The sequence below is a fragment of the Mytilus californianus genome, unplaced genomic scaffold, assembly GCF_021869535.1.
Source record: "Mytilus californianus isolate M0D057914Y unplaced genomic scaffold, xbMytCali1.0.p SCAF_8, whole genome shotgun sequence".
Taxonomy (NCBI): domain Eukaryota; kingdom Metazoa; phylum Mollusca; class Bivalvia; order Mytilida; family Mytilidae; genus Mytilus; species Mytilus californianus.
In genome coordinates, this window is record NW_026262734.1 from 94,162,537 (window position 1) to 94,294,744 (window position 132,208).

Consider the following 132,208-nt stretch of genomic DNA (forward strand, 5'->3'; position numbering starts at 1 on the left):
AATGATTTTGTCATCTTATATTACATTCTTCTTTCCAAGTTCAAGTTTGTTTTTCATGTCATTATTTGATAATTCATTTTTTAAATCGAGAGTTTATGTATTACTAAATAAATGTAATTCTGTATAAATTTTGGCGCGTTTGAAGCGCTTTTCTGAATTAACATTCACCAGGAACGCTCAAAACCCAAACAATCCAAGAATTGTTTAACTTTTGTCATTTTGGGGCCTTTTATATAGATTACTATGCGGTATGTGTTTTGCTGATTGTTGAAGGCCGTACGATGACCTATAGTTGTTAACTTCAATGTCATTTGATCTCTGTTGGAAAGTTGTCTCATTGACAATCATACCGTAACACATCTTCTTATCTTCATATTGGCAATAATGGGGTAGATTTGGAGATCATTTTAGGTCCGTTTTAGTCATTAGAGAAATAAGGAGATGAGCTGTGACTAATAAAGCAACAGTAGATGTGAAAGCAATTACATGCCACAGGCCTTCAACAATGATCAAAATCTATACAAGATATCTCCTCAAGTATCCCTTGCTTTCAAATATTTTGGTTTGAACGTCAACAGACTATATAGACTACTTTGCCACCGAGGCCCCCACTTTGAATGTTTAAATTATCATCAGTGCCAACAACAATAACAGAACACATTATGTTTAAATTCCATAACCATTTTATTTAAACGTGTATTAAGTTTCTTCTTGTCAACAGATGTCCCTGAGCCTGAAAATATAAAATAATTATAAAGCATTAAAGTTCAATAATCAATTTTACAATACAACATCACAAACTATAATCTTGCCTTATCTATTTTTAGTTAAGTTAATTGAAGGATAATAAAACATTACGCAGAATGCTCAAAATTCGGCAACACGATCCCCACCAAAAATCAGAGGTGAACACCGGTAAGGTAGTTAACTCCTGCTCCACCAGTGACATCCGTCGTACAAGTATCGAGCGATTTGATTTATTGAACGATTTATAATTTTGTGATTCCGAAGATGTGAACAAACAAGGTGAAAGTTCTCATTTTCATTAACTTCAAATTTAAGTAGACTTATTATAACCAAGACCGTAATATTTTAAATTTCACGACAAAAACTTTTATCAGCTGATTTTGTTCCATGTAAAATATATGATTAACGCAATCATATACCAACAAAATAGTGTTATTTACACCAATCACATTACAAGATTCTGGCTTCATAAAGCATAGTGTTATTTACACCAATCACATTGCAAGATTCTGGCTTCATAAGAAATAGTGTTATTTACCCATACCGAAAATTATGTACGCTCACATTTTATATATAACGATACAGTCAGAAAATAATGCAAAAATTACACTTTAAAACATTTTTCTTTATCGACTCAATAGATTTAAAGTATATTGACTGAGGACGCTTTATTAGCTTCCTTGTTGTATATTATGTCTAATTTGGTTTTGTGGTAGTTAGTCATGCAATGTTGTTGGCTATTTCGTTTATGTCCATTTTGGTCAAATAGATCATCACGAATACAACTCTTCATATATCGTTGGGTTTCAAATATTTGAGTTTGATCGCTCAAGATGAAGTTACAAACAGAAACACGCTTCGAATGCATACTATAAAGTGTTATTTTTATTTCTTGAATTAGCAACTTTTCATTAAGAGCATACGATACAGTTACAGGGGAGGTAACGACGTTGCCAACGTAAAATGTTATTTTTCGCGACGTCAAACTGCGACATATCGGGAAAAGATGCATTTTTCGACTTATTTTTATCATTCAGACTGATATAACTTGAAAACGAGTTCATGGACCCCTCTTTCTTAATATGAGATTAGGATTGATTACATATGAACATTATTTGTACCATTTTTTATGAAAAAGTCACCGATGAGATTTTTTAAAATTAGATAAGTATACAGCAAAAAATATCGTTTTTTTCCTAAAATCCTGAAACTTTGATAAAAATTAATTATTTCCAAAGAATTGTTATGAAAATTTAGAGCATACTTATGTAAAAGAGATTTTCCAAATGTTTTTACAAAAATCCTATTGTGTTTATCTTTTGAAACAAAAATGATAGGTATGTCTATCCAAAGGATAGAAATGTTCCAAAAAACGAAATTTTGAGTAAATGTCTAAAATTTCGACCCCATTTATCTCTTACAGGGAAACTTCGCAAAAAAATGAAAAATTGATATTATGTCCATTCTGTATAAGAAATCTCAAATTCATAAATATTAAAGTTTTATTCTGCTAGATAAGAGATCACCATCGATTTTAAATTTAGAGTATCAATTCTCTGCGTGCGGCCATTTTGACATCTTTTCGGTTTAGAAACCACGATATATCTATAAACCACAAAGGACCAAAACCAACAGTAACCTAATGTAGTCGTAATTGCGTGTCGATATCTTGTCAATCGTACGGTTGTTTTATCCGACTAACAAACTTGATACGGAAAATGTAATTATTTTTTAAATAACCATGGTCTGTCGTTTTTAAACTGTTTATATGGGAATTAGTTAAAAAGTCAAAGTTCAAAGTCATAAATAAGTGTTCCGTGTAAAATTGTTTTCGAAAATCTAATTTGTTCATAATTTTTTTATGTAATAAACTTATTTAAATAAATTTTGGACCTTCCCTTATCTGATCACCAGCATGGCTAAAGGTATTACTCCCAAAGGTATTGTGAGGTGACACGTCCAGGTATTCAAGCGATTTCCTGTCGGGCTTGCAAGTTCATGCATCATTTCACTTCTGAGGGTATTGATCAGTGTACACGGCCGATAACTTGTAACTTTCCATCTTGAACTATCAGGTGTATAATATACATCTTTGTCTTGCGTGTCCGATAGTGATATACTAGTCACTAAACTAAACTCATACGCTTATTTATAAATAACATTTCTGGTGTAAAGAATATTATTTATGAAAATCTAAATAATTCCAATAAAAGATTTGATAAAATAAAAATCTATTTACATATTTTTTCCAAGGGTAAATTGGGGAAAATGTAAGTATATACTCGTTGTCAATAATGAAGGACATTTTGAAACATACAAGAAATATTGATTTAACAAAAATGTACGCACTTGTCGATCATTGGTTTATACGCCTGGATAGAAAGTTACGGAACTATAGATAGTCGCAATTTAAATTATATATACATGTATATTGAATATAAGAAAGAAACATACATTTTGTTTAAATTGGGGTAAAAAATTTGTAAATAGTCCACGTATGCGAACAGTATGTAATCATCGGATGTCGATGGAATATTGTATACCAAAAGAAGAAGAAGAAGAATCAATTAGATTGTTCTCGAACAGTTGAAGAAATTCGTCATCATCACAATTGTTGGGTATAATGTATAATAATGTGAACATGGTTCTGAAAGTACCTTATGCCAAATTTCCTGTTCCGACATGCATGTAATATATATGCCACTGGACGTGCACTAATGATCCCCAAAAAGTCTATTTGAAGAAATAAAGAAACTTCACTTCGGATAGACTGATAGTATTTGTACAAAAATGTATTAACGAATATCGTATTAACGTCTGATCAGCTAGAGGGTTGATTAATTTATTACGTTAGATTGTTGGTGAATAAGCCATTCCCAATATTGCACTTATGCATAAAATATTAAATAAGAGTAACATGAGAAAAAATATAAATACGAAAAGTCGCATATCTGGTAAAAAAAAGTCTCACTATCTATAGGATTTCACGTACAATTGCCATTCTTAATAGAAATAACGGACAGTCATTATAATACATGAATGACGGTACGCTTTGATAAAAAGGGGTGCCGCATATTATTCATCATCAATCTATTTTTTTCAAGTTTATACTTTCCTGTTATTCTTATCAGTTAACGCAGAGACATGTCACTATGCATCTCTAGTTAACAACATCAACTATATAAATATCTGAATCTGATGTGACTTACCGTTCATCTCTTGCTTTTTTTTTTTCCTCTTTTTTTTTTTATTTGGGCATGATTTGGGCATGCAGGAACATTAACATTGTTAGATATACTTGTCTAATGGTTCCCAGGTTGTTGTTTTTTTTTGGGGGGGGAGGTGGCGTGTTGGAGGTCAAGTCTATCGAAAGTTACAAAATAAGAGCGTTTTATTTATAAGAATTTACAAGACGAATTATTTTCTTTGACGTAGGTTTTTAGTTCAGTGATTTAAATTGAGAAAATATCTAGTCAGAATTTAAATCGTTCCGGCAATCCACCATGTAAGACTCCTCTAAAATCGTGAATTGTCATGCTTCACAATCATCAGAATTTTCTTTGCATTGGTACATTCTGTATCGGTAGTGATTAACCATGACATTTCCGGATATAACAGAGCTACTTGTATATTACCTGCATGTGGTTAGGTGTCGTCCTATGAGGTCTTACGTATACAGTTTCACATTTATAGTGGTTTCTGATATAACAAAGTTTTATGACATTAATTCACACTTCTGCATGTTCAGTATACCACATTTTTATCTTATTTTCAGACCGAAAGGGGATGTGAATATTTTTCAGGAAAAATATTCAGTATCAAAGTATCAAATTAATTTCGGGATTTTTTTTCTTTCTTGGTATTAAATAACAGAAATTTAAAGAATAAACTGCTTTTCTGCTTTGAGGTATTCTTGCCAGTTAAAACAGACTAATAATTATATGTGTATATATGTCTCTGGTATAGACATGGTTTATGAATGAATTATAAGTCTTGCAAAAGTACAAGATATAAAGCACATTGAAAATTTATTCCGCCGGTCTGTCTCCATTCAAAAATAGGGAAAGTTGACATTAAATTGGTTCTGTCTTTTTTTTTTAAACATCGTTGGTCAAATAGCTAAAGTATTATACGTTGTGAGACTTAGAATATTTTAATAAGGACATTCCCGATTATGTATATTTTTTTTTTTATGTTTTTCATACCTGAAAAGAATATTTGTTCGTAATTATTCGATTCCATTCCAAGAAGGACCTTAAATTTCCTGTCAAATTTTTAAACATCTTTTTTTCAAATAGCTGAAGTATTTACGAGTTGTGAGATTTAAAATATATTGATGAGAACATTAATTCCTGAATATGTAAATAAAGATCGCTTTGGATGGACCAAATTATATAATTGCAATTGGTAATGATCTATTTCAAATATTCAAGGTTACCGATTCTAATTGGAAATAGTACAATTTTTAGTTCATACACTCGTGTTTAGAAGGCTATTATTATTTATAAATTTATTCAATTAAATTAATTCAGTATTTCATGGTTACAAAAATAGTCAGCGGTCATAATTCATTTAAAACTGAGCTTACGCAAAATATAAAAATATACAACGGCTATCCAGTTATTGTGCCACCTTATTACTCCCCTAAATTAATTTTAATTCTTTTTTATATTTTCTGTGTCTAAAACTATCACTCCCGTTTATCATTCATACGAAATGTTGTTCACACCTGGAACGGTGAAACGTGACGGCTAAAATTCACTGAGTGAAGATCAAAAGATTAGAATTCCAGAATGCTAATCTTTTAATTACCTTGAGTTTAACCAGAGACATGTGTATATATGTCTCTGGTTTAACCACGCATTCAACATTCACTAAGTGTCACAGAACAATACACATAGTATTTACACAGTACAAGCAGGAAATGTTTGCAAGACTGAAGCAAAAAGGACAGAATACAAACATGTATTTTTAATACACTATCAATCATGTCAGTTTCATATGTTTGTTTAAGGTATTTGTCGGGAAAAAAAATCATAAAAATTTTCTTTTATATGATTTACTTTTATTACTAAAATTCGTATCAAAAATCCTTAAAACATAAATCCTACAATTTAATTTTAAAAGTTGCACGGCTATCACTTTACTTTCTTTATTTTTAGTTGGTTAATAGCTACACCAAAAGTCGTCGACGCGCTTTAAATCGCGTTATTAGATGGTTAACGAACAAGACTTAAATGAGATTAATTCAACTCCCGGCATGCAAAAAGACTTAAACTACGTCACAGAAGTCAGGAAGTTCGAAAAGATAAAATTAATAATTCCCAATTTTCTTCTTTATTAGTTTTCATATCCAAATAAAACTTGGTGAATATGTTTTTTATGGTATTATGAACATAATAAGATGATAAGTGAAAAATCGCGAATTTTCCCTTTAAAGTAGCACATGAAGGTATATTTTTTATTACATATTTACATTGACTGGGTGAAAAATAGCTTCTATGCTAATTTTTGTAAAAAAATCACCGTGGGATCAAAACTGTTACGTATGCCCTTAAGTGTAGTGACTTTACGTTACACTTCAACAAAACTGTCAAGCATTTGTGAAAAGCAACAAGAATTGACGCTCTTACCTCATTTGTAAATACCACAAATTAAAATAAGAGTCTTACTTTTATTATCACTGGGCTTGGTTCTGAGTGTTGTTAAGTCGTTGCATAATGTACTGTAAGAACAGGATGGTAACTATAAATCCTGTAAAAAAAGAAGTACAAAATCTCATCAAAAATACAAAGCTTATAATAGTGTTACGACAGACGCGCGTTTCGTCTATATAAGATTATCACGTCTATATAAGATTATCACGTCTTTATAAGATTATCAGTAGCGCTCGAATTAAAAAATTGGATGATCAAAATAAAAAACGAAGTTGAAGAGCATTGCAAGCCAAACATTTCAAATAATTCTTGTTAACTGACATAGGAAAATGATACTTGCATGTAGAAAAATATCTTCTTCACAATATTGAAAAAGAAATAAAATGTTCCGTTTGAACATCATTCTTGATGTAAAGATTTAGAACTGTTGTTCATGAATCACGAGCATTTTTACGATTAAGAAATTTTGTAAACAGGACAGCTGATATGTAAAATTGACTAGTTGTCTAAGTTTCTTCCGCCTCTTCTTTTCATCAAATGTCGAATAACGTTTATAAATGCGAGTTAAGCAATTTTCCAATAAGGGTTCATCACGTATGAAACGTATGCGATACTGTGTATACAGAGAATAGGGTTAGTAAAGCTGAGGCAATAGAATACTTGTTCATATTATCACGACTTTTGACTTCGGAGTTTATTTTTTTTGACAGGTTACAAACTTTGTCGTGAGACATTCTTGTACTCGGTCAGGTAAGAGCATCTTAAAGAAGTAAAATCAAGTTCCAAACGGTATAATTTATATGTTTGATTTTACTTTTTGACCGATTAACAAGATGTCCTACCACAGAGTAAGTAACCTGTCGACAAATTATATAATCCGGAGTCAGAAGTCGATAATATGAAAATAGTCTATTTAATGTATAAAAAATTTGAGATTGAGCAACACAAAGCCCACAAATTAGATGCTAAACTTAATAACTATAAAAGGGTGGGAAGTTTTTATACTTTAACACTAGCACTAATAATATTGACATACGAGTATAAGTAATATTCTCTTATGATATCATGCTGGCAGCATTGTGAATGTTTGTATATCATGGTTTTAATACATGCATGCTAACTGAAAAAGTAAGATAAACAGGTATAAAATAGTAATTCAAATGATTTTCTCAAGAGTCTTACCGAATATGCCATTGCCTCCAAAACCAAGTAAACCATTGTTTTGAGTGCCTTGATTTCTCACAACAAGAACTCTATTGCCTGCATGAGAATGCCGAGATGCAACCGGAACCGGAAGTGGATAAGGGTGCGGCACTATCATTTGGCTGTAAACACCTGATGCGTATTTATTATATCCTTGACCATATCCACCTGGTGTGTATCTATTATATCCTTGAGAACTATATCCACCATAATTACTATAACTGTTTGCATTTCTGTTGAATGTTCCAGCGTTGTTAGAACCGACATAACTTCCGGTGTATTGGTAGTTATTTCCGTAGTTAAAGCCGTTTCCATAGTTACCACCATATGCCATAGAAACGAACATGAGTACAAGGATAGCTTGCGTTTTTACCATGTTGTCTTTGAATAATTATGAGTTGAAAGACTGTAGTGTGTTGTGTGGCTTTTTCTGCAATTTCATATTAAGAAAACAATGACTAAGAATTTAAATCGAAATTAACCTAGAGCAAAGTTAACTGCTCAATCAGGTCTAATAAATTTATTAAAACCAACCTTTTGCAAAAACTTGAGTTAAAGTTTGACAGTTGCACTTTAATTGTTTAGAATGTCAGTCAAATAGATTTGCCCCCTTTTATCATTATCGAATACACCAGTGACCTTATCGCTATACATCAAAAAGGTTCCCCTAAAATTTTGACGTCATAATGGAAAATGGCTGACGCCACAAAGGAAAAGTGATTGTTGTATGACGTAAATAGTTCAAGTGGCGCAGATTCTCGGGTCAAGTGTCGCAGATTCCCAAATAGCGATAAGGACTATTAATGCGGTGTGTTATCGAACGCGGGAACGACATTAATAGATAATCACAGTTTATCGGGGATAATGATAATGTATCGGTCGATCACTGTTTTTAAATATCTACCCTTATGTTTTTTCATATGTTCTGTTTCAGCATTTTTCATTCCTTTATCCACACCAAAGATATATGTATATTTGCTTATAAGAAATCAAAATAATTATCTCAGTGAATCGTCTCATTTTTTTTTTGTAGTGGAAAGAATATGGAAACAGCATGTATACCCACACGACTGTGTAAATTTCCCATTGTACATTTTAACACGTGAACAAAAAATAAAGCATGTGACTTATGCTTCACAGGTTAAATGTTAAAGTTAACAAATCAAACTTAATTTTTAGTCTAAAGAAATTTTGAAATTAATTCAGACCAATAGTCAGGATATTATGTCTTTTACAAAATATCTTACCTTTGGCTACCGAGTGTTTGAGGTCGAAACCATCTACAACCCGGTATTTATAATTCTGTATAGGAAATGTGGTCAATGACGTAATTGATACTGGTCTGAAATGATCGGAAACTGCACCGGGAAACATGACTTGTTAAACGTGTCTCCTGGCAAAATTATCAAATGGAAATGACATAATCATTATATTGAGTGTAAAATGTCAAACTAGAAAAAAGTAGAATAATTTGATTTATAGCTGTAAAAGTACAAAAATGTAGATGCAAATTTAGGATATTGAAAAAAGGGGGGGCAGGGCCCCCAAACTAGACAAAGTTTAGAGTGGAAGAGGTAAAATGTCTTTATTAACCATAAATGAAGCTCCCATCCGTAAATGGGAATGACATAATCATTATTTTGGGTGTGAAATGCCATTAAAATTAGAAAAAAACAGAATCATTTGATTTCTGTAAATGAAGATGCGGATTTAGGATATTAAAAAGGGGGGGGGTGGGGGGGGGGCAATAGGCCCCCAAACTAGACAAAGTTTGGAGTGAAATGGGTAAAATGTCTGAATTAACCATAAATGAAGCTACAAAAGGGGGCCCGTGCACCCCATCCCTCCCTAAATCTGCCTCTGAAAAGTTTAACTTTCTGTTCTTTTTTGTCTAATAAGAAAAAGCATTTGAAGTGAAGAACATTAAACTGATTGCTTAAAAAGATCCACCTTTTCAATTAAATTTTAATTGTTGTGATTACATGTAAAAATATGAATGCACCTTTTATCACGATTCTACATAAATGTGTACATCAGAAGAATACGTTCCTTCAAGATAGAGTATTTCTTACATTTTGCAATTCTGGTCATTTTAAGGATTGACAGTCGCAATCACCAATTGGCCCTAAGGCATATAATTTTATCTTCAGTGCTAACATTATTTTATCGATTTTGACCTAAACAATTACCCCGTTCATGTTATAGTTTGAACCAATTGTTATATCGCTTCAGCCTCGGTTGTATCATGATAGCGAGCTAACATTGGGTGCGTGAGGTCGAAGGTTCGTTCCCAGCCCGGGTCAAATAAAAGATTTGAAAGGTGGTATATGCTGCTTTCTCCATGAGCACGCGGACCTGAAGAGTAAGAGCAAAGTCTGGTTGGCTCACAGTCCAATAAATATGTCCGGGTAGGGTGACATATCTTCCTACGGACTGTTACATGTTTTTTACTTTGTAAACAAGCGCGTTAGAAAATCCGACTCAGCGCATCGGGCTAGTTTATAAAGCAGGGTTTCATTTTGCTTAGTTTCTTCTGTTACCTATTCTGACATCGGACTCGGACTTCTTTTATAAAACTTAGTTTTTGCTGTGCGTATTGCTGTGTTATTGTTTATTTTACATTGGCTAGAGGTATAGGGGGAGGGTTGAGATCTCACAAAACAGGTTTAACCCCGCCGCATTTTGCGCCTGTCCCAAGTCAGGAGCCTCTGGCCTTTGTTAGTCTTGTATGTTTTTTTAATTTAAGTTCATTTATATGTTTCGGAGTTTAGTGTGACGTCCATTTTCACTGAACTTGTACACATTTTTGTTTAGGGGGCAGTTACCCGGAGGCGGGCTTTTCTCGTTGTGTTGAAGACCCATTGGTGGCCTTGGGCTGTTTTCTGCTCTTTTGTCGGGTTGTTGTCTATTTGACACATTCCCCTTTTCCATTCTCAATTTTATTTCATGTTCATATCATATTAAATAAAATTGAGAATGGAAATGGGGAATGTGTCAAAGAGACAACAACCCGACCATAGAACAGACAACAGCAGAAGGTCACCAACAGGTCTTCAATGCAGCGAGAAATTCCCGCACCCGGAGGCGTCCTTCAGCTGGCCCCTAAACAAATATATATACTAGTTCAGTGATAATGAACGCCATACTAAACTCCAAATTGTACACAAGAAACTAAAATTAAAAATAATACAAGACTAACAAAGGCTAGAGGCTCCTGACTTGGGACAGGCGCAAAAATGCGGCGGGGTTAAACATGTTTATGAGATCTCAACCCTCCCCCTATACCTCTAGCCAATGTAGAAAAGTAAACGCATAACAATACGCACATTAAAATTCAGTTCAAGAGAAGTCCGAGTCTGATGTCAGAAGATGTAACCAAAGAAAATAAACAAAATGACAATAATACATAAATAACAACATACTACTAGCAGTTAACTGACATGCCAGCTCCAGACTTCAATTAAACTGATTGAAAGATTATGTCTTCATCATATGAATATCAGGCACAATCCTTCCCGTTAGGGGTTTAGTATCATACCATCATAACATATATGAGAAGAACATAACCCGTGTCATGCCAACAACTGGTTTTTAAATAAATGTGTTTAGTGCCGATGCAAAGACCCTATAAGTGAATCAATATTAACGCCAAAATATGCAATCTTTAATGACCTGACAACAGTATCGTAACTATATCCCTTCTTAATAAGTCTATTTAAAGGTTTTGTTAGCTTCAGAGGTGAATACTGACATTTTTGTGCTTTATAAAGAATATTTCCATAAAAAATTGGATGTGAAATACCTGAACGTATAAGAAGTCTGCATGTTGAGCTATATTTACGAATGATGTCCTTATACCGATGATAAAATTTAGTAAATGTTTTGACTAGTTTGTGATATCGAAAACCCTGGTGTAATAATTTTTCAGTAATACATAAATTTCTCTCGTTAAAATCTAAAATTTTTTTACATACACGAGCGAATCGTACAAGTTGAGATATATAAACACCGTAAGATGGTGACAAGGGAACGTCACCATCTAAAAATGGATAATTAACGATAGTAAATGAAAAATCATCTCTTTTATCATATATTTTAGTATTAAGCTTTCCGTTAATGATAAAGATATCAAGATCGAGGAAAGGGCAGTGGTCATTGTTAGTATTAGCTTTATTTAAAGTAAGTTCAACAGGATAAATTTCTTTAGTATACACACTGAAGTCGTCATTATTGAGAGCCAAAATGTCATCCAAATATCTAAAAGTATTATTAAATTTGTGTATCAGATGTTGTTTCGATGGGTCTTTGCTGATTTTTGTCATAAATTGTAACTCATAGCAATACAAAAAAAAGGTCTGCAATAAGTGGTGCACAGTTAGTTCCCATTGGAATTCCGATAACCTGACGATATACGGAATCTCCAAAGCGAACAAAAATGTTATCTAGTAAAAATTCAAGGGCATATATAGTATCAAAGCATGTCCAATTGACATAGTTTTTTTGTTTATTGCTACTAAAAAATGACCTAAAAGAGTTTGAACATATATATTCACATTCTGACTTTTTAAATGCCCATTTAATTAGGTGTGTGAATTTTTTCTTAATGAGAATGTGAGGCAATGTGGTATATAGGGTAGAAAAATCAAAACTTTGAACAGATTCAAAATCACCAATATATGCATGTAATTTATCAAGTACTTCCAACGAGTTCTTGACACTCCAAAAGTAATTAATTCCACTATTTTCGAAGGCCTTATTTGAACAATTTATTATCAGGTTTTTGATTGTACCAAGTGTATGTTCTTGTCATAATATGCATGTGATATTTTCCACTGGACGTTAAACACCAAATCATCGTCATCATAATATCCCTTCCTCTTTTTAATAATTTCTACAGTGCATCGACTTATTTTTTTTCAAGTAAATGTTTTTTCTTTATGAAGTCGAGTTATGTTTTTATTAGGCCAATACAACTTAATGTTTCGTTTCTCACCAATTTTTAAAGGAGATGGGTATGAGGAAAATAAACAAAAATGAATTAAATAACAAAAGCAAACTTGATGAAATAGAAATACGTACAAGAAGTCGTTTTGTTTCGTTTTAATCTTTGATTTACTTTGAAACAATTTTTTAAGCGTTCAACCTCGATACACTCTATATAAAGAAACGATAAGCGTTGACAGGAGTTTAGAACACATTCTATTCAGCAGTAAAACCCATGCTAAAACGGGGCGTCCGTTTTGCTGTGTAGGATGCAAAAATACGAATACATGTATAATCGAAATAGGGACGTTAATTCAGATGGCTTGCGTTGGTAGATTGCCATCTTCTCCGTAACTTTAACAGAGAACCTTTAACAGCTCTTAAAGGTGCCCGTAAGTGACCTATTGCAAGGCAACATTTTTGCCCTTATCCATCATATCCCAGTGGTGGTCAAAATTTATTCCCTGTCGACACAGTTTGCAGAACCTTCTTATTGGACTTATTATTGCGCTCGTCCTGAATATGCAAGAAATAAATGTCACTGGATTTTAAGCAAACAGCAACCAAACTATCAATCAGTCAAAGACAATTTATTGAAATGCAATTTCGTTAGAATTTTTTTTTAAATGTCACTATTGGTTAAACTTTTCTAACAGTTCTAAGCACTTGAATATGCCAGAATTAAATATTTGCCACTGGCTTCTAAGCCAACAACAACCTATCTATCAATCAATTAAAGACAATTTATTGAAATGCTATTTAGTTAAAAAGAAAACTTTAAATGCTTTTTTGGTTAAGTAGGTTTTTTGTAAATAAATAAATAAATAAGAAGATGTGGTATAATATTTCCAATGAGACAACTCTCCACTAGAGACCAAATGACATAGAAGTTACTGCCTTACTGTCTTCACCGTACTGCCTTCAACAATTTTCTTGTTTTTTAAAATGTTTTTTTTTTTTTTATAATTTTAGCTATTCTGAGAACATTTTTACAAATCTAGAGAGTAAATATCGTGCTGCACCATGCTAATCCATTACGGTTTCATAAACGATCGACACAATAACTTTTGAAACTTAAACAGATATAAACTTTTTTTTTCTATGACCATGTGGGTTATCACATCATTTTCCAAAAAACTCAAAAATCATATATGTACATGTGCGAGTTGAATCCAAACTTAGTACAGTATTACATGTCCCTTTTTTGCCAAATGCACAAGTCCATGTTCACTGTTTAAGGGAAAAAGGTATTTGGTAAAAATATGGAAAATCAAATGGTCGTCCCTTTACTTGAAGACGGAAAGGTCGTGTTTAATTTCACTGTGACGACGATGCGTGTGTTTGATTATTTTTTCTTTGATTGGTTAATTTGAAGAGAGCAAGATAAAACTTGGTGCAGTGAATTTGTCACAATCCGGTAATCGGAAACAAATTGTGGTTTTATGATATTTTCATGTTATATGGGATTGTCACAGAATATAAATACCGATGATATATTTAAAAACCAACAAGAGAGAACCAAAACAGCACTCAAGTCTCCCAGGTTAGTGTAAACGAATTTAGAGGTAGTGTATAATTATCGATGGGATATTGGATTAGATATGTCCAAACTTCCGGAATATTTATACCAGCATGCAAATAAGAACCCTTCGTTCGGTACCCGAAAAAGATCCTTTCAAAACTCTGTTTGCTTAATTTATAACTGGATAGGTTTTATTTGCAGTTTGATTGTTTTGTGAAGAAAGGTAACATCGAAAATATGTCATTGTTGAGACGTATACATAAAAAAGAAGCATTTTACTTATAGTTTAGTTCAAATCAAAAATGAGCATCAACCATTATCCATAATAGAATAGAAAATGGAAACAGGGGATGTATCAAAGGGGCAACTACCTGACCAAAGAGCAGAACATAACCCAAACTAGTTTAACCTACCTAATTATTTCCCCGTTCCAAGTAAGAGTATCTGGCCGAATGGAATAAGCTATGGGTTTTATAATATAAGTTTGCATGCATCAGAAGTAAAACATTGTATCGTCATTAAAAAAAATTTCAAATTGGACCTTAAATCATATTGACCTCAAATATAAAAATAAGAACATGTGATAAATTAATTTTAGTTTTTTGGTCACTGGTTACTTTCTTTTTTTTCTTTCTTTCTTTCATTTGTAATCGTAAGGGAAAACTTCGTAGGGAACTCTTGATGCCAACTTTTTCGGACTTAAAATACATAGTTGAATCATTTGAATCATACAAAGGATTAACAAACCTAAATAGAACAATCGAAACCGTGTGTAAGGACAATTATACCACTGGTAAGATGCGATTTGAGATGAAGAATTGCAATAACATCGATATGTTCCTTTGCTTTTTTGTTTGTTTTTTTTTTAAGTACGTGTAGAAATGTTGTGTCAGAAATCAATAGAACAATTCTATTCTGTCCCATTACATAATGAATAATGAGTGAGTGGATGGGGTGCTACATTTCTGTATCATTAAAATTAATTAGGTCATTTTTTTCTATTCTGTATATTTTTGCCCATTCTTTATTTTGTTAATAATTCAGACCCTTAATAATGAAATTTCTTTTTGTTCATTTTCAGTTTTTGAATAGATAATGGATACCATCTACAAAATTCTCATTTTTGCACTTCTCTACAACTTTCCATACTGTAATGCTTTTTTCAATGGTTACAATAGTAACGGGTATAGTGGGAGGAGTTATAATCGAAACGGTGTTTATGGAAGAATAACACCATATTATTATCCTGTACCAGTACATCATGGTATCACAACAAACGAATATCTGGTAACCACAGATCACAGATATGGTGGATTTCAGGAAGGACTTACTGGACAGAACGGAATCTTTGGTAAACTAAAATTCTACTTCTTCTTTTTCTTCATTTCCTTTCTCGCACCTAAACTTGTCCACGACACTTCTCAATCTTCTTTTTCTTCATTCTTTCTGGCAACTGAACTTGTTTCAGGACACTTCTCACAAACCGCAATTCATATGCACTACTTTATCCAGTATGTTAATTGTACCTAAAGCATTTTGTACATGTATTGGGTACTTTTGAGGTCCAAAGAGGAATGTGTATTTACTATATATAGAATCCTATTGAATATCTCATTTATTACCCTTTTACAACGTACGCTATGAATTTATGAATGGCACGAAATGTATGTGACTAATTATTGACTATTAATAAATATTTTGAAATGGGGTACCAGAAGGGAAAATGTTTTAGGGCTATACATATGTTTTATTGAAATTTTGTCTTTGGCAATTCCGTATTTTTCTATAGCTACCTGAATATGTATTTAACGCCACTGGACGAACATAACACAGTCATCAATCAATCAGTCATTTAAAATGAACATGTAAGTAATCTTTATAAAGGATGGAATTGTTGAGTGTCTGGATGGGGTTTTACAGAATAATAGGCAAAAGGTGCAGAATACATGACTAAAACCATAAAGAATAGTGGAAAAATTGGCAAACAAAAAATAATGAATAGAGAATATTAGGCAAAATAACTTAAGAGTTGAGAAAAATGGTATAAAAAAAAATAAAGAATAAAGAAATTAAGGACCCCCCAATCCACACCCTTATTGTTTGTTGTTATTAATTGATCTGAATAAACGGTTATTAAAGTACGTTGTACATTTATTTATTATCAATTAAATTGTTTAAATAACATTTCAGGGCTTATCATATCAGTAGTTATTTTGCAGTACGTACTGAAACTGATACCTCAATTTCAAGGATAGAATAGGTAAGGTTTGAAGATAAATGATTTTTCTTCTCATAAGACATATTTTTGTTTCTTTTAAATCATTTATCTTGGATTGTCAAAGACGAAGGTACTTCACATAGGGTCAATTTTAATCCTAGTAAAACATCGAAAAATTCAATGAAATATGGATTTAAAAGAAACGATATAAAAAAACCTAGTGAAAACAAAATTAACAATTTTTGGCCACATTGAGAAAAGATGTCAATATCAATTAAACACTTTGACCGGAAAACTTTATAATTTTCGCTGATTTAAGTTGATTGCATGTGTTTTGCTTTCGAAAGCGTTAAACGTGGAAACATTATAATTGTGTAAGGAGCCGTGACTTTATATTCAAACATATCATTTTTGTCGAAGTGTGTTCATGTCAATTTCCCCCAAAGGAACAATGACATTTCCTTTACACAATGTCATGTTGCAAATCATATGTTCACAAATATTTTTATTATATATAGCTCTTCAACTGTTTCGGTTTTATACATCTTTGGCTTTCAAATATTCGGATTTGAGCGTTCCTGATGAAGGTAAATCCAGAAAAGCGCTTCGGACGCATTAAATTTACAACGTGTTGTTTTTATTTTTTAAGAATCTGATATCCCTGTCTAAAGCAAACAATGGATTAAAAATAAAAAGAACTACTAGTACTTGTTTTTGTTGATTTGTATGTTTGAATGAAATAAATGATTTCACTACTATTTAACAGTCCAAATTTTAGGTGAAAGTTAAATCCTTCCTGGTCTATGTCTTTTGTTTTTTGTTATTGTTTTCTCTTAATATAACAATGATCAACAATGCCTATTTTAAATTATAATTCGTCAGTTAATTTTTAAAAAGGAACCGCTACTCTGTATCCCTGTAATTTAACTATTTCTAATTTCATGTTCATACCCAACATTTGTATTTTAAACGGTTAGTTGTATTAACCTAGCGTAACATTAATCATAATCATATCATTTTGTATACAGAAATTATCCAATGGTAGAAGCAGAATCCTCCGATTCGTCATCTTGACAGCTAATGGCACAAGGAAGACATTGACATGGAAATATATTATACACATTTGAACAATCGGTAAATCTCGGTAGATTTCGCTCGTTAGATTTGCCAAGGTGTACCGAATGCATATTTAAACTGAGTGTGTAATAGTTAGTGTTTTATCATGGGAATAAACGGAATTTATTAAAACCAGAGTTATTCATTTTTCAACAATATGTTGTCTTAACAGAAAAGTAAACATTTGTTGTGTGTTTCATTTCATCAATTCACGAAGAACCATGTAAATAAGTTTTGTGGATATTCCATTTAATATATATACACCAATCTCGAGGTTTTTTTTATGAATGAGTTATATCGGTTGACCTGAGTTCAATCGGCGTAAACGACGTTATCGAACAATTCGTTCTTACTGTGACGTAATAAACCTAAGCATTGTGACATAGGAAATTTAAGGGAAAGTGCACGAATTCGTCGATAGGCTATCTGGACAATATCTTGTACGTAGCTGCCTCTTGGTTCTTCTATTTTTACGGTAAAGTTTGGTAGTTGGTGGTTAGTTGGTCTGTTCAATTGTCAGAATTTTTGGGTAATCCCTGTTATCTTTTTTTTATGTTTAATTCTATCTACCCACCAAAGATTCCGCTTAAACCATTGCAAAACAAAAAATATATATTGCGGAAGTGACCGATAACTGGTCCATATAGGCGAAAGATACCAAAGGGATATTCAAACTATTAGGACAACGCCATGGCTAAAAACAAAAGACCAAAAGACAAACAATAGTACACAAAACACAACATAGAAAACTAGAGACTGAACACCACGAACCCCACCGAAACCCAGGGGGGTAATCTTAGTACTCCGAAAGGGTAAGCAGATCTTGCTCCACGTGTGGTAACCGTCGTGTTACTCATGTGAGTACAAACCAGGTAATAAGGCTAATTCGGTAGGTTAATTCGAGGGGAAGGGGGCGGGATTGTGGTTACGACAATTGGAACATATCCGTCGTTATCTGTGAATCTGATATTCCATAATTTTCAACCAACTCGTGATGGCGTCCGTAAAATTTACGATTTGTAAAACTTGTTTTGTCCGCTGTAAGACATGGTATGTTTCCCACGGTTAAGCCTTTACCCATATATTTATTTAGAAAAAAAAGGTGTTTAACTCTTTCTATAACTTACAGGAACGTTATTTTTTTTATTAAATGGTGTCCGTACTATGAATTAGAAGACCTTTAGGTCAATGTTTTGATAAGTGAACTGTAAGGTCAATGTTCCCATAAAGAAGACCCCAAGCTTAATGTTTTTATAGATGACCAGGTATATATTTGGTGACAAAATCGTCGGATCATTTTTGGAAGATCATATCAACATAGCGACAGGTGAAAATCAGTATACTCTGTAACCCCCCTTTTCCCCCCGAAAAATGATCGTCCCCTTAATGTTTATATTGACAACTAGTAATCATAAGTTCTTTCTGTGAATTGGTTGACCGATATATCTATGTACATACGTGAATTGACTTCTGTAATCAGTTTTAATTAATAGCCAGGTATGTACATGTAGGTCAATGCTGTCTTGAGTAAAATAGGTTCATATTCATTGCGTGTATGTACAACAGTAACAGTTAGGACATTTTTGGATTGAGTTGGCAAGTTGTTTTTGTGTTATATCAGAATATTTTGACTAGATGAAAACATGGCGTTGCAGTGATTTTTTCATACGTATGTTAGGGCGTTTTACTGTCTTTTTCGTGGACTATTTTACAATTTTTCCTTCTTTGCAAATTTAAAGGTTTAAAAGGAAAATATGTTTGATACTTTAAAAGTATCCTTCTAATACAGGAATTATTTCTTAAACATCAAGAAATTATTTCCTAGACATCACTGCAATGTTGACATCATAACGTACTTTGTCGTCGCATATAGTCTAACACCCATCTAGATTCTTCTCTGTTTCTATCTTTTATTTATCAGCCTAAATTCATGGGATTATAATTGAAATTGATTGATTGATTGATTGATTGGATTTTTCGTGGCGCCGGGTCAGTTTTTATTTGCGGAGGAAGCCGGATTGCCCGGAGCGAACCATCGACCTCAAAATTGACGCCAGATTTGTTCCCGTTTTTTGTAACAACAACAACGTTTTCTTTTGTATGACTTATCATCGAATACAATCTTTCGGATTTCTATGTGTTCAGTGCATCTAATTTGACAAGGGCTATATTAAGATAAGGAGAGGTACTATGATTGCTAATGAGACAATTATCTACCAGACACCAGAGACCAATTACTTGGATGAGAGCAACTATGGGTCACCTTCAACAACGAGCAAAAACCGTACAGTAAGGCTATAAAAGGCCCCGACATGACAAAATGTAAAATAATACAAACATGAAAACCATCATGAGTTATAATTTAACACTAGACGAAGGACAAATATAACATACAACCAATGAATATAGACAACTGACTTGGGACATGCATATACAAAATATTGCGGGGTTAAAAATGTACCCGTCCCTCAACCCTTATTAAAAAGACAAAACGTATCGATCTAAATTTGAAAGTACTCGCAGTTACTGAAAGCTAGTTCAATGGCTATTAAATACCTTGCTTGCAAACTTTGATTGGTTGTTTGATCCAGCATTGTTATTAAGATTAACACCTAAATCCAACGAAAAGTCGGAGTAACAGTTTACAATATACTGAATTGATTGAACAATGAACATTTTTTTCCTTTCAAGTGCCTGACTTGAAACAATATAATAATATGCATTGTCCAATAAATTCTTTTTATATAGTAAACAGACTGTTTACTGGAAGCATAATCAACATAGACTATTATAATAGCTCTAATGAGTTTGGCAATAAACTGTGGTCAATAACAATACAGAAATTAGTCTGCTATTTAAGGGGCGCAAATGGTGCCCATCGAAATATCTACAACCTATTAACAAATTCCATTGCCAAAATGTAGATAAAATGTTGTCAAGGAGATATTTTACTACTTTATCATTTTATCAAGAAGTTTTCTGTGAGTTTTGTGGACCGTTGTCTTCTCTGTATTCTTTGGACAATCGTGACCAATTATGGTATTTGCTTCCAATGACTGAACAAATTGTGATTAGATATAAGAAGATGCGGTATGAGTGCCAATGAGACAACTCTCCATCAAAGTCACAATTTGTAAAAGTAAACCATTATAGGTCAAAGTACGGCCTTCAACACGTAGCCTTGGCTCACACCGAACAGCAAGAAAAAATGACCATTCAAACAGGAAATTTGCCTATTTGGTGTACATTGTCTTTGTTATATTCATGAATATGAAAAAATAGATTTTGTACTTTTTCACAGTTTGGATCAATAATGAATAATGTGTTGAGAGTTTTTGGTTTCATGTGTCTTGTATTAATCAATAGGTAAATGAATGTGTCTTATACAGTTTGGATAATACAATCGTACAGATATTGTGAGGCCATACTGTTTTTTTTTACCTTAGGAAATAGTTGAAATGTTACGTTCAAACAAGCATATGATCATGAGTTAAGCGTATTGTTTTTTTTTCAATCCGTGGTCAGCAAGATGGGGAAAAACCAACCCCGACATGCATATTATATTTGACGAATTTTGTACTTTATTTACCGAAAATTATCTCATTTAAATTTTTCCTCTCTCTCTCTTATTGTTTATTACTTATCTTTACTTTTGTGTTGATTGATTGATTGTTGCTTGTTTAACGAACATGTGGCAATTATTTCATGCATATTCAGAACTAGAAATTTTAAACAATTTATACAACAGTCAGGTTTTTCCGTGATATGACGAAGGGATGAATGGCGGGGACCTTGAACGGCCAATGGAAAACAGATAGTATATTGGAAAGGAGCAGAAATTTTGCCGTGCAACAGGCCATTTAGGCTTCTTATATAAACCTCACAGAGTTGGTGAAAAGGTTCGTTAACGTGTTAAGAGCGAAGCACTGTCTCTACACGAAGAATCGAATGCAACGTTCCCATTCTGATCGGACATGAGGGTCTGGATGGGGTTTACAGAATAGAGAATATTGGGCAAAACGTGCAGAATAAAGGGCTAAAAAATAAAGAATAGAGAAAAAAGGCTAAAAAAATAAGGAATATAGAATAATGGGGTACTTAGATATAAAGAATAGGGAAAAACTGGTAAAATTTATTAAGAATAGAGAAAAATGGCATTAAAAAGTAAAGAATACAGAAATGAAGGACCCCCCGTCCACACCCTCGGACATGGCATCGTATACAACTCGCACAGCCAAACGGACATCCCACTTCGGCCAGGGTCTTACTGCCAATCTGAAAAAGAACAAGATGACCATATTTCTAAATCGAAGGCTCCCTTTGGGTACTTTTTGTTTTGAAGCAATGACATAAAGAAAGTATTTTTCTCCAGGCAAAAGATATCCATGACAAAATCACGATTTAATTCGCATGTTTAAACTGTGTAAGCATAAAAATATCTAACGTTATAAGAAGGGTAATATTTAGAACAATATCTAGTAATTATAAACACTTTAATGCAATTACAAAAATGTATATAGAGAATATCATATGGCTTTTTCAATATCACACCTGTATCAACCCGAGACACCAATGTAATCCCAAGAGCTCTGCTCGAGGGATTATATTGGTTGATGGTTGATACGGTGTGTGATATTGAAAAAGCCATATCATATACACTTTATTATATACATGTACCTCAAGTACAACTAATCTCTTATGTATTTTTCACGAGACATGACGTAATACATATTAGGGGTTTAATAAAGCTTTTGTAACCGTGACTGATATCAATTACGTGACGTCATACATATTAGGGGTTTGATAAAGCTTGATCACTATCGATATCATCACGGATGGCTGATACAGCACGATTGTCATCAATTGTTTTACACATACAATTTACCTGTATTTATTACTAAGTATATAATAAATATATTTATAAATATACATGTATAAATATAAATAAGGAGATTTTGTATGATGTCTAACCATCCACCAGAGACCAAATGACTGGGGTGTAGACCATTGTAGTTCACTGTACGGCTACAAGAAGGACAAAGTCCATAACATGTATACGTTTGAATTAAGGGAGCTACCATTTGATTTTTATGGGGGAGGCTAGGATGAAATTCGAAAAAATAGGCATGACAGGAGTTTTTAGTAAAAAGATCAGGATGACAATTTAGGTAAAAAAAAGTCAGGATAAACTTTAAAAAAAAAAAGGCAGGACCGAATAGAGTGAATAATAAAAAGGCAGGACAGAGATTACAACTAAAAAAATGAAGGACAAAATTTTTCATCCTAGCCCCTCCCCCCTCTCCCCCCCATAAAAATCAAATGGTAGCTCCCTAAAGTAAGTTGTTTTCAAAGACCTCAAAAGTAGTTAGTTGTGTACTCTTAGAAAATTGTGTCGGTAAATATGTCAGAAAGGTTATAAATTTCAGAAAGGTCATAAATGTTAAAAAGGTTATACATATCGGAAATGATATACATTTCAGGAAGGTTGTATATTTCATTAACATATACGTTTTTTTTTTAAAACTACTTTCTATACATGCGATTGCCTTTAATTTGGTATTCTATTTTGGAATTTGGGAAGTTTTTAGGACATATAGTATGATTTTTATGCCAATACCACAAAATCCAGTGAACTTTCCTGGCCTATTTTTAGATATAATCTATGGAGAATTAAACCTTATACACATCTTTAAGAAAAGTATATTAAAAAAATAAAATATATGCATACTTGGGTTACGTTTTATTTATCTTACGTAACTCCTTTAAGTTAAGTTATTCAAGAAAATACTTATATATAAAATTGAGAATGGAAATGGGGAATGTGTCAAAGAGACAACAACCCGACCATAGAACAGACAACAGCAGAAGGTCACCAACAGGTCTTCAATGCAGCGAGAAATTCCCGCACCCGGAGGCGTCCTTCAGCTGGCCCCTAAACAAATATATATACTAGTTCAGTGATAATGAACGCTATACTAAACTCCAAATTGTACACAAGAAACTAAAATTAAAAATAATACAAGACTAACAAAGGCTAGAGGCTCCTGACTTGGGACAGGCGCAAAAATGCGGCGGGGTTAAACATGTTTATGAGATCTCAACCCCCCCCCCCCCCCCCCCCCCCAATACCTCTAGCCAATGTAGAAAAGTAAACGCATAACAATACGCACATTAAAATTCAGTTCAAGAGAAGTCCGAGTCTGATGTCAGAAGATGTAACCAAAGAAAATAAACAAAATGACAATAATACATAAATAACAACAGACTACTAGCAGTTAACTGACATGCCAGCTCCAGACTTCAATTAAACTGATTGAAAGATTATGTCTTTATCATATGAATATCAGGCACAATCCTTTCCGTTAGGGGTTTAGTATCATACCATCATAACATATATGAGAAGAACATAACCCGTGTGATGCCAACAACTGGTTTTTAAATAAATGTGTTTAGTGCCGATGCAAAGACCCTATAAGTGAATCAATATTAACGCCAAAATATGCAATCTTTAATGACCTGACAACAGTATCGTAACTATATCCCTTCTTAATAAGTCTATTTAAAGGTTTTGTTAGTTTCAGAGGTGAATACTGACATTTTTGTGCTTTATAAAGAATATTTCCATAAAAAATTGGATGTGAAATACCTGAACGTATAAGAAGTCTGCATGTTGAGCTATATTTACGAATGATGTCCTTATACCGATGATAAAATTTAGTAAATGTTTTGACTAGTTTGTGATATCGAAAACCCTGGTGTAATAATTTTTCAGTAATACATAAATTTCTCTCGTTAAAATCTAAAACATTATATATGTATATATATATATGTAATGTATAATTGCAAATACACTACGAAAAGTTACATTAAATACAACTGCATGTTCGTTCCCGTACCCACTCAATAGATGTTGCATTTTCAAATCTCTGGAATCCTTGGTCTACCAGGAGTTTTTGTTTTAATATCTACAATATATTGACAGATAGTTCATTGCAATGACTGCCATATGATCGCATTTCTCCCCAAATATATAGTTTCGTGGAGATGAATTTCATTTTCTGCTTAGGTTTTTTTTTCAGTGTTCAAACGAAACAAAACCACTTTAAAACTTATATACAAAATTTCCCAGACAAAATTTCCTAGAAAATTTTCTATACAAAATGCGAAGAAGAATTATTGGTTTAATATCGGGAATATTTTATAGGTTTACAAAAAAATCAAAGCAAACAATTGGTAACTATAACGCAACGAGAGATCCATCATTGCACAACCACACTTCTAATATATATGAAAGAAATCACCGATAACCAAAACGAAAAATCCAAACAAACAATAAACACATATTTAATAATTATCCTCACACCATGACCAGAATGATGATACATTACTGTTAATGTGTATGACAATGAGAAAATATGCAGGGATCACTCAAACATCTCCAATCTGAGTTCAATATTCAATAAAGAAATAAGATACAAGTATGTCATCGAAACCTCTAAAACTTCCTGCGGACACTTATATGCATACTTGGCAATACAAGTGATATTTTCAGGTTTTGTCATCGATAGGAATTTTCTCTATGAGACAGAAGCTGTATGTGTATTTTACCAAATAAAATGAATAAATAGTTGCAAAATAGGTCACCGTGTCGGTCAAATGTAAATTGAATGTTAGTTCATGAAAGGAATTTTTTTGAAATACATCTTTCCCATTTAACCGTTCTTGTATTAATTCAGATGTAAAATGTATAACTTCTCTTCCTATATTAGACAACATGGTGATGTCTCAATTAATTTAAAAAAGATATGTCAGTTATCGGATATTAATCGTTAATATGAAAGACAAGTGCAACTCTCTAGCGGCAAAGGAAATACTAAAAATGGTTCCTTTCCATGTTCACGTATTTTAAGCCATTTGATTGGTTGTTGAGATAGATATCTGCATATATATAAGTGATGATAGTTATCTGGACTACTGTGTGCAAACTACCACTTACCGCAGCTCCATCTCTGTAAGTTAATAACTATTACTTTTACATTTTGAGCTCGGAAAACAGATAGCTACTTTTTAGGTAATTTAAAATTCTACCACGGTGACATAAAGCCAATTTTATTTGGTAACTTTATTTAAGAATGTGTATATTTTCTCAGTGAATATTATTCAAATCTAAACTTCTACCACACCGAAATAAAACCGATTTTGGTGTGTAACTTAAAGTCAGAATGTTTTAATTTTTAACATTATTCATATGAGAATACTTGATTGTTATTCAGTTTCAAAATTTATTTGATATACTATGACAGTTGCCGGGGTTATTTTAAAACAAAATAAAAAGATAACGCATTTACTTTGATAAAGCATTAACTTATTTCTCATCAGCAGTGCTCGAAACTCAAACAAAACAGAATTTCAAAATATCATTTTCTATTTTGGTAACAAAAAAAGTTCCTGTAGTCAAAAATTCAAATTTCGAGTTTGACCTTTTTTGGTCGATTTATTTCTGCTTAAAGATCATTACAAGATTTGATAAATTTGAAAAATATCCATCGAATTAAAAAAAATGGTTATATCGGCAGTCAAAACCGCTCTACAGATTTATTACTCGAAGGAAATACATAAAAAAGGAAAAACTTTCGTTGTTGTAGTTTAAACTCTACACGTACATAAGTATCATAGTTTAACTCCTAACTTATAACTAGTTCAGTGTAGTAAGGACATGGTAATGACAAATCGTCACTTTTAGTTTTGAAATATCTTGAAAAGTTTAAAAGTTTTTTTTATAGGAAACAATTAAATCTCTTATTTTGGAAATATAATTTGACCGTTCAAGATTGATACGCTCAAATTGAAATTGAAAATGAAAATACGACATTTCTCTCACACTTTCTCTTTTAAAACTTTTTTCATAATTCTTATGAATTTTAATCTACTTCGTTTCGTAGGTACAAACGACAATGAAAACGGAGATAAAATTATGTGTATGCGTTGTCCTCGCGGCAGTATGCATTGCCGGCGTAAGATCAGCTGGTAATTATGGCAGAGGAAGTTATGGAAGAGGTGTTTATGGACGAACTGCATCATACGGCGGCGGTGGATCCAGCAGAGGATACGGCGGCGGCAGTGGATACGGCAGAAGTGGATACGGCGGAACTGGATACAGCAGTTACGGAAAAGGTACTGCTGGACGTGGGAGTGGTACATTGTATTACCCTTATTACTACCCTGTTCCCTACTATGTACGTGGTGGCAGAAGACGAGGAGGAAATGTAAGAGTTACTCCAGCCATAATTGCAAGAACAGGAGGACGACGTAGAGGAGGAGCCGGAAGAGGTTTTCTTGGAGGAAGTGGATTCGGAGGCATTTTTAGTTTGATCAGTAAGTTTCATTATAAGTATATTACATATTTATCTTATCAGAGGGTCTAGATAAGGTTTACAGAATAGAGAACAATAGCCAAAAAGTGCAGAATAAAAGGTGAAAAAATAGACAAAAATAGACCCAAAAAAAATGAAGCATATAGAATAATGGGATGCTAAATTATAAAGAAAAGAGAATAATGGACAAAACAATAAAGAAAAGAGAATAATGGACAAAACAATAAAAAATAGAGAAAAATGGTATAAAAAGTTTTAGAAAAAATAAAGAAACGAAGGAACGCAGGCCCATCCAGACCCTCATATCATGTAGTAACGAAAAAACTTAACATTTTTTTTATAAAAACTGCTGCAGAGTAATACTACATATAACACGACAGGTGCCACATGTGGAGTAAGCTTATCCCAACACTTCCCGGGAGCAACTGATATCACACCCGGTTTTTTGTTGGGTTCGTGTTACCATGGCATTGTCAGTTTGTTTTCGACTTATGCGTTTAAATATCCATTTGGTATCTTTCGCCTCTCTTTTATAAAAGAGATATTATTCTAATTATTATTATTATTATTATTATCATAATTATTATTATTTATTATTATTATTATTATTATTATTATTATTATTATTATTATTCTAACGGAATTGTTGTAAGATTCCTATTTTCAGAAATAAATGTTTCAAAATATTTACTTTAAAAAAAATATTTAGAAATAGGGGCGGGGGTCCATTCCATGAGCGCCTGTGATTCATACGTGGTGATTTATATTCACTGTTATGTATTTAACCAAAAAATTCTGTAGTATAGACAAGAAGTACAATCATCCAAGGAAAATCATAACTATAAATTATTTTCTTTTCTTTTCAGTCACGCTTTTCTTTCTTCAGTTTATTCTAGGACTCATAGGATAGACAGCATAATCCAGGTAATTGTTAACTATCATATCCTTACATGTATATATATCCCGAAATATATTGAAGCTAGTAGACCGGAGTTACTTATTCATAGAAAATAATATTTGGGATAATATAGATGACTTTCACATTCGTTCATTTTCCCTTTCATATCCAGTGTCACCGGCAATGCTTATGTCATATAAACTTCAATGTGATAATCGATTGTTCAATGACGTCATTTAATTATAGACCAATTTCTATATTTCTTTGTATGAATGAATACGACGGTTGATCCTGTGGCCAATCGGCGTTTTAATTAGTAAGGCGATGCAACCTTTCTTTTCAAATCTGACACACACTTGACGAAATTCAAATTTCTATTCATATTTATATATAAACGTTAATAGTATCCAAAATTGAATCACACACTGAAGTGTATACAAAATACGAAATTCACATATTTCAACTATCTCAGAAAATATCAGACATATAATACAAGACCTTAACAATTGAAAACAAATCATGACCTTGAAACGCAAGAATAAAAAAACGCAGCAATTAGTAAGAGTTGTGTGTATTTAGTATTGCATCATTTTTACATTGTATTCATGATTATGAGATGTTACAATCTAAGTTGAATATATGTGGTTATAAATTTATAAGATATTGACATTTCTCAGCTTTTCACATTTGACAATGTACCAATATTATGCAATTGTATATGTATATATATAAATTTGTTTTGTTTCTATTTACAGCCGGAAATAAATCTAAGGGAAGTAATCATGGTAATGATATATCAGCACACAAAGCAGTCGTTGGGTACACACCATATAATACTGATACAATTTTGTAAATAAAAAAGCAGACCAGAATTTTGTTTACATTTTTTTAACGAATAAAAAAGGTGTTTGATGTTTACGTCAATGATACAGCAACCCGACGACACAAATGACCTAATGACATATAATTATAAATACGCCCCAAAAAAGTTATCGTTTTTCAATGGACAAGTATGTGGGTAAAATCCGAAATATCTCTGACGTCTGATTGCCTGCCTTTCTGCTACGTGATTTTACTTTGAACAAGTTATCTAGTTGTTTTTTTAGTTCCATGCATTTACATATGTAGATATAAAATTAACGCACATGATTCCATGTACATATAAATATAAAATTAACGCACATGACCCCGGTGGTGACCTACATATACATGCATTTACAAGTTTCGCTTTATAATCCTGTTTTCTATGTCATGCAAATAAGATTGTGCCTATTTACATAAGTAAGGTTCAAGTTCATTGAGAAAATCAGACACAAAAGTAAAATCTAGACGAAAGGAAAAAACGTCACTGAAGGGGTTGAGGGTTTCATGTTTTTGTTTGTGCTACAGGTTTGGAGAGGAGGGAGCAGTTCGTTAATATAAGGTAAATACACGTATAACTAAATTTTAAAAAAAATAGGGACACGAACGGTATATGATTATTTGTTAAACAAAAGATTTAAGCAAAACCTTGTCTGTCCGAGGCTAGGCAGGTAATTTCCATGTTTTTAACAAGGACTGAGATGTTGCATTTCACGCCCCTCCCTACCTATAAAATATCGGACTAATGCATCTCATGCCCCTCCTTACAGATCAATTTCAAACTAATGCATCTCATGCCCCTCCTTACAGATCAATTTCGAACTAATGCATCTCATGTCCCTCCATACAGATCTTGGCATTCCACGCCCCTCCTTACAGATCAATCTCGAACTAATGCATCCCACGCCACTCCTTACAGATCAATCTCGGAATGATGCATCTCACTCCTCTACTTACAGAGCGATCACGAACTAATGCATCCCACGTTCCTCCTTACAAATCAATCTTGGACTAATGCACCCACGTCCCTCAGTCCAGATCAATCTTGAACTAATGCATCCTACGACCCTCTTTACAGATCAATCTGGGATTAATGCACCCCCACGCCCCTCTTTACATATCAATCTAGAACTAATGCATCCCAAGCTCCCCCTTACAGATCAATCTAGGACTAATGGTTCCCCTTTACCCTCCATACAGATCAATTGCGGTCTAATGCACCAAGCCCCTCTTTACAAATCAATCTAGAACTAATGCATCCCATGCTCCCCCTTACAGATCAATCAAGGACTTATGCATCCCACGCTTCCCCTAACAGATTAATCTAGGACTAATGCATCCCACGCTTCCCCTTACAGATTAATCTAGGTCTTATGGTTTCCTTATCCCTCTTATACAGATCGATCGCGGATTAATGCAGCCCATGCCCCTCTTTACAAATCAATCTCGAACTATTGCATTCCACACCCTCCTTACAGATCTATCTAGGACTAATACATCCCATGCTCCCCCTTACAGATCAATCTAGGACTAATGGTTCCCTTGCCCCTCCATACAGATCGGTCGCGGATTAATGCACTCCACGCCCCTCTTTACAAATCAATCTAGAACTAATTTGCATTCCATACCCTCCTTACAGATCTATCTAGGACTAATACATCCCTCGCTCCCCCTTACAGATCAATCTAGAACTAATGGTTCCCTTGCCCCTCCATACAGGTCGATCGCGGATTAGTGCACCCCACGCCCCTCTTTACAGATCAATCTAGAACTAATGCATTCCACACCCGTCCTTACCGATCTATCGAAGACGAATGTTTCCAACGCCCTTCTGTACAGATCAATCAAGGAAAACACCATATGCCCCTCGTAACATATAGGACTTATGCGTTCCATGCCCTTTCGTACATATCATTCCACATTTTCTTATATCTATATCAATATCGACTAAAGTATCCCGCGCCCGTCCTTACAAATCAATCTCAGACTAATATATTGTTTGCAATTGCCATAACCACTATTCTTAGTTCGGTCATTGAAATTGGATTATAAAATATTACTGAATAATGTTCCCCACTTTGGGAATGATTTAATAACAACCTTATAAAGAAAAGACAAAGACTAGAATTTGTTGAAGCCCGCCTCCGGGTGCGTGATTTTCTAGATTCGTTGATGACCCATTGATGGCCTTGTGCTGTTTTCTGCTCTTTGGTCGGGTTGTGGTCTCTTTGACACATGACCCTTTTCAATTCTCTATTCTATACCGGTTTCGGAAGGAAAAACATTAACGTGATGAATGTCACTATTGGAGCAGCAACTTTTGACCCTCCCGAAGCACGTCAGTCCCTCCTCCCCCATTTTGCTTTGATTTTTGTTGCTTAATCTCAATTTTCTTAGAATTTTTAAGTTTGACATGTCTTTTCAAAACTAGTAAGGTATGTCTCTGTTGGCCTGTAGAAAAATATCACTAGTAATAAATGGAAACATTTCTTTTAACATTTCAACTGATTTGACAAATCCGACTGCCTCTAATTGTCATAAGACGTTTTTATAAAAGGCACATACATATGTATGTCTTTACTATAATAGTAGCACAAGTACTTCCTTTGATTATAACTTGATTGCAGCACAAAAATATGACGTCCATTGATGCCATATAATATAAAAATGAGAAGATGTTGTATGATTGCCAATGAGACAACTCTCCGACGTAGAGGTTAACAACTATAGGTCACCATACGGCCTTCAATAATGAGAAAAATCCATACCACACTGTAAGCTTTTAAAGGCCCAAAATGACAAATGTGAAACAATTCAAACAAAAACACTAACAGCCTGATTTCTGAATAAAACAATAAACGAAAACCAAATATGATATACAACAACAAACGACAACCACTAAATTACAGGCTCTTGACTTGGTACAGACACATACATAATATGGCCGGCTGTGTTTAACATGTTTACTGGTGCAAAACCCTCCAGCTAACCTGAGACAGTGGTGTAACAGTACAAATAAGAAACTGTAATAATCAAAAGAAAAGGGCTTAACAATAGACACAAAGTATAGATCCGAGAGTACTCGCAGTTACTGAAAGCGAGTTCAAAGCCAATAGCAACTAACAAACAAATCATGTATCTAAGACTTTAATATTAATATCATTCAATGAATTTAGTGTAAAGACGTCAATAACAGTCAGAAAAAAACAATACCTTCTACAATGCTAAAATATAAGTATCGACAGATTGTAGTACCGTAAATATACCCACAAGACTGTTCCGTCCTCTGAGTGGTCCACCATCAAAGCTGTCTTCGGTCTATATTATCTTTTTCCACAGCCTAGTTCAGTGCAATACGTGTATTAGGCACTGTACGTCGAATGTGGGTTCTATTATATCATATATATCCATAAAGCTATCTTTTCAGTTGCCGTGATGATTTTCTGGATCATCACTTCTAGTGTAATAAGAAACCCAGCATCGGCGTACTCGCTTTACATCTATGGTGCGTTCAATCATTCTAAATCCATCCACTAAGCACTACAAAAGTCAAAAAGTCTGAAAAGACCAGATTTTGTCTGAATTAGCATGAATTTTTACTCGACATTCTTAATTTGTCTGAATAATTTAAAAAAATTCTTGACATAGTATGAATTTGTCTAATAAGATTCTTGATTTTTCTTGACAAGTGTCTTGACAGTATGAACATTGTCTTAAAATTTCTCGACACTTCCTGTATCATCTGATAAGAGTCTGGATTAGTCTCGACCAATTCTTGACTGTCTTAAATTTGTCTCGATCTGTCTTGACATATTCTTGACATTCTTAATAATGTCTGAATATGTCTCGACATATTCTTGACTTTCAAAATAATGTCTGAATATGTCTCGACACATTCTTGACAGTCTTAAATATGTCTTGACACTATCTCAACAGTATAAATTTCGCCTGAAATGTGAACAGACTTATTCTGCACTGTGTATGACATTCTATTGCTGTTGTATACTCCTTTATTATGGCTAAACTAAACTTTGAAGAATCAAGGATTAATTTGGTATAGTAAGATACCCTTTTGGTGCAACTAAGTTGGAATACCCTGAATAATCCCCATGTAGTTTAATTTTGATTTATTTTTATTAAACATTTAAGTAATTGTTTTCACTTGGAATATAAGTCGAAGGTATTGACAAACAGCATTTAGATTTTTGCCGTTCGCAAAACTGCCAGTCAAATTTGCTTTACTAAAATAGGTGTCTTGTATCTCTTTTGGACCCCACAATTCATCTTTTGGGTTTGTGTGGCTAAAAAAAGAGGGGGGGGCTTTCGTTTAGGTCAAAGAATTTGTTCCCATCTTGATTCAAAAACTTTATTCATTTTTTAGAACAACCCAAAAACATTTTTTATTCAAATTTGAGTGTTGAATTTTATAATTTTTTTATCAAAAATAAATATTTGTGATAACTCCTTCCTGAAAAGAAAAAAATATTTAGATCTATATTATGCATGTCTGTTTGAGAACCATTTCATAAGACCGATGATTTCTATAGAAATCAATGATGGGACCCATTATAAATACATTTTTTTTATTATTCATGGAGTAGATAATAATTTTCTTTTAAGCTTTGGGAATTATTCAATTTGTTTTTATGTTAAAATAATTAACTTCATAATTTTGATGAAGAAAATCCATTTCAATTCAATTTTTTTCATCAAAATGATGATTTTCATTTTCATCTATCAACAAACTTTTTAAATTGTAGTGGCATGGTCGGTCAACTGATAAGTTGTATGGCTGATTACAGGTAAAGCAATAACTTCTATTTGACAGTTGCATGTACTCTGGGGTGTGGAATACCTTAATTTTATGGGGAACATCCTGTCCATGTGTGATACTTAATATATTCCAACAGATGACATTACACAAATTTTTCTCCTGTTAAATGAATGATTTGTATATCATCATAATTTGCTATTTATATAAACCACATTTTGGTATAATAATTATTTACCATATCAACATTTAATATTATGAATGTAGAATGAAATATGTCTACAGTATGATTGGTTTGAATCATTTAATTTATAAGATTTAGGAATCAAAATTTGTAATTATTTAAAAACCCACATTGAAATTGTTTTATATCAACACACCCACATTTGAATTATTTTATACTTTAGATTTCATAGCCATATTTGCATTTGTAAAAATATTTATATACCCAAATTTTCAATTATTTTACATGCCCAACTTTTATTGTTGTTGTAAAGAAGTGTAACTTGAAACAACAGTATATCATATAAAGAGAAATAAAGATTAAAGTTATATATCATGAATATTGGTCATGATTTGTAAAACTCAGAACTGTCAAGTAAATTTAAGACACGATTCAAAATGTTCAGAATATATCAAGCCATACTGAGAAAAAATAAGAATGTCGAGAATATGTCGAGAAATTTCAAGACAGTATTCAAATGTCAAGAATTTGTCAAGAAATTTTAAGACCATATTCAGAATGTCGAGAATATGTCGAGTAAATTTCATACAAATTTAATATAATTGAGAATTTGTCAAGAAAAATTAAGACACAAGTCATACTTTTGGAGAATGTCGAGTAAAAGTTCATGCAAATTAAGACAAAAACTGGTCTTTTCAGACTTTTAGACTTTTGTAGTGAAGCTATCTTATAATTTGCCGTAATGATTTTCTTATCTATAACTTCTATTGCAATCAAAACCCCATCATTAGCAAAACAACTGTTCGTCAATGATAATGTCTATTGACTGATATCGATCCGTTAAATTTCTTTAAGTTGCAATGATGCATGTTTGGTCGTCGCTTCCAGAACAATGACAGAACTATCATCAATGTAGTCTCTGTACGCCAATAGATGGTTCTAGCATTTCGTATCCACCAATCGAGTTGTATATCTTTTGAGTTTTGATGTTTTCCTGGTCCATCACATCTATTTTGATGAGATACTCATTTTCGGCGAAGTCACTGTACGCCGATGATTGGTTCTATCATTTCACATCTACCCTACTTAGTTTATGCTGCCACGATGATTTTCTGGACCATAGAATTTAATATTATGAGAAATACATCATCGGTGGTGAGTTCTATTACTTTTTGGGCTGCTTGTTTGTTATCTATATCAACCACACTTGCAATAGAATGCATTAGTATTAAAAAAAACATACTATAGATTCTTTATCTACGTATTCTTTAAGAACTTAAATAGTTCTCGTTTAACTTTTTTTTTTTATCTCATTGTTTGTATTGTATTATGAAAAATTATTGATGTTGTAATGTTTATGCCCTTTGGGGCCCATAATTGGAAATAAAATATCTTATCTTATCTTATCTTACTTCATATTCCGCCACCCAGTTGCATATCTAGTTGCAGTGATGATTTTCTGGGCCATCATTTCTATTGTTGTGAGACACATATCAATAGTGTAGTCACAGTTAGCCGATAGTGCGTTCGATCATTGCTATCCACCCTTTCAGCCGTTTTTTTTATAGATGCACTGACTATTTTCTTCTAGTGTGAATAGAGACCCATTATCGTTTTAATCACAGTTCACCGATTGTGCATTCATTTTATATCCAGTCATCTAGCTGTATTTTCAGTTGCAATGATGATTTTCTAATCTACCACTATAGTGTTATTACAGACTCATCATCAGCATGGTCACTATACGTCGATGGATGATTCCATCAATTTACATCCATCCATCAATCTGTCTTTGTCTAATGTTTTATAATACAAATAAATTTAAAAACAAGGAGATATGGCATTTTTGTCAATGGTACAACTATCCATCAAGACCAGGGATAATTACAGGTCACGTTTCGGGCTTCAACAATGACAAAAATCCATACAGCATAGTAAGCCTTAAAAGGCCCCGGTATAACAAAATGTGAAGTAATCACAAAGTTAGCGGCATGATTTCTAATACAACAATGAACAAAAAAACTATGACAGACAAACAACCAACAACAACGTTCATTGAAAGGACAGGCACATAAAATATGTGGCGGAGTTTGGTTTAAACAATATCTTATTCAATAAATGAAACTATTCTACACAAGATAATATATTTTCAACAATAGGATCCAGAAACAAGCAACATTGCTTTTTTAAATCTGTCTCCAATTGATGACATACAACATAATGAATTTATTTCGAAGTTTGATGTTAATGAGCGCCCAACTTATCCTCCAAACCTAAAACAGTGGTGAACATCACTACATAAGAACATACTGTTTTCATCATTTGGAAAGGTCAATTCTCATCTGGTCGGCGCAAAAATTATACGTTTGAGTACAGTCGATGTGGACACATCAATAAATGTGTAATACATTTATAAAGGGTAAAATGTATATAAAAATAAACCATTAGAGTTGTCTTTCGTTGACTATAAGTCTCTACATAACCATATGTTAGTAACATGTCCTCGCCCTATGTAAGTTACACGTCGCAATATATTAGTAACAGGCCACCATCAGTAAGTAACATGTCGTCGCCTTATGTAAGTTACTCGTCGCCATATATATTAGTAACAGGCCGACTTCTGTTAGTGACATATCGTCGGCTTATGTGAGTAAAACGTCGCTTTATGTTAAAAACACGTCGCCTTATGTAAAAACATGTCGCCTTATGCAAAAACACGTCGCCTTATTCTAGTAACAGGGGCCTCGTTGCCGAGTGGTCAAAGTAGTTCAACTACTATATCGCTAGCCTGTAAACACTGAGGTTTTGAGTTCAAACCCCGCGCGAGGCAAGTGCGTTCGCCTCCAAATTATTTGATTTAGGATTGCCAGTTTTTCTGTCAATGTTCGGAGGTTCTCTCTGAACATTCACTCATCAATAGAAACTGGTTGTCATGATATAACGAATAGTGCTGAAAGTGTCGTTAAACACCAACAATCAATCAATCAATCAATCAAATATTTTGCTAGTAACACGTCACTTTCTGTTAGTTACTTGTCACCAGATTTTTGAAACACGTCATCTGAAGTATGTTATACTTCGCTAATGATAGTTACAATTCACCTTTTGTTAGACACACTTCACCCGGTTTGTGAAACCCTTTACCTATAAAGTTATTACATCGCCTGCTTTAAGCAACAATTCGCCTTATGTAAGTAGCACCTAATTATTTGCTAGAAACACATCGCTTTATGTTAGTTACACGTCGCCTTGTGTTAGTTACATGTCGCCATATGTTAGAAACACATCGTCTTGTGTTAGTTACATATATCTAATGTTAGTAGCATAATGCCTTATATTACTAACACGCCGCCTTGTGCTAGTTACACGTCGCTTTATATTAATTTAGTTACACGTCGCTTTATATTAGTTACACGTCGAATTGTAATAGTTATATGCCACCATATGTTAGTTACACATCGCCTTATGTTAGTTACACGTAGCTATTTGTTCGTTACATGTTGCCATTTGTTAGTTACACGTCGCCTTGTAATAGTTACATGTCACCATATGTTAGTTACACGTCGCCTTGTTAGTTAGTTACAGTCAGCCTTGTTTTCGATACATGTTAACTTCTGTGAGTAACACGCCGCCTTATTTAAGTACTAGTAAAACATCACCTTGTCATCAACAAAATACTGTCATAAACGAATCTATTGATATTAGAAAAGTAAACAGTCTTTATTTTCCTCAAATTGTATGTCCCCGTAGAAGGTTTCGAAAGCTTAAATATACATCATGTTCAATTTCCTTTGCAAATACTTGCAAATCCACCTATTCGATTTATTGAAGGTTATCTGCCTTAGCTACTATATTTACCCTCTCGCTTCCCCTTATTTAATTGGTTACACTTTGATTGCCAGGAATAGAGCAACTGGACGTCTGTGACATCATAATGCCCGATGATGACGTCATACGATTATATGTCAAGTCCTGGTGACTTTTTATTGGAGACCCATTGAACAAAAAAAGATTACATAGCATTTTTTCGATGTTTTATTTGAAAAAGATACGGCGATGAACATGTGGTTGCATAAATAAAAAATATGGACATATTTGTCCATGCGGGACAGTCGATGTGGACACATGTTCTACAGGCAGCAAGATGATCAAAAAGCATTTGTATTTTCAATACAAAATTTGGATTTAGAATTCTGCAAATCATCAAGCTGTTTTTCCTTGTAATCACAAAATGGTTAACAGTTACAGATAAGACAAAAGTTCAAAAACATGCTATGTCCAGTTCGGAATTTCAAAATATTTCGCTTGTTTCAATCAGAATTCCAAGCATGCAGTTAGATTAGATATCTTGATGGCTTTGCGTCTCATTGAAATACATTTAATTCTTCCATAGGCGGATCCAGGGGGGGGGACCCCTGGGGGGGACCGGGCCCCCCCCCCTTTCGTGGGAAAAATTTGGTTGATTATATAGGGAATCACTGAAGCGTGACTGTAGCGGGCCCCCCTTAGGTCAGTCAGCGGGCCCCCCCCCCTTTACAAAAAGTTCTGGATCCGCCACTGTCTTCCCTGACATTGACATTGATAGACTTAAGTCATTTTAGGCCTGAATCAAAGCTTGCTATGTCTGTGTAAATTAATGCTCAGGCTAGATATTTGACATTTAGCGAATCTAGAATACTACATGTACTAATTCTAAAATCTGTCCGCTATATTTATGATTAAATAGTACGCAAAGTAACATAATACAATATGTTGACAAATGAAAGACTTACAGTATTTGAGACAGTTATATACTACTAAAATATCTAATTAAAAAGAGACCAAAAAGAAAATCTTCGTCTCTATACCGGATACAAATTGCTTTGAAAGTCTTCAAATTGGACTCTCCGATTGATGCATATTTCATATTACCGACTTTTGAGTCCGGAGTATATAATTTTTTGACAGTTTACCGTCACTGAGATAGGACATTTTGGTACTCGGTCAAGTAAGGGCAATCAAAAGAAGAATAATCGAAGGGTACATCAAATCTGTCGATTATTCACATACAATACCAAGACGGAGAAACGACCGACTAAATGTATACCATTTATCGCCCTTTGACTACAATATTACGATGTCTGACGTGTACAAATAATACGATGTGGTTTGATTGCAAATAATAAAACTATCCAAAAATGACAGGATACCAGGCTAAACAGAGAGCAAAACTTATAAAAGATCCCGAGATAAAAGTGAAAATAATAAGTTTGGTGCGTCCGTAGCTTCTCTGGATTTACCTTTATCAGGAAGGGGCAAACCGAAATATTCTTTAATATTAAAAGCGCTGTGATAAAATATGTGAAACATTCATGACATTTCCAACGATAAAAAGGGCGTCGATAAAAGAGAGGATGAATAACCCAAGGGGTCATTCAAAACACATAAGTCGATAAGAATATGACAATTTCGTTGAAAAAAACCCCAAAAGATTACGAAAAAACGAACAAGTCCACTATATAGAAAACTAAAGATTGAGAAAATACGAAACTGAAAAAATGGGGCTGATCTAATATGCCTCTAAAGGATAAGCAGATCTTGCTCCACAAGTGGGATTTTTCAAAAGTATATGTAATTAAATGTATCCGAGATTTGACTAAGGACAAGTACGACAGGACGACCTGATGAATTTATATGGTAATATATATACATATATACGGACAATGTGTAGTCCGCTGTTGATTTTGTGTGTTGTATTTTTTCTGCGGTATTTTGTCGATTCCTTTTAACATTTTTCAAATACTTTTTAATCCAACTCGACATGCATAATTTGTGATTAATTTTCCTGTATAATTTAAAAAATTATAGTGAAACTTAAAGTAATAAACATGCTAAGCATAGAAAATAAACATTGGAAGCGCAATACCAGCCATTATGGGTAAACAGATAATTATTGGTTGACTTACAGTACTTCTCAAATTTGTCTTTGGCATTGCCCCCCTCCCCCCCCCCCCCCCCAAAAAAAAAAAATCCTAAATAGTTCGTAAGTTTCCCCTTTCCTCTCCTTCAATAACCCAATTTCTTTTCCGTATTTAGATAAAAGTTTAAATGCACACACGCGTTTTATTTGTACTTAAAAGACATAGAAATGGGTAATCTAGTTACAATATCGTATCTAATGTGGTCTTCAATTCATACAAAAATAGACATTTATTTGGTGTAATCTGAGTCATTCTTTTAAATCCGCATTTAAAACAACACAAAATATTTTTATAAAGAAACATATCAAAACATATTTTGTTAACACATATGCATAAAGTGAGATATTTAAAAATACTTTTTAAAATACAAATAAATATTACAAGTTTTGAACTCATTTATCAGTATTTTGTTTATCAAATATGTATCGAAATTCACATACATTGTAACAGATAAAATTTACAATCAGATCTGTCTGTGGTCTTCTTATCGAAAAATTGTCATTGTATATGTATAAATGATATTTGTGGTTTACGTCTTTGGCATAGAAACCTAAAAAAGTGTACATATAACCGAAGTCATCAAAAGGACAACATACAATCAAAAGCTATCACCAAGTGTCTGTAAATAATGTGAAGTTCTTTATCGCCCCGAGTTTAAGGTGGTTGTAACAAACTCCATTTATTTATTTATATATATCTATTTCACTTAGGACTATATTTTATGTTAGGGCTTATTTTCGTTAACACCGGACTATATAGTCAAGCAGACCTTTCATGTGTATCACGTGATTAGGCACCTATTGAAATTTCACAGGTGAGTTTGAAATCAGTCGACACATGGCCATTGAATAAAGCACACGCTTGTGCGGAGTCTAGAGTTGGTAAAAGTAGCAGTTGGGTATTATAATTGTCAGTTTAGGACATGGATATCCCAAGGCTTATTATTACAACACTCAGGTAAGACATTTTTACTTATTTATATCGTTCAATTGAGGTCTATTTTGCCGTCGAGATGATATTTCTTACTCGCGGTCCAAAATGTCGGAAAATTGCTGTATCATGCAAATGTATAGATAAAGTAAGTAATTTTTGGGTTGAATATTTATTTTGCAGGGGTTTTTAGGCCCGGTTTTGGTGTGCGTACAGCACGTAGTAAATACCGTCGACTGGTCGGTGATATATGGTGTCGGAGATACAAAGGGTATTATTAGTAATATGGTTACAACTCGATGTTTGCTGATATCAATTACAACGCCTGGAGTCGGTGAAAATATCCGTTATAAATATACAAAGAAGTCCGTTTAAATATATGTTAAACGAATCGAGCAGTCCGTGCAGTATTATGCAGTTTCAAGTCGTCATTGCTCATTGAAGTTATCATTGCAGTAAAAGTATAAAATCTAGTGCTCTTTCATCAATTTAGAATCAACCAAAAATGTGTGCAAATAGTTATTTTCTGTCCGTTTTATATTAAAAGAAATTCAAGGGGAACAACCCAAAGTTATTCTACAGTACGTGCAACGTTCAACCTTTACCGGAAAGTGTGCAGAATGGATGGAGGTGTGCGGACTGTAATTGTTTAATTTCATTTTGTTTATTTCATAACATTATATTTAGTTCTGTTTTGTGTGTGTTTATTTAGTTACATTTGCATGTATTCATTTCATTATTTCATTTATGTTGAATTTACTTTACTTTTGTTTTGTTTATTAAATTTATATTTAAATTTAGTTTTGTATAACATTGGCCACTTGACAATCCAAAGAACTTAATTTCTTTACAATGGTGGCAGCGGTGGGATTGTCACTGTGTCAATTGTTATATTAGGAACATTGTCAAACTTACAAGAGGGAACATTTTTGTTGAACATTTTATTTGAATTTTGTGATTATTATTTTTGTTATCATTTACATTTACTTTGATGTATTAATATTTGTATTGTGCAGCATGACAAGTGGATTACCCGCTTGGGTTTCAGATTTGCTAGAGAAGGGAGAGAAGGTGGAGACATGTTTGGAACTGTTAAGAAACATGCAGGCTACAATGAGGGAAGAGCGAGCGGCAGAGAGAGAGATGAGAAAGGTAGGGATGGAAAGAGAGGTACGATTAAAAGAGTTAGAGCTTAGGGACAAAGAGCTGACACAGGGGGTAGTGCAACCCCAGGGCAAGTCAAATTTGAAGTCAAAACTTCCCAAGTTTAAGGAAGGTGACGACCCGGTTGTTTTTTTAAGGTCATTTGAGAAGTTAGTGGGTTTACATAAAATACCCAAGCCAGAGTGGGCCCTCAGATTAGTCCCTTTACTTTGTGGGAAAGCTTTAGAGGCATTTTCTAGATTGTCAGAAGAGGACAGTAGAGATTATGATAAAATTAAAACTGCTATCTTATCTAGATATGAGCTTACTGCCGAGGCATACAGAGAAAGGTTCAGAAGTGCTGGTCAATTTTCTGATGAGTCATTTAAGGAATTTGCAGTAAGACTGGTAGGGTTTCTTATGCATTGGATAGAGCGTGAAGCGATAGGCACTGATTTTGATAAATTTGTTGATTTAGTTACTAGAGAACAGTTGATGGTAAGTTGTAGCAAAGAGCTGAAACTTTGGATCAAGGAACAAAAACCAAAAACGGTCGACGAATTGGTAGATAAAGCAGAGGCGTTTCAACAAGCTCACAAGAGTGAACAGGTAAGTTCCAAACAACATTCAGATTATACAGAGCAGTCTAAACATCAAGGTAAGAATTCCCAAAAGAAACCAAACACAGAGACTAGGACTTGTTTTATTTGTAAAAACATAGGCCATATAGCAACAAATTGTCCTGCAAGCACAAACCAATCAACAGGGGATACGTTTAAGACAGGTAAGTTTGGTTTGTGCATACAGGCTCAGCAGGACCATAAAGTGGATGATTATATTAGTGGCGTGACTGTTAAATTGCCTGGAGTTTCATGCAATGGCAACAAGGTACAGGTACATGGACTTGATATAGTTGAAGGTGAGATTAACAGTAACAAAGTCTCTGTTTTGAGAGATACAGGTTGTTCTACTGTGTTTGTTCATAGCAGGTTTACTAATGCAGACTCTTAACAGGTCAGACTAGAGATATTTGCTTAGCAGACGGTACGGTGAAGCAGTGTCAAGAGGTGTACATTAATGTTTCTACTCCTTATATTTCAGGGGATATTATTGCATTGATTTTAGATACACCGTTCGCAGATCTTATAGTTGGAAACTATGTGAACACATCAGTACCACATAGTATGGATGAAGTACATGTGACACGAGGTGAAGATATTTTTGTTTCAGATGATGCTGTCCCTTGTCATGCAATTGAAACTAGATCTCAAAGGAAGAAGCAAGATGTAGAAGATAGGATGATAGACAGGACAGCAGTTCAGCGTAGTTGCGATACACCTATATCTCATTCTATAGATTTTTCAGAGATTACTAGTGAATTTAAGATTTGTGACAGGAAGCAGCTTATAAAGTTACAGAAGACAGATGAGGCCTTGAATAAGGTACGATCATATGTAGGTGAAGACCATCAAAATCATGAATCGTAATTTATGTATTATTCAGATTTACTTTATAGAGTGTATACGAAGCCAAGCGGAGAAGTTATCCAGCAGATTGTATTACCACGACAGCTGAGAGAGACTGTTCTTTCATTGGGACACGACATACCATTAGCAGGTCATCTGGGGAACAAGAAGACAAGAGACAGAATCATGCAACACTTTTTCTGGCCAGGTATTTTTAATGATATTGCAGAGTACTGCAGGTCTTGTCCTGATTGTCAGATAGGTACATCTAAAGGTAGAGTACCAAGAGCTCCATTGATAAGCAAACCACCTATTGATGAGCCATTCCAGCGCATTGCTCTTGATTTTATTGGCCATTTACCTATAACTGATAGCAAGAACCGTTATGCTTTAGTTTGCGTTGATTACGCCACTAAATATCCAGAGGCGATTCCTTTGAAAGACCAGGAAGCTGGTACAGTTGCAAATGCTCTTATAAGTTTATTTTCTAGGGTTGGCATACCAAAGGAGCTGTTAACAGACCAAGGCAGTAACTTTATGTCAGAACTGATGGTTGAGGTATGTAGACTATTACAAATAAGTAATTACGTACTAGTCCTTATGATGCAATGTGTAATGGACTTTGTGAAAAGTTCAATGGCGTTTTGAAGAAAATGCTGAAAGCATATGCACGATTAAAGCCACAAACATGGGATGAATATATCCCCTACTTATTATTTGCATACAGAGATGTGCCAAATGAGAGCACTGGTTTTTCACCATTTGAATTGTTATACGGTCGACACATTAGAGGTCCTCTTGCAGTACTTAAAGAGGAATGGGAAGAGCCAAGTACATGTCAAAACTCTGTATTGAGTTATTTGTTAGAAACAAGAGAAAAGATGAGAACAATGGCTGAGTATGCAAATGAAAATGAAAAGAAAGCAAAACAGAGACAAAAATTGTACTATGACCGAAAATCTAGAGACAGAAAGTTAGAAGTTGGCCAGAAGGTGCTAATATTACTACCTACACATACATCAAAACTGATAGCAAGTTGGAAAGGACCGTTTGTAGTAACTGACAAAGTTAGTCCTGTTGACTATAAAATTAGGGTCAGAGGAAAGGACAAAGTATTTCATGTGAATATGTTGAAGTTATGGCATGAAAGGGTAGATAATAATATTGATAATAGTGTTCCAACAGATATTGCTGCGTGCTTAAATTTAATTTCAGGCCTTAGCACAGATGACAGTACAGATGATAATGAGATGTCTACAGCTATAACTCCTGTGTTGAAAAGAAAAGAAAGTGCAGATGACGTCAAAATATCACCAGAGTTAACAGACGAAGAAAACCAACAGTTAAAAGAACTACTGAATGAATACGATGACATCTTTAGTGACGTACCTAAGGTAACAAATATTATAGAACATAGAGTAGTTACAAAGACAGATGAACCGATATACAAGCGTTCATATCCGTTACCATACGCACTCAGAGATAAAGTCAAACAAGAGATTGATGATATGTTAGATGCCGGTATAGATGAGCCGTCTGATAGTCCATATGCATTTCCGATAGTACTTATCAAGAAAAAAGACAACACACTTCGTTTTTGTGTCGATTATCGAGATTTAAATAAACAGACAATTTTCGACCCGATTTTAATGCCGAGAATGGACGAAGTATTGAATAAAGTCAGCAGAGCAAAGTATATAAGTAAAATTGATTTAACCAAGGGCTACTGGCAAGTACCGCTCGACAAAGATAGCCGACAGAAGAGTGCATTCATTACACCGTTCGGACATTATCAATTTACCGTCACTCCGTTTGGAATGATGAATTCAGGTGCTACTTTCGTCCGTATGATGGACAAAGTCCTTGCAGGATACGAAGATTTCGCTGATTCGTTCATTGACGATATTGGTATATTTAGCGATACTTGGGAGTATCATATTGAGCATTTGAGAGCAGTATTTGATTCGTTGAGACAGGCAAGGCTCGTTGCCAAACCGAGCAAGTGTTCATTCGGCTATGGTGAGCTAGAATTTTTAGGTCATATTGCAGGAAGTGGCAATATCAAACCTGTCCAGGACAAGGTTTCTGCTATACGAAAGTTTCCAGAACCTGCAACTAAGAAACAGGTTAGATCATTTCTCGGACTGATAGGTTTTTACCGAAAATTTATACCACAGTTTTCAGACATATCCGTCCCGTTAACTGACCTAACAAAGAAAAATGCACCAAATAAAGTTAAGTGGTCAGATACAACACAAAAATCTTTTGATAAACTTAAAGATTGTATTTGTAGTGACTCTGTTTTACAGAGTCCAGATTTTTCTAAAAAGTTTATTTTGCAGACTGATGCGTCAGGGAAGGGTCTAGGTGCTGTATTGGAACAGGAGTTTGACGACGGAAGGCGTCCAATCATGTTTATCAGCAAGAAACTTTCTGGAGCTGAGTGTAACTATGCAGTGGTAGAAAAAGAGTGTTTTGCCATAGTTTGGGCGGTAAAGATGTTAAGGAATTATCTTGAGGGTAAAGAGTTTACTATTTGTACTGATCATGCTCCTTTACAGTGGTTACAGAGGATGAAAACCAGTAACCAACGGTTACTCCGTTGGAGTTTGATACTTCAGGAATTTACTTTTACTATTTGTTACATTGCAGGCAGGACGAACATTGTTGCAGATGTATTATCTAGATGTGATGATATTTAGATGACCCCTGAGTGTTACTAGAATGCTACTAAAGTTTTATGTTTTTTTTATTTTATATAGGTTGATAGGTACATATATTGTCATATATACCTGATATAGTTTATTTCAGATTTGTTTTGGAGTTTGTTAGTCTGGTTGGACTAAAATGTGCTTTAGTCTTCAGGAAAGGGACGTTTGTAACAAACTCCATTTATTTATTTATATATATCTATTTCACTTAGGACTATATTTTATGTTAGGGCTTATTTTCGTTAACACCGGACTATATAGTCAAGCAGACCTTTCATGTGTATCACGTGATTAGGCACCTATTGAAATTTCACAGGTGAGTTTGAAATCAGTCGACACATGGCCATTGAATAAAGCACACGCTTGTGCGGAGTCTAGAGTTGGTAAAAGTAGCAGTTGGGTATTATAATTGTCAGTTTAGGACATGGATATCCCAAGGCTTATTATTACAACACTCAGGTAAGACATTTTTACTTATTTATATCGTTCAATTGAGGTCTATTTTGCCGTCGAGATGATATTTCTTACTCGCGGTCCAAAATGTCGGAAAATTGCTGTATCATGCAAATGTATAGATAAAGTAAGTAATTTTTGGGTTCAATATTTATTTTGCAGGGGGTTTTAGGCCCGGTTTTGGTGTGCGTACAGCACGTAGTAAATACCGTCGACTGGTCGGTGATATATGGTGTCGGAGATACAAAGGGTATTATTAGTAATATGGTTACAACTCGATGTTTGCTGATATCAATTACAACGCCTGGAGTCGGTGAAAATATCCGTTATAAATATACAAAGAAGTCCGTTTAAATATATGTTAAACGAATCGAGCAGTCCGTGCAGTATTATGCAGTTTCAAGTCGTCATTGCTCATTGAAGTTATCATTGCAGTAAAAGTATAAAATCTAGTGTTCTCTTCATCAATTTAGAATCAACCAAAAATGTGTGCAAATAGTTATTTTCTGTCCGTTTTATATTAAAAGAAATTCAAGGGGAACAACCAAAAGTTATTCTACAGTACGTGCAACGTTCAACCTTTACCGGGAAGTGTGCAGAATGGATGGAGGTGTGCGGACTGTAATTGTTTAATTTCATTTTGTTTATTTCATAACATTATATTAAGTTCTGTTTTGTGTGTGTTTATTTAGTTACATTTGCATGTATTCATTTCATTATTTCATTTATGTTGAATTTACTTTACTTTTGTTTTGTTTATTAAATTTATATTTAAATTTAGTTTTGTATAACATTGACCACTTGACAATCCAAAGAATTTAATTCTTTACAGTGGTACATAACACTACAGGGAGATAACTCTTTAAAAATCAGCTCAACGTTTTAATCACGTTCTATTGTTAAGGAAATATTATGATTCTCAATGATCAAAATTAGTGTTTGTCAAACTGTTATGTATCCAATGAAATTTTTCAGATAAAGTGCTTGGTTCGAGTTTTTTGAAATTTTCATACTTTTGTCAAACGAGCCAAATAAATTTAAGACAAGGTGTTTGGTACCACCTTAAAATGTCGTGAATAAATTAAACAGAGACTATCAAAGTTCTGCCATCAACACCATATTGTTTTTTGTATCATATTGTTCATTGTGTTATCATATGTTAATGACTTTCTCTTGAATAACCGAGGAAATAAAGGACCAATGACAACTAATCAATGTGTTAACACATTTTTACCAAGAGATTAAACGTCAACGATGATACACAGAAAACATGTGCAACTTAATTAAACATTACAAATTGTCTTGCGTTTCTAAGTGATTTATTGAGAGACTTTTAACCTATGCTGTCAGGGTCTTGTTTTAATCAAAAGACATCACGAGACAACATGCGATTGGGGAATGTATCCTTTTTTCCCCTAAATATTAAGTAGTTGATAAATTTGGATCCTCCATTACACTTTTCCACGTGAAATGAACTACTGGTATTGTATTATCGTATGGAAGAGAGCAAGAGCACACTAGAGAATTGAAAAAAAAACCCACTTAAACTACAGAATAGTCACCACAAAAATCCAGACAAAAAAAAAAAAAAAAGGAAAAGGGGGAGCATTCCCAAAGCGCCTGTGGAAGAGACTATTCGTAATGTTTAAATCCATATTGAAAATTTATAAACCTAGAGCGAAATTGTGATAGCATTACACATAAATTTATACCAGTGCTGAAATATGACCATCTGAAAATAAACTCCGAACAGCTATTTTGTGTGATCTTAATTATTCTTGAAAACTTACACTAAAAATAAGACAATTGGAATATGTAATAAATTTATGTTTTTGTCAAATCATAACATATAATTTGTTTGTATGCACGCATTAAGAAGGACATAACTATTTTCAATATTACAGATAAAACATAAGTTAAATAATGAGCAAATCTATCAGTATTTATTTTATCAAATAAATGTCTCAAAGTTAACATAAGTTAGATTAGGTCTCTTCGATTCTTCTAGTCGGAATACGGTCGCTGTATATGAATAAAAGCAGATTTGAAGTATATGTTACAGTACAAATTGGAATTCAGTAGAATCCAAAATCCTCTTATAATAAAATCGAATATTTACTAGTTTGTTTTAGAAGGATTCTGGACCTCCTGAATTCCATTTGGTATTGTAACATATACGTCAGTAGCTAGCACAAAACCCACAAAAAGCCAAACAGAACTAAGGACATCTTGAGGTCAACATACAGCTTAAAACATTTAACACGTGTATGTACATAATGTGTAAATTTTCATCACCCCGAGTGTAAAAAGTAGCACATGTAGCACGCGAAAAAAGTCAATAGAGACTAGCAAATATCTGCATGTCATGCAACTTGTTCTTTTGATTTTGGTTGTCATATGTTAATGGATTTCTCCTGAATAATTGAGGGATTTTAGGACCAGTGACAGCTATTCAGTGATTTTCTACGAAGACATTATCAACTCAAAAAATATATCCACACTGGAATCAAAACAGCGCCATTATGGAGAGTTTATTCTTTCGCTTTTGTAAGAACTCAACTGCACACAGCAGTTGATCCGAACCTACTGTAAGATCAGAAGCTGGCATAAACGGAAAAAACATTCAGAAATTATCAAATTCTTGTACATAAATATTTAAAACTGGAATAATTATACATCTTTGGCTTTCAAATATTTTGATTTATCATTTCCGATGAAGGTAAATGTAATAGTAATGTGTGAATTTATATCTGAAAACTACTGATAAAACGAGTATAAACAATTTTATCAGTATTTTATTAACATTTACATAATGTTCACCAATCAAACAAACCGACAACGACTTTTATTAACTGCAAAATGTGGATGTTGCTTTATATTTTGTTGGCGGCAGTTAACAGCTTTCTCCTAGATAATCCTTCTTGAAACTTCTAAAAAGTGTTAAGTAAACTTGTTTACCACACAGTAGTGGAAGCCAATTCAAGTATTTAAATATGGGTATGGTGGGATCGGTAAGCATTAAAAATATTTTAGTATTTTTTCGTCTTGATGTCCTACATGTACTATTTGTGCATGTAGTGACCACCATAAGCTTAATACTGGCTTTTTTAATGAAATCTCCATGTGTAACTCAAGGTCACGAATTGATTATATTTTTATAAGTACTAGTGAGAGTCAATATAAATCGCAACAGATTTTCCGTTCAATGACCACGACGGTGTGGTCATGAAATTAAAAATCAATGAACCAGAACGCGGTCCCGGAACGTGGAAAATGAACTCATCAGTTATTCAATCGGATTTATTTAAAAATACATTCGAAAGTGTTTGGGGGAACTGGAAATTAAAAAAAAAATAGTTCGAAAATAACCTTGAATGGTGGGAGGAAACTAAGATAAAAATAAAAAGGTAATACAATAGAAGTTGCAAAGCAATTAAACGTTACAGGAAAACAAATAATGAAAACGAATTAAATAATTTGAAAACTAATAAGCTGAGGCAGCCAGAATTAGGTCCAAGGTTAATTGGTACGAGAAAGGAGAAAAATCTATAGGATACATCTTTAAACTCGAAACAAGAGGGACGCGGAAAAATTATGGACTAGAATAAAGGGTTCAGATGGAAGGTATAAAGACGATATAGAATCTATTCTAGAAGAACAATTATCTTTTTACAAAAAAATATTTACGTCCGAGGATAGGGATGCTGCAGAAAATCTATTACAGAATATAGATCATAAACTAAATGAAGAAAATAAAAAAATTGTGTGAAATGGAAATAACTTTGGATGAAATAAGTAAGGCCGTTAACATTTTAAAACTTGATAAATCCCCTGGGGAAGACGGAATTGTGAATGAATTTTATAAAACGTATTGGTATTTGATAAGCGACGACTTCGTGGCGGTTATTAAGGAAATTTTCGACAATAACTTGCTCTGTGATTCTCAATACAGAGGTATGATAACGCTTATGTTTAAGTCTGGGGAGAGATTGGCGTCCTATAACGCTCTTGAACACGGACTATAAAATTATTTCCAAAGTAATCGCGGAAAGGTTAAAAAAAAATGTACTACCGCAAATAATTGATTTGGATCAAAAAGGGTTTGTCAAAGGGCGCAACATTTTTCAAGGCAATAGATTACTGCAAGATGTAATAGATTTTTGTGAATTAGAAAATGAGCAGGGTGCAATATTATTCTTGGACCAACAAAAAGCGTTTGATAGGGCTGAGTGGGAATAGATATATTTTTGTTTATTAAAATTTGGGTTTGGGGAAAAATTCAGGAGTTGGGTAAGAATGCTTTTTATGAACGCTAAGACGTGTATTCATACTAATGGGTTTACCTCTAGATTTGTAAGCATAACTCGTTCAATTCGTCAAGGATGACCAATCGCTCCTATGTTATATATTCTGCAAGCAGAACCACTTGCAGCATCAATTAGAAACAACCCTAATATAGAAGGAATAAAACTTCCAACTAGAACTGGGGACTATATTGAAACAAAGCTTAATATGTTTGCTGACGATACTCAACTCTTTAATAAAAGTGAGGAGTCTATTGAAGAAACATTTAAAACTTTAAAACTGTACGAAAACGCTTCAGGGGCTAGAATGAAGACTGTGGGTATGTATTTAGGCAAGTGGAGAAATAAAAAACCAAACTTAAACAAAATTAAATGGTCTAAGCGGCCTGTGAAAGCATTAAGGGTTCAACATGGATCTGGGGTGGACTTAGATCAAATTTGGTTAGAAAAAATAAATAAAATAAAGAGCTGTATGGAGGTTTGGTAATCAAGAGATCTCGCATTTAAGGGAAAAGTTTTAATTATTAAATCTTTTGTACTGTCTATGATTGGATAATAAATTGAAATGAGAGGTATTCCAGATACATACGAAAAACAACCAAATCGCAAGGACAGTATGCTGTTAACTGAAAGAAAAAAAAGGGGGGGGGGGGGGGGGGTAGGGGGTAGGAATGATAAACTTAAGAGACTTTATTAAATCAAAACAGGTGAAAAGTATGTACAGTATTATAAACTCAAAAACACAAAAATGGAATGCAATAGGTAAATACTGGTTAACGTCACTAGAAGTAAAATATGATACAGACTTTTTTTATGTTCTTGTTCGGACACTATAGGTTTTAGGCAAATAAAAATGTCTAAATATTATAAAGAACTTTTAATTTCCTGGTCTGACCTACAGAAAACCCAAAAAATTAGTCACGAAAGAGGACTTTTTAGAAGAAAATATATTCGATAATTGTAAATTCAAGTTCAAGGGTCATGCCTTATATTGTGCAAATGTTGACTCCAGTCGAATAAAAAAATTAAAGATATATGGGACTTAAACAATAAATCCTTTAAAGTTTCGTTTGAAATGTTTAACAACCTAAAGGATAAAAGGAACTGGATAGCACAATATAGCCGCATTAAAGCTTCGTTCACGCCTCAACAAATTGACCTTTTAAAAGCAGACTCTAGCGTGCAAAGTCATTCTGATAGACCTATGAAAATAATAAATTCTTGTCAATTTAAAAAAAATGGAGTTGTCGTTGAAGCCAAAAAAATGTGCCTAAAAGATATTAGATACTTTTATGAGAATAATACAACTCCAAATAGTCAGTTTAAGTGGAATTTACATTATGGGAAGGAACTACCATGGGGACATATTTGGGACAATTTGAATAAGAATTTAGCTAATAGGAAAACTAAACAACTTCAATGGAAGTTACTTCATAATATATTTTACACGGAAGAAAAATTACAAAAAATGAATCGCTCAAACGGAAAGTGTTATTTTTGTGATGAAAAAGAATCTTTTTTTCATCTTTTTATATACTGTTAACTGGTAGAAGACGTTTGGCGGATAATTTTTGAGAAATATGGGAATTTTATTCAAAATTGAGTATCGAAAATTTACAAAAATCGGAAACGAGTATCATTTTGGGTGTCATAAGTGCAGATACATCTTATTTTCAAACTCTAGATACGGTGCTTCTTATCACGAAATGGGTTATTTGAAAAACTAGCAACATCGCAAAATATCAAAAGAAAGGTTAACTAAATCGAGGATTTTGAATATGATAAAACATGACATGGAATTTGTGTTCAAATCTCTTAAACAAAATACGAACAATGAAGCCTACTATGTGTGAGACTTTTTGTACATAACTTTATATTTTTGCGTGGTCAGGCCAGTGTAATGACCACTTCAATACTGTATAAACTTTGATATACATTGCAATCAACTCCCTCTTTGTACTATGCACTTTCTATTGTGTTTATAAATTTTGTCTATTATATACTTGTAACAAGGACAAGTTGTATCAACAGGTACATATTATAATCAAATATTTACTCACTATATTTTTGAAATAATTTCTTTTTGGAAACAAAATTATAAATCCTACAATTTATGAATGAATTACACATTTCCTTTCAAATAATTTTGAACAAATAGCACGTGGCAAAAGATCACTCGACCAGAAATTGAATGTTATAGCAATTAACATAACAAAAGAACAGAGTGAAGTGCTATAAACTCGAAACTGTCTTATATATACAGGTAGCTCTTTTGAGAAAAAATATACAGATAGAATGAATACTTTATTCAAATGATTATATATGTAGTGATGTATAAATATATAGATAGATGATCATTATAAAGATAGATGTTACTTATTTAAAATGGGATTTTTTTTCCTCATTTGCATTTACCCCGACAAATGACACTGTAAAAATGTGGCGCCCCTGAGTTGCTTCCCTGGGTTGATGTAACAGGTAATAATTTATAAAATATGTTAAAAATTTAAAAAAACTAAAAAAACTAAAAAAAACAAATTAGAGATTTGATGATTTTAAGACAAAGGAGTAGGTCCGGTAAGAGCCGATTTTGGCCTCAAATTTAAGGTTCATCTGATGAAATATTTTTGGACACTTTTTAAACACTCAAGTGTCTACTTTAGTAGATTCAATTAGTTTATCTGAAAGATTTGGACCGATTCAGTCACTAAAGACGCTCAAATTCAGGCTTAAATATTAAAAATCTATCAATTATGCCATAATATGTCACTTTTCAGATGGTTTTTGTCAAAAAAGAAAGTGGCCGCATTCGTGTTCATCCTCGACCTTTATATATGATATGTATTATCATCAAATACAACTTACATTTAAATATTAAGAATGAACACGAATGCGGCCACTTCCATTTAAGACGAAAACCGTCTAAATTAACTCAAATGCTTAAATTGTGAAGATTTCAGTAATTTCGCATGGCTTAATGATGCTAGTACCCGATAAATGTGCATTGTATTGTCAAAAACAGCCCATATTTATGTAAGAGAAGTATTCTTCTTTCCAATAAATAGCTAAAAGTTTACATTTTAACAATTTTGTAAAACTGCTATATTTTGGGGCCAAAAAGGGGTTCTACTGGACCTACTCCTTGGAGTAGGTTTTTTGCCGATGTTATGTGCTTTTTATACACATGTTCACCTTTTTAAAGGAATTAAATCAGTAATATTTCAGATAATAACAAAGATCCAGGCATTATTTTTTTCGATTTTCAATCACAGTTCAACGTGCCAAGGTTGTATGCAAAATTTTTGCAAAATACGTGACATAACCCATTTTCTGTCCTTAAGGAAATGAAAGACACTTTCAGCTTTAGCTTTATCATAGTGGCCAGTTTTTTTTATTGATTGAAAAGGCAGATTTTCCGCAGACAAAAAACCTACTTTGGTTCATCACCCGTACAAATGGAACAAATACCATGTATAAAAAAAAACAAAGTGAACTTGAAAATGTATATTTTACAAAGATTTTTGTTTGTTTTGTTTTAGTCCACCAATAAAATAAGCTATTTAAATATTCTTGGTCATCCCTATTTTAAACAAATACTTATTCTTTCAATCTGACTTTTTGTTTACAATATGGAATACTTGAGTAAAAGGATGAGAAGTGAAGTGGTTTGATACAGTTGCACAAGGAAAGGTACTAAGATTGTATGTTCCTGAACAGCACTTTAGATTTTTTAAAGTATCTTCATGTTATTAACACCACCTTAAGTAGCAGGCAGTTGGGTGTAACTTTGATAGCTGGTTTAATAGAAGTTGATTTTCCTATGGTACTTAAGGCCCAGCAATGTAACGTTGTTTATAAGCACCCTTACGTAGTTTTGGTATCCAATTGATAGCAATGATAACTTATATTACACTAAAAACATAAACAATTCTCTTTGAATGTGATGTACACAGTCTAATATAAAAGCAAGACTGTTTTTTTTTTTGTGTAATTCGCAGTTTATAATAGGTAAACGCCATGTTAAGACACAAAACTAACTCTGCTTTAAACAACCTTATAAACCTAACTGGTGATAGTCTATGTTCTGATAGGAAGCGCAAACAATTTATTTTTTTTACAATTTCATTTTAAGAAACATGCATTATTGCCTATATGATAATAACTACACTGTCTTTTTCATATTGTAACAAGTAAAAACATAATCTATCAGTAAATCAATTCTCCAACATAAAATGTTAATTTCATCTTTCACACTTTTTAGATTTGACAAACTGTGATGTTGAAGTACAACTTGAAATTTTTGAGCTGTCTATAAAACACAAATGATGCAACATCCTGATCATAAGAAATTATAAATTTAACACTATGTATTATGATTTTTATTCTGATTGTCTACATTTGCAGGAATGAATGTCCAGCCAAAAGGTTTCAACTTTCCAGTTTTAGTTCCGGCCGGTATTGATTAAATATTTGACAATACTAGTATTAAAACAACTTATTTATTGCATTCGGGACATTAAAATGTAGTAGTACAAATCAAGTTTTTCAATTATATAGCAACTGAGAAGGAAATGAAGTCTGACTACCGGTTTTTGTGAATATTTAACATCCCCACTTCCTGACTTTCAGTACACAAAAGAATGAATAAGTCCCAATACTTGGCAAATTGAGAATATTTGAAAGTATTTATATAAGTACTGTAAAATGTCGGGGATACTCTATTTCACAGTTACTCATTTCTAGTTAGGTTCACAGCGATTTATTACCCCAATGTTCTAATTTTCTTGGTGTTTTTATATAAGGATTGATTAATTTTTTAATATGTGCAATGATTTGCATTCCTTATTTTTCAAACTATTGAAAGTGAAAATAAATCACCAGCATAAATGAATTAAGGCAACAGCAGTATACCGATGTTCAAAAGTCATAAATCGATTGAGGGGAAACAAATCCGGGTTACAAACCAAAACCCAGGGAAACACATCAACTATAAGAGGAAAACAAAATATATTCGTCCAAGTAATTTTCATGACAATGATGGTATTTAAAGGCAATGTTATATCTAAATGAACTACAAATGATAAGACATAACAGATTATTCAACCGAAACCATAAGTTTGTTTCCCATAAAAAAAAAAGATGCTGGCACAGTTTAGTTTTTATTTGTACATAATTTTTGTAAAAGTGATAGATATTTTGCAAACCTCTAAACGGAGCACACTCTTTTTGATTTAGTTCATTATTGTCATATTTGCATAACGCCATGCTACAGCCTAAAATAACACCAATACAAAGGGCATTACTGTGTATTCATGATTATTCCAGGAATACAGATGTTCATGGATTTAAAGGGTTAGGTGAACCATGTGTTTAAAGGTTGAACAAAGAATGCATTTTCTATAGGCTGGTGAGAAAACATTAAGCTGGTTCAATTGTATTTGCCTGGTGAAAGAAAGCAGAAGTCAAAATAATGACAACACTTCTACATAATGCTTGTACAAAATGTAATGTTTAACATTTACAATCTTTGCTAGGTCATGATAAAAAAAGATAAAATTGACCACATGTAAAAAAATGTGGAAACATAAGAGTGGTGTCAAGTACTATACACATTGTACATGCTATTGAAATTTTCAGGTTTATACAAAAATTCAGTTCAACAGGCTTCACATTTTTCATTTTCATAAAAAAAAGTTTTATATAATTTTAAACAAAAAATGTTACGTCCAAAAATCACTTTTAAATTGAAACCAACAAATCAATTATAAAATTTACCAAGATTTATCATACACAAGTTTACAAGAAATATTATACAAATTGAAATGTCATTTAACTGTTGAAATATATAAGTCCGATCCAATTGTCCTTTCTTTTTCCCTTACTCCCCAGTTCCATTGTTATACTTCATAGTTTTTATTTTTGAAACGAGGGTAAATTGAATAGATCTATTGTTACGAATGACAACGGATTTTGACTACATGGTGTCACGAGCGGGGTTTCTGGAAACCCCTGCTTCTGCATCCAGAAAACACAGTCCATTGTTATTCATGACAATAGAAATTGGTTTTTAAATAGCATGAACATAAAAGAATACTAATAGTGTTCACTACAAGTTGTTTCAAGACATTCAAATAAAAACAACATATTTCAGGAACTCCAATAACGAAATAAATATTTATCATCTATTTTGAATAAAAAAACATTTAAATACTCCTTTGCTTGAAGCTCAAATTTTAATCCCATAAGACAATGTCTTGAAGGGCTTACATGTAAAGAACTTTTATTTGAATTTTACATTAAAAACATATAGTTTTTATTTGGACTACGGTCTTAATCATAAAATAAATATTAATGTTTAAATTGGATTGTTGAAGACTAATGATGGCACCCAGGGGACACCTTTCCCGCAGTATGTTCAAATATGAATGTTTGTTTAATGTTGAAAAGAGGGGGGCTTTTTTTGATAAAATCGTAACATGTAAAATACATTTATGATAACCTTCATTAAACTGATACAAGTAAGTACTTCGGGTTATAAATATTGCGTTATCTTCAGTTTCGTCTGCCTAATCAAACGCCTGACTCAAAATGTCGTCCGTCTTATACCCGTCCATATTGACAACTGCATACAAGGAGCATGATTTATTTTTTTTGTTTGTTATAAGAATGCACGATACGGCAAACCTTGACCTGCTGATCCATATTAGCAGACGGATTTAACGGGAATATGCAAAACGGAAACTTTGACATTTGTTAAATCTTACTTGTCAAAGTTTGAATGAAGATCGTCAAAGTAAGGTTGGAAGTGGGGTTTCATCTAAAATAACATTTTTTAATCTTATTAATCATGGTTCAATATTGCCCATAAAAATGCTATCTGTTCTTTTTCATTTAATATTCAATGTAAACAAATATAGGGTTTAGCATCAGGTGTAAGTTAGTTATACCATTCGGGACACGGCGTGTCTGGATAAGAAACCCCTCCGGCCTCCGGCCGTCGGGGTTTCTTATCCAGACTTACCTATCCCTCGGTGTATAACTATTACGGAATTTTTCTCTACACTGTTGCGGGGATCCAAACAGAATATCATGTCCAAAAAGTCACAATCTAGTATGATATTCGTAAATAAAAGTGTCAATCCAACAACTCCAGAGAACTTTTGATCTGAAAATCTAACTTTAATGTATGTATATATATAATTGTCACGGAAATCTCTAGAACACTAAAGAAGAGAGACTCATAGAAAATTGTAGAATGGCAACATTTAGAATACGGTAGAAGTTGAAATTACTCATCGTCTTTTATGATCATTCTGGAATCGTTAGGTAAGTCAAATAGAAAGTTCTTATCATTCCATCAGTATCTACGATTGTTCCAGTGATTTATAAACTGCACAATTATTACATTATTTTGTAAATAACTATAATTATTATGTTAACATTTTATATATGTTATAAGGACACACAAAACAAATTAGACCAAGAAAAATAAAAATAAACATGATGATTACAATATTAAAACACCCACCCCCTTAAAAGAAGTTTGAGTGTAACGAGGACTTTTCATGAACAATATATACAAAAATATATAGTACATGTACATATATGTATACAGTGTTTTAATAAGATCTAGATAAAGCATCTGCTATTATGTTATCTTTTCCTTTAATATGTTTCACAATAACATCATATTCCTGTCACAATAAACCCCACCTAGTCAATCTCTGGTTCTTGTTTCTCACTTTATGTATGAAGGCGAGAGGATTGTGATCAGTATAAACAAGAATAGGATGCATAGTGGGATTTAAATATACATCAAATTGTGGAAGTGCAGACAACAGTGCAAAACATTCTTTTCCAATAGTTGAAAATTTTTCTGATATTTATCTAATTGCTGAGAAAAAATTATGTAAAATATATAAGTTTTACAACATTCTCATCTGTTTCTTGTTATAAAGTGATACAATATGTCGCCAAATGAATGAAATTGAAATATTTGTTCTATAGTCCTAATATTTACTATCATAAGGAGGCAAAAAAGAAATTGTTAGTCTCTACAAAATATACAAGTTACTTTGAAAGTCTTCAATTTGGCTTTCTGATTGAAGCATATTTTATACAACCGACTTTTGACTCCGGAATATCTAATTTGTCTACAGGTTGCCTTCTTTGTGATAGGACGTTCTTGTAATCGATTCAGTAAGAATAGTTTAAAGAATTAAAATCAAGCTTATAATCAGAGCAATTTGTGGATACAATTATTTGTTCTCCATTAATTTTATCTTGTATAGAAAACATAAATTAAACAGTTAATTTTCCTCCAAAATTGCACCGATATATAGCTATGTAATTACATTGTTTCTCCTGACAATCCAAAATATCATTTCGTACACTTTTAGTCGCTTTGATTGAACAATATATGCCTCAATGTAGGTAATATGCGCATAACTGTGTCATCAGTCTCACATCACTTATTGCAAAATATTCTAAGCACGGTATTCATTAAATTACCAATTTTAAGTTATTTCACACTACTCCAAAATAGAATACAGGTACACACATATGTGAATAATATGATAATATGTATTACATAAATCTGAAAATGAAACTATAGTTTCTTTACTGGTTAAAAAATAAAAGAAGGAGACTTGCAAAAGAAAAACTGTTTTAAACACGCCATATGTTTGAGTCTGCCCATAAACAAGACTCTTGTTAGTAGTTGTTGTTTGTTATATCTGGACTTTTTCAGTATTAATGGTTTACCTCTGATGATATCTGTTTCAAGCAAAGATATGACCTAGCGATTTGATCGTCGGATATGGAAATAATAAATATATCAAATAACATATCCTTAGCATATTGAAAATACATAAGCCTGTCAGATATCAGTATTCATATTTTACATTGTGACTTACATATTTGTTTTTAAACTTCAAAACTCTTGCAGTTAATGCAAAATATGTCCTTAGTTTTTTTTTATTTAATTAGTTATTGCATTGCTCCGACGTCGTAAAGATATGAAACATCCTTTTAAGCACACACGGAGGATTTGTCAAGGAAAAAATAAAACAAAATTAATTCGAAAATTGGAGAAAATCGAACGATACCTGTTATCAAGTGAAAGTTCGATTTTACTGCTTATCCAAAATACAAAAGCATTTCATAATCAACAAATTTCATTGATATTCACTGCCACAAGATGCATTTAATCATGTTAATCCGAAGAAATATTTCACGGTTAACAGTATCATCTTGACACTAACTGTAAAGTTTAAGTTTATATTTTATATGATTGTACAAATACAAAGTTGCTGCTTGTTTCTAGTATTGATTAGATTCTTGATTTTAATGTTAATAAATAATTGCTCCCAAATCTTTTTGTATAGAATAAGCAGATATGGCAAAATTGCCAATAACTAAAAACTATCTATGAGCGACCAAATGACGTAGGTTTTAGCAACTATATCAAACCAAATTAAATAAAATCGAATGTACTATAGGCCACCGGACTACTTTTGACAATGGGGAAAACCGGTACCGTATAGCAAGCTATAAAGGCCCAGACATGACCAAATTTAAAGATTGCTGCCTGATGCACTTTATTTGGGTGTATCATTCAAACTTTTATTGATACTATATAGATATAAGAAGATGTGGTATGAGTGCCTATAGGACAGCTCTCCATCCAAATCACAATTTGTAAAAGTAAACCATTGTAGGTCAAAGTACAGCCTTCAAAACGGGGTATTGACTCACAACGAACAGCAAGCTATAAAGGGCCCCAAAAATGACTAGTGTCAAACTATTCAAACAGGAAAACCAACGGTCTAATCTATATAAAAACGAGAAACGAGAAAAACTTATGAACCGCATCAACAAACGACAACAACTGAACATCAGGTTCCTGATTTGGGACAGGTGCAAACAAATGCAGCGGGTTTAAACGTTTTAATAGGCACCAAACTTCACCCTAATCTGAACAATAGTGTAACATCACAACATAGAAAGACACACTATAAGATATCAATTGAAAACATACACTGAACGAATAAATTTGATCTATGACACAATGTTAATACAAAATCAATAAAATAACTATGCATGTATTTCAGGATCCATAAAGGGTACATCAACTTTGTCGATCATTCGCGTACAATACAAAGATGGAGAAACGACCGACTGAATGCATACCATGTATCTCCGTTTTAATGCTACATTACGAAGCCTAACTTGTAAACATAATTAGATGTGGTGTGAATGCTAATAATAAAACTATCCACAAATAACAGGATACGAGCTAAAATAATGAATAGAACTTATAAAAGATCATGAGATAAAAGTGAAAACAGCACCTGATTAAATTGGTGCGTCAGTAGCACTTTTCTGGATTTATCTTTATCAGGGAGGGGCAAACCGAAAAATTCTCAAATATAAAAAGCGCTGTGATTACAATATGTGAAACATTATGTGAACACTATGTGAAACATTTCTAAAGATAAAAGGGAAGAGTCATTCAAAACACATTATTCGAAGAGAATATGACAATTCCGTGAAAAAAAAATGAAAGATTAGGGAAAAACAAACAAGTCCTATAACACTTTATGGAAAACAAAATACTGAGGAAATCGAACCGAACTAAAATCTACGACTGATGTGCTCTTGAAGGGTAAAAAAAAACAAAAAAAAAAAAAAACGACACGTTATAAATTTCATTCTTTCGAAGTGCAATTCTGGATTTACCATTTTGTAAGCAGATCATGCTCAACTAGTCAACTTTGCAATAAGATCATGATCGAAATTTGAAAGCAAGTCATGCTTCACTAGTGGGACGTTTCGGAAGTTGTATAGTTAAATGTATTCGATATTTGACTTAATAACAAGATGAACAAGAGTGGCAGGACGACCTGATGTATTTAATAGATTATCTATATATATGTATAGATAATCTATTAAACTCATCATGTCGTGTATATAGTTCCCTGTTGTGTATTTTTGTTTGTAAATAAGTTGTTTTTCGTTAGAATCAGATGTTTGTGGTTGATTTTATCTTCCTTAATCTGTAGTATTTTGTCGATTCCCTTTTTTACTTTTTCTAAATACATTGTCATCGGCACTTTCAACACTGTTCCTTACATCAGATGTTTGTGGTTGATTTTATCTTCCTTAATCTGTAGTATTTTGTCGATTCCCTTTTTTACTTTTTCTAAATACATTGTCATCGGACTCGATACGTATAATATCTTGTATGATTTAATCAAAAACAACTACAGAGAACCAGTAATAAAATTGCCAACGCAAATAAAAATCAGCATTGGATGGGCAATAGCCGCTATCATCGGTAAACAGATACTTCTTTGTGGACGTACAGAATAGGAAGTTACCAAAACTTCACTTCTCATTTTTTTTTCATTGACCCCTAAGTCCTCAAATGTGGGAGAATGTCCCCTTGCCTTTCACTCAATTACCAACAACCACCACTTCTATTGTACAGTTTTTTTAGATACAAATTTTAAATGCAAAATTAAATTAAAACAAGTAATCGTATCCTCATGTAAAAGAAAATGTCCTTGAAATACGTAGAAGAAGTGATTCAGTTAAAATATCTTTATCTAAATTTAAATCCCGCACGAGGCAAGTGCGTTCGCCTCCAATCTTATTTGATTAAGGATTGCCAGTTTGTCTGGACCGTCAATGTTCGAAAATTCACTCTGAGCACTCCCCCATCATAAGAAACAGGTCGTCATGATATAAGGAACAGTGTTGAAAGTGTCGTTAAACACCAACAATCAATTAATTAATCAATCAAATATTTTGCTAGTAACACGAAATTTTCTGTAAGTAACACATCACCAGATTTTTGGAACATGTCGATAATGATAGTTTCACGTTACCTTTTGTTAGACACACTTCACCTGCTGTAGGAAACCCTCTACCTATAAAGCTAATACGACATCACTTTATTTAAGTAACACGTCGCCTTATGTTAGTAGCACCTCATCATTTGCTAGAAACACATCGGCATATGTTAGTAACACGTCGTCTTGTCTTATTTACATATTGCTAATATAAGTAACATCATGCTTTATATTAAACACACATTGCTTTGTAATAGAAACAGGTCACCATGTATTAGTTACACGCCGCCTAATGTTCGTTACATGTCGCAATATGTTAGTTATACGTCGCATTGTAATAGTTACATGCCACCATATGTTAGTAACACGTCCCCTTAAATTAGTTACACGTTGTATTTTAATACTTACACGTCACCTATTGTTAGTTACACGCCGCCTTATGTTAATTACATGGCGCCATATGTCACTTAACCGTCTCCTTATGTTAGTTACATGTCGCCTTATGTTAGTTACATGTCGACATATGTTAGTTACACGTCGTCTTATGTTAGTTACACGTCGTCTTATGTTAGTAACATGTCGCCATATGTTAGTTACATGTCGCCTTGTGTTAGTTACACGCCATCTTATGTTAGTTACACGCCGTCTTATGTTAGTTACATGTCACCATATGTAAGTTAAATCTCGCCTTATGTTAATAACATGTCGCCTTATGTTAGTTGCATGTCGCCATATATTAGTTACACATCCCCTTATATTAGTTACACGTTGCATTGTAACAGTTACAAGTCTCCTTTTGATAGCTACACGCCTTATGTTAGTTACATGTCGCCTTATGTTAGTTACATGTCCCCTTATATTAGTTACAAGTTGCATTGTAAAAGTTACACGTCGCCTTATGTTAGCTACACGCCGCCTTGTAATAGTTGCATGTCGCCATATGTCAGTTACATGTCCCCTTATATTAGTTACAAGTTGCATTGTAAAATTTACACGTCGCCATATGTTATAGCTACACGCCGCCCTGTAATAGTTCATGCCGCCTTATGTTAGTTAATTGCACCCAGCACCTGTAGCTCTACTTTAGTTACACGTTGCCTTTTAATAGTTACATGTCGCCATATGTCTCCTGTTAGTAACACACCGCCTTATAGAGATTTCCAATAAAATGACTTTACTCGACATAACCGACCTAACTCAGTGTATTTCGTCCTATTGCATTGAAGCATGACGGAGGGGAGCATACACTAAATGCATTTTTTGCTCTTTCGACACGCATGTTTTGCTGATATAGACTAAATAAAAAAATCAACACCAACTACTTTTTTTAATCTTTAAATACTTTGTTATTAAATTTTGAAAGATTTTATTGACAAAAATATTTTAATGGAATAAGCATGCTAGCAACTTGTAATCAAATACACCCATCATTTCTTGTCATTTCACTTGACCCATATTTCAGTTCTCAAAATATGAACTTAAAAAACTACCAAGTAAAAATTTAGCATGAAAATATTAAAATAATGAAAGCCGAAGCGAGAAGGTTATCTCTTTTTTTGTTTTTATAAGTTTTAACGCTTAAAAAGTAGATTCCAACACACCCGAATGTAAAAGGTGTACGCGACTAACTTTTTTTTTAAATTATTTTTCTATAATTTAATTCAAGATAATTTGACGTGAGCAGAAATTCATATCATTGACATTTATCAAATAGTACTTTTTAGTCTTTAACTATGATAATGCATGGGACGTTTTTGTTCATGTATACCTAAACGTGCATTCACAGATACAGGGGGTCCCGGAGAGGGCGTACTCCCCCCTTTCGATCGCCAAATAATTTTAAAATCTCACTTTTTCCACGTTATCTATACAAATGTTTAGTATAAAATCGTCCAAACTTTTTTTCGCGTTTTTTCGCGTTGCTCCGCTCGGCAGTATAAATTCAATTATCGGGAACTACGCCCTTTTTCCAAATATCTTGGATCCGGCCATAATCACAAATTGTATAGCACAAAAAGAAATTTAATGATTGTCGTTTGACTTTGATAAATACGTTTTAAAAACAACAATGTTTGAATATTAGACATCTCGCACGGGATTTAAAAGTTTAAGGCTACATACTGAATTGGATTTTTTCCTGGATTTAGAGCTCACTTAACACGGAAATGTGATACTGGCGTGTAATCTAATGGATACATATTCTTGTTTCTGATGTTTCTTTTAATGTAAATATTCATTTATTAAGCTGTATATAATTCCACTAACAAATAATCATGTATCTTTTACTGATGAATTATCATTACATTTTATAGAAACTACATATAATCTACTATACAGTTATGAACACTAATGGTCCTACCGACACTCTGTGCTTTTGACATGACACAAGGTCTTGCTTTTCTAGAGTGTTTATGTATTTTTTCACTTAATTTGTGATATGTACAAAAAAGATGTAGTATGATTGCCAATGAGACAACTCGTCATAAGAAACCAAATGACACAGCAATTAACAACTATAGGCCACCGTACGACCTTCAACAATGAGTAAAGCCCATACCGAATAGTCATCTATAAGAGGCCACAAATGACGAATGTAAAACAACTATAACGATAAAACTAACGGCCTAACTAATGTACAAAAAAATGAACGAAAGCACAGCAACAAACGATAACCATTGAATTACAGGCTCTTTACTTAGGACAGTCACATCCATACATAATTTGGCGGGGATAAACATGTTAACGGGCCCTCTTACCTGGGACAGTGGTGTAACAGTACGAAATAATTGATGAATATTCTAGACTGAATAATTATTCTGTATTTATTAGTTGTAGTTGTTTTTAAGATAGTGTTCAGTAGCTGTGAATACTCTAAGATCGGTACATGGAGTTTATTTGGTAGTACTAGTAATTGCTGTTGTTGTGCTTCGTTTTAGTCGGACGAGTCAATCCCTTTCTTACTGTTTTAACTGTGAGTATAGACATGATCATTTGATAAACATACTTCTATGATCTCTTTTGCTTTTAACAAGGACATTTATAAAACTTGAACTATGTAGCAAAGAGATGCATGCGTAAAAAAAGTTCGCGACATAAATTGGCTAAAATATCAGATAAGGATTTAGCCTCAAGCTATAATACTTACAAGCTATAATAAATACGACGAAGATCTAGCCTCAGGCTATAATACTTATGATGATGATGATGATGATGATACTGATGTATGTCTTATATCCAGCGACAAATATTACATATATATTAAGGATGATGAAATGATAATGATAAATGAATATACCTTTTTGTACATGACCAACACTTAAGAGTCGCATTTTTATATGTTAGGTAACAAATTAGCGTACCCGATACAAAGACACACTGGGGGTCCAACAAAGTAATTGAACCCGTAATTGAGACTAGCCTGCTACCAGTCAATCCCATATTTAATAAAAACCTGTTAATATATTTTATGCTTTATGTGCATATCTTATTATTCTAGCAACACTTGTTTTGTTTTGGTAACACTTTTTGTTGCATAATTTGTTTGATTATTCTCCTTGATTCTTTGTATCAAAAAGCTTAGTTTTTATTGTAAAATGGTGTTTCACATCTTCCATTATCCTTGTGACTTGCTATTGTATTAATATCCAGTAGGCATGCAATTATTATTCTAAATAGTATAAATAGTATAAAATATTTTTAAACAAGTAAAGATTACCCCGTTTTGATCAAGACTTCCTTACCACTAGCATCTAAGATACATACACTGACAAAATATTGTACCAGCACTCATATTACAATCACCATGTCTGTCCGTCCGCCAGTCTGTCCGTTCAACAAATATTTTCAATTTTCTTTTCAAAAGCATTTGTATGCTTAGCATGCATTCTTTTTTCGATTTATTCCATTTCATCCGACATGTATATATCTGGATCCGTGTCGAGCGTCCAACTATCAAACAGAGTCCAAATGGCGTGAATAACGACTACAGTGGCTCCTGCTGTCGTCAACAATAAGCAAAAACTCATACCGTATTATAATTATCAGATACTAGTATATGAGGCATTGACTTTGAAAAATATAAACAGTTCAAACGAAAATAAAACATCTTTACAAGAGTAAAATTAACCCAAAAATGACAGAAAGTAAAAAAACGACATCCACTGAATTGAAAGCTCCTGACTTGGGAAAGCCAATATAGAATTTGGCCTGATTAAACGCGTTTACCAGCGTTCAACACTCTGGTGTAACAGCACGATATAAGAAATAAAACCGGTAAAATTCAGTTGGAAATAGCTCAACTTATCAATATTGAATTAATCCCAAAACAATTACATTTTTATGATGAAAGACACAGAGTACCGATCTTAAAGTACCCCAGGTACTGAAAGCTGATTCTTATGTTCATGTTGAATTACCTGAGTTAAAAAAGTAAGAAGATATGATATGATTGCCAATAAGAAATGAAGTGGATGTAAGCAATGATAGGCAACCGTACGGCCTTCATCAATGAGAAAAATCCATACCGTATAGTCGACTATAAAAGGAACTAACTTGAAAAATATGAAACAATTCAATTGAGAAAACTAACGGCATGATTTAAAACAAAACAATTTACGAAAAACAAATATAACAGATATGAACCAACGACAACAAGTGAACCACAGGCTCCTGACATGGGACAGGCACATAAAGAATGAGTGCTCAACCCCTCCCCCTAAGCCTGAGACAGTGGTGCAACAGCACGACATAAGAACAACCTGGAAAAACCTTCCTTCAGAGAGCTTGGTTTACACATATATACATATTAAAAGTAACTATGAATATACAATTTGTTTTCAGCCGTGTATCACCTTCACTGGTGATCCTATGCATGGATATGTCGTAGAGTTTATCTTTATATATATAAATATATATCTCTAAGGCGAGACAACAATTGAAACTAAAAATTTTTGCTTACCTCAATCAATATGTTATAGTTTAGGAATCCACTTCTAATTGGACTAGTAAGAGTTGTCTTAATCCAAAAACAACTATGACAATATCAAGCCTTACTTATTAAAAGTACATTTTAAAAAGAAAATTACTGTAAAGACTGAAGTGGCATTGTAGTTGTCTTAAAAATGTAACAAGTATATAAATTGGCATTCTCGTCCACTTTAAATCAGAGATACTTGGGGACAGGACATTTTTTTAGCCAACTCCTATGTACTATAAATTGATTGTTTACTATCCACAGCTATCAATGTTTATATGCAGATTAGTCATCTATTGCTAATCAAGTACACCTTCCAAATTACAATCTATATAACGAATTGGTGTACACATTTATTTACATATATAACATTTTAAATTACAAAATTCTTTTTTTTTAATGTTAGTTGACTTTCATTTGAAAGAAAAGTGTGTGTCAACAATTAAAATTTAAAGAAGTACAAGACCTGTATTAATTTTTTTTTAAATATACACATCCCTTTGTCAAACGTTTTCTCTTGGGAAAAAATCGGAGATTGTAAATAAACAAGATTAACTGCAGAAGAAGAGAACGTTTGAAATGATGCTTAATAAAGTATGATGCAATCCCAGTTATCAATTTTAACAGAGACAAATTCTGACTAACACTTTGAATTCCATATTTTTGAAATTGCTAGAAAAATCTCTGTCTAATAATAAATACCCACGGAAATTAAATATTATAAAACATTAAGAGACGAAAGGAAAAAGGGACACCAATCTGAAAACGAAAAATAAAAGCATGTCAAATACTAAATAATAAAAGGTTCATTTGCAAAGTATATAGAAAAACAAAATAATGGTCAAAACCATGAAAGACAACTCAAATCAATCGTATGATAGGTAAAGATACGTGTATATATACGTGGTCTTATGACAGTGAAGTTTTGGCGGGAATCTCAATAATCACGTGATATATAAAAATCATGATTTCTTTGTTTTTCATCATCTTAGAAATACTTGATATTGATAAAATTTATCACGAATGGGTTTAATAGTTTAGGAATTCTTCGTTAAAATTTGAGTTACGTATTTAACAAAATTAATAGGTTAGCAATAACCGGTCCCGTTACGTGCGTACGTCGAGTTAGGTACGTATGTCATTTTATTGGAAATCTCTTATAAGTTCTAGTAATACGTCACCTTGTCATCAACACTCTTTACAAATTTCTGTCATAAACGAATTTATTAATGTAAGAAAAGTAACCAGTCTTCTTTTACCCCAAATTACATGTCCCCGTACAAGGTTTTGAAAGCTTTATATATATGTCCCCGTAGACGGTTTCCGTTTCACAGCTGCGGATATCTTCTTAATGTCGTAACAACAATCCTGTCTCCTTTTCCCAAATGTTACCTACCGAATTAGACTTATTACTAGGTTTGTACGACGGGTACAACATGTGGTGCAGGATCTGCTTAGTCTTCGAGACCACCTGATATCACACCCAGTTTTTGGTGGGGTTCGTCTTTAGTTTTCTATGTTGTGTTTTGTGTAATATTGTTTGTCTATTTGTCTGTTTGTCTTTTTTCCTTTTTAGACATGGACTTTTTAGTTTATTTTCGACTTATGAGTTTGAATGTCGCTTAATTTGGTATATTTCATCTCTATTTTACTAATCAACTTTCTCGACATTGATGTTATCTGTCTTTGCTTCTGTATTAACCCTCTTGCTGCCACTGATTAAATTTGGTTACAAATTGATTGCTATGAAATCAGCTCAACGTCTGTCACATCATAATGACCGATTATAACGTCATACGATTATTTGTCAAGTCCTGATGACTTTTCATTGAAGACTCATTGAATAAAAAGATTACATTGTGTTTTATTTGAAAAAAAATACGACAATGAGCAGGTGCTTGCATAAATAAAAAAAAATATGAACATATGTGTCGATGCAGCACAGTCGATGTAGACACATATGTCCCACCGGCAGCCAGAATCATTTGTATTTTCAATACAAAATTTGGATTTAAAATTCTGCAAATCATCAAGCTTTTTTCCTTTTAATCATAAAATGGTTAACAGTTACTAAAAACAAAAAAGACAAAAATTCATGAACATGCTTTGTCCGGTTAGGAAGTTTCAAAATATTTCGCTTGTTTCAATCATTATTGCACACATGTCGTTATATCACATGCAGATTTTTGGGTGGCTTTTCGTCTCATTAAAATACATTTACATTTTCCTTGACATTGATAGATGCAGAGTTATGTCGTTTTAGACCTGAATCAAAGCTTGCTATTTCTGTGAAAATTAATGCAAAGACTATTTTTTCACATTTTAGCAAATCTAGAATACTAATTCTAAAATCTGTTCATGATATTTATGACTCAATAGTACACCAACTTATTATTGACGGATGAACGAATTATAGTATTTGACACAGTTCTATACTAATGAAATATCCAATTAAAAGGTCAAAAAGAAAATCGTCCTCACTATTACGGATACAACATCTAAAGAACAATCAAAAGAAGAAAATTCAAAGGGTACATCAAATCTGTCGATTATTCACACACATTAACAACACTAAATGTATACCTTTTACTGCCCTTTGACAAAAGCTCTGTGATAACAATTTGTTAAAAATTTCTACAGATAAAAAAAATACTTAAACTGTTCTTCTCAAATTTGGTTTTTGGCAGTGCCCCCTCCCCCCCTTCCCAAAAAAAAAAATAAAATTCAAAAAATATGTTCGTAAATTTTCCCTTGCCTCTCCCTCAATAACCCAATTTCTGTTCCGTATTCGGATAAAAGTTTAAATGCACACACGCGTTTTATCTGATATAATGAATATGTCCTTGAAAGAAATAAAATGGGTAATCTAGTTACAATGTAGTATCTCATGAGGTTTTTAAATAATACAAAAATAAAACATTTATTTGGTGTAATATGAGTCATTCATTTCAACCCGCATTTAAAACAAGACAAAATGTTTTTTTTTATAATTATTTTTGGTTTATCAAATCAAAACATAATTTGTAAACATACATGCATAAAGTGAAATATTAAATATTTACAAAATTACACATAAATAGACAAAGTTAAACATAGAGCTAATTTAACAGTATTTCTATCAACTATGTATCAAAGTTCATATACATTGTACCAGATACAATTGACAATCATATCTGTCTGTGGTCTACTTATTGAAAATTGTCGTTGTATATGTATAAAAGAGATGTTATTAGTCTTTGTAAAATTTATTATTGTTTCAAGTAAAGAAATACTTTGCCTGAGTGAATTTTTATCCTACCCAGTACCATAGACAAAATTTCACATAACAATGTCATTGCATATTAGAAAATAACCATCACTGGAAGTTAACCAATCAAATTTTCACCCCTAATTTTCCTGTGTACAAGCTTTAGAAACCATGTAACCTCAAGTTTCCAAAATATTCTAGAGTAACACAAAATAAAAAAATAATGGTGCTTTGATACACCAAAGTTATATGTTTATGACTCAGATATCTTTTACTGCAATGAAATGTAGAATTAATTTCCTACAATTGTCAAATTCTAGGGAATTATTTTTTTCGACCCTTTTTCGTATGCAACCAGATGTGACGTACTATGATTCGGTGGTATTACATCTTCAACCCTAATTTGAAACAAGACAAAAAGTTTTTTTGTAATTATTTTCAGTTTATCAAATCAAAACATAATTTGTAAACATACTTACTTGAGGGTCAACGAATTTGTTTTTAATTATTATCTTTTCTAATTTTCCTAGGACGAGTCGATTTTTCAACTTTGTTACGTAATGGACACTGTACCGTCATAGCTAGCTGATGAAAATGCTAGCTCTAACGGTACAGAGGTGGTGGAATAATTAAGAGACGATAAGCTAAAAGTGTAAGCCTTCGAAATGTGCTCTTGTTCATAGTCTACATCTGTTCGAGTGAATTTTAAATGTCAGTTTAATGCAAACATTCGAAATGTATTTTAATTTTGATTAATATTTAATTTCCCGGGAAGTGCTCTTGATAAATATATTGTTTTCTTTAAAGAAGGCAACAACAGAAACTGATTAGTCGAGTATCATTTTTGGTATTCGATACTCGGTACTACCGATCGATACTCGAGTACTCGAGTACTCCTTGAAATCCCTAATTGTAACAGATAAAATGACAATCAGATTTGTCTGTGGTGTACTTATTGAAAATTGTCGTTGTATATGTATAAAGGGTGTTTTGGGTTTACGCCAATAGCATATCAACCCAAATTGAGCCCATATAATCGAAGACATCAAAAAGTCAACATAAAATCAGAAATAGATAGCAAGTATCTGTATAAAATGTGATGCTCTGTATCGCTTCGAGTATAAATAATTTTAACAGTCAATATCAAAGATCTATCATCAACACTATATGTTTTATATTTTGTTCGTTATATGTTTTTGACTCTCTTCTAAATAATCTAGACGTTGAGGACAATTAACAGCTTATCAGCGTCTTGCCAAATTTCTACGAAGAAATAGAACGCAAACGATAATACACGGAAAATATGTGCAACTAAATTAAACGTTAAAAAATATCTTGCCTTTCTAAGTACTGTATTTCCAGACTTTGAACCTATGTGATCAGGGGCTTGCAATAAATCAGAAGACAACACGAGACTATTTGAAATTTTCCAACATATTTAGATCTATTGTGAAATTGTAATAGCATGACACATGAAAACAGTTCATAGCTGATCAACTATGATCATTTGAGAGAACTTCAATCATTTATCAAGTGTGATCTCAACAGTTAAAACTGATCTTAAAACAAAACAAAATAATTTTATCAAAGATTTTGTTCGTCAAATCACAAAAATCGTTTGCATAACTGTTTTACAATATTTACATATAAATAGAACACGTCCAACATCTAACTCGGTTATCATTATTTTATCAAATATGTATCACATACATTGCAACAGATGTAATTGAAAATTAGGTCTGCCCGTCATCTACCTATTGGATAATGGTCGTTTTATATAAATAAAAGTCGAAGTGGAGTAAACATCAGTGACACCGCAACCCAAATTGTTAACAAAATAATTAACAATTTTCTGTTAAAATGTAAAGTTCTTTATCGCCCACAGTCTAAAAAAATGTGAATAAATTAAACAGAAAATATCAAAGATTTGCTATCAACACTTTTTTTAGTAAAATTTGTTGTTTCTTTTGTTATCATCTTCTGAATAATCCAGAGGAAAGATCTTTCAATATTTATTTTCTGTGATCTTCGTCATTCTTTAAATCCACCACTTAAAGCAAGACATCATGTTTTGTTTTATTTAAAGATAAAATAAAATTCCAATATATGATTTATATACATGTATGCATAAAGTTAAACATTAAATATCTAATATATCATGTATATGAAGAATAATAAAAAAAAACAATATTGAACACATCAATTATAATTGGTATCAAATGTATATGTCAAAGTTGGCATGACAGATAAGAATCGATCTCTTCGATATCTACTAATCGAAATACGGTCCCTCAATATGAAAAAAAGAAATGTGAGGTATACAAAACAAATGGAAAAAAAAGGGATCAACATGTAATCCCAATTATTAGCAATTAACAAGTGTCTGGACATGATGACAAAACAACTTGATAAGTAAATTTTCTATTAGTTCCTAAATATCGTATGTGATAATCCATGTATAATATGACTCCTGGTAATGTATTCCATTAATGAAATATATGGTCACTGTTGTCAGTCGAAATTCAATAGATGGTTTATTACACAAATGTGTTAAAATTTTGACTTACATGTACAACAAAGCAGTGATCTTTCAATTATGACCAGAACTTGGCTTTTTATTTCAGTTATAGTTTTAAAACTGACGTCATTGGAGTGTATAAGAAATAACTAAAGATGATACGTTATGTGTGTGTGTGTGTGTGTGTGTGATAAGTGCAAAGAAAACCGATTGTTTAAAAAATATGAGACCAAAATAAGTAGAACTCCAGCTGGTTGTTTTTTTTTGCTAATTACATCAATATTTGACCAACTAAAATGTATTTGTGTAGGAAGTTATAATAGTGATCTGCAAATTTATATCTGAAAATTATTGATAAAAAGAGTATAACCTATTTTATCTGTGTGTAGTTATCATTTGCACAAGATTCATATATCAAACAAACCGCATCGGTGTCTTATTAACTGAAAATGTTGGTGTTGCTTTTTATTATGTTGGCTGCAGTTAACAGCTTTCTCTTAGATAATCCTCAAGGGAATGGAGGGACAGCGACTACCGATCAGTATCTTACATTATCTAAGTTCTATGAAGAAATGAAGCTCCAGCAGCAAGACACAACAAAACTGCGCCATGACATGGATAACTCGCTTACCTTGCTTACTACACAACTGCAACATAAATTTGATCTTCTTGATAAGAAGTTAGCAGATATGGAAAGACAAAACGAAACCATTCCGGATGCTATCAATTTAGAACAAAAGTATAAACAATTAGAGCAGAAGTACTTGAATCTTGAACATATCTATACCGCCTTAAAAATGGAAAATGATTTGTTGCGGAACGATAGAGATCGGATGGAAAATGAAATCTCCATTTTACATAATGAAACTAATCAAGAATTAGTAGTGTTGAAAAAAAAAATCTCTCTTGGTTGACAAAAACATTGAAAATCTAAGACATTTGGGAAGTATCAAACCACTACAGGAACTCCAAACTTTACAGCATAAAGTTGAATCAATTTCTGAACAAACGAGTTCGTTAAATATGAAGGAAGTGGCGCGTAGCCAGGACTTTATTGCTTTATACAGTAAAGTACAGGAAATAGGAACGAACAGTACAAGTTCAATAACAAATTTAGGCACCCAGTTGAAGACTTTGCAGACGAATCATAATGCGTCAATCACGGATTTAGGTACTCAACTGAAGATTTTCCAGAAAAATCAAAATACAGCTTCCACCGCTATCGAGGCAAAAATGTACGAGGCTATCATACAATATAACCAAACATTTATCCGTTTGCAACAACAGACATACAACAGCACGAGACAAGGTAATTATTTTTGGTATTTAGTTGATACATTTTATAAGCAAAATTGTTTTTCGACAAATAAAGCATACATTTTCAAATGAAACCAGTAAATAAACTTAAAATAGATACCAGGATTGAAATTTTGCAAAAGACTTATCAGTGACGGTTTTTAAGACGTAACCTCATAATAAATAGTCAATATGTCAATACAAGAAAAAAGTAAAAATCACAAAAATACTGAACTCCGAGGAAAATTCAAAACGGAAAGTCCCTAATCAAATGGAAAAATCAAAAGCTCAAACACATCAAACGAAGGGATGACAACAGTCATATTCCTGACTTGGTACATGCATTTTCTAATGTAGAAAATGGTGTATTAACCTGGTTTTATAGCTAGCTAAACCTCTCACTTGTATGACAGTCGTATAAAATTTTCATGATTTTGACATAATTGAATATTTTAGTTTTCTTATTTCATTTCAGTTTTAATTACTGCACATCCTTCATCTTCCACGGCCAAGTTTGGAATAATTAAGTTTGACAACGTTGCGTTCAGTAATGGCTTCAATAACCTGCCAGCGTTTAAAAGTGGCGGGAAGTTTGTGTGTGAGACCGACGGAACTTATTTGATTTCGACATCAATCGCTTCAAACACCATTGATGCAAACTATTATATTTACCTAAATGGGAATACGATATCGCAGACGTTCATTGGTTTTAACGTTAATAGGCCATCTACTTGGTATTATACCGGTTCTGTGGTTCTGGTACTACCTTTGCGTTCAAATGATAGTGTGTGGGTATACTATCCTAGTAATTATCATATTTACGTTGGGTTAAGGTCGACATTTACGATTGCAAAAATATGATAAAATAAGTAATATAAAAACTTTTCAATGACTTCTTTTTAAGAAAACAAATATATGCGAAAATAAACAGAACTGTAACTCACATGACAAGACAATGTCACAGAAAACAGATTATTCATTCATGAAGGAGGTAAAGACAGGGTTTAGTTAACATGGGAATGATGGGCGGGAAGTTGGAGTCGGGGATAGGGAAGCGGGAGTCAGAGGGCGGCAAGCGTGAGTCAGGGGTGGGATGGCGGAGGGGGGGGGGGGGGTGGAGAAGGGAAGTGAACAAATTTTTGAACGATTTCGTCTGGAAGTAAATTGGATAGAAGTGAGAGTAGATGGAGACGGCAGTGGGAATTGGGGGTTAAGGGAAGTGGAAACCAGGGACCTCCTGTCCATCCCCTCTTGAAGCGATCACAGTCGTTTATTTTACCGATGAAAATAGATCAAAATCAGGTGGCGCCTGCTGGTTGGATGTATAAACATTACAATGATGATATAAACCAAATATAGTTGACGTCTTACTCATAGTTTCTTCGAATATGATCTTAACATGAAAACTCGAAATTGACTGTAGTGAGTACATGAAAATAAAACTGAAATTTGCAAGATAAACGGTCAATGTCGTGAAAAGTAAAATAACAAAAATACCGGACTCCAAGGAAACATTCTAAACGGAAAGTCGTTATGTAGAAAATGGTTGATTGAACCTGGTTTTAAAGCTAGCTAAACCTCTCACTCGTATGACAGTCGCATAAAATTCCATTACATTGACAACAATGTGTTAGCAAAACAAACAGACACAATAGGTAAAAATGTCAAAAATTGGGGTCCAGCAGTCAACATTGTGTGATAATATTAATCAAAATAAAAACAAACAACTATGTCAACAAAGAAAAACAAAATGGCATGTAGAATCCTTACAGACAAAGCACATAAGCAACAATGAATAACAAGAATACAAAAAACGACTATAGCAAAATAACAGAATGGCAGAATTTTTTAATACCGATCCACAAAAAAAAAAAGGATATTACAAAAATAGACTAAAAACAGCATGACACGGGTTATGTTCTTCTCATATATGTTATGATGGTATGATACTAAACCCCTAACGGGAAGGATTGTGCCTGATATTCATATGATGAAGACATAATCTTTCAATCAGTTTAATTGAAGTCTGGAGCTGGCATGTCAGTTAACTGCTAGTAGTCTGTTGTTATTTATGTATGATTGTCATTTTGTTTATTTTCTTTGGTTACATCTTCTGACATCAGACTCGGACTTCTCTTGAACTGAATTTTAATGTGCGTATTGTTATGCGTTTACTTTTCTACATTGGCTAGAGGTATAGGGGGAGGGTTGAGATCTCATAAACATGTTAAACCCCGCCGCATTTTTGCGCCTGTCCCAAGTCAGAAGCCTCTAGCCTTTGTTAGTCTTGTATTATTTTTAATTTTAGTTTCTTGTGTACAATTTGGAGTTTAGTATGGCGTTCATTATCACTGAACTAGTATATATATTTGTTTAGGGGCCAGCTGAAGGACGCCTCCGGGTGCGGAAATTTCTCGCTGCATTGAAGACCTGTTGGTGGCCTTCTGCTGTTGTCTGTTCTGTGGTCGGGTTGTTGTCTCTTTGACACATTCCCCATTTCCATTCTCAATTTTAAAAAGCAAAGGTTAAAAATATACAAAGACAAATAAAAAGAACACTATCACACGTACTTCAGATGATAAACAACGTCAGTACATAGAATCTATACTTCAAGACAATCATGTATTATATGTGATGTTGATACGGAATATCTATCAATAAGCTTGGAATCTTCCAATGAACTTTTTTTTCAGAAAAAGGACGAGACGTTCTTTGACATAACCCTGGTTCATCAACAATAGAAAAATCATGAAATATCTATTTCCACTTACCTTTCAAGGTATGCAGCTTTCTACTGTTTCATAGGATAAATACATTATGTTTACCCTTCTTATTATTTTTGCTAGCTGTCGAACTACAAATTTAACTTATTTCAGAACACAAATTTTTTTCATTATACAAAGAAAGGTTTTCAAAATTCAATTGAATATCCGTTAGGAAAAGACCTCAACAAAGAAAATTAGCAAAGCTTAAAATTAAAAGAATAGAGCTAAATAGATAGTCAAATCCGTCTAATAAGTCAGTTAAACATAAACTGAATCAAAATGAATGAAGCATAGAATATGTGTCAACATAATCTACTTTTCCTGACTCCCCAAGATAGATCCTAACAATAACATGATAATGCAATTATGTAGAATGATAACAACAACAAATATTTTTTTCATACAGGACTCTATACCTACCATGAAATAGACAATAACTGTGTAGTGTCTTTAAATATCAACTGTATTTGTACGAGACTACGAAACGGGTGTAATGGGAGCGTTAGCGAGCTATTACTCCTGTTTCGAGCCGAGTACAAATACAGCTGATATTTAAAGACACTACACAGTTATTGTCTTTATCCTGCAATTGATTTTGTATATTGTTTGTGCTTTGAAAGACAGAAAAACTTACATTTTTTGCATTTATTTTCAATTTAAAATCCCTAGAGGCCCGCGTAGTAATATTAAAATCACACATTCAGCTAAAGACGGGTTCGCAAAAAAAAATCTCAAATGGTCAACAATAATACATCGCTCAAAGTGAATAATTATCTCTTCTAACATAACAACTAATTTCAACAGTAAAAACAAACAACAAAACATTGTCCGATTTGAAACAAAAGTATACGAGTTGTCTTACGCTTCAGAATTTTGAACCGAACTTGACATTCACTTAACATGCTGACATGGTTGATTTTGTGTTACACATGTACAAATTCAAGTTTTGATATCGATGATTGGCGTAGTAGAAAATCCTACTGTTCATGTTTGTCTGTTACGTAACGTATAAAATTAATCTTTAGTTCGCATAAGGTCAAGCAATACGTCATTGGAATGCGACTGCAATACACATTCTGAGGTCACGCAGGTTCATACAACACTCGTCAACAGCAATAAACAAACGTAGTTCGGCAATGAGCGGAACTTTAAAGCGATATCTGTATAGTATACAGATACAGCATAGCGATATCTGTTGGGCTGTATTTGTATGATAAGACACCTAATTGCAGGATAATATCTAATATTCAGTCGAAGTGACCAATGTGTGAAAATATGTTGAAAGTTTTAAATCATACCATTCTTGGGACTCTAGATCATGTTCAATCTAACCAAACAAACTCAGTAAGGACCCGTCTAAATTACATTTCATTGATTAATTCAACAACACTTATCTTTATCGTGATGATATTTTTTCGTCAAATAATCAGGAATTTTTTAAATATACTGCCGAAATTTACCCAGAATGCATTACTTAAAATGAATCAAATATAAACGGTAATCACAATCCTTTCCTAGATTTAGATATTCCAGTTTTACATTGAAAATCATACACAAATATTTACGACAAAAGAAACGATTTTTCGTTCCCTATTGTTAATTTTCCTTTTTTGGACAGTGATGTTCCTTTGGCACCATCTTACGGTGTTTATATATAACAACTCGTTCGATATGCCTGTGTATTTAGTGACGTATTGGATTTCATTGAAGAAAATCTATGTATTACTGGTAAGTTATTAAGTCATAGATTTCGTTAACACAAATTACTTAAAACCTTTACTAAATTATTCCGTAGATAAAATGATTTGGTTTGAAAGTTTGGCTGTACCTGTAGAAAACTTATTTCAAACGGGATAGTTCATACTAATTTTTTACGAAGAATTTGTTTACCGAGCCCGGAAATTTAGATACGACCCGGGCAAACTTATCGACCCTTTTAAATAAACTTATTCTCAAAGGTTACCAATTCAACTTTGTAATTAGATCTTTAAATATTGTTTTATTGGCATACTTATTGATTTTGTTATCAGTATTGATTATTGGGGAATCGGGTCTGTTTGCCCTGATTACATGCTCGCCATGAGTCCGTTCGCCTATAGAGTCCGTTCATCCTACTTAAAAAAAAATATAATGTTATTAAGGTTTAATAAACTTATTCAGATATGTATATGCTCAATATCAAATAATATATATTATTAGCTACATAGTGTGCTAGTGACCTTATACGGTATATATTGGGTCAGTAAATTCCATATGGGGTGGGAGCGAAGAACGAATTTATCTTACCGATTGTCTTAACATGTGGTATTTAGACTAGTGACCTATCAAAGTGAGCAAGTCGTCAATACCGATAGCATTAAGAAACTTACTTCCATTAGTCATACAAAAACAAATGCCAACAATAACAACTTGTAAGCTTAAATGTGTTTTATGAATTTATTTCAATCTTTCGTCATCAATTTCATCATCTGTTGAAACCTTTAAGATTTTTTCTCAGTACCATTTTGTTCTTATAACGGTACGTAACACCACTACTAACCGTGTATTGAAATAAGCCAAATATGGAATATACACGGTTTCCACGCGGTTGCTTTCAACCAATCATATTCTCCGAAATGTATAGGAGGAGTTTGATGAAAATTCAAGTTGATTTCAAAAAATTAAAGATGACTATCTGAATTTAGTCCAAACTGAAAATTCTCGCTGTTTTTACCTAGATTAATTAAATCCTTAAATTTGACAGCAATACACCAAACTATATAACAATCTGGGATTCAGTAAGATCAATATATAACTGAGATAGCTGTATAGTTTTATGAAAATCCAAGTTTATTTGAAAAAGTAATAAAGAAATTTAAAGGTGACTATCTTATTTCAGCTCGAACTGAAAATTCAAGTTTTTTTTACCTTTTAATTAAATCCTTTAATTTGACAGCAATAAACCAAACTACCAAACAATTTGGCATTCTGTATGATCAATGTATAATTGAGATAGCTGTAGAGTTTTTTTTAAAATCCAAGTTGATATTAGACATAATTAAAGATGACTATCTGAGTTTAATTAAAACTGAAAATTCTTGCTTTTTTACCTATTAATTAAATCCTTTAATTTGACAACAATGAACCAAACTACCAAGTAACCTGGAATTTTGTAAGATCAATATATAATTGAGTAAGATGGGCTGATTCAGACTAGTCAAGACTAAATTTGAAGGTCAAGACTGGTCGAGACAGGTCGAGACAGGTCGAAACTAGTCGATACAGGTCGAGACTGATCGAAACAGGTCGAGACTGGTCAAGACTGAGTCAAGACTGGTCGGGACAGGTCGAAACTTGTCGAGACAGGTCAAGACTGGTCGAAACAGGTCGAGACTGGTCACGACTGAGTCAAGACTGGTCGAGACAGGTCGAGATTAGTCGAGCCTTTGTCGAGACCATCTCAGACTACACCAAGATTAGCAAATACTGAATCAGACGTATTAAGTAAAGTCGAGACCAAAATCGAGTACAGTTAAGTACTGTTGAGATAATGTCGAGTCTTATCAAGTGAAATCTGTGCTCGACTTTACTGGTCGAGCACAAAATATAGTCTTTTCAGACTCTTAGCAGTTTGTACTGAAAGATAAAATAGAAAAACATGAATTTTTCTCCTTCATTAAGTTTCTTTTTAATTTTACTTCATTGTCACATAGATGAAGGCAAAGATATGAAGCAGACTTAAAAATATATATAACTCTTTATAATTTTATGTGTCCTGTCCAAGCCCTTTTCCTGATTTACCTTCAACAGAAATTCTCAGAGCCAAACCAACTGTATCGAATGCAAGTTTTTAGATAGAAGCAATTATTGTAGTCATCAAACTAAAATTACTTAAGAAAAATCGATGTATTAGAAATTAGAGATAGTGAAATTGTAATAGCATGACACATGAAAACAGTTTATAGCTGATCAACTATGATCATTTGAGAAAACTTCAAACATTTATTTATTGTGATCTCAACAGTTAAAACTGATCTTAAAACAAAACAAAATAATTTTATCAAAGATTTTGTTCGTCAAATCACAAAAATCGTTTGCATACATGTATTAAAATATTTACAGATAAATAGAACACGTCCAACATCTAACTCGGTTTAAGTGGAGTAAACATCAGTGACACCGCAACCCAAAATGTTAACAAAATAATTAACAATTTTCTGTAAAAATGTAAAGTTCTTTATCGCCCACAGTCTAAAAAAATGTGAATAAATTAAACAGAAAATATCAAAGATTTGCTATCAACACTTTGTTTTAGTAAAATTTGTTGTTTCTTTTGTTATCATCTTCTGAATAATCCAGGGGAAAGATCTTTCAACATTTCTTTTCTGTGATCTTCGTCATTCTTTAAAGCCATCACTTAAAGCAAGACACCATCTTTTGTTTTATTTTAAGATAACATAAAATTCCAATGTATGATTTATATACATGTATGCATAAAGTTAAACATTAAATATTTAATATATCATCTATATGAATAATAATACAAAAAAACTAACAATATTGAACACATCAATTATAATTGGTATCAAATTTATATGTCAAAGTTAGCATGACAGATAAGAATCGATCTCTTCGATATCTATTAATCGGAATACAGTCGTTCTATATGAAAAAGGAAATGTGAGGTATATATTAAAGGCAAACTAAACAAATGAAAAAAAAGAGATCAACATTTAATCCCAATTATTAGCAATTAACAAGTGTCTGGACATGATGACAAAAAAACTTGATAAGTAAATTTTCTATTAGTTCCTAAATATCGTATGTGATAATCCATGTATAGTATGACTCCTGGCATTGTATTCCATTGACGAAATATATGGTCACCGTTGTCAGTCGAAATTCAATAGTTAGTATATTATACAAATGTGTTAACATTTTGACTTACAACAAAGCAGTGATTCTTCGATTATGACCAGAACTTGTTTTTTATTTCAGTTATAGTTTTAAAATTGACGTCATTGGCGTCGCTTAAGAAATGATTAAAGATGATACGTTATGTGTGTGTGTGTGTGTGTGTGTGTGTGTGTGTGTTTGTTAAGTGCAAAGAAAACTGATTGTTTCAAAAATATGAGACCAAAATAAGTAGAACTCCAGTTTGTTTTCTTTCTGCTAATTACATCAATATTTGACCAACTAAAATACTAAAATGTATTTGGGTACGTAGTGATAATAATAATCTGCAAAATTTATATCTGAAAATTATTGATAAAAACGTATAACCTATTTTATCAGTGAGTAATTATCATTTGCGTTAGGTTAACCACCCAAACAAACCGACAACGGTGTTTTAGTAACTGCAAAATGTTGGTGTTTTTTTTTTCTTTTGTTGGCTTTTGTAAACAGCTTTCTCCTTGACAATCCTCAAGGATATGGAGGGACAGCGACTATCAATCAGAATCTTACTTTATTAAAGCTATATGAAGAAATGAAACATCACGAGGAAAAACAACATTATTGGATAACTCTCTTATAAAAAAGAAGATGTGGAATAATTGCCAATAAGACAACTCTCCACAAGAGACCAAATGACACAGAAATTAACAACTATAGGTCACCGTACGGCCTTCAACAATGAGCAAAGCCCACACCGCATAGTCAGCTATAAAAGGCCCCGAAATGACAAATGTAAAACAATTAAAACGAGAAAACTAACGGCCTAATTTATGTACAAAAAAATGAACGAAAAACAAATATGTAACACACCAACAAACGACAACCATTGATTTACAGGTTCCTGACTTGGGACAGGCACATACATACAGAATGTGGCGGGGTTAAACATGTTAGCGGGATCCCAACCCTCCCCTAACCTGGGACAGTGGTGTAACAGTACAACATAAGAACGAACTATAAAAATCAGTTCAAAAGGCTTAACTCATCAGATGGATACAAATAGAAATACATATAACAAAAAACACAGAGTGGACGTGGCCGGGTACTTGTATATCCCAACAACAAAAAGACACTAAGTACAGATCTGAGAGTACTTGCAGTTACTGATAGCTAGTTAAAAGCCACTAACAACTAATAAAAAATCATGCATCTAAGACTAACCTGCTTACGTCACAACTGCAACAAAAATTTGATATTCTTGATGAGAAATTAGCAGAAGTTGAAAAACAAAACCAAACAATTACGGATACTGTCAATTTGAAACAAACATATATACAATTAGAGCAGAAGTACTTGAATCCTGAACCGAATAATAACGCCTTGAAGATGTCAAATAATGTGTTGTGGAACGACAGAGACAGGATGGAAAATGAAATCTCCTCATTACGGAATGAAACTTATAATGAATTAGCAGGATTGAAAAATAAATCACTCTTGGTTGACAAGAATATTGAAAATCTAAAGCATTTGGGAAGTATCAAACCACTACAGGAACTCAAAACTTTACAACAAGAAGTAAAATCTATTTCTGCACAAACAAGTTCGTTAAATATGATGGAACAAGCGCGTAGCCAAGACTTTATTGCGTTATACAGTAAGGTACAGGAACAAGAAGCGAACAGTACCAGATCAATAACTAATTTAAGCATCCAATTGAAGTCTTTAGACACGAATTATAATACGTCAATTAGGGATTTAGACACGCAAATTAAGACTTTGCAGACGAATCATAATACATCATATTTAGTTACTCAGTTGAAAATATTTTTGAAGGATTAATGTAACGTTTTCGCCGAAATGGAGACAAAAATGCACAACGCTTTTATACGAGATAACCAAACACATACCCATTTACAACGACATATAGACAGTAGCACGGAGATAGGTATTAATTGTTTCAGCAAACTCTGTATTAAACAAATTTCTCCTTTTTGTTTTTTTAACACAATAATATTTCTTAATGTCGACCAATTGTTGAACATTATCGGACTCATTTACTCGAAACACGGTTTTTTTTCAGCTTCCAGTCATAGATTGCATTAGCTAGCACAACTTTTCGGAATTTTCTGTGTTTTATCTTATCATTTGCGTAGTGTATTTAAACTTCGAACTATTTTGGTTCGAATGCCAATGGTGAGTTTTATGTAGACAAAACGCTGGTCTGGTTTATCAAATAATAAGACCTGTATCTTTGATGAGTTATTAAAAACACTGGATCCCTACAACTGCGGATGGGCGTTTCGTCAAAGAGGGTATCACTTGACAAATAACGTTTTTATATTGACATGACATATCATTGATATGATCAGTTACCGTAAATTTAGTGCTTATATAATGTTGAATTAAGTTTGTTACCAAGTCCCAAGTCAGGAATATGGCAGTTGTTGTTTAATAGTTCGTTTCTATGTGTGTTGGCGTTTGCTTTTGTTGTACTTTGGTGTTCCTGTTGTTCCATTGTTTTCCTCTTATAGTTGATATGTTTCCCTCAGTTTTGGTGTGTAACCCGGATTTGTTTTTTCCCAAACGATTTATGTATTTTGAACACCGGTATACTACTGTTGTCTTTATTTACCTCCATGCATAGATTGCCTAAGCTGCATTTGGCACAACTTTTCGGAATATTTGTTGTTTAATGCTCCTGAACTACGAATTCTATTTGGACTGTTAACAATTTTATTTCGAACGCCACTGATGAGTGTTATGTAGACGAAATGTGCGTCTAGGTAACCAAATTTTTAGACCGGTGTTTTAATGAGCTATTAATAAAGATAAAAAAACAACTGTAAATTGATCTTGAAAACACATGAAACATTTATAATTGGAGAATGCTTAATTTCAAAATGAAAGACAACTGGTACCACTATAAGGTATACATTTGGTTTTAAAATAAATTGCTTTTAAAAGTTTCATATTACACATATTATAAATCTCGCCTCGGTAATCTCGGGGTAGCTTTCTCGTCTCAAGAGCGGATGTCGTTAGTTCGATCTATGGCCAGATAATACCAAATGCATGCAAATTGGTATCTACTGCTTCTCCGCTCAGCACGCGGCATTACCCTAATCAATCTGATAAAAATTCATTAAGCGCCCTATATGAAGATAAAAGTGTCTCTAACGCGCTGTACAAGCAGCATGGTAATTAACTCAGAAAGAGGGAAAACATTAAACATGCAATATATCAGATGCAAAAACTGATATAAGATATGACAAAAATGCCTACCATATATAAAAAAGGAGCAGTACAGAAATACATATTAAAACAAACTGATAAAATTTAACCATATTTTCGTCTAAAAATTATGCAAAACAGGCAAAAGCCATAAATACGTGGTACACAATGATGCATGAAACTGGTCTTCCTGTGGACGGTTACCTTGTGAAATAGCATATTAAAAGCCCTTTTCAACATGTCAGTCTAAAACAAAGCAAGGTCTAAATTATTATCACATTGTTCTTGTCCTGAATATGCATTTCACTTGCCACTGGACGTTAAACAGTCATAAATTATGAAAAAAAATTTAGTCATCATTATGACAGTATTATGAATTTAATTTTTTTCGGTATTTTATTTCAGTGACAATGACTGCACATCCTACATCTTCCCAGTCCACGCCTGGAATAATTAAGTTTGACGACATCCGGTCCAGTGTTGGTATTAATAACTTGTCAACGTATAACAGTACCGGGAAGTTTGTGGTTGAGAAGTTGGGACTTTACTTTATTTCTACATCAATATTCGCACACACCGCTAGTTCTCAGTACTATATTTACTTAAATGGTAATGTGATATCGCAGACAAGAATCGGTTATATTCCTTCAGAGGCACATTCTGCTGCTGTTGTTCTAGTGTTACAGCTACGTCCTAATGATAGTATGTGTTTATTCTCTACTGGTAGCTATTATATAGGAGGCGGGTTATGATCATTATTAACAGTTAGTAAATTGATATAGAATGTCATGCAAATGCTAAATAATAACAATCAACGTAGTCCATAAGAAAAATAAACCAATATCTTAATTATGTACAGCTTTGATTTTATCACAGACAGGTGAGGAATATCGACCATCAATTGTTCAAACGGTATATAATGCAATGCAATCTCAACTTTGAATAATATCACAGACGCTCGAGGAATATACAAAGTCATTAACCAATAGAAAGCGCATTTGCAAATCAAACTCAACCTATCACAGCCCAGCGTATGGCATACCATCCTGCGATATGAAATGTATTTAACATTATGACTTTACTTACAAATGGCGCATTAACACATTATTTTTCTTGTTACACAATTCGCTTGAACTATCATTTTATGATATGGATAATTGTACTTCATTTAAACATAATCTTTACATATCATTCTTAATTTTATCATTGCTTATTAAAATAATTAGAACTTAAGTTGTTAGTTAGAATTAATTTCAGATCGTTTTAAGTAAAAACAAGTTTTCTTTTGCAATACTATATTCGAAACAATGGAAAGTGATATTTTCAATCGGTCTTTTGTAAAGTGTTCCTTAACTTATCAACAAAGGCAGAATGCGTTTTGATTTTATAAAGTTGTACAATTATTACTAGCAAAAAGCCGTGACAAGTGTCTTGGCAATTCAAATGCATTCCATAAAAGGTATATCGTTTATTTTTCTTGTAACTTTGAAATAACTTTTTGGAAGCAGTACATAAATAATTGCAAAGACTAACCTTGGGTTCCACGTGCACATTATTTTAGTTAAATATTACTACTATAACACAACCTAGTTATTCAAATGATGGCTATCTAATTTCCTTCTTTTTTTGGGGGGGCCATAGATAACGTCGCAGTGTATACTTATTGCAACATTGTCATGTAGAAATGCCCCTCCCTACATCAAGACGCTATATTAATTAATTTCATATACTAGTTCATTGAGATGGAAAAGTAAACAGTTTGCATTTACCTCCATGCTATGTGTGTCGAGTGTTTAGATACCCATCATGTTCATTTTGTTTTGAAACTACATTCAAATCTATGTAACCGATATTACAAGTTATTAATTTTTCATAAAGTTTTTTTTATAATTATCACTAGTAACGTTGCAGAAACCTATCAATCAATGACAGGATACTAGCTTAAACAGTAAGCAATATGTGAAACATTTCCAAAGATAGAAGGGCGTCGATAAAAGAGAAAATGAAGATGCAAAGGGGTAATTTAATACACATTTGTCGAAGAGAATATGACGACGCCGTGGACCAAAACGAAAGATTATGAAACGACAATATAAAGAAACTAAAGATTGAGGAAATCGATCCCATTAAAACTAGGGCTGATTTTATGCTAATTTAAAGGATAAACAGATCATACCTCAATAGTGGGACATTTCCACAGTATATATGATTAATGTATCCTAGATTTAACTACGGATAAGTGTGACCTAATGAATTTATCTGGTAATATATATTTCCGTTTGTTGTCACCTTCCATCCCGATCTGACAAATAGTTGATCTACTGTCCGCAAGCACTGGTGTCTTATTGAAAATGGCTTTTCCGTTAAAGAACTTTTTCCATCACCTCCTGTTATTGCTTATCGCAGACCCAATTTTGTTAGTTTATGTATCATGTCATTTTGCTTAGTTTCTTTTGTTACCTATTCTGACATCGGACTCGGACTTCTTTTAAACTGAGTTTTACTGTGCGTAATGCTGTGTGTTTGTTTATTCTACATTTGCTAGAGGTATAGGGGGAGGGTTGAGAAATCACAAAACATGTTTAACCCCGCCGCATTTTCGCGGCTGTGTCAAGTCAGGAGACTCTGGCCTTTGCTAGTCTTGTATGTTTTTTAAATTTAGTTCATGCTGTGTTAAAGACTCGTTTGCGGCCTTCGGCTGTTTTCTGCTCTTTGGTCGGGTTGATTGACATATTCCCTACTTCCATTCCCAATTTTATTAGTTACATTTTAAGTAAAACAACAAGAGAGCTCTGAAACAATGCTGAAGAAGCAATTGTGAGTGCTGTAATGTCGCCGATACTGAAAACTCACCAGACACGGTAACAAAGCAGCGATACAACAAGTTTGTATTAACATCTAATTGTAAAACGGAAAATAGTATTTATATTCTTTCTTGTGGTACGTGCAAGTGGCAATATCCTGGCGAAACAGTAACTACATTCAACATCCGACTTAATAATCACTGGTCATTTAATATCAGAGAAAGAAATTGCGCAATCACAAGACACCTCTGAAGAACAGGACATCAATTGAAAATATCAAATTTCAAATAATAGAGGTAAACCAAAATTGGGACATTCAAAGTAGAAAACAGATAGAGGAGTAGTTGATGCATCAGGTACGTACTCTTGGAGGAATGAATCTTGAACTGCATTACATTACAAAAGGAGATTGTTACACTGTATTAGGATTTCCAGTGAGATATTATGTGCGCTGTTTTACACAGAGTGACCACCATTCATATCGTTGCCATTACTTATGATTTGAAGCTGTAGTCAGTAATAGATAGAAGTGAAATATTTTAATGTTAAAATGTGTCAGTGATGTTATTTCAATGTAATGTTTGAATCGTTGATGAATTTCCTTTAATGCTGCTTCATGTAATTTTATAGAGTTGTTGAAGCGTTGTTCATGTGCAAATCTTTAAAATTAAGCACTTCAGCGCTTATAAAAATATATACTTCTGTCAACGCTTTTACACCCCAAAAAATTTACAAAAAGAAGCATTCAATTATGAAATGTTTCATCATGATTGTTTCTTTTTATCAAAACCAACACGTAATTGTTTGCATACATGCATTAATAAAAGTATTGAAGGACAAATTAAGTATTGAATTCGTTTATCAGTATTTTATCAAATATATCATGTACTAGCTAAAAAACCAGGTTTAATCCACAATTTTGTACATACGAAAATGCCTAGTACCAAGTTAGGAATATGATCGTTGTTATCCATTAGTTTGATGTGTTTGAGCTTCTGATTTTGGCATTTGCTTAGGGACATTCTGTTTTGAATTTTCCTCGGTATTTGGTATTTTGTTATTTTACTTTTTATGTCACTATATTCCATAAGGACACACATGACCACATGTTTAAAAAGTTCAGCTTACTATCAGAACCAACATACATGTGTCTTCACAAAACATGATAAGTTATTCATCGCTCAGAGTGCAACAAAGTCGTGAATAAATAAAGAGAAACTATCAAAGAACTGCTAATAGCCAAATCTCTCCGAAGATATGAAACTTCAGCGATGAAATACGGATAACATATGTGCAAGTAAATTAGACACTGAAAATTATCATTCCTTTTTTAGTAATTGCCATTCGACACTTTGAATTGTAGTGATTAATTTGAATAATTCGAAAGACAACAGGAGATCATTTCAAAAACTAAAATCATTGAACAAAAATATCGTACTCTAGAGTGAACTTGTAACACATTTACATATGAATATGCTTATCATAAATGTAGATACCAGTATTAAAATCTGTACACTGAACGTGAGTTTCGTCTTCAAAATATTCTTAGTGACTCACAAATAAAAAATATTCAAAAAGGCCAAATAAATTACGAAGTTGAAGAGCATTGAGGACCCCAAATGCCAGATATAAGAAACACAATTCATAAAAGCAACAGTAGTATACCGCTGTTCAAAAGTCATAAATCGATTAAGAGAAAACAAATCCGGGTTACAAACTAAAACCGAGGGAAACACATCAACTCTTCCGTAGAAAAGACTTAATATTATGAGAAAACAATAGTTCACTGCAAAACAAATGTCATTAATTGAAAATGGACGTCAACTAGTTTTGGGTTGATCTTAACAAAACACTTTTAAAATATCGATCCAAAAGCTAGGCCAAAGAATTTTGTAAAATTGTTTCATCAAATCACAACAATCGTCTGCATAAATATGCATTGTGTAAAATTTAAATGTTAAGAAAAATAATAAATAGAACAAGTAAGATGTAGAACTCATTTATCAGTATCGTTATCAGATATGTATCGAATTCACACACATTGTAACATATAAAGTCATCAGTTTGGCCGTGATCACCTTATTGGAAGGAAAAGGGTCGTTTTATATTAATTAAATGGGATGTGGGTGTACAAGTGTCTGTAAAAAGGAGACGCTCTGTATCGCCTCGAGAAGAAAAAGTTCTGAATAATTTAGAAAATCTATATCAAAGATCCATCATCAAAACATTAAATATTTTGTTCGTTATATGGTTATGGTTTTCTTTTGAATAATCTAGGCTTTGAGGATATGTGTCAGCTTATCAGCTTCTTGTCAAATTCCTACGAAGAGAAGAAGAAATACCAACGATATTACACGGAAAACATGTGCAACTAAATTAAACGTGAAAAATTATCTTGCCTTTCTAAGTACTGTACTGCGAGACTATGAACCTTTATGATAAAGGGATTGTTTAACATGTATAAATCGAAAGACAGCATGAAACTATTTGAAAAAAAAAGTCAAAACGTTGCAGCAACGTGCTTAAATGTAGAGAACAAAATAGCATTACACTTGAAAATAGTTTACAACGAAACAAATATCATCATTTGAGAGAATTTCAAATATTTATTTGGTGTGATGTTCATAATTCAAACTAGATCTTAAAACTAGAAACTTTTTTTTATCAAATTTTGTTCATCACATGACAATCATTCTGATACATGTATTAGGTAACGTATATTAAAGAATATTACGTATAAATAGAACAAGCTTTGAACTCATTTATCTGTATTTTATCAAATATATTTATTAATGCAAACACTACAGACACAATTTAAAATCATGTCCGTCCGTGATCTATTTATTGGACAATGGGCGTTTAATAAGAACATGAGATGTAAAGTTAGCGTCAATGACACAGCAATTAAACCAAATTTGCACATAAACAAACACATCAAAAGGTCAATATACGAAAAACGAATATAAAAATCAGCACCAAACGGCAACCACTAAATTACAAGCCTCTTAATTAGGACATTCGTAATGAAATGTGGCGGGGTAAAATATGTTTGGTTCCTATTACCCGGTTGAAAAATATAATGTATAATTCGTTCAATTACAGACTTTTTGAATGAATATCATGACTATCAAAGGTCTTCCATTTTTTCCATTTCTTTTGTTATCTTTCGTTCATGATGGCTTTGTTGGAGGAGCTTGAGGGCCTGATGACACTAAATCAGTATCTTAAATAGATTCTCCAGCCATAAAACATAGGCAAAATGTGCGAACAGACATTGACATTGCCCTAACGTAGGAAATATTTTATTCCTTTTTTCATTTCTTATCTGCAACATGTTTACCATGTTTACGGTACTTATACATGCTTTATTTTCAAATTGTTGGCTCTGAGCGTTCCTTGTGTGGGAGCATCCAGAAAAGCCTTCCGACACATATTTTTTTGTTTGTTCTTAGACCTGCGCTTATAAAAACAGATTTCATCAATAAATTGTAAAAGACGTTTTTAATTTTTGCATGCAACATAAAACATAAAAATGTACATGAAATAAGTAGTTGCTTGACACAGACACATACTTAAGTGATGGAGTATTTACTTATTATGTCCTAACACTTCCCTCTTCTTTTCTCTTTTCGTGTTTCTCTATTTTCTAATAGTATTATTAGTCTATCTCCTCCCCGTTTTTATCTCTACCTATCCCTGAAATCAATAGTGTTATCCATTAGAAGATTAAATATTATCACGTAGATATCAGTATATAGAGTAGTTATAAGAAGTAGGCAGTTAGAGGGCGCAGAATTTTCTGATTAACATGTTCATGTCATCAAAACTTGAGTAAGTAAGATTTTTTTAACAAAGTGTAATCAGTCACAGTTAACATTTACAACAGCAGCAGTTATAGTAAATTTTATTTTTGCAAGACCGAAACAGATGACAAGGCTTCTATACATTAAACACAAAACTTTGTGAAAGGTAAGTCTACTTTCGATTTCACATGTCTTCGTCATCGGATCCATGTCAACTGGTACCTTTTCCAACTCGTTTTTCTATCAGATTGTTCTTAATTTTAGGCTATTATTGACATGTAAATTATTTTCACATATAGAATTAGGCGAGGTTTACTAGGCTGTAGGCACCAACCCCCCTAACCTCATGGAACAGTGTTGTAACAGTACAACATAAGAACAAACTATAAAATCAGTTGAAAGACCTTTACTCATCAGAAGGATACAAAGATACAAAGCAGAAATACATCCAACAAAAGCACAGAGTGGACGTTGCAGGGTACTTACAGATCCCAACATAGACAGAAGACACTAAATACATATCAGAGAGTACTCGCAGTTAGGCCTACATACAAATTAGTGGGAACTCATTTGATATTCTAGTAGGAGAACGGGGAATTATGATTATTTTTTTAATGTCTCATTTATTTTCACTAGTTGCTTCCAATGCAACATAGCGCATATGGAACATGTAAAACATAAGTGTGTTTATAGCGCCATGGTGCTTTTATTTTATATTGTCCATGCGTTCCCATTTGTTATTTGAATCTTTTATTAGATTAACAGTTGTTAAATGATTTGATGAACTCAATCTGTTCTTTAAATATCTATTTACCTTCTAGTGCACGTTTGTTTAAATCCTTTCACCACTGTTTTGCCCTCGCACTTGAGTTGTGCGGTGTCCGACATTCTAACAAGATTTCTCGTAGTTAAGGTCACTGCAAACTGGAAAATATCAGCAAATTGGTGTACGTGAAGACAATAATTCAGTAGTAGTATAGTGGCATTCACTTGTTTTATAGTACTGTAACTTACCCATTTAAGTTTATAAATAAAGGCAACAGTAGTATATACCGATGTTCAAAAGTCATAAATCGATTGAGAGAAAACAAATCCGGGTTACAAACTAAAACTGAGGGAAACACATCAAATATAAGAGGAAAACAACGAAACAACAGAAATACTAAAGTGCAACAAATAAACAAACGACAATGCAACACACACAGAAAAGAACTATAAGATAACAATTGCCATTTTTCTGACTTGGTACAGGACATTTTAAGAAAAAAATGGTGGGTTGAACCTGGTTTTGTGGCTAGCCAAACCTCCAGCTTTCATGGCAATGTTAAATATAACACTAAAGTGACAACATCACATGACAGGACTACAATACAAATAAATGGAAAAACTTTCAGGATAGAGAAATACACAAATTAACAATACAATAGAACATTACGACATGCTAATAGTTATTAAAGGTACCAGGCTTATAATTTAATACGCCAGACGCGTGTTTCGTCTACATAAGACTAACCAGTGCACTCATGTCAAACTAGTAAAGAAAGCCAAACAAAGATGAGGAGCATTGATGCCCCAAAATTCCAAATAGTTGTGCCAAATACGGCTAAGGTTATCAGCCTGGGATAAGAAATTCCTTAGTATTTAGAATAATTCATAATTTTGCAAACAGTTAATTCATAGAAATGACCATATAATTAATATACATGTCAACACAGAATAAAAACGAACACGTAAAACAACCTAGGTCAGCCACGCATTGTATGATCGACGCACAGAAGTGACGTCACACGTAAATTTCTAAAAAAATTCAAAAAATAGGAAATAGTTCAAGATTAGGTTTTCAATAATGATAATTAATGTATTTAATAACAATAAAAATAACAATACTATTATAATATAATTGTGTTAGTAATTGGATAATTAATTGTATTATCTAGCTATGTCGGTATTTCTTCTAAATCAAACTGTAAGCCAAATACATCGTATAAGTTTAGTTGCCCCAAACTTAAATATGTTAAAAGAACGGCGTGATTAATTATCTTTAACTTCACACACGAATAGAAAATAAAAAAGTTATAATTACAACTACAAACGATAAGATAATTAACAATATCCGATCAGTATAACAAATACAACATCAAAACTAAATACATGAATGTTGGATAACAAAATACCGTGATACGTCTTATAGCAATGCGAATTCACACTCAGCAAAACAGTCACAATCGGCAATAGGTCACGTTCGATACTTAAAAGACCAGACGACGTCATGGTAAACCACAATCTAAGACGTGGTAAAAATGTCCTTAGTTAGTTTAGACAAAGACACATCGTATGGATTAACCAATTCGTAATGGTGTCCATAAAATTACGGAGTGTCATTTGTAATCTTTCCTCCTCATAACTTTGTTGGAGCAGTTTCTGTGTAAGGAGCACACTCCTGTATATGAAGTCCGTATAACGTGAACATGCACGAGCATAACGTATCAACTGAGATATATAAACACCATACGAAGGGGCAGAGAGTTTGTTGCTGCTGAGAAATGGGAAATTGATAATTGGGAAGTTGAAATCGTCCCGTTTGTCATAGATTTTAGTGTGAAGTCGTCCACCTGTGTCAATATTGAGGAAAAGATCAAGGTTTGAAGCAGTCCTTCTAGTATCAGTAGTATCCTTAATTTCAAGTTCACTGGGATATATGAGATGTGAGTATTGGCTGAAATATGGGTTATTCAGTGATAGGACATCATCAATGTATCTGAAAGTAAAATTAAAGAATTTCGCAAGGTGTTTTTTTTTTGTCTTTTAGAAGGTTCTGAATGAATTCTAATTCATACGAGTACAAAAACAAATCGGCCAGTAGGGGTGCACAATTAGTACCCATTGGAAAACCGACTGTCTGTTGAAATATCAATCCTCCAAAATCAACACACATAATATCGATCAAAAAGTCCAGCATTTTGATAATATCATCTTCTGTATATTTTCTGGTAGTTTCAGTGTGGTTAAAACATAATCAACTTTTTTTTTAAATTTGAAGTTTCGTATGACTTTAACTAATGTCAAAACAATTTCTATTGTAAATGAATGCTACCCTTTTCAAATTTAAGGACTGAATTATCTTTTTTGATGATTGAACAGTCCATGTTTATTTTTGTAAACAATATCACTGAACAGTTTTATATCGATTATATTTTGATAAACACATAAAAACATAATTAGTAACAAATTAAATATTTTATGAAATATTTACAAAATTAATGCAAAAAAAATGTTATGCCCCCATGACAAAATGTCGAAGGGCATATTAATTTACCCCTGTCTGTCCATCTGTTTGGTCGTCAGTTTGTTGTTCTGGATAAAGACGCATAGTTTTTGAGCTTCAGCTTTAATATTTTGTGGGATGCTTGTACACAAAAAAGAGGTGTTCATGGCCTTAACATTTTGATTTTGAGTTTTACCCGTGTCTGTCAGTACTTCCCGAAATTGGTTTCCGTTCTCTAACTTACGTTTGTTTCAATCAAATGTTTTAAAACTTATACACAATGCTTATTACTACAAACTGCTGACCAAGGTTGAAATTGAGTGGGTCACTTTTATCTTTATGTGCTTTACAAATATATTTTCGAACTGACCAATCTAACCATACTAACTGATCAGATTCGATGATTGAATAATCTCTTTCCAACTGACGAAGACTAATCTCTTTCATACTGACAACTCTAACTGGCCACTATTGATGATTTAATAATCTCTATCTAACTGACCGCTGTTTTGATGATTGAATAATCTGTTTTTAACTGACCACTCTAACTGACCACTGTTCTGATGATTAAATAACTAACTAACCTACCGTAGCGGAGGAGGCATTAAGTTGAAACCATGTCCGTCTGTAAGTTCGTCAGTCCGTCCGTCCATCCGACCGTCTGTCGTTCTTCCGAAGCTCCCGAAATTGGTAAATATCATTAACTTTACTTTGCCTCAATAATTTGTTTTGAAACTTATACACAAAGGTTATAACCCTTTACAAATGGAAAAATTACTGAATTGTTTTGTTTCCCTTCTCTTACTTGAGTTTACCTCAACCAAATGCTATAAACCTGATACAAAATGCTTATTACCGCAAAACACAAAGCAAGTTTGAATTTTGGTGGAGTCAATTTTACTGTTCTAGAGTTATGCCCCTTTACAAATAGAAAAAAAATGCTGAATAATTCGTTTCCGTTCTCTAAAGTTTGCCTCAACCAATGTTATGAAACTTACACACAATGATGGTTGCCACAAAATTCCGATCAAGTACGAATTTGGGTAGCGTTTATTTTACTGTGTTTGAGTTATGTCCCTTTATAATGTTATATGCTAGCGGTAGACTAAGTATAATCTGTGTCACAAGAACACATTCCCCGTTTCTTTTCAAATATTCTCAAACTGCCAGGTATTTAGACTTAGTCATTTTTGGTACTAGCTGTTTTAATGGGCTATGGCTTGTCCGACCATCTTCACCTAGAGTTTTTTAACTGAGGCTTCAATATTGTGTATGTTGTTTATACATGTCGTACACATAATAGAAATGTGTTTGTCCAAAGGATTTTGATTTTTGTTTTAAATATTTTCAATATGCCAGGTATTTTGATTCAGAAAAAAAAATAAAAGAAAGATCATCATACATAGTGTTCAATTTATAATTTGTTATGGTCAGGCGGGGCATTATTTGTGTCATACAGAGAGTGCAACAATTTCAAGTTGTACTTAAACATCACTGTTTATCAAATAAAAAGTATGTGGAACTATACTCATGCATATGTCAGAGCAGAGGGGGGTATCGTTCATATCTAGTTTAAAACACATGTATGCATAAATGCTTTTATATTTTCGGTAATACTCCGAAGTTAAATACACATGAATTTCATCTGAATTACCAATTTTGTGAAAGTAAGTACATGTATTTGTACACTTTTAAACTGCAGGTTGCACACTCCCAGTTGTCTTTTTTTTACGAATATAGTCAAATATTAACAAATAATATGAAATTAATATTTTTCCGAATTCTATGACATTAATTAAGTATATATCTCCCAGTTGATAGGATATTTCAGTGCTTGTATTTCCTTGATAGAGGGTTGCTGCTCACAATTAAGCTATTAAATCAAGAGTTTCAAGGGTGAGGTTAAAATCATCCATTTGTAAATGATGCGAACGCCAATACCATGTATACGATAAGGTTAACCGTTATGGAATATCTGTATCACAGACATGACAAATGACGACAGAAATGTTCTTATTTTCGTTACCACAATCCCGTCTTCTTTCCTCGATTGTGACCTACTAAATTAGACGTATCATCACAGGATTTGTTCTTATATGAGCAAAACATTGATAGTGGTATGTCAATGACATTTGGCATGTTTTGTATGTATTTGTTTTAGCATTGCCACATCTCATTTTCATGGAGATGATTTGCCCCCACACCCTCAGTCATGGTCTAATTGACTTTTGCTTAGTTGACATGTTTTAATAAAATTGAAATTGGGGACTGTGTCATAGAGACAACAACTCGACCAAAGATCAGAAAACAGTTCAAGGCCACAAATTGGTCTTCAACAGAGCGAGAAAATCCCGCACCCGGAAGCGTGCTTTAGGTGGCCCCTAAACAAAAATGTATTCTTGTACAGAGAAAATGGCTGTCAACCTAAACTACGAAAAATATAAATGAATCAAAAAATCTTTCAAGAAAAACATACAAGACTAACAAGGCAAGAGGTTCCTGACTTGGGACAGGCGCAGAATTATGTTTTGTGAGATCTCAACCCTTCACTTATACCTCAAGCCAATGTAGAATAAACAAACACACAGCAGTATGCACAGTAAAAATCAAATTTAAAGAAGTCCGAGTCCGATGTTAGAATACGTAGCAGAAGAAACCACGCAAAATGACAATGATTAACATAAATTAACAAAGGACTACTATAGCAGTTACGAACATGCCAGTTCCAGAACTCAATTGAAAGATTATGTCTTCCTCATCATATAAAAAGCAAGCACAATTCTTCAATCATAAAATATATGAGAAGAACATAGATGTGTTTATTTGCAATGCAAAGACCCTATGAGTGAATCAATATTAATTCCATCAAATGCCATCTTTAATGATCTCACAACGATATCGTGACTATATCCCTTCTGAAATAGCTTGTTTAAAGGTTTTGTTAGCTTTTGAGGTTAATGACAACATTTTTGTGCGTTGTATTACCATAAAGGATGGGATATGAAATACCTAAACGTATAAGATGTCTACACGGGGATTTATATTTACGAATGATGTCTTTGTACCGATGATAAAAATTAGTAAATGTTTTTACAAGTTTGTGATATCAAAACCCTAGTCTGATAATTTTTCAAGTACATACACGAGCAATTAAAACAGTTGGGATTTATAAACACAATAAGTTGGTGACAAGGGAACGTCACCATGTTGGAATGGATAAGGATCAATAGTAGGAAATGAAAAATCTTCTCTCTTATCGTAAATTTTGGTATTAAGATTCCCTATATAGATATCAAGACCCAGGAAAGGGCAGTGTTCATTGTTATTATTATCTTTATTTAAATTCAGTTCAGCAGGTTACATCTCTTAAATGTACGTAAATACTGAAGTCGTCATTATTCAGGGCCAATATATCATCCAAATATCTAAATGTGATATTTAATTTTTGTATCAGATGTTGCTTCGATGAGTATACGCGGATAAATTGTAATCGTAACAATACAGAAACAGTTTTGCAATAAGTAGTTACGACTGGAATTCAGATAACTTGACGATATACGGAATCTGCATAGCGAACAAAAATGTTAGCTAGTAAAAATTCAAGTACAGTTATTGCAATAGTTTGTGACCATATAAGTTTATGGGGAACCACTTATGGTAGGTCAATGATATTTGGTATTCAATTGTTTTAGCATTGCCACATCTCATTTTTATGCAAATTACCTGACTTTTCACACTCAGTCATAATTTATTAACTTTGAGACTTTTGCTAAGTTAACATGTTTGTGATTATGTCAGTGTATGGGGAACAACAAGTGTTAAGTCAAAGCTTTTTTGGTATGCAGTTGTATTAACATTGGTACAGTTCATTTCAATGGAGATTATTTGTCCCCTTCCATCAGTCATGGTCTATTGACTGAAACTTTTGCAAAGTTTACATGTATTAGTTTGTGATTAGGTCAGTTTATGGTGAACAGTAAGTGATAGGTCAATGTTAATTGTTATGCAGTTTAAATTAACGTTGTATTAGAAAATAGGCACATCTCATTTCCGTGGGGATTGTTTGGCCCTGTACCCTCAGTCATGGCACATTGACTTAAGACATTTTGCTTAATTTACGTGTTTAAGTATTGTTAAATCAATCTCAATTTTTTTTTTGCTACCAAAATAACAAAAAGACAAAACATATCTCTGTGTTAACACATGTAACAGTTTATTTTATTTTGTTTTAAAAATTGTACCACAAGGTTTCATACCTCAAAAGGAAGATTGGAATTGATTTTGGATGTTATTTTCCTAACTGTGTCGGGAAAAAGGGTCTATCATCAAATTGGTCCACATTGAGGTCAAAAGGGTCCAAAATAAAACTTTGTTTGATTTCATCAAAAAATGAAATCTTGGGGTTCTATGGTATGCTGAATCTAACCTTGTATTTAGATTTTTGTTATTGGACCATAATACGTAAATGTTCAGTTTCAAAATTTTAAGTTTATATACATCATTCATTGTGTGTCAGAAAACTATGCTATGTGAAAGAATATTCAATCACAATCCAAATTAAGAGCTGTATTGCACAATTAATAGAAATTGTTAGTAGATTCATAGTCAAGAATAGATAAACAAATGTAGCATCACCTTCGAATTTTAGAAATTATGTATATAAGTAGTTCTAAATTTACTCTCCATTATTAGATATTTCTTTTAATGTTTTGAAGAACTTTGTGTTAGGTTTGTTTGTTGTTCTGTATAAATTAATTTTCAGAATGCTTTATATATATATATATATATTTGATGTAGCGAACCTCTTAAACAAATCAGTTTATACTGAAAAAAATCTTGGTTTACTAGGATATGCTGTATCAAACTGTATATGTAAATTTGGATATTGGGCCATAATAGGTAAAAGTCCAATTTCAAATTTTTCAGTTTCATATTCACAGACCACATTCATTCTGTATCAAAAACCTATGGTGTGTCAAATATTTAATCACAGTCCAAATTCAAGGCTGTATTAAGCTTGAATGTAATGTCAAAACCTGCCACAACTGTTCAGGATTCAACCACTATATTCATATCAAGCTGTACTCTGAAATTCCTGACCACAAAAAAAACTAGAAGTACGAATAATTATCTTTAGTCGATATGATGGATGACTGTTTAGTGTCAAGTGAAAAATTAAATGCGCATTCGGGATGAAAACATGTTAATGTAATATCATGCGGAATATTAACTCTGCATTGTTAAAAATCAACCAGGTTTAATTCACCATTTTCTACATAAGAAAATGCTTGTACCAGTCAAGAATATGACAGTTGTTATCCATTCGTTTGATGTGTTTGAGCTTTTGATTTTGCCATTTGATTAGGGACTTTCCTTTTTGAATTTTCCTCGGAGTTCAGTATTGTCGTGATTTTACTTTTTGTTCATGTTGTATAAGACACACACTTTTGAGGTGCTATTTTACAAGGAAATTGTCTGGTATAATGTATCGTGTCAGTCTTCCCGGACACAGTAGTTTGAACCAAGCTGACCAGTCTTTGCACTTAACTCCCTTATGACGCTTGTTTAGCCGAGAAGTAACAATTCTCAATTTCAAAGATTTGTTAGCCCCGGCTGGAGTTTGAACCCACGACTTCTTCAACTCCTGTCAAACACTCTACAATGAGCCCACCGCGGCGGTAATATATTTATATTTGATGACGATATTACTTCATATATCTAAAAGGCGAATAATAAATAATTCAAATATGCAACAAAACTTTTTAAAAATTCAATAGCTGATCACCTCAAGCATAATGTTATATTGAACTGGGTTTTATCTGAAAGGGAATTGTATTGTTTGTCTGTTTGTCTATTTCTTTTTTAGACATGGCGTTGTCAGTTTTCGATTTTTTACAATATTTTCTTATGTTGTGCAGTAACACAATTGTCATATAAAAGGGGAAGGGATGAACACTCACAAACTTAATGCTATACTCCGCCATATTTGTGTTGCAAGTTCTATGTCAGTAGTTCAGTGATTGCTGTTGGTTGCTGTCTGTTTCATTTGGTTTGTGTTGTTTTGTTATCAATCATGGGTTTTGTTTTTTTAATTCTTTCATATTTTGTCATGTTTAGGACTTTTATATCTCTAAACTGACAACACCTTATGGATTTTGTTTATACATGTACAATATATGGTGACCTATAGTTACTAAAATTCATGTCATTTGGACTCTAGTAGAAAGTTGTCTCAAATCCAAGCAAGACTGTTCAATATATGATATGAACACGAAAAATAATCATGCCACTACGTACATTAATACAACAGGAGCGAAATAGTCTAATCAATATTCAAAATAAGGAAATGTACCTTATTATTCTGTCGATGCTTAAGGTTTCGCTATTTTGAAATATCATGTATAGATCAGTATGCATCACTCGTAAATGATTAAATCAGTGATCTCGTTACCATAAGTTACTTAAATCATTTACTAAATTATTTAATAGATACAAAGATATGATTAGTAAATGTGGCTGTACCTGTATTTCACATCCTAAATTTTACGGTAATATTTTACTAAAAGCACGGAAATCAATATGTGATCCGTGTTAACTGATTGGACCTTTAAACAAACTTATTTGTAAAGGTTATCTTATTAATGTTGTGATAAGATCATTGAATACTGTTTACATTGGCACGAACATCGATTTTGTTATAAACCAATTAAAACATATTTAAATTTGTATCTTTTCGACTGGGTTTTGTGATGTATAAATACACATCCACGTTTATTTTCTATTTAGAGATTGCTTTATCTATATATAACATGCTACATATTTATTATTAGGTTAAATCCTACTGATCCTACAGCCTGTCGATTTTACATTCCACAAGTCCTGTCTTCTTTTACGGTCACTGGCGTTTAAACACTAAATCCCTCAGATGTGTTTTAAATGATTCTAGTCTTTGATGCATGATTCTATATTTGAATTGTTTTTGGCTTTTAACTAGCTTTCAGTAACTGCGAGTACTCTCAAATCGTATTTTCATGTTAATTTGACCTGATGACACAATTTTCCTTTGTGTGCTTCTTTGTTTAACAGTGATTAAGATTATAATACAATGTTGACTGCTGTGTACCTATTTTTGACATTTTTACATATTATGTCTGTTTGTTTTGTTCATGCATCGTTGTCAATATAATGGAATTTGATGCGACTATCATACAAGTGAGAGGTTTAGCTAGCTATAAAACCAGGTTCAATCCATCATTTTTCTACATAAGGAAATACCTGTACCAAGTCAGGAATATGATCGTTGTTATCCATTCGTTAGATTTTTTGAGCTTTTGATTTTGCCATTTGATTAGGAACTTTCCGTTTTGAATTTTCGTCGGAGTTCAGTATTTTTGTGATTTAACTTTTTTTAATTCATTTCTGTAATTCAATATTTACTTATTTTTTGTTATATCTCGTCTAAATATTTTTAATATGTACCACCTTTGGTAAGTATTTAGTATGACGATAAATTTTCACTTCCGTACTTCTGTAAACAAAATATTAATTTTGTAAAAAACGTTTACGTCGGTACTCCTAACAACAAAGTTGTTATATTTTAAATGTACCTGTGTACATTGTTTTATTTAACACCATTTTGTGACAGGTAAGAGTTGTCTTTTTGACACTGTTCCTACATCTTTTTATAACCATCTGTAACGTCTATGTTATATAGGCATCTACGTTTTAATTTTGTGTTTAAATTGTGTCATAGATTAAACTTATTCGTTCAGTGTATGATTACCTGTTTTTGTTAAATGTCTTTTACATCGAGTTAAACCATTTCAACTGATTTTTAACAGTGTGTCATTTTATTTTGTACTATTTCACTACTGCCTCATGTTAGGATGAAGGTTGGTGCCTGTTAAAACGTTTAAACCCGCTACATTGTAATGTACCTGTCCTAAGTCAGGAGCCTTATGATTAGTGGTTGTCGTTTGTTGGTGTGATTCATAAGTATTTCTAGTTTCTCGTTTTTATGTAGATTAGACCGTTGGTTTTTCCTATTTGAAATGTTATACACTAGTCATTTTGGGACCCTTCATAGCTTGCTGTTCGGTTTGAGTCATAGCTTCTGGTTGAAGGCCGTACTTTGACCTATAATTGTTAACTTTTTATACATTGTGACTTCCAAAATGGACAGTTGTCTCATTGGTACTCATACCGCATCTTCTTATTAATAATCATTTTGTATTTTTCAGGATGTCATGGACCATGAATTAAGAATGGCATAGGTTTCAATTGTAAATAGAAAGATTAGTAGAATGATGGCACCCCTCTTGGAAGAAGAAGAGAATTATGTACGATTAGCTTTGTTATTAAAAGGAGTGTCACCAAGAGCAGTCCGTACTTATTTTGACAGAGAATTCCCACCTACTCATCTACCTTCAACGCTGAATACACACTACAACACTCTTTATGACTTGAAAGCAAAGGGGTTTTTGTACCAGGCTCAATGGAATCTTTTGTTTCCAAGAAATGGTATGTTTATATGGCCACAGCAACCCAAAAAGCAATAAATCTAAGTTGAACCTGTTCAAAATAGAGTGTGAGTGTGATTGATATCTAGCAATGAATTCTGCTGATGAAACTGTTTTTTCTTCATCTTTTTCATTGGTTTTACAAAATAAACCATCGACATCTAATGATAACATACTGTTGTATGCCTGGTCTATTTAAAACAAAGTACCCAAGATTAAATAGAAAATAATTATTTAGTGCAATGAAAATAACAAATTTGTGATTAAAATAAAATACATTCTTAATTAATGCTATTCAACAATAGTGCAGAGAACAGCAGGAGTGAGCTGTTCCCTAAAACTATAAACTGATGGTGTTTGAACGAGTACAACAGGAAGCTGATTCCATTCCTATACTGGTTTAATCTGTTATGTACCACAAACTGTTACTGTTTTTTATATGAGTATTTACAAAATGTCCAATTAATAAGACAAATTGGTTGTCTTTAATTAAAAATAAGTTGCTTAGTATATGTTTACGTGATATTTGGTATAATCAAGGTTCAGTTTTAGATAGTTAGTTCTCTAGTTCTATTTACTTGCTAATTAAACAGCGCCTGTTTGATTGTTTGAAGGAAGATTTTGACAGCCAGTTGAGTAATTTAGTTAAATGTTCAAGTTACAGATATAAGGTTCAAAATTTTTGTTTGCAATATTACTTATGCTAACAAATATTATTACCTAATTCTAATACTTTTGATGTTACAAGTGTACCTGATTCTAATACTTTTGATTTTACAGTTGGACTTAATTATAAGCCCTTTGATGTTATAGGTGTACCAGTTTCTACAAATTTTGATATAACATTGATGATTTGCTTGATAAGAAACTTGACATCTGCTACTCAGCCAATTAATGGATATAACAGACTACCAGGAACAGCGGAAAAAACTCCAGGAGCTGATCTAGCAAGGATTAAATGGTACAGGAATATGTTAGCTCATCCTGATAGTAACAAAATGACCACTGTTGATTTCAATATAGCATGGAGTAATATATCTGATGTAAGTGTTACATAAGTATCAGTTTTTTTGTACATATCATTGACAAGTTATGAGGGCCCAGGGAATCTGCCCTAAGTGAATATATAAATTTGTACCTCCTTTTTTTCAAAATGCTTGATCCAACATGTATTTGTTTTTTTACTTACAATTTTCAATGAGCAAGACATAGGCATGCAGCGTATGAGCTTTCCCTTTCTCATGCACAAGTGCCTTCAAATGTTATAACATATAACATTATAGGTGTGCGTGAAATTCATTAGAGAAAATTTTAATTATATATCACTAAATTGATACCAACACTTAAGTAAACTGCAACTTTTATTTGTTGACATCTGATTAAGCTGGTGTCTTTGGGACAAGGTTATCATAAATACGTATACTTGAAGTACAGGGTAGAAAAATTGTGAACTGACTCCTATATTGGAGTAATTTAACCCCTGAATATCTGTCTTTACCCATTTGATGCTTAGGTCACCTGTCCTTAAAGCTGTCATTGGCGTCCTTAGTCTGTCGTCGTCGTCCGTCCTCGTTCAGTCCCGTCGTTGTCATTTGTACAAAAATCTTTTCCTATGAAACTGCTGGGCTAAATTTAACCGAACATCTTTAAGGTATCTAGTTTAAAAGATGTGTCCGATGACCCCGTCTGCCAACCAACATGACCGACATGGCTACAAATAGAAAAAAGGGGTAAAATGCAAGTCTGTTCTATTATCTTAAATACAAATACGAATAAAGAAAGTCGGTCAGGGGAAAAATGTTCAGAATGATGTCATCTACATATTGTATTTTTACTGTCGATTTTTTATAGGAGTTAATGCCAAAAATGGTGAATTTTTATGATTTTTTCATGTTTGCCTAATATCTGCAAAACTGTAATAGATTAAGAGAAATTTTATATACCCATATTGATCAACAAGACAAGAGCTACAAATCGTAAGACGACTCCTTATTGGAGTAAATGCCCGTTTACGAAGATTTCTTCAGTTTGTTTTCGTTTTTGCCTAATATCTTAAAAAAGTTATAGATTGGTAGAAATCTTAATTGGAAAAATTGATCAGTAGGTCAAGATCTACAAATAAGTTTTAATCTTGAAATCGTCTGACGACCCCTTATTAGAGTTATTGTCCTTTTATAATAATTTTATCACATTTTGTGTTTTTGCCTTATATCTAAAAAACCATAATAGATAGATACAAACTTGAATTGGCAAACAATGATCAGCAAGACTTGATGTACATGTTAACTTGATAGCCAAAAATCATCAGTCGACTTATTTAAGGAGTACCTGTTCATTAATGACTATTCATGCAAATATTTTACGTTTTTGACTAATATCTTGACAATTAACTTAAATGATCAGCATGACCAGATCTACAAATAAGTTAAAAAAAAATTTGAAGTTGTTAGCCTACTCTTTAGAAGAGCGATTGCCTTTATTGATAATTTTTACCGTTTTTTTTTTGCAACACTAAACAAAATAGAGAATAAATGTAAACAGACAAAATTATCAGCAATACACTAAAAGTATTTTTGTTAAACATGCTCAAAGATCTCGGTAACAAACACATGCTCGTAAGAGCCTCTAGCTTTTTTCCAAAAACTATCAAGAGAAAGAGAGCAACAATATAAAGCTTGATCAACCAACATGGCCACTGTGGCTAAAAAATGACAAACCAGTCAAACTACAGTTTTGGATCATATCTCCAATATAGATAGCAATAATGGAAAAAAACTGACAACAGAAATATTTATCTTTATATATAAGGTGATGTGGTATGATTGCAAATTAAACAACTATTCACCAGGGTTGAAATGATGAAGAAAAAAGCAAATATATATCACTGTGCGGCCTTCTACAATGAGAAAACCAATACCGTATCCATAATCAAACTTGGCCAAAATGAAACCATAAGGGTATTCAGTTTTAAAAATATGACCGATTTCACCACCTGCCAATTAACATTGCCGACATGGCTAATAATAGAACATAGGGGTAAAATGCAAGGTTTTTCTATTATCTTAGAAACCGCTATTAATAGAGTACATTTAAAAGTGGGAAAAATATTGAGATCTACCTAATGTACATAAACACCAAAAACTGTCAGACGACATCTTATAAATTAGACTTTTTGCCCTAAAAGTCAAATTCTACCATTTTTTTCGTGTTTGCCTATAATTTTAAAAACTATAACAGATAAAGAGAAACTTGAAATAGCAAAAACGATGAGCAAGACACGATCTACAAATGGTCAAAACCTTAGTTGAGTTTTTACTCTTTATTCTTAATGACAAATTTTACCAAAATTTTGTGTTTTTACCTATTATCTTGAAAACTATAACATGATAAAAGACAGTTACTGTAAACAGCAAAAATGACCAGCAAGACGATGTCTTCAGATTAGTCAAATTCTGTTAAACTCGTTAGTAAACTCTTAATAAGAGTTATTGCCCTAAAAATTTATTTTTAGCCTTTTTTGTGCTTTGGGCAAAATCTAAAGAAGGCAAAGAGGAACTGTAAACAGAAAAAAATAATAGCAATGCGAGATAAACCAAACTTTGTGTCATGAATAATATTCTAGTCTACGATATTGAAGAGTGTGGACTCCATTATTTAAAATTTATATAGACCAAGGTGAGCGTAACATGCTCCTTAGATTCTTAGTTTTCAATATTCACAGTGTGTGCTGCTACTTTCAAAAATATAGAAGCTAGGTTAAAAGTGTAAACTGTAAACATTTGACAACATGATTTGGAGTTATTGCATTACATTACGTAACTAGCTACATAGAATAATCAAAACAGATGGTAAAGTTACCAATATGTCAAGTCCTTTTGATTAGACTAAGATGGAGGTTTGAATTAAAATTATTTTTTTCCAAATATCTTTTGTAGGCTGTAAGTCGATTGGATGGTCAGCAAATGAATCAAGAGTGCCAAGAGTTAAAGGTGAAGATCTTAGATCAGTCAAATCGGGAAATTATGCTGGAAATCAAACAATTACAGGATCGGTTAAAAGAACTTAGACAAACAGTGGATACAGACCACTCAGAAGTGACAGAAAATCTGAGGAAATTACAAGATTCCCACAATACTTTACAGACTGAATACACGGAAGTCACAGAAAATATGAAAAAGTTACAAGTTTCCCAAATTACTTTACAGACTGAACACTCAGAGGTGACAGGAAATCTGAGTAAGTTACAAGATTCCCACAGTACTTTACAGACTGAACACTCAGAGGTGACAGGAAATCTAATGAAGCTAAAGGATTCTTACATTACTTTACAGACTGAACACACCGAAGTCACAGAGCTTTGGAAAGACCCAATACCATGGAACATCAGAGGTATTTTATAGTTTTATATAAATTTAGACAAGAAAAGTAGAGTTGTAGCTAAGGATGTGAAACAGGGTTATTTACTTCCAAAATTTAATCTATTTCTTGTATTTTTTTTCTCACCTGAGTGCTATTCTTGTCATTTGGTGTCAGTCGTGGTCGTCTGTTGTCAGTTGAAGTTTAAAACGTACTTCTCTAAAAGTTACAATGGGACAGATGGAACCAAACTTTGTGAAAATCGTCACATTTAGTTCAAAAATTGTGTCTGATGATCCTCTCTACAAACCAACATGGCTGTCATTAGTAAGAATGGAACGTAAAATGCAACTTTTGTTTTATCTTGAGTCTTTCATCACACTAATTTTTCTTAAAAATCTTCTCTAAAACTGTACAATTGATTGAAACCAAAGTCTGTCTGTTCAAATATAGGATGTCAACTATAAGGTTTTATTGTCATCCAGTCTGTACAATCAACATAGCTACAAATATAACATAGGAGTCAAACTAGAGTTTTTGACTAATATCTTGAAAACAAGAGCCAGTTGAGAAAAACTGACAGGGTAAAAATGGTGAGCATTACAAACTGTATCAACCCTAAACATTTTACAAAAACTGTCTTCCTGTTTTGTTTTGCAGTTGTTGCCCCTGAATTGATGATTTTTAACTGTTTGGTATGTCTGAGCCATTGTTTCGAAGAAAAATATATAAGCTAGGTTGAAAACCTTTTTTGAAACTGCAAAAATCCTCAAAATAGCATCTTCTATCTACCTGAAAAATTTCAGAAAAATCTGAAGACCATATGGGAATATTGCCCCCAAAATATAGGTGAAAATCAATTTTCACAGTTGTCATCTTTAAAATTGTAGGAGATAGGTTAAAATTGAACGCAGTAAAAGTGATCAGTTCAACAAGAGATTACAGAAAAATCTATTATCTGTTTTGAGTTATTGCCCCTGAAATATCTGGTTTTTGCAGTTTTGACTGTTATTGCGAAAAAGAAGAGCTAGGTTAAAAGTGTAAGTAGTGATGAGCACAACAACGTTTATCAGCAGTGAACTTTAGATTGATTGATTTTTGGTTACTTAACGTCCAGTGATGATTTTTATAAAAATCAGTCTATCTGTTTTGAAGTTATTGCCCTTGAAATAAACATGTACATGAAGTGCTTTACAAATTGATTGATTTGTTTCAATGTATGTTCTGGACCACATAAATTATGTTAAAGTTTAGTCATTTCACTTTTATTGTTCATGTGTTGTGATTCTTGATTGTTTGAAAAATTCAAATAATTCCAGATGATAATTGGAAAAACTTTGAATGATTGTATGTGTAGGTGTACATGTCAGTCGTGCATGGACCTCATTTTCATGGTTCATTAGTCAATGGTACAGATTCCTGATTCGGTTCCATTCTCAGATGCTATAAGCAATAAGTCAACTATATTTGGTGTATGAATTCATTGTAAGGTGTACATGCATGTCAGTCCAACAGGGTTCACCTAACCTTCAACTTTTTTTTATAGGGTCGTTGGTCAAATTTAAGTTTTTTGTGATTAATGTAAAATAAAGCAATGTGGTATAATAGCCAACGAAACAGCTATCCATCAGAGTCCAAATAAAGTAGATTTAGGCAAATATAAGTCAATGTATGGCATTCATAAATGAGAGCAGCAGACGACAACAAATGAATAGGAGGCTCCTGATTTGATTGATTGATTGGTTGGTATTAAACGCCACTTTCAGTACAATTACCATGTTGTTGTGGTCAGTTTTTATTGGTGGAGGAAGTCGGAGAGAACCAACGATCTTCGGTCGGAAAAAACTGACAATCCTTGTCAAGTAGGATTGGAGTCAAGCGCATCTGCCACGTCCGAGATTCGAACTCACAACCATTTATTGCGGACCTGTTTCTGTATTGTTATGAGTTACAATTTATGACTAAAATCTGCAAATAATTATCGAAACAACATCTGATAAAAAATCTAATAATGCGTTAATATATTTGAATGATACATTGGTAATAATGACGACTTCAGTATGTACACTAAAGACATTTATCCTGTTAAACAAACTTTAAATAATGTTTATACTAACAATGAACACTGCCCTTTCCTGGAGTTTGATATTTATATCATCAACGGGGAGCTTAATACTAACATTTATGATAAAAGGGATAATTTTTCATTTCCTATTGTTAATTACCCATTTTTAGATGGTGATGTTCCCTTGTCACCATCTTATGGTGTTTATATATCTCAACTTGTTCGATTCGCTCGTGTATGTAAAAAGGTATTTGATTTCAACGAAAGAAATCTATGTATTACTGAAAAATTATTTCACCAAAGTTTTCGATATCACAAACTAGTCAAAACATTTACTAAATTTTATTATCGGAACAAGGACATCATTTGTAAATATAAATCAACATGCAGACACCTTATACGTTCAGGTATTTCACATCCAATCTTTTATGGTAATATTCTTTACAACGCACAAAATTGTCGGCATTCACCTCAAAAACTAACAAAACCTTTAAACAGACTTATTAAGAAGGGATATAGTAACGATACTGTTGTCAGGTCATTAAAGATGGCATATTTTGGCCTTAATATTGATTCACTTATAGGGTCTTTTCATCGGAAATAAACACATTTATTCTAAAACCAGTTGTTGGCATGATACGGGTTATGTTTTTCTCATATATGTTATGATGGTATGATAGTAAATCCCTAACGGGAGGGATTGTGCTTGATATTCATATGATGAAGGCATAATCTTTCAATCAGTTTAATTGAGGTCTGGAGCTGGCATGTCAGTAACTGCTAGTAGTCGTTTGTTAATTTATGTATCATTGTCATTTTGTTTAGTTTATTTTGTTACCTATTTTGACATCGGTCTCGGAAATCTTTCAAACTGAGTTTTATTGTGCGTATTTCTGTGTGTTTGTTTTTTGTACATTGGCTAGAGGTATAGGTGAGGGTTGAGATCTCACAAAACATGTTTAACTCCGCCGCATTTTTGTACCTGTCCAAAGTCAGGAGACTCTGACCTTTGTTCATGTTCTTAGTCTTGTATGATTTTAAATTTCAGTTGATATATATATTTCAGAGTTGTGTATGACGTCCATTATCACTGAACTAGTACACATTTTTGATAAGGGGCCAGCTGAAGCACGCCTCCGGGTGGGTGATTTTGTCGCTGTGTTAAAAACCCATTGGCGGCCTTCGGTTGTTTTCTGCTATTTGATCGGGTTGTTGTCTCTTTGACAAATTCCCCATTTCCATTCTCAATTTTATCTTTCATTGTAGTACATGTAACTGAATTAAAAACACAATCATTTCAAGAGGAAACAACATTGCCATTTTGTATCCTCTGTGTGTTACCCTTAGGCACAAAATGATAATGATCTCTGTCCGTCAGTCCATTCATCCCAAACGCTTCAATATTCAGAGACCATTTGACATAAAGCTTTCATTTTTCGGTAGGATTATTTATCGTCACATTGTCTTTACAATTTTTGACAATTTGTACAGGAGTTAAGGGACTGTGGACCAAAGGACTAATTGACATTTTTTTATCACTTAGTGTCCGTTATCTTCCGATAACCTTAACAAAAATCTTCTTCTCTAAAACTACTGTTTAAATTTAACCAAACTCGACCACAATCGTCATAGGGGTATCTAGTTTAAAAAAACATGATTTGGAGTTATTGCATTACATTACGTAACTAGCTACATAGAATAATCAAAACAGATGGTAAAGTTACCAATATGTCAAGTCCTTTTGATTAGACTAAGATGGAGGTTTGAATTAAAATTATTTTTTTCCAAATATCTTTTGTAGGCTGTAAGTCGATTGGATGGTCAGCAAATGAATCAAGAGTGCCAAGAGTTAAAGGTGAAGATCTTAGATCAGTCAAATCGGGAAATTATGCTGGAAATCAAACAATTACAGGATCGGTTAAAAGAACTTAGACAAACAGTGGATACAGACCACTCAGAAGTGACAGAAAATCTGAGGAAATTACAAGATTCCCACAATACTTTACAGACTGAATACACGGAAGTCACAGAAAATATGAAAAAGTTACAAGTTTCCCAAATTACTTTACAGACTGAACACTCAGAGGTGACAGGAAATCTGAGTAAGTTACAAGATTCCCACAGTACTTTACAGACTGAACACTCAGAGGTGACAGGAAATCTAAGGAAGCTAAAGGATTCTTACATTACTTTACAGACTGAACACACCGAAGTCACAGAGCTTTGGAAAGACCCAATATCATGGAACATCAGAGGTATTTTATAGTTTTATATAAATTTAGACAAGAAAAGTAGAGTTGTAGCTAAGGATGTGAAACAGGGTTATTTACTTCCAAAATTTAATCTATTTCTTGTATTTTTTTTCTCACCTGAGTGCTATTCTTGTCATTTGGTGTCAGTCGTGGTCGTCTGTTGTCAGTTGAAGTTTAAAACGTACTTCTCTAAAAGTTACAATGGGACAGATGGAACCAAACTTTGTGACAATCGTCACATTTAGTTCAAAAATTGTGTCTGATGATCCTCTCTACAAACCAACATGACTGTCATTAGTAAGAATGGAACGTAAAATGCAACTTTTGTTTTATCTTGAGTCTTTCATCACACTAATTTTTCTTAAAAATCTTCTCTAAAACTGTACAATTGATTGAAACCAAAGTCTGTCTGTTCATATATAGGATGTCAACTATAAGGTTTTATTGTCATCCAGTCTGTACAATCAACATAGCTACAAATATAACATAGGAGTCAAACTAGAGTTTTTGACTAATATCTTGAAAACAAGAGCCAGTTGAGAAAAACTGACAGGGTAAAAATGGTGAGCATTACAAACTGTATCAACCCTAAACATTTTACAAAAACTGTCTTCCTGTTTTGTTTTGCAGTTGTTGCCCCTGAATTGATGATTTTTAACTGTTTGGTATGTCTGAGCCATTGTTTCGAAGAAAAATATATAAGCTAGGTTGAAAACCTTTTTTGAAACTGCAAAAATCCTCAAAATAGCATCTTCTATCTACCTGAAAAATTTCAGAAAAATCTGAAGACCATATGGGAATATTGCCCCCAAAATATAGGTGAAAATCAATTTTCACAGTCGTCATCTTTAAAATTATAGGAGATAGGTTAAAATTGAACGCAGTAAAAGTGATCAGTTCAACAAGAGATTACAGAAAAATCTATTATCTGTTTTGAGTTATTGCCCCTGAAATATCTGGTTTTTGCAGTTTTGACTGTTATTGCGAAAAAGAAGAGCTAGGTTAAAAGTGTAAGTAGTGATGAGCACAACAACGTTTATCAGCAGTGAACTTTAGATTGATTGATTTTTGGTTACTTAACGTCCAGTGATGATTTTTATTAAAATCAGTCTATCTGTTTTGAAGTTATTGCCCTTGAAATAAACATGTACATGAAGTGCTTTACAAATTGATTGATTTGTTTCAATGTATGTTCTGGACCACATAAATTATGTTAAAGTTTAGTCATTTCACTTTTATTGTTCATGTGTTGTGATTCTTGATTGTTTGAAAAATTCAAATAATTCCAGATGATAATTGGAAAAACTTTGAATGATTGTATGTGTAGGTGTACATGTCAGTCGTGCATGGACCTCATTTTCATGGTTCATTAGTCAATGGTACAGATTCCTGATTCGGTTCCATTCTCAGATGCTATAAGCAATAAGTCAACTATATTTGGTGTATGAATTCATTGTAAGGTGTACATGCATGTCAGTCCAACAGGGTTCACCTAACCTTCAACTTTTTTTTATAGGGTCGTTGGTCAAATTTAAGTTTTTGTGATTAATGTAAAATAAAGCAATGTGGTATAATAGCCAACGAAACAGCTATCCATCAGAGTCCAAATAAAGTAGATTTAGGCAAATATAAGTCAATGTATGGCATTCATAAATGAGAGCAGCAGACGACAACAAATGAATAGGAGGCTCCTGATTTGATTGATTGATTGGTTGGTATTAAACGCCACTTTCAGTACAATTACCATGTTGTTGTGGTCAGTTTTTATTGGTGGAGGAAGTCGGAGAGAACCAACGATCTTCGGTCGGAAAAAACTGACAATCCTTGTCAAGTAGGATTGGAGTCAAGCGCATCTGCCACGTCCGAGGTTTGAACTCACAACCATTTATTGCGGACCTGTTTCTGTATTGTTATGAGTTACAATTTATGACTAAAATCTGCAAATAATTATCGAAACAACATCTGATAAAAAATCTAATAATGCGTTTAGATATTTGAATGATACATTGGTAATAATGACGACTTCAGTATGTACACTAAAGACATTTATCCTGTTAAACAAACTTTAAATAATGTTTATACTAACAATGAACACTGCCCTTTCCTGGAGTTTGATATTTATATCATCAACGGGGAGCTTAATACTAACATTTATGATAAAAGGGATAATTTTTCATTTCCTATTGTTAATTACCCATTTTTAGATGGTGGTGTTCCCTTGTCACCATCTTATGGTGTTTATATATCTCAACTTGTTCGATTCGCTCGTGTATGTAAAAAGGTATTTGATTTCAACGAAAGAAATCTATGTATTACTGAAAAATTATTTCACCAAAGTTTTCGATATCACAAACTAGTCAAAACATTTACTAAATTTTATTATCGGAACAAGGACATCATTTGTAAATATAAATCAACATGCAGACACCTTATACGTTCAGGTATTTCACATCCAATCTTTTATGGTAATATTCTTTACAACGCACAAAATTGTCGGCATTCACCTCAAAAGCTAACAAAACCTTTAAACAGACTTATTAAGAAGGGATATAGTAACGATACTGTTGTCAGGTCATTAAAGATGGCATATTTTGGCCTTAATATTGATTCACTTATAGGGTCTTTTCATCGGAAATAAACACATTTATTCTAAAACCAGTTGTTGGCATGATACGGGTTATGTTTTTCTCATATATGTTATGATGGTATGATAGTAAATCCCTAACGGGAGGGATTGTGCTTGATATTCATATGATGAAGGCATAATCTTTCAATCAGTTTAATTGAGGTCTGGAGCTGGCATGTCAGTAACTGCTAGTAGTCGTTTGTTAATTTATGTATCATTGTCATTTTGTTTAGTTTATTTTGTTACCTATTTTGACATCGGTCTCGGAAATCTTTCAAACTGAGTTTTATTGTGCGTATTTCTGTGTGTTTGTTTTTTGTACATTGGCTAGAGGTATAGGTGAGGGTTGAGATCTCACAAAACATGTTTAACTCCGCCGCATTTTTGTACCTGTCCAAAGTCAGGAGACTCTGACCTTTGTTCATGTTCTTAGTCTTGTATGATTTTAAATTTCAGTTGATATATATATTTCGGAGTTGTGTATGACGTCCATTATCACTGAACTAGTACACATTTTTGATAAGGGGCCAGCTGAAGCACGCCTCCGGGTGGGTGATTTTGTCGCTGTGTTAAAAACCCATTGGCGGCCTTCGGTTGTTTTCTGCTATTTGATCGGGTTGTTGTCTCTTTGACAAATTCCCCATTTCCATTCTCAATTTTATCTTTCATTGTAGTACATGTAACTGAATTAAAAACACAATCATTTCAAGAGGAAACAACATTGCCATTTTGTATCCTCTGTGTGTTACCCTTAGGCACAAAATGATAATGATCTCTGTCCGTCAGTCCATTCATCCCAAACGCTTCAATATTCAGAGACCATTTGACATAAAGCTTTCATTTTTATGTAGGATTATTTATCGTCACATTGTCTTGACAATTTTTGACAATTTGTACAGGAGTTAAGGGACTGTGGACCAAAGGACTAATTGACATTTTTTTATCACTTAGTGTCCGTTATCTTCCGATAACCTTAACAAAAATCTTCTTCTCTAAAACTACTGTTTAAATTTAACCAAACTCGACCACAATCGTCATAGGGGTATTTAGTTTAAAAAAATATATCTGATGACCCCGCTTGCCAACCAACATGGCAGACATGGCTAGAACAGGGGTAGTAAAATACAATTTTTGTCTATTTTCGTGAAAATCACTGTAAATAGAGAAAATCTGAACGAGACAAAAATGTTCAGACTTTTTAGATCTACCTACTGTCTGTTTATACATCAAAACTGTCAGTGTACTTCTAATAGGAGTTATTGCCTATAAATGAAGATTTTTTAAAAGTTTGCCTATTATTTTAAAAACTGTTCAACATTGCCAAAATTGTCAGTCGACTACTTATTGGAGATCTTGCTCTTTAACATTTTTAACGAATATTTAGAATTTTTATACGACAGCAAAAAAATGCGGCATTATAAAGGTATGTCGATGTCATCATCTTCTTCCAAAGACAGTTGTTTTACAAACAATAACTTCCGAATAAGTGTATGGATCTATATGAAATTGAACCACGATGTTCCATACCACACATTAGGAAAGTTTCGAATTGAAGTTAGGGGTTTTGGCCTTAACTGTTTGAGAATTTGGTCCAAAAAAGGTAAAAAGCAAACATTTTTCTAGTTTCCGGACAATAACTTGTGTATAGGTTTATGGATCTCTATTAAATTGTACCCCAATGGTTCTGTAACAAAAACTGAAAGCTGCGATTGATTTTGATGGTAATTGCCCTAAACGTTTTGGAATAAGGGGCAAAATACAATACTATTTTTAACTTTGTACAAATTGCTTATTTTCTTTTACCAATTTCAATGGGATTTAATTCAAAGTCATGAAATCTTTTGGTGATTTAATATGCTGAATCTAACCATGTATTTAGATTTTGGATTTCGGGCCCCTTTTTTAAATTGTTCTATATTGAGGTGCAAATGGTCCTCAATTTAACTTTTTGTTTTGTTTTATTCCACAAAAATTGAATTCTTAGGGTTCTTTGTTATGCTTAATCTTACCATGGATTTATATATTTTAAGTTGGTACATAATAGGTAAATGTAAAATTTCTAATTTTTAAGTTCTTAGACCACATTCGTTATGTGTCAGAATCCTATACTGATATTTTAATATTTCATCACAATCCAGATTCAGAGCTTTATCAAGCTTGAATGTTAAGTGTTTGACATTGGCGGTTGTATCAAACTGGACCTTGCGTAGTATTATATTGCCTATTATCTTTAAAAGTATAAACGACAAATAGACACTTTAAATAGCAAAAATTATCAGCAAGACATGATCTTCAAATAAGTCAAATTTTGCCAAAAATCTTAGTAAACTCTTAATAGGACAGATTTACCTTTAAAAATGATGTTTTGTTTTTACCTTTTTGTTTTGTTTTGGGCAAAAACTAAAGAAGATAGTGAGAAACTTTAGTGGGGAAAAAATATTATTAATGTAAAATCATCAATTTTGTTTTCATGAAATCTACTCTAGTTCACAATGTTGGAGAGTATCCATTGTTGAAATTGCACATAAACCTAGGTAAGCAACACAGGGTCTTTATAACTTTTACTTTAGTTTACTTGTGTAACAATAACATCTTATGAAGTCAATTCCTCTGCTGAATCTTGTTCCGTTTTACAGAAAGATCTCATACTTGGTAAGATTATTTTCAATAATGTGTAGTTGACAACATCGTACCATCATTTTGAATGGACCATTTTTAGGAGAGTTATTGAACTGTGACCATTTTTGAGTGTTGTGACAATAGGTAATTGTGAATGCATCTCTTGGGAAACCCTTGTACAGAAACTGTTCATATTTGGTAGGATTGATTGCCATCATATGTAGTTGACTATGTATACATTTTGATCAAACATCATGGGACTTTGGCTATTGACTGGGGTATTGCAATGCTGTCATCTTTTGGAGGAACTCCGCTGGGACCATTTGAAAGAAAGCTTTAATACTTGGTCTTATTGTAGGCCCTCATGTGTAGTTCAACGTATTATAATAGTTTTGATTCACATATTTTTACGGGAGTATGGAACTTTTTTCCACTGTTTTAGTATTGTGACAATAATGCCTTCTGAACATAAATCCTCTGAGACTGTCTTACAGACACCTCTCATATTTGATAGGATTTGTTGTTATCATTGTGCAGTTGACTATATTATGCCGTCATTTTGATCCAACCATTTTTACTGAAGTTATGGGACTGCAAACTATTTTTTGGAATTATAATGGTGTCACCTTGTGAAAGCAACTTCTCAGAAACCATTTGACAAAAAGCTCTCATACCAGATAGGATTGTTGTTGACTTGTGAACAAACTACAAACGAAAAACAAATATGATGTACATGTTGGTGAGGTCCAAACCCTGCTGCTAAGCTTGATTCGCTGGTGCAACAGAACAACACAAAACAAACTGTACACAACAATAAGTGAAAATAGCCCTTAAACGTTTGAGATTTTCAAGTTGTAGGTCTTGAGTATCCCTGATGAAGTTGATTATATTAAAAGATATTGTTTGGATCGAAATCATATCATATCATTTATTCAGGAAAATCTGTCATGAGGTAAGTTCAAGACCAAAAACTTTGTAAAGGTCACAGTAGTCCGTCTCATAAAAAAGTGTAAATATTAAAGAAATATCAAATCCTTTATTTTTAGGTCAAATTGAAGAGGAATTGGAAACTTGGACAGAAGATGGAAAAATGTTTATAGAAACAAATGGATCAAAGAGTGTATTAAAATGTATCAAAGAAAATAGTTGTGTTGTTGTCACCGGAAGTTCGGGAACAGGAAAATCATCATTGGTGCGTCATGTTGCTCTACGAATGCAAGAAGGAGGCTATGATATTTTACCGGTAACAAACCCTGAAGAAATCATTAAGTGGTATAACCCAAGTAAGAAAATCTTGTTTGTTGTGGATGACTTTTGTGGAACATATACCATAAATCTTATGAAGTTGGAAAGCTGGAAAAATTTGATGGGAAAAATCAAGACATTAGTACAAAAGAAACCAGTTAAATTAATCATGTCTTGTAGACTACAGGTTTGCAAAGATGAAAAAATGAAATCTGTATCATTTTATCAATCCTGTGAATGTAATCTTTTGTCTGAAGATTTACGTTTATCGAAAACAGAAAAACAATCTATCGCTGAACTTTACTTGAAAACAAACGCCTCTAAGATCGAGGAATTTTATGACATGTTTGACTGTTTTCCTCTTTTATGTCAATTATATAGCAAAAACACAAATCTGAGCTTGGTAGATTTCTTTAAGAATCCATTTACAGTTTACAAAGAAGAGATAGATAAATTACAGGCAGAGGGAGCACATGTCAAATACTGTGCACTTGCTCTGTGTGTAATGTTTAACAATCATTTTAAAGAAGAATGGCTCACAGAAGATGTCGATAAAGATATCAACACAATTATAAAGAACACATATGAAGCTTGTAAAGTGGTTAAAGGAACATCTCGATTGGTGCTTCGTGATGAGCTGATACACTTACTCAAACTTTTATCAGAAAGGATGGTGCAGTGTACAGAACTATTCATGACAAGCTTTTTGACTTTCTTGCTTTTTACTTTGGCAGCGATTTGATTTATTGCGTAATTAATAATGCTTCAAGTCAGTTTATTCGTGAAAGATTTGTTTTTGAAAAAAAAGGCAAAAGTGATGAATTTTTAATAGCTGTATCAGAATGTTATCAGCAAATGTATATACACAGATTGAAAGACGACTGGTTGAGAGGAAAGGTAGTAGATGTCTTCTGTAACATCAATATGGATGATCTAATCTTCAGACAAAGAATACTTGAACATGTGAACGGTTTGGAAATATCACAACAGAAGGAATTGGCTAGTCTATACGACACAAAATACAATAGCACTGCATTAATACATTGTTGTTATAAAGGAGATATTGATTTGGTTAAATGGTGCTTAGGTCGTTGTACTAGTAATGTAAACCATTGTCGTCATGATGGAATATCACCTCTGTTCTTTGCCTGTCGGAATGGACATACAAAAGTGGTACAGATGTTAATAAACAATAAGGCTGTCATTAATAAGTGTATAGATACTGGAGTATCACCTCTGTACATTGCCAGTCAGGAAGGACATACTGAAGTAGTACAGATGCTGATAAACAATAAAGCTGACAATAATAATTCTAGAGATAATGGAGCATCAACTCTTTTCATTGCTAGGGAGAAAGGATATATTGAAGTAGTTCAGATGCACAATAACAATAAGGTGGACATTAATAAGCGTGATAATGAACAAGTTTCACCTCTGTGCATTGCTTTTCAAAAAGGACATACTAAAATAATACAGATGTTAATAAACAATAATGCTGACATTGATAAGTGTAGAGATAATGAAGCATCCCCTCTGTGTATTGCTTGTGAGATGGGACATATTGAAGTAGTACAGATGTTAATAAAATATAAGGCTGACATTAATAAGTGTACAGATATTGGAGAATCACCTCTGTTCAATGCTTGTCAGGAAGGTCATACTGAAGTAGCACAGATGTTAATAAACAATAAGGCTGACATTAACAAGTGTACGAGGACAGGAGAATCTCCCATATTTGAAGCTTGTTATAAAGGTCATACTGAGGTTGTTCAGATGTTAATAAACAATAAGGCTGACATTAATAAGTGTGACTATAATGAAGTATCACCTTTGTACATTGCTTGTCAGGAAAGACATACTGAAATAGCACAGATGTTGATAAACAATAAGGGTGACATTAATAAGAGTAGAGATAATGGAGCATCACCTCTGTTCTTTGTCTGTCAGGAAGGATATACTGAAGTAGTACAGATGTTAATAAACAATAAGGCTGACATAAATAAGTGTAGAGACAATGGAGCATCAAGTCTGAGCATTGCTTGTCAGAAAGGACACATTGAAGTAGTTCAGATGTTAATAAACAATAAGGCTGACATTAATATGTGTAATGATATTGGAGAATCACCTCTGTTCTTCGCCTGTCAGGAAGGACATACTAAAGTAGTACAGATGTTAATAAATAATAAGGCTAACATTAACAAGTGTACGAGAACAGGAGAATCCCCCATATTTGGAGCTTGTTATAAAGGTCATACTGGCGTAGTTCAGATGTTAATAAACAATAAGGCTGACATTAATAAGTGCAATGATTATGGAGCATCACCTCTGTTCTTTGCCTGTCAGGAAGGACATACCAAAGTAGTACAGATGTTAAGAAACAATAAGGCTAACATAAATAAGAGTATGAGAACGGGAGAATCCCCTGTAGTTATAGCGTGTTATTATGGTCATACAGAGATTGTTGAATTGTTATTAAAACATGAAGCAGATTGTAACATTAAATGGAGAGGATTAACACCACTAGATATTGCAAGGAGAGAAAATCATATTAATATTGTACATTTGTTACAAAAACACAAATAATATACATTAGATGTAAGGTGTGCATGATAAAATAATAAAAGATTTCTGCTAATTATATAATTAATTCTAAGGAACTGTTATCATTAGATATAATTGCAAGATAAAAAAAAATCATATCAATATTGTCTGTGTGTTAAAGAGACTGAATAAATATACAATGTAAATGTTATACTAAACTGTGTTATGATTTTACGACACATTCAACTTATTGACCAGACACATTAATTTACTAGTTAAAATAATAAATTTCAAAATACTTTTGTTACACAATGTTAAAAACAATGTAATAATACCATCTTGTTTAGTTATTAAAATAAAACAATTGTCTAATAGCTCATTAAACTTGGTAGAGTATTTTTGGTCAGTTTTGATATTTCAAATTGGATTTACCGTAGGTTCTTTTTGTCTTGAAACAAATGTCAGTAGAGTAAACTTTTTTGTATGAAGTTTTTTATTTCGAAAGGTGGGAATAATCCATAACCTGGACTGGCAATTAATTATTTGCATCCTTCTTTCCTGAATTGACAAGTGTAGTTAAAATTTATTTTTTGAATAAATGACGCACTAGATTACATTTCATTTTTAATTTGTTTCACATTATAGTGAAGGTTTTTTTTTCAAAAGAAGATGAATAACGTTAATTCTTCTGACAGTCATTCTGTTAAAAGCATTCATTATGTTATATTTGATTTGGTTCAATTTTTAAACTTTGTTACTTTTCGATAATTTCAGACCGTCAATAAATGTTAGTCCAGTCAAGAAAAATTTATTATTATCAGTATCATGATATGTTGTATGATTGCCATTGAGACAATCATCCACCAGAGACCACAGGATGAGTATGAAAACAATAGGGCAAATTCAGGACGATCCACCATACAGTTTCGTAGCTTTGTAATGCACTTGCATATTTGTAAATTCGTTAAAAATAAAGTTATTGTGTCGATCGTTCCCTCCAAAAGAAACTTAGTTTAAAACTTACTGCTTTCACTGTAGTTATTTGGTTTGCTCATCAGCGAGCATTAGAGGTACTCTGAGCTTTCAAAAAATTTTAGTGGATTTTTTTTTTAATTTAGTAATACGTTCATTCATAAGTGAAGATAATTAAGGGAATTCGTTTCTTTAGGTAAAAAAGGATATACAATTTTCATAAGATCAAGGGTTTTGTATTAGAATTGAGAATGGAAACGTGGAATAGAATTGAGAATGGAAACGTGGAATGTGTTTACCTTCTTTTGTGTTTTGAGCAAAAATTCAGAGATAGAGAGACGCTAAACAGAAAAATTATCAGCAATACCAAATCAACAAAAAAAAAAAAAAAAACTATTGTAATGAATTAAATTCTTGTCTACAATATTGGAGAGAGAGTCCTTTGTTGATTCTTCACATAGACCAGGATTCCTCACATAGACCATCAGGTTTAGACCAACCAACAATCATATGACTAATACCTTTGATTTGAAGGTGTTGTCGGATATGGATAAAAGGAAAATATTGTTGTAATGTTAAAATTAATGAATTTTCAGTTTTTAAGTTCGGATCCTTATGTGATAACAGGAAAAGTTGTGTACAAATTTTACAGAAAGTTGAGCTGATACAACTACGTCTTATAGAATAAAGTCGTGTAACATTAAAAGTTTGTGAAAACCTGGATTTAAGGTAGCACAATATAAATATTTTTTCACCCCCAATCAGACAATTTTAAACTGATGTAATTTCTTTCATCCAGCTTCAAATTTTATAAATGAGGTATCAAAAGAAAGAAGAAAGATTGATCTTTCAAATGGTGATTATTTCATTATGACATGGTTATTACATAATTAATTATTATGTAACTAGTTGCTATATTGTGATGTCCACACTTGAATGAAAATAGCTTCTTTGTTATTCATACCATCCCAAAATATTTTATAGATTCTTGTGAAACACAGTTTGACTTCCAAAAGGTTGTCTCAGATTTTTCCTATTGTATTTCATTCTCTCATAAACCTTCAATGATGTTTGCAACCTCAATTCATAAGAGATCACTAAATTAAATTGGGTATAAAGTTTGTTCTATTGATGTTTTTGGAAATCTGAGACACTCTTTTGAAGATAACTGGTCAAGGAACAACATGTGTGAAAATCAGGCATATAGGGGCACCCATCTAGGAGCTAATTTCATGTAAAAATACATTTTCATGACAAAAATTAATGTGTCACAATTTAATAAATAAGGATCTTCCTACTTGTACCCCATTAACTTCAATATAATTCACAAATGTATCATGGGGATACTTCAGGATTGGCCTTGAATCATAAATCAATTAGGTTTTGACCAGTAAGAATTCGAAAGCATTCCAATTCAGCAATTCTAAATATATAAAGAAAATGCACCCCTATGCATCAAAAATCAGATCTGGCGGGAGATGTTATATCATTATTGACCTTGCTGTAAGTCAGTTGCTACTGATATGGTCAAAACTCCGCCCACCATGATAAACCTTTACTATTAATGATCTCAGAAGTTTAATTGCACATTACATTTACTTTTTTCAATATGGATTTTATTCTTTTAGTACATAAAATGATATATTTTGTTTTTTTCATTGTTACAAAAAGTAAGTTATGCATGTGTACACAAAATGATCAGTTGGTCAGTCTAGAAGATCCTTATGGGGGATTTCTAAAATTATAATTGTATACAATGACAATATGGTGTTTTACACAAAGTAGATTGTTTTCATTTTTTGCAGTTTGAAAATGAAACATTTAATTTGTATTTTCTTTTAAACAGAATTAATATTTAAACATTCTCCTTAAGAAATTCTAGTATAAACATAATCAACATTTATTGTTGTACAATTATATTTATTTAATATCTGTACATTTATATTTTGATTCCCTCTATAGCTCCAAATAGTTGTTTTGTTTTTTCTCCTGGCAGCTCCAATACAGAAATGTATTTTTATTTGGAATTCATTCTCTTCATTTTTCCATAAATCCCTTATCCACCTCTTTTTCATAACTGTTATTTTTATTGCTGGTCAGTTGTCGTAAAGCTATCAAATGATTCTATTGATTAACCACCTAGTACTGCCCACATGTTCTTATCTTGTATCAGTCAGACACGTGCATTTGTTTATAAAACTAATTATCATCAAAACTCATTAACAATGCAAGATATGTAAATATTTTTTTCTTCTGTGGTTTTTGAATATCAAGAAGTAGCAAAAACAGCTGAAAATGAAATTTTGATAAAATTTAGTTGCTTTTGTATTGTGCTACCTAAAGTCCTAAAATGTTATATTCCACATGAAATGTACGTTTCTTGATCTTTTTAAAGAACGAGTTCTATAAGGACGCAGAAATATTTATTTGTATGGCTAGCCGTAAGAATAAGTAAACATTTCTATTTGTGTCGGCCATTCGTTTAGGCATGCGGAAATTTTCTATAGAGGCAGCAGTGTCATGTAGCAAATTGTGTCCCTGATAAGGTGTCGGCTTGTAAAAAAAAACGTGTGTATATACAATATAGAGAACGTTTTTATGTTTAATTGAGAACGTTTTTCATACTTTCAAGATGTCTGGAAGAAAATTAGAGAGTACGAGATTATTTTTTCTTATAAAACAATACTAATAGGAGAGACTTCATAACAATAGCGTCTGCAAGCAAAAGGGTAATGAAGCGTGAAATAAGATTGAATTTTGCTGTTTAACTGCATTTTCTATCAATTGAGGACAAGACCAATACCGAGTCTGGATCTGAGTCGCTGTATACAATTTATTGAGGTAACATGTATACCGGAGCATAACTGATCATTCCCATATCAATTTTTAGAATCATTCATTTCAACAATTTTACAATAATTTTCCTTGGACATTGAGTTTTGTAATTATCGGCAAACAGGAAGTGGCTTCACGACAAGTTTAAAAACTGTTTACTCGCCACAACTCAACATTGTCAAGTTGCTGATCACATATTAAATCATTCCCGTTCATAGAAGCCAAGAAAACTTTGACGAGTGTGTTGATTCTCTTAGACAGACCAGACGGAAGGACGGACGGACGGAGTCCACCGGTTACTAGGCATGCCTGAGCCGTCGCCGACACAGGTAAAATACCAATAAAAATTAAGATATGTTAGCAGGAAACCAACCAAATAAAAGAAAGCATGCAGTACTACATCGGAAGTCTGTGTACATACATAGACAGTCTGGGTATGGACAACTCCCCTATTCAAATTATGTTTATTGATTTTCTATTTAAACGATATCAGTAATGATGGTCTGACTCCTAACCTTTCACGCAATTCACAGGTATAGTTAGGGAGAGCCTTTTTAGGGCTTTCTATGTCTTTAAAAGTTAGTGAAAAATCTAAAAATGGTGTTACATAGTACTTTGTTTGTAATTGAATGTATTCTTGTAAGCTGTACTTCAATCAGTCGACGATTTTGAGATGCTTTTCCATTATCTCTATTGACTACCCACAAAACACAAAAACGTTCAGGAAAGGTTCCTAGAACGTTTCTGTTTCGTTGTGAGAACGTTGTGATTTAACGTTGTTGGAACGTAATAGTGTGGACTACCAGTTACGTTATAAGAACATTATGATATAACGTTATGAAAAACCAATCTGGAACCTTAATAGAACCTTGTGTAACCAATCTGGAACCTTGATAGAACCTTGTGTAACCAAACTGGAACCTTGATAGAACCCTGTGTAACCAATCAGGAACCTTTATAGAACCTTGTGTTACCAATCTGGAACCCAAATTTAACCTAGTCGTCACAGACAACATTTGTATGGCACAACAATGGCCCGACGTATCTTCATTCATTGGCCCAACGTTGTTTTTCTCTCCATCTTTCTAAAAATGCATGAACGTTTTGCCACTGGGCGTTTAAGCAACCAACAATTAATCAATCTTTCTGTCCAGGAATTGTACTTTAGAAATTTACCCATATTTGAATGAATTAAATCCACACATTCATGTTACCTATTTTTCTTAAATAATGAATACAAAAATATGAATACTAGTATATATTATTTATTCTAGCTAGACAACAAGCAAATTGTTAAAAGTTTAATTCTATGTATCTACACGTTGCTAGATCAGATCTAGAATGAAAATTATAAAGTCTATTCATGATAACTCATTTTTCTACATGTAAATGTTATTCACTTCATCATGTTCATATAGTTATTTTCCTAGTTCTGTAATTTCACTACATCATGTTCATACAGTTATTTTCCTAGTTCTGCAATTTCACTACATCATGTTCATACAGTTATTTTCCTAGTTATGTAATTTCACTTCATCATTACATTTATTCTCCTAGTTCTGTAATTTCACTTCATCATGTTCATACAGTTATTTTCCTGTTCTGTAATTTCACTTCATCATGTTCATACAGTTATTTTCCTAGTTCTGTAATTTCACTACATCATGTTCATACAGTTATTTTCCTAGTTCTGTAATTTCACTTCATCATGTTCATACAGTTATTTTCCTAGTTCTGGTTTGTATTCACAAGAGTGTTCCTTTTGTTTTCTGCTACACTTTCTTTTTTGGCACTATTTCTGACTCCGTCTTATGTTTAATTCTTATTCAGTATAATAGCAAATCTTCATAAAAATTATTTCACTGGCCCTGTAATAAAGATTTTAAGTAATGAATAAATGAGTACTCAATGTATACTTCTTACGAATATAATAAATCCTAAAAAAATAAGCAAAAAGATAAAATAAAAACATTGTTTCCGGTGTCCTGGCACAACAATCTCAATATGATAAATAAGTAGAGAAAAGACTCTTTTCTAATATGTTACCTAGACTATACAAGGCACAGTAATATGGATAGGACATGCTTTACCAATATTGTTAGACTTCACCGTGCAAGCTAACTTAACCCGGAAAATTGAGGGTAGATATGGACACAGGAAACAGAACCATGTTAAAAGAAAAACGTTCTAACTAAATGAATAATTCTAGTGAAAAAAATAGAAGTCAAATCTAAATACACCAGCATTAACGGTAATGTTTTAACATTTTAAGCATATATATTCGTGAATTTCGAATACGATGTGGCTTTAAGGATGGCTATTATGTTACTAAATTAAAATAATTAATTCTGCTTTCTGCCCCGTTCTTTTATATTTGTATGAAGTAGAAATAATTAAACAACATTTCTGAAACTGTACGTAACAAGGTACATTATAAAGGTGTCATCCTGGTTTGCCCACTTTTATTTACATGAATATGTAAACATAGGGGGAATTGTTGTTTTAACAATTATAGTTTATTTCTGAATTATAGTCAAATTTTTTACCTATTTTTTTACCTGTAAAATTTTATAAAAGATACTATATTCTGCTAATAAATCAAGGAAAATGTGCCAAAATATTTTATATTTTATATAGTTTTGAGCAGGAAAATGTATTGAATTTGACAAATATAAAATAAAAAAAAATGAACAAATATGTGTACAAAAATGTTTATTATTTTTACAAATTATCAACAAATAGTTTTATTTGTTGGTAAATTCTGAAAAAAAGTAAAAATGTAAAATAATGAAACTAAAGATCAGAATAAATGTCATTAAAATTTCTTTTTATTTATTCAACTTATTTTTTTTTAATTCTAATAAATATACTGTTCTGAAATTTAATATAAAATATCCAATTAATTCTAACAAATAGAATATAAATGCAACTGTTCAGAAGCCAAGCTTAACATTTGACACAGCAACATCAGTTACAACTTCCAACCAGAAGCAGTATTTATTGATTATAATGCAGCACAGACAGTGTTCTCAGGGGTAACCGTGAAAGGCTGCTTCTTCCACTTTACCCAGTGTATTTGGCGAAAGGCACAGAAATATGGACTACAGTCGTATTATAAAGTTAAAATGCTCTGCTTGGCGCCGCTTGATACGACCGCAGAGGTCGAACCCTGAACAGTTGGGGCAAGTATGGACACAACATTCAAGCTTGATATAGCTCTGAATTTGGATTGTGATTAAATATTTGACACAGCATATGTTTCTGACACAGAATGAATGTGGTCTAAGAACTTAAAATTTTTTAATTTATCTATTATGGTCCAATATCCAAAATCTAAATACATGGTTAGATTCAGCATATCAAAAAACCCCAAGAATTCAATTGTTGTTGAAATCAAACAAAGTTTAATTTTGGACCCCAATTTGGACCAACTTGAAAACTGGGCCCAAAATCAAAAATCTAAATACATGTTTAGATTCAGCATATCAAAGAACCCCTAGAATTCATTTTTTGTTAAAATCAAACTAAGTTTTGTGACTTTCGAAATATATATATATATATATAAGATTGTATTTCCCATCATTATACATATGGTGCCCCATATGACTTATTTCACATTAGTGCTTTGTTTATTTCATTATGCAATACAATTGAGAATGGAAATGGGGAATATGTCAAAGAGACAACAACCCGATCAAAGAGCAGATAACAGCATTTATAAACTTGATTATTATATTATTTAAATTATGTTTGCAATAAAAGACAACTTTTATTGGTGTATTTATATCATGAAAATCATTCAAAAACTAATGAATAATAAGACACCTTTATAACTGAATGTCATTGTTTTTTCATTACATGTAGTTGTACACATATGTATGTTAAATGAATAGATTGATTTGATATTAAGTTATTGAGAGAAAAAATATTTGATTTATTTATTGTTTTTCTATATAAATGAAAATGGAATTACAAAATAAAAAATACCTTATATATAGAAAAAACTAATAAACTATATACCTAAGTTGGAACAGACTATACAATTGTATGCTCATTAAACCTTTTGTCTTTTTTGTTTTCTTTACTAATAGATAATTGGTATAATTAAAAGTGGGCAAACCAGGAGTAAACCATTATAAAACAGACTTTTCCATTGATAATTGTTATAAATGCAGTCTTTATATTTTAATAACAAAGATTTTAGAAATAAAATATTAAAATGTTGGTCAGTATACAATTTGTTTAATGATACTAATGTTCACTGGCAAATAATCATGTTTATTTCGGATTTAAAATGATTTAAACAAAATCTATTTCACCCGAAGCGTAAGATTAACGTTGTAAAAAGATAGAAACTTTATGTTTTATTTGTAGTTAAAAACATATTGTATTTGTCATTCATAATCAAATACATATATAAGAATTTTAAAAGTAACAACTTACATGTTTCTTTCTTTTTAGATGATGCGATTTCCTCTTTTGTTTTCTTTGTTATCACAGCTTTCTTACAAATACATGACAGGAAATACTAGCATCAAAAGTGACCATCCCATTACATTAAGATTTCCTATAACCTTAATTTCCATAGCAACTATCTTTAAATTTGTCTAACATCTGGTCAACCTTATCAAAATATGCTTGATTAACAGAATGGCTGTATCAAATATCATTCTGTATATAATTGCTAATTATGTTTCACAGATTAAAGTTGAATGAAAAAAGTTATAATAAATAATGAGAATAATGAATTTGAACTTTTAATTAGGCAATCTACTGTATAATAATTTAATTTTTTTCATTATAGGATTGGTTTATGATAAGTAATAAAAACTATCAGCATTGACTCTCTTAAACAAAATAAAGGTTTGATTAATATGCAAACATATTACTTGCATTTTTTGTTATAAATTTAAATTGTTTTTTTTTAGGAAAGATCAAATTTCCTAAAAATGAGGATCATTGTTCAAACGTTTTTTAAGACTGTTAGTCACGTAACGTTAAAAAGTAACTAATATCCAACGTTTCTACAACGTTTTTTTTGTAACATAACCAAACTGAAACTTCCACACAACGTTAAAACAAAACGTTCATAGAACGTTGAACTGTAACGTTTCATTTTAACGTACTCACAACGTTCGTGTAACGTTAAGGTCCGAAATAACCTTACAGGAACCAATCCACAACGTTCGTTGAACGTTATGTGTTTAATGGGTAGCTACTTATATACACGGATAGTCGAATATTCTCAAGAAATATACAGTCAGTAGAAGAATAAATGCAGGTTAGTAAATACGTGTAGCTACATTTTAAACGGATTTTAGTAATACAAAATCCTGAAGCCTACTTACTAGATCGCTCGCTATATATTTAATATAAAATGATAATATTATATGATAACTGATAATCAGTAGTGTCCGCGTAGAGAACGTGATAACATTGAAGAGTTACCATTGTCGTGATTTGTATTGGATGTAATGTTTTGCTACTACACTCTCCTCTGGGGATTACAATAACGACTACCCGAATAATCATTTAGTCAAAAAAGTTTTTATTCTTTATTGTTATATATGATCAGACAATAGAATTATAGTAAGAAAAAGACGCTTTTTCCGGATAGACGAAAGACAAATAGTTTCAAGCTAGCCAGAAAATTAGACACTTTTGCTATTTTCCCGGCTGGCTGGCGGAATAGCCACTGCCTATTAATATATTAAACAAATTTTTACGAAATTGAATCAAGCTATGGAGAAGAAAAGACCGAGTAATGATGTTGGACTTTAAACTTAACTTAATTCAATAAAGCTTAAAATGAAAGCATTCATGTAATGTTGTCTTCCATAAGACACACCGATAAAACAGGTTATATGAGGGTAAGTCTCCTACTTTAGCTAAAAATGAAATTCAATCTTATACATATTGTTAATTCATCAACAGAAATGAATCAAAGTAAATAAAGTATAGAATATAGGAAAGAGTGACCTTATGTTCGTGATAAGTTGTCATACTTCCCTAGACATATCCTAACATAACGTGAATATGTGAGTTTTTGTGTAAGGTTATTTAAGAAGCTATCTGCATGCTTTCCTACAGGACTCTATGTTTACCCTGAATACCATAGTGGCCATGTGGGACGGTTGGTGTAAAAATATGCTGAAGGTCTTAAAATCAGATCATTATTTGTACTCTTGGTCATGTTTGATCTAAATTAACGTATTGGTTAAAGACAATTTTTTTATAACTGTCTAAAACATGAATGGATTAATTGTTGCTTGCTTAACGTCAATTGTATGACATGCATTTTCAGGACGATAAAATTATGGACAACTAAGGGATACCAAAGGGCACTCGAAAAGACATTGCATGGTCAATAGACAAACGACAATAGACAAATGTCTTTCTAAAGTAAGCTGTTCTTAATACTCATCATTCACCCTTCGTGTAGTCAACAAAATCATGATGGCGTTTCTAAAACTGTAAATATAACCACAACAGTACTTAAGATTAAGCACCATTGATTTAATTACATCCTTTTATAAATTAACACAGTATCACAAAAACCTTGATAGGAAGCATAAGCACTGGGATATTATATTAGCTGTCAGATATCTACTACAAAAGCGTGTGCTGCTTGATCTTAACCAATGAAAATGTAAAGTTGACAATGCGATGATTGAAATCTAATCCTTTAAGTTCTACATTGAACCCATTGTCCGTATCTTGTATTTTTTCAAGTTAACTGATATATCAATCATCATAATTAAACTTAAATTATGCAGTGAGAAGACAGACCACAAGTTAATGGATACAGCTAACATCTTTTGTTTTTCTTAGGAAGCCTATGGATGAAGTCTCATCATACAAATTAGGAAACATGTTAGTATATAGTTGATGTGTTTCCCTCGGTTTTAGTTTGTAATCCGAATTTGTTTTCTCTCAATCGATTTATGACTTTTGAACTGCGGTATTCTACTGTTGCCTTTATTTGGCATGGCAGCCTTTATTTTTTTCTGCAGAATGTATGCTTATGCATATGTGCATTAAAGATC

The 132,208-nt window shown here is 32.8% G+C and overlaps 1 protein-coding gene and 2 long non-coding RNA genes across 4 annotated transcripts; 2 read left to right on the forward strand and 1 right to left on the reverse strand.

Moving 5' to 3' along the window:
- Nucleotides 1-660: 660 nt before the first annotated feature.
- LOC127713115 (uncharacterized) lies at nt 661-8,032 on the reverse strand. The gene is made up of 3 exons (XR_007987460.1): nt 7,587-8,032; nt 6,420-6,501; nt 661-733 (listed from the first exon to the last, which is right to left on the reverse strand). It is a non-coding gene; the product is annotated as an uncharacterized LOC127713115 (long non-coding RNA).
- Nucleotides 8,033-25,424: 17,392 nt separating this feature from the next.
- On the forward strand, nt 25,425-28,590 carry LOC127713112 (uncharacterized). 2 transcript variants are annotated; one of them, XR_007987456.1, is made up of 4 exons: nt 25,425-25,457; nt 26,389-26,821; nt 27,687-27,744; nt 28,474-28,590. It is a non-coding gene; the product is annotated as an uncharacterized LOC127713112 (long non-coding RNA). The 2 variants fall into 2 exon arrangements; XR_007987457.1 differs by lacking the exon at nt 25,425-25,457 and adding an exon at nt 25,464-25,517.
- Nucleotides 28,591-43,923: 15,333 nt separating this feature from the next.
- Nucleotides 43,924-121,397, forward strand: LOC127712905 (uncharacterized). The gene is made up of 7 exons (XM_052219501.1): nt 43,924-44,575; nt 104,432-104,694; nt 107,587-108,040; nt 111,874-111,989; nt 112,144-112,327; nt 118,616-118,689; nt 120,012-121,397. The coding sequence occupies exons 1-7, from the start codon at nt 43,924-43,926 to the stop codon at nt 121,395-121,397; spliced, it is 3,129 nt and encodes a 1,042-aa protein (XP_052075461.1).
- The last annotated feature ends 10,811 nt before the right edge of the window (nt 121,398-132,208 follow it).

Excerpts from the sequence above, each read along its gene's own strand:
- LOC127712905 (XM_052219501.1), top strand. The coding sequence starts at position 43,924 with ATGGCTGAGTATGCAAATGAAAATGAAAAGAAAGCAAAACAGAGACAA. Across the intron at positions 104,695-107,586 it reads CATGGAGTAATATATCTGAT|GCTGTAAGTCGATTGGATGG; the intron begins GTAAGTGTTACA and ends TATCTTTTGTAG. Across the intron at positions 111,990-112,143 it reads ATCAAACAATTACAGGATCG|ACTGAACACTCAGAGGTGAC; the intron begins GTTAAAAGAACT and ends ATTACTTTACAG.